The 110,274-nt window shown below is 44.3% G+C and overlaps 4 protein-coding genes across 8 annotated transcripts; 2 read left to right on the top strand and 2 right to left on the bottom strand.

The window, feature by feature from the left end:
* Positions 1-34,909: 34,909 nt before the first annotated feature.
* nhsl1a (NHS-like 1a) lies at positions 34,910-56,781 on the bottom strand. Of its 3 annotated transcripts, XM_086284164.1 has the most exons (10): positions 55,068-56,781; positions 48,382-48,489; positions 46,464-46,609; positions 45,853-45,927; positions 45,394-45,628; positions 44,129-44,613; positions 39,396-43,404; positions 38,597-38,684; positions 38,443-38,496; positions 37,352-37,488 (listed from the first exon to the last, which is right to left on the bottom strand). In XM_086284164.1, exons 1-9 carry the CDS (start codon positions 55,747-55,749, stop codon positions 38,472-38,474), a joined length of 5,853 nt encoding a protein of 1,950 aa, XP_086140290.1. In that variant the 5' UTR covers positions 55,750-56,781; the 3' UTR covers positions 37,352-37,488; positions 38,443-38,471. The 3 variants fall into 3 exon arrangements, with proteins under 3 accessions (XP_086140287.1, XP_086140289.1, XP_086140290.1); XM_086284161.1 differs by lacking the exon at positions 38,443-38,496 and having other exon boundaries at positions 34,910-37,488; positions 55,068-56,777; XM_086284163.1 differs by lacking the exons at positions 38,443-38,496; positions 45,853-45,927 and having other exon boundaries at positions 34,910-37,488; positions 55,068-55,704.
* A 5,094-nt stretch (positions 56,782-61,875) lies between these two features.
* On the top strand, positions 61,876-67,197 carry LOC147301686 (uncharacterized). 2 transcript variants are annotated; one of them, XM_086284230.1, is made up of 3 exons: positions 61,876-62,032; positions 62,877-63,797; positions 64,583-67,196. In XM_086284230.1, exons 2-3 carry the CDS (start codon positions 62,879-62,881, stop codon positions 64,960-64,962), a joined length of 1,299 nt encoding a protein of 432 aa, XP_086140356.1. In that variant the 5' UTR covers positions 61,876-62,032; positions 62,877-62,878; the 3' UTR covers positions 64,963-67,196. The 2 variants fall into 2 exon arrangements, with proteins under 2 accessions (XP_086140356.1, XP_086140357.1); XM_086284231.1 differs by lacking the exon at positions 61,876-62,032 and adding an exon at positions 62,041-62,180 and having other exon boundaries at positions 64,583-67,197.
* On the bottom strand, positions 66,389-76,892 carry fbxo3 (F-box protein 3). Of its 2 annotated transcripts, none has more exons than XM_086284227.1 (13): positions 76,822-76,892; positions 76,543-76,740; positions 75,667-75,756; positions 75,400-75,563; positions 73,984-74,098; positions 73,693-73,897; positions 73,552-73,597; positions 70,515-70,599; positions 70,310-70,432; positions 70,120-70,235; positions 69,922-70,029; positions 69,765-69,847; positions 66,389-68,162 (listed from the first exon to the last, which is right to left on the bottom strand). In XM_086284227.1, the coding sequence occupies exons 2-13, from the start codon at positions 76,635-76,637 to the stop codon at positions 68,013-68,015; spliced, it is 1,380 nt and encodes a 459-aa protein (XP_086140353.1). In that variant the 5' UTR covers positions 76,638-76,740; positions 76,822-76,892; the 3' UTR covers positions 66,389-68,012. The 2 variants fall into 2 exon arrangements, with proteins under 2 accessions (XP_086140353.1, XP_086140354.1); XM_086284228.1 differs by having other exon boundaries at positions 66,389-68,159.
* A 742-nt stretch (positions 76,893-77,634) lies between these two features.
* On the top strand, positions 77,635-93,693 carry LOC147301684 (protein NLRC3-like). Its single transcript, XM_086284202.1, has 8 exons — positions 77,635-77,737; positions 80,420-80,488; positions 84,421-84,705; positions 86,433-88,188; positions 88,276-88,446; positions 90,903-91,052; positions 92,077-92,123; positions 92,299-93,693. The coding sequence occupies exons 2-8, from the start codon at positions 80,455-80,457 to the stop codon at positions 92,856-92,858; spliced, it is 3,003 nt and encodes a 1,000-aa protein (XP_086140328.1). The 5' UTR covers positions 77,635-77,737; positions 80,420-80,454; the 3' UTR covers positions 92,859-93,693.
* Positions 93,694-110,274: the final 16,581 nt, after the last annotated feature.

Raw genomic sequence — 110,274 nt, 5'->3', positions numbered from 1 at the left:
GTTAACCGTTTATTAATAGGAACTTTAAGCTCAACGGTAATTAATTAGTAGTGGAAATAATTTCTGGTAGCATTACAGAAATGTAGCAGTGACAATAATATTGTATGTTGTAATCGCACTGGACAATTAGTGATACAAAACAACTGTTTTATCCTGTGAATAAAAGTATATGTTTTTGTCAATGTACCATAATAACAGAAGCGAAACGCAATATTGTGTCAGGAAAATTCACTATTTATGCACAATAAATAAAGGAGCATAGCGCAACAATTTCTGTTCAGCGCCAGACTTGCTTGTAACCTATATCACCAATTATGTTAAGAAAAATGACGCATTAACTACTACAAAACTCTGACCTTTGTGGGAATGCCTGGAGCAGACTAACATGTGAGCTGGAGTGTTCTGAGACGTTATATTTGGTATATTCAGACCATCCGTCGGCTCTTACTTCGGAAACATGGCTTAAAACATTTCTCTTCAACGACGTAATCCAATAAAAAAAAAAAAACGATCTCTTTACCCTTCGGCTTCCCGTGGCTGTCATACGACCGGCTATTGCAGTTAATAATACAACAGCTTCTTGCCATTTTCTGTGTTTCTTTTTATCGCTGTGTAACCGAGTTCAATTGAAAGCCTGCGTGCGCTAGTACCTCTTGCCACAAGTTCCCAGAATCCTTTGCGGTTTTACCCCTGAATGACGTCACATTTTCAATCTTTATCCTGGTGGGCCGGTCTCTAGTCAAAATGCCCGGGCCGATTTTTTGTCCCAGTCCAGCCTTGGTGTTCTCCACGGTGAAATATATATATACACACACACAGCGGTGTCTGGGGAAAAGGGGCTGGGGTTCCAGGGTCCGGGAGTGAAAGGGGCAGGAGTCCAGGGAGGGGAGATTTCCATACAGCCCTCGCAACCACACACAGCTCCTCTTCTTTCCTCTATCACTCTTGCTCACGCTCAGTCACCGTGCACAGGGAAAACAGGTCCAGGGGAAATCTATACAGAGACAGAGAAACAGTTAGTCTCCTGGTTCAGACGTACTCACGAACAAACTTTGCAGAGTGCAGGACGACTGATGCTGATGGCTTAACAATCCAGCGACGAGTAGAGCAGACTTGCCATCTTAAGTAGGACTCCAATTCTCATAATCGGCGGCAGGTGTGCTGATCATCTCCAGGTGCGTGGGCCAGGAGCAGGAGCCCATACTGAGCTCTGCCCCGGCAGAAGAAAGAGAGAGTGGGAAAGGACGAGAGAGAAAGGGAGAGCAGAGGCGAGAGAGGAGAATAAACAAAACAAAGCGCCTGACTGCTGTCAGCTGGCGAGGTGCGGGGACCATGACAGATACACAAGGTTGCCTTGAGACTTCCTGAACCCCAATAAAAGACTGGATGAACATAAAACTTGAATAACACTTCAAATGTCTTAAATACCATGTTAGCCTCATAATTCAGAGATAAATTAGAACATTTAAACCTTGAATAACCACTGGGCCTGGAGCTCTAAAATGTATCGTGTATTTATCAAGGCATGAAAGTAAAAAATAAAATTTGCTCTTTGATGTAACAAAGACGATTTTATGTGTTACTGAAGTATGTTTATTTAGAAATATTTTACTTTGGTACACTTTAATTTTCATTGTCAAAAAAAGTCTAATTCTAAATCTAAATACTGGAAGGTAGACTTAAACGAATATATCCAGTCAAGTTCATCAAAGGTTAATAAGAATGAAGAATATCATTTCCCAGGTTTATTGGACCAGTTCAGCTTTAAGTAGAGAGATGTGATGGCTTCATCGTGCAGTTTCAGGCTTGTTTGAAAGACTAGAAAACTAACATTTTAAAAAATGTCTAAAAGTTTTGCAGCCAACTTCCAAAAAATTATTTTTAGTGACATAAAAACTCAAACACAAATTCCTCTGCTTGCTCTTGATGAGCCATGAAGATGGTACACCCAGTGGCCACAAAGGAACATGTGATGAAACCTCTTTGCTCTTCAAAAATGATTGACATACTCATCTTAATGGGACTTCAAAATGCCACAGTCTATTGTAGTCTGGAAAGTGTTTGAAACCAAAGCCACCAACATTGATCATTATCCAAAAGATTTTTCTCTGGGCCAACTTCTTTAAAAAGTCCTCTCCCCTAGAGAGTCGCACGAGGCACATAAATCACATAAATCAAATAATACTTTTTTTTTTTTTTAAATCACCAGAACTTCAGGAGCCTTCAAAGGAACACTGAGGATTTTATTTGTAGGACTCTTTCAGGAAAATTCAGAGCAGGTGATTTTAAAGTTTAAGGCACACTGTGACCAATACTAGTGAACTCTGGAGTTATACCACACAATGCAATACAGGCTCCATCGCAAACTCAGCATAAAGAAAGAAACAATAAAAACTGATGCGGCTTTAGATAAAATTTTGCAAATAAGAACATCAGTAACACACAGACTAATCACCCTGGTAGCTGTTACACTTGGTATGATTTAGTCTAATCATCTAATGAAGCCAATCAGCCAAATAAGAAGGTAACCATCAAAGAAACATTATCTTCAACATAAGCACAATATTCAGGATATGATGCTGTTGATATGCACTATTTTCGACATGTTGCAGATTTAAACACATGAAAGTCCTAAAGATTACGAAAGATAGGCAGCTTCTTTGTCAAAGCTTGTCAGTTGTTGCCTCTTCGATGTGACTTTTTTTTTCAAAAATACTAAGAAGAAAGAAAGAATTTAGAAAGGCCCCAGAAAGAGAAAATCAAAGCCAACTTGTTAAGAGAATAAACAGATGAAAACATCTGTCATGTTCACAGTGCTGCAGTTTCTTTGTGATGAGTGAGATGACTGAAAGCGTTCCGTTACGCCAGATTCATTCTGTGTTATCATTACACACACACACACACACACACACACACACACACACACACACACACACACACACACACACACATATATTTGCTGCCAGAAGAGCTCAGGCACACATACACAGGACATGTATCCAAATTCTTAACCACATGGGATTGAGCTGAAATCAAAGTATAACAAGTGTATAAAATGTGGTAATATTCTTCACTCTCATTCATTGTGTGGGATTAAACATTCATGATTCGCGGATACAAGCGGCAGAAATGAGCTTCCTCCAAAGGGTGGCTGGCCTCTCCCTTAGAGATAGGGTGAGAAGTTCGGCCATCCGGGAGGGGCTCAGAGTAGAGCAGCTGCTGCTCCACATCGAAAGGAGCCAGCTGAGGTGGTTCAGGCATCTGACAAGGATGCCCCCTGGGCGCCTCCTGGGTGAGGTGTTCCAGGCATGTCCCACCGGGAGGAGGCCCCAGGGCAGACCCAGGACACGCTGGAGAGATTATATCTCTCGGCTGGCCTGGGAACGCCTTGGTATTCCCCCGGATAAGCTGGAGGAGGTGGCTGGGAAAAGGGAGGTCTGGGCCTCTTTGCTTAGGCTGCTGCCCCCGCGACCCGGCCTCGGATAAAGCGGATGAAGATGGATGGATGGATGGATGGATTTGCATTTATTTGGTGCCCTTTCATCCTAGTGGTTTAAAAAGCACTTCATAAATTTTGAAACTTATTCAGTTATTCCACTAACATAAAAATGATGGCAGAGCCAACAAGTAAGGAGAACCTTTGGCCTCATTGTTTTACCTAAACACAGTTGAGCATGTGGACTGCAACTAGAAAACAAACTCCTTCCTAAACCAAACATCACATGGCCTTTGGAACTTGGTTTTTATGCTTCTGACCATTCAAAGCAAGATAATTTTGCCTTTTGGTTCTTAAAAGACATTAAAGCACAACTGGCACTGCACCAGCATCATGATGGTGGAAGAATGGGCAAAAAATAGTTAAAATTACCAGAAAGAGAAATAATGCTTGCTTAGACACAAGATTACTAGAAAGGAAATGCTCAAAGCAACAAGACGGAGGATGACTTCAAAGAAGTACCTACAAAAAGAGATGAAAGAAAATGCAAAATAAGCACAGAAACAAAAGTCATCAATTGTTTCTTTCTTTTCTTTTTTTTTATATTTTTTCTTTTACCACCAATGTGTTTCTTAATCTATAACATATGCCATGCATTTCCATCAAAAAAAGGCTAGTGCTAGCACTAGAATGGTATTGAAAAACTGTTGGGCCCAAACCAGAAACCTAGAACCATAAAATCTCTGACTATTGGAAAGGCAATCATAAAAATTAAAACATTTGGCACATGCAGCCCACAAAATCTGTCTGTATGATTTTCATTACAGATTGGCCAATGGATCCAGTACTACAACCTGTTTACAAGTGAGCTGGTTTTCAAAAGGAACCAAGGTTGAAATGATGCTGCACCAGCATTGAGTTGAGGGGAGGGAAGGGGAGCAAAAGAGAATCGAAATGACCAGAAAGAGAAAGAATTCTGCTTAGAGACAGAAATCAGCCACAATGAGACAAAAAATTACTAGAAAGGCAAGAAATGTTTGAAGCGACTCGAAAAAGACAAAATGTCTCAGAAGAGACTGAAGATGATTTCAGCAAAACAGACAGAAAAGAAAAATCCATAACCAGTGTGGTTCTGTTGCCCAATCTATTCCTGGTTCCATGCATTTCCTTTTTCTTTTCTTTTTTTGCCTGTCCCATTTGGCACCGTAGCAATCAGAATTATTGTCTGAAGGCCAAGAAAAATGTCCCTATTGCCAGTCTTGGCAGCCGGGGGTCGGTCCGCCAGGGCCTCCGCTCCTGGCCGCCACCCGGCTCACAATGCACCCGACCCCTATGGCGCCTCCTGCGGGTGGTGGGCCTGCGGGAGGATGGGCCCATGTCTCCTCTTCGGGCTGTGCCCGGCCGGGCCCCATGGACTAAGGCCCGGCCACCAGACGCTCGCCCTCGGGCACCCTCCCCGGGCCTGGCTCCAGGGCGGGGCCCCGGTAACCCTATCCCGGGCAGGGTAAACTGTTCCCTCGATATTCTTTTCATGGGGGTCTTCTGAATCGCTCTTTGTCTGGTCCCTCACCCAGGACCAGTTTGCCATGGGAGACCCTACCAGGGGGCAAAAGCCCCCAGACAACATAGCCCCTGGGATCCCTGGGACACACAAACCCCTCCACCACGATAAGGTAGCGATTCAAGGAGGAGCTGTGGGTAGTGACCGAAAGAACGAGATCGCGGATACAAGCGGCGGAAATGAGCTTCCTCCGAAGGGTGGCTGGCCTCTCCCTTAGAGATAGGGTGAGAGGTTCGGCCATCCGGGAGGGGCTTAGAGTAGAGCAGCTGCTGCTCCACATCGAAAGGAGCCAGCTGAGGTGGTTCGGGCATCTGGCAAGGATGCCCCCTGGGCGCCTCCTGGGCGAGGTGTTCCAGGCATGTCCCACCGGGAGGAGGCCCCGGGGCAGACCCAGGACACGCTGGAGAGATTATATCTCTCGGCTGGCCTGGGAACGCCTTGGTATTCCCCCGGACAAGCTGGAGGAGGTGGCTGGGGAGAGGGAGGTCTGGACCTCTTTGCTTAGGCTGCTACCCCCGCGACCCGACCTCGGATAAGCGGATGAAGATGGATGGATGGATGGGCCAAGAAAAATCCCCAACGGATGCTCAATCATCCAGGTAAGTAAATTACTTTTTTTTTTCTTTTTTTTTTTTCTTTTTTGTGTCCCGTTTGGATCTTTAGCCATCAGAATTGTTGTCTTAAGGCCAAGAAAGATGCCAAGCGGATTTATTTTACCAAGTGGATCATCATGGCCTTGCCATATTGGTCCATTTGATTGACCTTTATTATAATTATGAATTTATTTTATTTTCAGTTGCTACAAACGGGACAGACATGACTGGGGGATAGGACAGGGAGAAAGAATGAAAGAAAGAGAGGGAGAGAAAGAAAACCAAAGGGGAGAAGAGACGGTGAGAAGGGGGGAAGAAAGAAAAAAAACAAAAAAACAAAAAAACAAAACACCTGGGTCACCTGTATGGAGAAAAAAAACAGAAGAGAAAGCAAACAACAAAGAGCAACATAATAAAAAAAACCAGCACCATCACAATAAACTAGCTAGCAGTAGATATCAGTAGATACTAAATAATAAACGATATTGTGCAGCACGCAAGATAGACAGCGCACAATGTGCTTTGAGGCAGCAGCCAAGAAAGCTGTAGTCCGCGTCTGTGAATACCCGTGTGAATACCCGTGTGAATACCCGTGTGTATACCTGTGTGCATACCTGTGTGGATCAGCATGCTTGCATTCCAAAGGTTTCTTCATGTAACGATCTGCTAGGGAGTGTGGGGAGCCACAGCCCAGGGTATGAAGCAGGTATGGAGGAGATCAAAACTCCAGACATCCAGAGGCCCCCAGAACACAAGAGACCAAGGAAGACCAACAGAGGGGCAGCCGCGCCACTGTCCCAGTAAGAGCTGAGGAGAGTCCCAGATGAGGGCTCACTCAGCAGCCGCGGAGCAGAAGCCAGGGGGAGTTGCGGTGATGCGCCCATGAGCTCCGCCGGCAGCCAGCTGTGCCTGAGTGACCGAGCCCCAGGCCGAGAGGCCGGGGGCACCCCACCTCCGAAGTGGCCCGAGCGAGCCCCAGGCTCCAGGCCCCGATAAGCGGCCGCCAAGGAGTGAGCCGGTGTGTACCTGGACGCCCACCCCCAGACACAAAGAACCACCAACGCACCGACACCTGAGGGAGTCCGCCACTGGCAGGGGAAGTGGTGGTAGGGGGAGATAGGCCTCCAAACCTTGGAGGGCCTGAGATGTCCCTAGAGAGGTGGCGTCTGATACCCAACCTGACATATAGACACAGACATACAGGCACACACAGACACAAACATCCATTCCCACCCTCATGCTCTCATATGCACTTACTCCACACTCAACCAACGTGGAGACAGACATAAAGAGACGCTGTACACACGATCACACTCCCCAAGCGTACTCTACGAACCGGGTCTAGGTACCCTTGCCCCTGGAGGGGGGAACTGCAGCCAGACCCAGGTGGTGTTACCCTTTTCCCTGCGGTGGGGGGAGGCAGACCGCCCCGACTCCGCAGCAGCAGGGAGGCCCCACACTCCAGACTGCAGTCGGACGGCCAACTCCTCCTAGCCCCCCCGCTCCAGCAGGCCGTAGAGAATGGGGGTGAGAGAAGACTCCAAACCTCCCTCCACCCGCTCATTGTAGTGTTGATGCATGTGTGTTCTAAGGTGCAATTAAAACCCAGGAGGGCATGGAGCTACCTGCCAGAGAGCAGCAGGTAAGCGCATAGTCCCTCCTGCTAGCCCTCAATGTCTACGTGTATTTAAAATTGAGAGGTGGGCAACGACGCCAGGGGTGAGGTGTACACCCTGATGGTACTTTGGACTCCGTGTATCGTGCCCACCCCCAAGATCCTATATGTATGTGTAATGAGAGTGTGAGTAATGTGAATGTCTAAGTTGTGGGATAAAATTGAGGCAGAGGCAGCCAGAAGGGGACAGAGGGGGGGGGGGGGGTAGCCTCCTCTGCACCCTGGTGACATACCCCTACTCCAAGGCCCTGCATGTGTGGGTGGTTGTGGTGGAGCGGGAAGAGGGAGGCAGCTGGAGATGGGGAGAGAAGGAAGGGAGGGGCAGGTGACCCCTCCCTGGGGCCAGCTCCCCCGCTGACCCCAGTAGGCACCCCCATACTCCGCGACCCGCCAGGGAAAGGGGGCCCAGGCCCATCCAGACCGGGGCCCAGCGCAGCAGCGCCCCCCGGCCCCACAGAGCCCGGGACAGTCCACCCAACCCCACCACAGAGAAAACTGCACCCACCCCACCATCCACTCATCTTCCAGACTACATGAGACAATAGACGCCCAGGCTGAGATCTTCCTCCACCTCTCCTGTATCTCCCCCTCCTGCAGAGAGTTCCTGAGGAGAGGAAAGCTCCTGCAAGGTGTGACAATCTCCCCCACCAGTTGAAGAGCCCCCCAGGTGGCTCGACGCACCGGCGGCACCCTGCGCCAGGGATGGGCCCCCATGCACCCACCCGCCCACAACCCCGGCAACACACAAACCAGGACCCAAGGCCCCGAGGCCCGGCCAGGGCCCCAGCCCAGAGACGGAGCGCCCCCAGAACCTCACGCACATCCCGGACCCACCCAGGGGCAGCCAGGCTACCAGGTCAGTAACCCACGTCCGTCAGCACAGACCCTCCCCTAGCCCCACTGCACGCAGCCGCGAGGAAACAGTCACCTGAGAGCCAAAAGAGCCCTCAACCGGACATGACCGCTACCCCGGGTTGAGCCCCCCAAGGAAGATGCCTCCAGGGAACCCCCCGACGCCCTAAGCCTGTCCTTACCCCCACACCAATCACAACAGTGAAGGCGGGACCAAACTATGACCCCCCACCCCCACTAGGTGATGGAGCTGATCAAAGGAGCCCAGAGCAATTGATCTGATGTGGTGGCAGAGGCTGTATCAAGACTAATGTAATCTAATAGATAATTTCTATATTGGTTAGAATTAAGATTATTTTTATTTTTCCAGTTCATGAGGACTGTTTTCTTGGCTATGCATAGGGCAGTGAAAACCATATGGGCGATATTCTTTTCTGAAGTGACATTATCTAAGCTGCCCAGTAGACACACTAAGGGGGAAGTTGGAATGTTACATTTCAGACACTTCGATAAGTCTTCACATATCTCGCGCCAAAACTTCTGAACTGGTGGACAGAACCAAAGAGCGTGAATGTAATTGTCTGGTGTATTGCCTTGACAGTGTGAGCAGTTGTTGGAAGATGTAAAGCCCATCTTGAACATCCGATGACCTGTATAGTGCACTCTATGTAGTATTTTGTATTGAATTAATTGCAGACTGGGATTTTTAATCAATTTGAAGGTTTTTAAGCAAATCTGAGACCAGAAGTTTTGGTCTAAACTGACTGATAAATCTGCTTCCCACTTTGCAATAGGAAGTGATATTGATTCATCTAATTTAGAAAGTGTTCTGTATATTTTAGATAATAATTTGGGGGATTTAAGAGTAAGGAAATGTGCCGCACTTGGTGGTGTTTGTAGTTCAACTTGACTGAGGTTAAATTTCTTTTTTACTATGGATTTAATTTGTTGATATTCTAAAAATCTTTTCTTGTTGATCCCATATTGTTCAACTAGTCTGTCAAATGGAATAAATTCTGTTCCCTCTAATATATGTTCTAAGTATTTAATTCCTTTACAACTCCATTCTGGGAAATTAATCATATTATTGTTTTGTAATATGTCAGGGTTATTCCAGATATGTGTACGTTTGAATGGGATTAATGAAGACTCCGTTATTTTTAGAAACTCCCACCACGCTGTCAGAGAGAAGCTGATGTTGATACTTTTAAAGCATTCATGTCTTTTGATGTTTGAGCTAATAAATGGTAGGTCTGAAATCTCTAGATCCTTGCATAGTGCCTGTTCAACATCTAGCCAGGGCTCATCTAAGAAGGTATGTTTTGACCATTCTGAGATGAACTGAAGCCTGTTGGCTAAGAAGTATTGGTAAAAATTAGGCAGATCTAATCCTCCTCCATCCTTGATTCTTTGTAGCGTTTTTAAGCTGATATGCGGGGATTTATCTTTCCAAAGGAATTTGGAAATATATGAATCCAGAGATCTGAACCAATCTTGTGATGGTTTGTTAGGGATCATCAAAAATAAGTAATTTATTTTTGGCAAGATCATCATTTTTATAGTGGCGACCCTTCCCATGAGTGATGTGGGTAAAGATTTCCATCTAGTCAGATCGCCTTCTACTTTCTTTAGAAGTGGGATGTGGTTTAATTTAGTTAAGTCTGAAAGCTTAGGAGAAACATTAATACCTAAATATTTAATATTTCCGGATTGCAGTGGGGCAGAGGAAGAATTATGGAAGGAACAGCTGTGTGAAGGACCAAAAAGCTCTCCAGAGAGTGATCCGTACAGCAGAACGCTGCTGCAGGATTGCTCTCCCCCCGCTTCAGGACACCTACACCAGGAGATGCCGGACTAGAGCAGCGCAGATACTGAAGGACCCGTCCCATCCTGGTAACAAACTGTTCCAACTTCTGCAATCTGGTAGAAGGTTCCGCATCTTCCGGGCAAGGACAGAGAGACTCAAGAGGAGCTTCTATCCCCAAGCCATCCGTGCTCTAAACACACACACCCGCCCTCTCACATCATCTATAATTGACTGAGTCAGGACTCTTCCAGACACTAAACCAAGGCACAATGTACATTTCAATTCCTTTAATTTTAAATAAGTTTATATTGTCTATCCTGTAAAATAGTCAGATGTCTATTCATATTAATGTACAGAATTCACCTGCTTGCTGCTACTACTGCACGTTCACCCAATGTATATACTACATATATATATATATATATAATGTTTTTCCTCTACACCCCCCCCCCCCCCCCCAATTTTTTTGCACATGTCGAGGAGCGTGTCAGGCTACATTTCACTGTGTGTTATACTTGTATAACTATGCATGTGACAAATAAAGAACCTTGAACCTTGAACCTTGAGCAGTTAATGGGGAGAACTGTAGAGAAGTCATGAAACGTTTCTCCAATAGAAAACGCTACGTCCAAATGAATAGAATCGACCTTTTGGGGCCAACAGATTTATTTTTCCAAGTGGATTAATATAACTTTGCCAAACTGGTCCACTTGAATGATATTTTATTTTATTTTATTTTAAGTTTTTATAAACGGAACAGGCATGACTGGTGGATTGGAAAGGGAAAGGGAAAGACGTAGACAAGAAAAGGCGAGGGAAAGAAAAAAAGAGAGGAAAAGCACAAGACTGACAACGCACAGTATGCTTTGAGGCAGCAGCCAAGGAAGATATAGTGTGTGTCTGTGAGCACCCATGTTCACACCTGTGTGAGCGAGCGCACTTGTATTCAAAAAATTTCTCCATGTAACTAACCCCCTAGGACATGAAGCAGGCATGGAGGAGATCCAGGCCCCAGACATCTAGAGGCCCCCCAGAGCGTAAGACCACTGGAGGGTCAGCTGTACCACCATCCTGAAATGAGCTGAGGAGAGCCCTAGGCCAGTCTACTCGGCCAGAGTGGACCAAGCCACGGGCGCCAGGCCCCGCCAAGCAGCCCCGGATGCTGAGAACCACCAGTGCACCTACAGTTGAGGGCATTAGCCAGCAGCAGGGAGCATGGTGGGGGGAGATAGGCCCATGCTTGTCCAACATGGAACCAGGAACATTTTTGTGGCTAACAATAAAAAAGACTAATGTTAGTAATTCACATTCAGATTCACCAACAGATAAGACATGTTGATTGGACATAATAGACCAGCAATATATGACCAGAAAAACAAACAAACAAAAAATGACAGGTGTAGTCATTCCATAATTTAAACATTGAGCAACTTTTCCTGAAACAAAAAAGATCCATAGCTAAACAAATTAGTAGAGAGAGATAAAATGAGAAAGAAGGAAAAGAATAACAAAACCTTGAATATTTTTGGCCCAGCAATCAGACAATCAAAACATCATGGACTTCATAATGACACAGATTAAACAGAGTCAGGGGTCATGGTAAATTATTTGTTCACACAGTTTTAGAGACTCTGGAGACATCTGAACAAACCAATGTGAAACCATTACAGCTCTGTAAATCTGTCTGGAGTGTCTTAATGATTAACTCCATATCATTTCCTTCTGCTGTGTTCTCCCCCATATCTGAGGCCGCGGCACCAAACTAACCACCATGCAGCTGCTGAGTTTCTTTGCCCAACAGCCACACGTGTCCAGGTTTCAAGCCTCAACCAGCTTAACATTAATAAAAAGTCTCATAAATAAAATGCCTCCTGCTTTCCTGCAGAATTCTACAAAGAATTCTGGTCGATTCTAGCATCAGTTTTCTACAGAACGTTGTTGGAAATTAAAGAAAAGGGCAGACTTCCATCAAATATGAATTTTGCAAACATTAATCTCCTGCTAAAACCAGGCAAAGACCCTGTATATCCCTCAAGCTATCGTCCAATATCCCTTATAAATGTAGACCTTAAAATAATCTGCAAAGCTCTCTCAAAGAGACTGGAGAAAATAACCCCCCTCTTAATTCATCCTGACCAAACTGGTTTCATAAAAGGTAGGCACTCATCAACAAATACACGTAGATTACTTAATTTGATAGACTACTCATACAGTAAAAACCTAGAAACTACAATATTCTCTTTAGACGCAGAAAAAGCATTCGACAGAGTTAACTGGAAATTTCTATTTGCAACTTTACACAAATTTGGTTTTGGATCCTCTTTCATAAACTGGTTAAAAATATTATATAATTCCCCAACAGCTTGTGTTAGAACAAATGACCAGACATCCTCCAGCTTCTGTCTCTTGAGGGGCACCAGGCAGGGATGCCCACTCTCCCCTTCACTGTTTGCAATTTTTATTGAACCACTAGCAGCAGCAATTAGACAGAATTCAGTAATTAAGGGCATAAAATGCAAGAACGTGGAACATAAAATCAGCCTTTATGCGGATGATGTGTTACTCTTTCTCCAAAATTCACAAACCAATATCTCTGGGGTGATTGAATTGATAAACTCTTTTGCAAGAATATCAGATTACTCAATTAACTGGTCAAAATCTACAGTCCTACCGATTAATTGCTCCCAGAGGTGGGACCAAGTCATTGTTTTGCAAGTCTCAAGTAAGTCTCAAGTCTTTATCCTCAAGTCTCAAGTCAAGTCTCAAGTAATGTCAGGCAAGTCAGAGTCGAGTCTCAAGTCACTGGTGTAAAAGTCCGAGTCAAGTCACAAGTCTGAAACTTTGAATTTCAAGTCCTTTCGAGTCTTTAAAAAAAAAAAAACGAAAAAATAATGTTGCAGTTATGCTAAATGTAAATATTAGACCATGTAATTTTAAAATCTGTGTTTTTCTCAACACATGACAAAATAGTGAACTTAGAAAATATACACAAATTGTGAAATTGCACCTCTTTAAAATGCAGCTCAATTAAACCTAGCTCCAAGAATAATTTTCACCGACAGTTCTGAGATACGCTGCATGTTATTCTTGGATGCGGTTGTAGGACCAGCTTTAAAATCGCATGACAAAAATATCATACACATTAAAAAAAACTGTATCACCAACGTAGCCTGGACAACATTTGCTAGTTAGATGAAGTCAGCTATCTCATCGTAGCATATTTATATGCATATTTATAATTATACGCTTCTTGGAGTGAGTGCATACACTCATGAAGTTTAGTAACTTCAGGTCACTGCAACAAGCCCAGGTACAGTTTACCGACGGATGGGTACAGGACCTTGAAATGCACCGTGTAGAACGAAAGACCATCGTACGTATCATAAGTTTACCAGTCTCACAAATTGTCATCATAAATACACATTCGTTAACCGTTTATTAATATAACCTTTGAGCTCAACGGTAATTAATTAGTAGTGGAAATAATTTCTGGTACCCATCACAGAAATGTAGCAGTGACAATAACACTGTATGCTGTAATCATACTCGGCAATTAGTGATACAAAAAACCTGTTTTATCCTGTGAATAAAAGTATATGTTTTTGTCAATGTACCATAATAACAGAAGCGAAACGCAATATTGTGTCAGGACAATTCACTATTTATGCACAATAAATAAAGGAGCATAGCGCGACAATTTCTGTTCAGCGCCAGACTTGCTTGTAACCTATATCACTAATTATGTTATGAAAATGACGTATTAACTACTAAAAAACACTGACCTTCGTGTAAATGCTTGGAGCAGACTAACCTGTGAGCTGGAGTGTTCTGGGACGTTATATTTGGTCTTTGAATGGCTGCAATCCAGGCCATCCGTCGCGTCTTTGTTACTTCGGAAACATGGCTCGAACAATTTCTCTTCAACGACGTAATCCGATAACAACCGATCTCTTTACCCGTCGGCTTCCCGTGGCTGTCATGTGACCGGCTATTGCAGTTAATAATACAACGGCTTCTTGACATTTTTGTGTTTCTTTTTATCGCTGTATAACTGATTTTAATTGAAAGCCTGCGTGCGCTAGTACCGCTTGCCACGAGTTCCCAGAATCCTTTGCGGTTCTACCCGTGAATGACGTCACATTTTCAATCTCTATATAATATGCATGTTAAATTTTATATTTGGGGTAAAATATCAAGTCTTTTCAAGTAAACCGGTTCAAGTTCAATTCAAGTCCCAAGTCATTGGTGTAAAAGTCCAAGTCAAGTCACAAGTCTTAGAACATTTTTTCAAGTCAAGTCTAAAGTCATAAAATTAATGACTCGAGTCTGACTCGAGTCCAATTCATGTGACTCAAGTCCACACCTCTGATTGCTCCCTCCATAATTCCTCTTCTACACCACTGAAATCGGGAAATATAAAATATTTAGGTATTAATGTTTCTCCCAAGCTTGCAGATCTAACTAAATTAAACCATATCCCACTTTTAAAGAAGGTAGAAGATGATCTGGCTAGATGGAAATGTCTACCCATATCACTCATGGGAAGGGTTGCCGCTATAAAAATGATGGTCTTACCAAAAATAAATTATTTATTCTCAATGATCCCAACTAAACCGCCACAAGATTGGTTCAGATCTCTAGATTCATGCATGTCCAAATTCGGAAAAATAAACCCCCACGTATAAGCTTAAAAACACTACAAAAGACCAAGGATAAAGGAGGACTAGAACTGCCTAACTTTCAGCACTACTTCTTAGCCAACAGGCTTCAGTTTATCTCAGGATGGCTAAAACATACCCTCTTAGATGAACCTTGGCTAGATGTAGAACAAGCACTTTGCAATAATCTAGAGATCTCAGACCTACCATTTATCAGCTCAAACATCCAACGACATGAATGCTTTAAAAGCATCAACATCAGCTCTTCTCTGACAGCATGGTGGGAGTTTCTAAAATTGACGGCGTCTTCATTAATCACATGCAAACGTACACCTATCTGGAACAACCCTGACATATTACAAAACAATAATATGATAAACTTTTCAGATTGGAGTGGTAAAGGAATCAAATATTTAGAACATATATTAGAAGGAACAGAATTTATCTCATTTGACGGACTAGTTACACAATATGGGATCAACAAGAAAAGTGTCATGCGGCGGCTGTGTGAAGGCAAGAGAGGACCCAAATGCACGGCTCTAGACACACGGGGATGAACTCAAAGGCAGGTCTTTATTAACAGGAACATAAGAAGTCATACAAAAACTATACTGGGAGCAACTAAAACTGAGGCGCTGGGAAGACACGGTGAATGCACACAACCTAGAGGGACGACGCAACAATACGAAACAAATGAAACACAACGAGCCAGAAACCAAAACACAGGGAACAAAGTCCAAAACAACAGCACTGAGGCCCAGGAACAGTCCAAAAGCAAACAAACAAAAGAGCCCATGAAAGGCGCAGGGGTCCAAGCAACAGTCACGAAAAAGTTCAGGGGGCCGGCCCGGAGGCTGACGGCACAACAGTCCAAACCCGGGCAGTTCAGGGGACGGCCCGGAGGCTGACGGCCCAAGAGCCCAGAGAACAGTTCAGGAGGCCGGGCAGGCGGGAGGCACCGGGGGAGACGGAGCAGTTCAGGGGGCCGGCCGGGCGGGAGGCACCGGCGGCGACTCAGGTGAAGGGTGTCCGGGGGCCGGCCCCGCGGAAGGCAGCGGCGGAGGCTCTTAAGTGTCAGGCGTACTGGCCGAGGCTCGGTGGGCACAGGACCAGTCGAGGCCGGACCAGACGGGGATGAAGACCCGGAGGAGGCCGGACCAGGCGACGCCGCTGAAGCTGACGATGCTGGAGCTGGACCAGGCGACGGCGCGGGTGGAGACACGGAGGCTGCAGCTGGCGAGGGTGGAGACACGGAGGCTGCAGCTGGTGAGGGTGGAGACACGGAGGCTGCAGCTGGCGAGGGCGTGGATGACGCTGGTGGAGCAGCAGGAGGCTGAACGGGCCCCTCGGACCCTCCAGCTGAGACAGGAGGCTGAACGGGCCCCTCGGACCCTCCAGCGGAGACAGGGGGCTGAACGGGCCCCTCGGACCCTCCAGCGGAGACAGGGGGCTGAACGGGCCCCTCGGACCCTCCAGCGGACACAGAAGACGTGGCTAGCGGTTGAACTGAGGGAGACTGAGTAGCAAACTGAACTAGTGGTAGTAATGGCGGTTGGAGAGAAGGCTGGACTGTGCACTGAGGAGAAGGCTGACTGACTGACTGAGGGGCATCCTGTGCAGCTGAGTGCAATGATGGGTGTGGGAGCAGATGTAGGACAGGTGGCGGTGTCAGTTCCTCTGGGCTTACAACGTGGATGAAAGGTGCAGGCACCTGCTGGACACCAGTCGCTCCCACCTGAGGAGTAGGTACAGGTGCAGAGACCGGCTGGGTCCTGGCGGGCCTCACCTCAGCGTTTGGCACAGATTTCGGCAGGGACTGGGCGGCTGCTGTCCCCACCCGAGGAGCTGATACGGGTGCAGGGACCAGCAGAGCCTCAGTCGACCCGGAAACCGGAACAGGGACCAGCTGGGCGCCAGCCCCCCTCACCTGGGGAACTGAGATAGGTGCAGGGGAGTGCTGGGCCGCAGCTATCCCTAAAACACAAGGGGCCTGGGAGGCGGGCCTAGAAAGAACAGTCTGCAAGAGATCAATTCCCTGTCCTGAGTGAGCGGATGAGGAACAGCGCTCTGACTTTGTAGCGTTAAGTGTGCTAAAGCTGTAGCTTACAGGCACTAATGCATCACCTTCAGTGTGTACAGACTCTAGAGAAATGTGATCAGCTGATGCACCAACAGTCTTAGAGCTTCTTTCTTCGGAGCTAACCGTACTTTTACTGACAGAGGAGGGGTTAATAGCCGATGTAAACATAGGTCTGTGCACCGGAGAGGCAGATGAAACAAAGTCTTTTACCTCCAGATCGCTGGAAGCAGTAAACCTAGGGAAAACAGTGGGGGGTGTAGAGCCCCCTGACTCGAGAACATTTGAATCAGTACATACGTCAGAATGGACAATCCCCGGGGGTGATGGCTCAGAAGTAACGAGCTGGGGTCGAGCTATCACAGGAACGTTTACAGTCTTGGATTTTACTGCTTTACCATCTAGGGAGGCAGGTTGTAAAGCCCCAGTGGTGAGCTTAACTGCAAAACAATCATCCTCAGCAGACACACAGGTAAAGGGCACTGAAACAGGTGTCTCTAACTCAGGAAACGCTGACTTCGAGTTTTTAGACCTAGGAAACACTAGCGAAGGATAATCTTTCTCGAGTGTGAGTCCAAACGTAGGAAAAACGATCTCTGAGTTGACCCTCCGGGCAGTACAACGGTCCACAAGAAGTTCGGGTTCGGATTCAACATTTACAGATCGTGAACCTTTGGAGCCTACGGCAAGAGTCACAGAGTTTACATGCCTGCATTCAGGGTAGTGAGAGCTAGCCTCAGAGTGAACAGAAAAAGTGTCTTTGTCACTCACCCCAGCCGGCTGCTCAGTAGTCCCGGAATCCGGCTGAGGAGAGGACTGGCGACGGCTTGGACGGTGTCTCATCCTTGATGAGGGAACGGAGGTGAAGGGGGAAACCGGTGATGATGCGGGGGTGACGGTCTCCTCTTCACCACCTGACCACATCGCTGCTAGGAAAGCAGCGGGAGAGCGGCGGTCAGAGCTGAGAGGGGATGGAGAAGGGCTCCGCGGCAGCGGCGCCGAAAAACCCTCTCATTTTAGCAGCCGCTGTTGCGATACCGAGAGCCCCGTCTGCTGCTGCGATACCGTCGCGGCGAGCTTACTTTGCTGCTGCTGCGGCGGCTGACGGGCGGAGATCTCCGTCTGCAGTCGCTGTGGTGTGGAATCACGGGAACGGACACTGTCTGCCAGTTCACGGGCTTGTAATGCCTCCTTGGCTCGGCTCAGTTCATCAATAAAGCCCTCATAGCAGGTGAGCTGGTGAAGGAAAGGGTTTCCCTCGATTATTGCCTTTATGGCGTTAAGTCCGACGGAAATTGTCCGTGAGTCCGAGGCGTGGGTTATTCGTTGCACCAGACTCTGTACACGGAGAATATCTCCCTCACGGGCGGAGCCTGCTGGGTCCATTTCGTGGTTGCGTCGTTCTGTCATGCGGCGGCTGTGTGAAGGCAAGAGAGGACCCAAATGCACGGCTCTAGACACACGGGGATGAACTCAAAGGCAGGTCTTTATTAACAGGAACATAAGAAGTCATACGAAAACTATACTGGGAGCAACTAAAACTGAGGCGCTGGGAAGACACGGTGAATGCACACAACCTAGAGGGACGACGCAACACAGAACAAGGAAGTGGGAACACACGGGGAACACAGCTGAAGACAATTACTCATGACCGAGCAGGGAGGACACGAAACTGAAAATACTGACACCAAGATGTGGACCTTAAACACAACACAGTACACAGATATGAGCACAGAGAGAGAGAGGCAGAGAGAGAGGCACAGAAGAAGGATGAATACGAGGGGATGAGGAGAACACAGAACACAAAGGATGGGAACACGGTACCAGAACAAACACCACAATAAAAACATGGACACGGGGGGAATCCAAATAGCAAACCAAACAATCCAATGGACATAAGGAACAAAATACAAAACTACAGGAAAACTAAGAACACTGGGTCAAAATGACCCAGGACCATGACAAAAAGATTTTTAGAATATCAACAAATTAAATCCATAGTAAAAAAGAAATTTAAACCGGGTCAAGTTGAACTACAAACACCACCAAGTGTGGTTCAATTTCTTACTCTTAAAACCCCCAAATTACTATCTAAAATATACAGAATGCTTTCTAAAACAGATGAATCAATATCACTTCCTACTGCAAAATGGGAAGCGGATTTATCAGTTAACTTAGACCAAAACTTCTGGTCTCAGATTTGCTTAAAAACCTTTCATCTAATTAGAAATCCCAGTCTTCAATTAATTCAATACAAAATATTACATAGAGTGCACTATACAGGTCATCGGATGTTCAAGATGGGCTTTACGTCTACCAACAACTGCTCACACTGCCAAACCAATTCACTGGACAATTATATCCACGCTCTTTGGTTCTGTCCACCAGTTCAGAAGTTTTGGCGCGAGATATGTGAAGACTTATCAAAGTGTCTGAAATGTAACATTCCAACTTCCCCCTTAGTGTGTTTGTTGGGCAGCTTAGATAATGTCACTTCAGAAAAGAATATCGCCCATATGGTTTTCACTGCCCTATGCATAGCCAAGAAAACAGTCCTCATGAACTGGAAAAATAAAAATAATCTTAATTCTAACCAATATAGAAATTATCTATTAGATTACATTAGTCTTGATACAGCCTCTGCCACCACATCAGATCAATTGCTCTGGGCTCCTTTGATCAGCTCCATCACCTAGAGGGGGTGGGGGGTCATAGTTTGGTCCCGCATTCACTGTTGTGATTGGTGTGGGGGTAGTGACAGGCTTAGGGCGTCGGGGGGTTCCCCGGAGGCATCTTCCTTGGGGGGCTCAACCCGGGGTAGCGGTCATGTCCGGTTGGGGGCTCTTTTGGCTCTCAGGTGACTGTTTCCTCGCGGCTGCGTGCAGTGGGGCTAGGGGAGGGTCTGTGCTGACGGACGTGGGTTACTGACCTGATAGCCTGGCTGCCCCTGGGTGGGTCCGGGATGGGCGTGAGGTTCTGGGGGCGCTCCGTCTCTGGGCTGGGGCCCTGGCCGGGCCTCGGGGGCTTGGGTCCTGGTTGGTGTGTTGCCGGGGTTGTGGGCGGGTGGGTGCATGGGGGCCCAGCCCTGGAGCAGGGTTCCGCCAGTGCATCGAGCCACCTGGTGGGGGAGATTGTCACATCTTGCAGGAACTTTCCTCTCTTCAGGAACTCTCTGCAGGAGGGGGAGATACAGGAGAGGTGGAGGAAGATCTCAGCCTGGGTGTTTATTGTCTTATGTAGTCTGGAAGATGAGTGGATGGTGGGGTGGGTGCAGTTTTCTCTGTGGTGGGGTTGGGTGGACTGTCCCGGGCTCTGTGGGGCCGGCCGGGAGGTGCTGCTGCACTGGGCCCCGGTCTGGATGGGCCTGGGCCCCCTTTCCCTGGCGGGTTGCGGAGTATGGGGGTGCCTACTGGGGTCAGCGGGGGAGCTGGCCCCAGGGAGGGGTCACTTGCCCCTCCCTTCCTTCCCTCCCCATCTCCAGCTGCCTCCCCCTTCCCGCTCCACCACAATCACCCACACATGCAGGACCTTGGAGTAGGGGTATGTCACCAGGGTGCAGAGGAGGCTACCCCCCCCCCTCTGTCTCTCATAGTGCTTTTTTCCAATTAGTTTTTAAAAGTCAGGTCAAGGCTCCAAAAGCCCAAAGGCGATATAAGGGTGGCGGCTCACAACAGTTTTTCTTTGCTACATGGATCATTTTACTTCAGCTTGGTGTCTTTCCCTTTGTTATATTTTTTTAAGAGTTCAAAATGTGTTAATTACATAAATAAAATGTGATTTTCTCTGTAGCACTTCATGGATTTCATAAGCAACACACCTTAGTTGTTTATACAAAGTATAAAGGTAAAAAAACAATATATACAGTGTTATCTTAATTTTAGATGTCAAAAAGTATTTGCGGATCCCAGTGTTTTCTTTTGCGTGGAAACCGAGTCCAAATGGCTCTTTGGGTCATAAAGGTTGCAGACCCCTGTTCTAGGGTAACAGTGCAAATTGATTACATTTCCCACATTTGTCTATTTCATCTTATCGTTGTTAATTTCATTGCTGTTGTTTAGCCCTGAGACAGACTGGCGACCTGTCAAGGGTGTACCCTGCCTCTCCTCCTATGACAGCTGGGATAGGCTCCAGCACCCCCCGCAACCCTGAAAAGGATTAGTGGAAGAGAATGGATGGATGGATGCTGTTGAGAATTATGCCTGTGAACTATTACTATTAAAAAAGTAAATAAAATATCTAACTTCCTTTTGTGGTGCACCAGCACACTGTTATATTTTGCACTCTGGTCCAGCCTTTGGCCAATTTCAAATTTTCGTCTATTTAATTTTTTGTCTGTACTGTAAGCCCACTCTTTGTATGGTATGTGTTTTATTTTACATGTCTTTCTGTCTTTCAGTTATGCCCACATATATCTGTTTGGTTTTGTTGATTCATTTGATATGCCACCTACCTGCTATGGACTGCAGCTGAAAATTAGCTCTGCTGAATCTGTTGTTTGCCAAAAGGGGAAGAATGGCATTGATGCAGTCTTATTATTTGAAAAAAATGTTGACAGGAACCAAAGGTGTACATGTCTGTTTTAGTTGATCAAATGCTTGCAGCTGCATAGGATACACAGGTGCACATCCAAGTGAGAGTAGTATTGTGCTATTGATGGCACAGTGTCAGCCGGTGATCGGCTGTGATCAGCTGATCACGGGGCCGGGGTTAAAAGAGAGACGCCACCCACCTGTTCGCCGCTCAGACATCAGTCTCTTCGTGTCAGGAGCTCCGAAACTCTGCCGACGTCAGTCTCCGCCTGATTCAGCAACCGTGAGTGACAATCCCTTTCAATCCTTTTTCTCTTCCCGGCTCCGCTCGCTCTCTGTCTGTAACGACAGTTCCGAAGCCACGTTTCGTGCACTGATCATTACTAGAATAACTGCGTGTCTGCTCCAAACCCACCGCTAGCCTTCGCCGCGCTTGGGTCTAGCCAGCACGCCACACGGGCACGCCGAATTACTGTGTGTGATCCGCCCGACCGTGACAGGATGTCTGAGCCGCATATAGACCCAGCGGAATTCGAACGGCTGAAAGCCGAAGTATTATATCTTCGCGGTGTGGTGGATCGGATGAGCACAAAGATGGAGTCTCTCACCGAAACTGTCCTCCAGCTTTCCTCTTCCGTCACCTCGCTGCAACGTCAGCCAGTGCCGGTGAGCGCTGAGCCCCGGATCGGACTACCAGATAAGTGGAACGGAGTAGACGGCCGGCCTGATGGGTTGCTCGCCACCTTAGACATGATGTTTGAATGTCAACCCACTAAATACGCCACTGCCCGTGCAAAAGTGGCGATGCTAACCTCTCTCTTGTCTGGCCAGGCTCAGGAATGGGCCGCGGCTCTCTACAACAATAAATCTGCAGCGTGTAATGACTATGCTCTGTTTGTGGAGGAGTTAAAAAAGACTTTCGTTCCCCCCAGCAGTGAAGTGGAAGTGGAGTCACAGCTGCTTCATTTACGCCAGGGCAGCCGACCAGTCTGTTACTTCGCCTCCCAATTCCGCACCCTGGCTGCTAAGCTTCAATGGGGAGATGCTTCTCTGCGCTCCATCTTTCTAGAGGGACTGGCTGATTACATCAGAGACGAGATGGCCGGCCGTGAGGCCCCAAAGACCTTGGATGAGGCCGTGGACCTTGCCCTGAAGATCGACCAACGTGTGATGTCGCGGCCTCGCCATGCCCCTCGGGCCTTAAAACCCTTCCAGCCTCAGCGGACCACGTCGTCGCGACCTCCTCCCCCCTCTGATGGAGCCACGGCTAGCCCAAGCAGCACATCCAGCGAGGAGCCCATGCAGCTGGGTGGACTCCCCAAAGAGGAGAAAGAGAGACGCTGGCGTGAGGGCCTCTGCGCCTACTGTGGATCAGCTCGACACCGTCGTCCCCAGTGCCCGCTACGGCCGGGAAACGACGACGCCAGGTAGACTGCGGGGGTGTCCCACCTGGCCCTTCCCACTCCTCCGATCCCTCTCGTTTTCTGTTACCGGTCACATTTCACCTGAAACACCAACAGCTCTCATCCGAAGCCCTCCTGGACACCGGAGCTGCCGAGAACTTCATCGACCAAAAACTAGCCTCTCGGCTTCGCATCCCATTGACTTCCGTCGACCGATTTCTCCCGGTGACCTCAGTAGACGGGCGACCACTCCAACCCTACCCGGTCCATTTCCAGACCCAGCCAGTCCGCATGTCTGTCGGGGATCATCAGGAGGAGATCCGGTTTCTAGTAGTCTCGGCCTCTTCCTCTCCTCTCATCCTCGGATACCCCTGGTTCTGTCGACATGACCCCCACGTCTCCTGGTCTTCCTGCCAGATCCTGGACTGGGGTCCCCGGTGTTCACGCCGCTGCCTTCTCTTCCGGACTGGACAGGACTCAAAGTCAGAAGAGGCGTCACCCCCGGAGCCCATCGATCTGGATAGGATCCCTCCGGCTTACCATGACCTGTCCGAGGTCTTCAGTAAGAGGCGAGCCTCTGCTCTCCCTCCTCATCGCTCCTACGACATGGCCATCGAGCTCCTCCCGGGAGCAGTCCCTCCTCGTGGTCGCCTGTTCTCGCTGTCAACCGCAGAGAACAAAGCCATGGAGAAGTACGTCGCTGAGGCTCTCCAACAGGGCTTCATTCGCCCTTCTACCTCCCCTGCAGCTGCGGGGTTCTTCTTTGTAAAGAAGAAAGACGGCGGGCTTCGCCCCTGTATAGACTACCGAGGCTTGAATAAAATCACTGTTAAGAACCGCCATCCTCTTCCTCTGCTATCCACCGCGCTCGATTCCCTCTCCCAGGCCTGCATCTTCACCAAACTAGACCTACGCAGCGCTTACAATTTGGTGCGGATTAGAGAAGGGGACGAATGGAAGACGGCCTTCATCACCCCTAACGGGCACTGGGAGTATCTGGTGATGCCCTTCGGCCTCTGCAACAGCCCTGCTGTCTTCCAACACCTGATCAACGATGTCTTGCGGGACATGCTGGGCCGGTGGGTGTTTGCCTATCTGGATGACATCCTGATCTACTCCCGCACCGAAGTGGACCATATTCGCCATGTGCGGGCCGTGCTAAGCAGGCTGCTCGAGTACCAGCTGTTCTGCAAACTGGAAAAGTGTGCCTTCCATCAACGGTCCACTACCTTCCTGGGCTTCACCATCTCCTCCAATGGCCTGACCATGGACCCGCAAAAGCTCCAAGCCGTGACCCAGTGGCCTCAGCCCTCCAGCCTTAAGCAGCTACAGAGCTTCCTGGGCTTTGCCAATTTTTATCGGCGCTTTATCCGCAATTTCAGCACCATTGTCGCGCCACTGACATCCCTCACTAAACCAGCTAACCTGCCCAGGCCCTTCTGCCTCCCCCCTGGTGCGAAACAGGCATTCCGAGACCTTATCCGTCGGTTTGCTACAGCTCCCGTCCTGCTCCACCCTGATCCTGCCGGTGATTTTGTGGTGGAGGTGGATGCCTCCGATGTTGGCGCTGGCGCCGTCCTCTCTCAACATGGCCCGGATGGAAAACTTCACCCGTGCTGCTATTTTTCAAGGAAATTCTCTGACACGCAGCGACGGTATGGTGTCGGCGACCGGGAACTCCTGGCCATCAAGTGGGCCTTGGAAGAATGGCGGCATTGGCTCCTGGGAGCGAAAGAACCATTTCTGATCTGGACTGATCACCAGAACCTGATCCATATTCGTTCTGCCAACGAGGGGGGGGGGGGTTCCTGTCAGCCGGTGATCGGCTGTGATCAGCTGATCACGGGGCCGGGGTTAAAAGAGAGACGCCACCCACCTGTTCGCCGCTCAGACATCAGTCTCTTCGTGTCAGGAGCTCCGAAACTCTGCCGACGTCAGTCTCCGCCTGATTCAGCAACCGTGAGTGACAATCCCTTTCAATCCTTTTTCTCTTCCTGGCTCCGCTCGCTCTCTGTCTGTAACGACAGTTCCGAAGCCACGCTTCGTGCACTGATCATTACTAGAATAACTGCGTGTCTGCTCCAAACCCACCGCTAGCCTTCGCCGCGCTTGGGTCTAGCCAGCACGCCACACGGGCACGCCGAATTACTGTGTGTGTGATCCGCCCGACCGTGACACACAGAGAGTGAACCACTCAAGACCTAAAGTAAATAACGGTTTACTTTTTTTATTAATTTTGTTACACAGTAGCTGTCAACAGGTTCTGGAGTACCACAGTGTGTCAAACCTGCCATACTTTGATTTTACTGTTAGTAAAAGATAGATTTGCCATTTAAAATGACCAAAGCTAAAAAAGGCATACCATTTTAGTTTCCCACAACAAAATCCCAGATTCAGACGCCAAATTAAAAAACCTATTACCTCCAGCCAGGTGACCCCTCTATGACCCTCCATCAAACCTACCCAAGTTGGATGAGGCTCTGCCCTGTGCTGCTCTGTCTTGCAGTTCTTGAGCAATTTCTAGCTGGTTTTGGTGGTGCTGACGAGCCCTCTCCAAGTCCTGAACCGAACAAAAATAATGCATTTTTATCAGACTGTGATTCATTATTTCGTAGTTATTTGTTTTTCAGTTAACTACACCTTTATAGTTATATACCAACCTGCATGCATCGGGCAGCGTGCCCCAGACCAGCATATGCCCTCATCTCAATTGCTCTGTCGACCAGCTCTTGGGCCAGGAGATGAAAAATAAATAAATAAATAAATAAATAAATAAATAAATAAATGAATAAATAAATAAATAAATAAATAAAATGCCTCGTGTCTTTCTTCTTCAAGTAGGGAGGCAAGAAACGTAATAATAGTAATAACCGTTTCATTTTCTGTTTTTGTCTTTCCTCAAGGAAAGACAAAAAAAGCTGCAGCATCATTCTGATAATACAGATATTTATTTGTCTAGCTGCTGCATCTGACCTTGTCCATGCAAAAACACACAGCTTCTAGCACTGTGACGAACAAATTATCTGTTCTTTCTCATATCTGTCAGGCGCAGTGGCCCGTGGAAATGGAAGGGACTCAAGTGCAGATTCAAAACCGGAGGCCAGGGGTGAGGTGTAACGAAAAGAGATATTTATTTTACAATGCTCAAAGGCTAACAGAAAGTGCAGACTAGAATCAATGAACATAAACTAGATGTCTGAGGCGAGAGAAGATACTGTGATGATAACTAGACGGCAGGGATAACTGAGTGCAGGTACTGGGCAGGGGAAACTGTGGCGGGCCAGGGCACTGAAACAGAGGAGAGAGCAGTCAGGGGAATCCCACAGAGAGCTGCGAGTGAATCTAAGGATAGTACACTGAGCTGTCTTACAAACTTGCAGGTGAGGGTTGCGTGGAGGGGGGAGGCAGGAGAGGTCCAGGTGGGTACTGCATGCAATGCAGGGAGGCAGGCAGGAAAGAATGGCAGCTCCGACACGGAGAGGGATTACCGGCGGCAGCAAACTGGTATCCAGGAGAGCCTGGTAGGTGGGTTTTCGAGGCTGACGAGAAAAACAGAGATACGGTTAATACATCTGATGAGTCACCAAGGAATGGACGTGAGGCCGAGAACTGACTAAAGTTGGCAGATAATCTGGCGAAGACCAGTTGAGTGCGCCGGTCATAAATACTGCTGGTCCGATTGCCATCAGGTGAGGAACAACAAAGACTCCACCCAGTGGGGAGGAGCTGATGATGCTCAACCAGCGCTGATGAGACGTGGGCTCCCTGACCGAGTAAGAGTGTCACAGAAAGCAAAAATCGGGGCTTGGCGTTAACCCTGGTACCGCCCACCCGTACCCCCGGATCTACCGGCGGGCGGTCTCTTTTCCCTTCTTAGGGCAGGAAGAAATCAAATGCTCACCGGAGCCACAATAAAAGCAAGAGTGTGAACGGCGGCGCCTCTCTCTCTCTTCCACCGTCAGCTGGTAACGCCCGATCTGCATGGGTTCCGGTTCCGGTTCACCACCCCCTGTGCCAGCAAAGGGAGCGGACGGCTGAACCGGAAGCGGTGGCGGGAGAGAAACGACCGGAGATGACCGCCGCAAGGACCGACGGGAGCTGTAGTCCCTCTCCCACTCTCGCTCCCGCAACCTGCTGTCAATGCGAAGTGTGAGGGAAACCAGCTCCTCAAAATTAGCGGGCTCGTCCCGGGAGGCCAGGTGGTCCTTCATCTCATCGTTGAGGGAGTGCAAATACACCCCGTGTAGAGCCCGATCAGACCAGCCCGCCTCGGCGGCGGCGATGCGGAAATCGATCAGGAAGTCCGCAACGCTCCGCCGTCCCTGACGAAGATGCAACAGCTTCCGCGCCGAACTGCGTTCAGAGGTCGGGTGAGCGAAAGTCTTCTTAAACTCACTCAGAAAGTCGTCATAATGACAAGTCGGTAACGGATGTCTAGCTAGATAAGCCTCTGCCCATGTAAGGGCGCGATCACGCAGTTTCCCGACTAAATAAGAAATCCGCACGGTTTCAGAAACAAACGAGCGGGGTGAGCGCCCGAACGCTAGCTCGCACTGAAGGAGGAAACCGCTACATCCCCCCCGGCCGCCAGAAAAAGGTTCCGGCTCCGGGGAGGCGGCATCGCGGAACATCGGCGTCTGCAGGGGCTCAGGACCCGCAGCGGGCTGAAGTGGCGGCGGCGCGGATACCGATGCCGACGTACCGGGAACGGGTTCGGGTTCCGGGGCAGTGGCTGACTGAAGGGTCTGAACCGCGGACTGCATCTTCTCCTGCTCGTCGGTGAGTGAGTTAACCTTCGCCAGGAGAAACTGGAGCGCGTCCTCGTGAGTGCCAAGAATGGCGCCCTGTTTTGAGACGGCGGTCCGGATTTGATCCGCTGAGTCCATACACTGGCCAGATTATACTGTCAGGCGCAGTGGCCCGTGGAAATGGAAGGGACTCAAGTGCAGATTCAAAACCGGAGGCCAGGGGTGAGGTGTAACGAAAAGAGATATTTATTTTACAATGCTCAAAGGCTAACAGAAAGTGCAGACTAGAATCAATGAACATAAACTAGATGTCTGAGGCGAGAGAAGATACTGTGATGATAACTAGACGGCAGGGATAACTGAGTGCAGGTACTGGGCAGGGGAAACTGTGGCGGGCCAGGGCACTGAAACAGAGGAGAGAGCAGTCAGGGGAATCCCACAGAGAGCTGCGAGTGAATCTAAGGATAGTACACTGAGCTGTCTTACAAACTTGCAGGTGAGGGTTGCGTGGAGGGGGGAGGCAGGAGAGGTCCAGGTGGGTACTGCATGCAATGCAGGGAGGCAGGCAGGAAAGAATGGCAGCTCCGACACGGAGAGGGATTACCGGCGGCAGCAAACTGGTATCCAGGAGAGCCTGGTAGGTGGGTTTTCGAGGCTGACGAGAAAAACAGAGATACGGTTAATACATCTGATGAGTCACCAAGGAATGGACGTGAGGCCGAGAACTGACTAAAGTTGGCAGATAATCTGGCGAAGACCAGTTGAGTGCGCCGGTCATAAATACTGCTGGTCCGATTGCCATCAGGTGAGGAACAACAAAGACTCCACCCAGTGGGGAGGAGCTGATGCTGTGGAAAACCACCCAGACCACGACACTACCCCCCCATCAAGGGTCGACCCCCGGCGACCGAGCCACCCGCGGCCCGCGTTGAGCCCCGTAAAAAGCAGAAAGCAAAGCAGGATCCAAAATCAAGGAACGAGACACCCAGGACCGCTCCTCAGGCCCATAACCCTCCCAGTCCACCAAGAACTGCCGGACCCGTCCCCGCCGACGGACGTCCAGAATGCGCCGGACCGCGAAGGCAGGATGCCCATCCACGAGCCGGGCGGGAGAAGGGGGAGCGGAAGGAGGGCACAACGGACTCACGACCACCGGCTTGACCTGGGAGACGTGGAAGGTCGGGTGAATGCGCAGCGAGGAAGGCAGCTTCAACCGCAGCGCAGAAGGGCTGAGGACCTGCTCCACCTCGAAGGGTCCAATGAAACGCGGGGCCAGCTTACGGGATGCCACCGTGAGGGGAACGTCCTTAGCAGACAACCACACTTTCTGCCCAGGGGAGTAGGCAGGGGCTGCCCTGCGGCGACGGTCCGCGTACAGGCACTGGCGAGCAACGGACCAGCACAACGACCGACGGGTCAACCTCCACGCCCGCTGACAACGTCGGAGATGGTGTTGGACCGAGGGAACCTCGAGGTCGGCCTCCTGGTCGGGGAAGAGAGGCGGCTGGTAACCTATGGAGGCCTCGAAAGGCGAGAGGCCAGTAGCAGAAGACGTAAGCGAATTGTGAGCGTATTCTGCCCACGGCAGCAACGAGGACCATGAGGCGGGGTTGGAGGCAGCGACACAACGGAGGGTGGCCTCCAGTTCCTGGTTGAGCCGTTCGGCCTGCCCATTCGTCTGTGGATGAAATCCTGAGCTCAAGCAGGGTTTAGCCCCGAGAGCGGTGCAGAACGACCTCCACACTCGCGAAATGAACTGAGGGCCCCTATCTGACACGATCTCGCAAGGTATGCCGTGGAGTCTGAAGACCTGCTCAGTCATAATCTTGGCTGTCTCCGTTGCAGTGGGGATTTTGTTTAGGGCAATGAAGTGTGCAGCTTTGGAGAATCTATCCACCACAGTGAGAATCGTGGTTTTACCTGAGGAGACGGGAAGGCCAGTGACAAAATCCAACGCAATGTGAGACCAGGGGCGATGAGGTATAGTGAGGGGTCGTAAAAGTCCAGCTGGGCGTAGTGAGCTCGATTTGTTACGTGCGCAGACAGGACAGGCAGCTACATATTCTTTGACGTCTTTATCAATAGTCTCCCACCAGAAATACCTTTTAAGGAGTGAGCCTGTTCTCCCCCCACCCGGATGGCAAGAAAATTTGCCCTTGTGGACCCAATCGATCACCTTAGGGCGAGCCACGGTGGGGACATAGCGTCGGTTCGGAGGGCCCGTGCCGGGGTCTGGCTCAGTCTCCAGCGCACGGCGGATGTCCTCCTCCACGTCCCAGGCGACAGAACCGATCCTGACTCCTGCCGGCAAGATGGTGGGTGCATCAGACGGGTCACACACAGGGTCGAACTGGCGGGACAGAGCATCCGGCTTGGTGTTGCGGGTGCCTGGTCGGTAAGAGATGGAAAAGTTAAATCGAGTAAAGAATAGGGACCATCGAGCTTGGCGCGAGTTGAGCCTTTTGGCTGTGCGTAAATAGGTTAAGTTCTTATGATCAGTCCAAATAGTGAATGGATGCTCTGCTCCCTCAAGTAAATGCCGCCATTCCTCCAGCGCCAGCTTTACAGCAAGCAACTCCCTGTCTCCAACGTCATAGTTCCTCTCCGCAGGTGAGAGGCGGCGGGAGAAAAAGGCGCAGGGCTGAAGCTTAGCAGATGAACCTGGATGCTGGGACAACACCGCCCCGACCCCAACGCCTGACGCGTCTACTTCCACGACGAAGGGTTTACTGTGATCAGGATGGATTAAGACCGGCGCAGAGGTAAACAGTTCTTTCAACCGGGAGAAGGCGGCGTCGGCCTCCGGACTCCAATGGTAAGGTAGCTTAGAGGAAGTTAGACGAGTTAGGGGAGCGGCTACTTGACTGTAATTCCTGATGAAGCGGCGGTAGAAGTTCGCGAAGCCCAAAAACCCTTGTAAGTGTTTTCGTGAGGTTGGTAGTGGCCATTCCGCTACTGCCTTCACTTTAGCCGGATCTGTCTTCACCTGCCCCCCTGCAAGAATGTAACCCAGAAACGACACAGACGGTGAGTGGAATTCGCATTTCTCGGCTTTGACATATAACTTGTTCTCCAACAACCGCTGGAGTACGGCCCGGACATGGACTCTGTGTTCCTTGAGGTCCTTGGAAAAAATCAGGATGTCGTCGAGGTAAACGAAGACAAAACGATCCAGAAAATCCCTAAGGACATCATTCACTAGGGTCTGAAAAACTGCAGGTGCGTTAGTGAGGCCAAATGGCATGACTAGATACTCGAAATGTCCTAAGTGTGTGTTAAACGCAGTTTTCCACTCATCCCCCTCCCTGATTCTGACTAGGTGATATGCGTTCCTGAGATCCAGTTTGGTAAAAATGGTGGCCCCATGGAGGGGCTCAAAAGCGGAGCTGATAAGTGGTAATGGGTATTTGTTTTTAACTGTGATGTCATTAAGGGGCCGAAAGTCAATGCATGGGCGGAGTGTGCCATCTTTCTTACCCACGAAGAAGAAGCCAGCTCCCACAGGGGAAGTTGATGGTCTGATGAGTCCAGCTGCCAGTGAGTCTCTGATGTATTTTTCCATGGCAGCCCGTTCAGGGCGTGACAAGTTGTAGAGGCGGCTGGAAGGTAACGTGGAGCCGGAAAACAAGGTAATGGCACAATCGTAAGGGCGATGGGGTGGCAGGGACAGTGCCTTATCTTTATTAAAAACTTCAGATATGTCATGATATTCGGGGGGAACCGCAGAGAGGTCAGGGGTGCAGTTCTCCTTGCTAGAGGGCTCGGTGGCCCCTGGTGGGGCAGCTGAGACGAGACAGTTTGCGTGACAATATGGGCTCCAACTCACGACCCTCTGTCCCACCCAATCCAGGTGAGGATTATGATGCCTTAGCCATGGGAAACCTAGAATTATGGGCGTGTCAGGGGATTGTGAGGTGTAAAAGATCAGTGTTTCTCTGTGGTTGCCGGAAGTGATCAAGGTAACCGGTGCAGTGCGATGAGTGATGTAAGAAAAGACCTGATCGTTTAATGCCCTAACTGGAATAGACGGATTTAACTCAAAAAGAGGGATCTGAAGCTGTTCAGCAAATCCCCTGTCAATCAAACTCTGCTCGGCCCCTGAATCAACCAGCGCTGATGAGACGTGGGCTCCCTGACCGAGTAAGAGTGTCACAGAAAGCAAAAATCGGGGCTTGGCGTTAACCCTGGTACCGCCCACCCGTACCCCCGGATCTACCGGCGGGCGGTCTCTTTTCCCTTCTTAGGGCAGGAAGAAATCAAATGCTCACCGGAGCCACAATAAAAGCAAGAGTGTGAACGGCGGCGCCTCTCTCTCTCTTCCACCGTCAGCTGGTAACGCCCGATCTGCATGGGTTCCGGTTCCGGTTCACCACCCCCTGTGCCAGCAAAGGGAGCGGACGGCTGAACCGGAAGCGGTGGCGGGAGAGAAACGACCGGAGATGACCGCCGCAAGGACCGACGGGAGCTGTAGTCCCTCTCCCACTCTCGCTCCCGCAACCTGCTGTCAATGCGAAGTGTGAGGGAAACCAGCTCCTCAAAATTAGCGGGCTCGTCCCGGGAGGCCAGGTGGTCCTTCATCTCATCGTTGAGGGAGTGCAAATACACCCCGTGTAGAGCCCGATCAGACCAGCCCGCCTCGGCGGCGGCGATGCGGAAATCGATCAGGAAGTCCGCAACGCTCCGCCGTCCCTGACGAAGATGCAACAGCTTCCGCGCCGAACTGCGTTCAGAGGTCGGGTGAGCGAAAGTCTTCTTAAACTCACTCAGAAAGTCGTCATAATGACAAGTCGGTAACGGATGTCTAGCTAGATAAGCCTCTGCCCATGTAAGGGCGCGATCACGCAGTTTCCCGACTAAATAAGAAATCCGCACGGTTTCAGAAACAAACGAGCGGGGTGAGCGCCCGAACGCTAGCTCGCACTGAAGGAGGAAACCGCTACATCCCCCCCGGCCGCCAGAAAAAGGTTCCGGCTCCGGGGAGGCGGCATCGCGGAACATCGGCGTCTGCAGGGGCTCAGGACCCGCAGCGGGCTGAAGTGGCGGCGGCGCGGATACCGATGCCGACGTACCGGGAACGGGTTCGGGTTCCGGGGCAGTGGCTGACTGAAGGGTCTGAACCGCGGACTGCATCTTCTCCTGCTCGTCGGTGAGTGAGTTAACCTTCGCCAGGAGAAACTGGAGCGCGTCCTCGTGAGTGCCAAGAATGGCGCCCTGTTTTGAGACGGCGGTCCGGATTTGATCCGCTGAGTCCATACACTGGCCAGATTATACTGTCAGGCGCAGTGGCCCGTGGAAATGGAAGGGACTCAAGTGCAGATTCAAAACCGGAGGCCAGGGGTGAGGTGTAACGAAAAGAGATATTTATTTTACAATGCTCAAAGGCTAACAGAAAGTGCAGACTAGAATCAATGAACATAAACTAGATGTCTGAGGCGAGAGAAGATACTGTGATGATAACTAGACGGCAGGGATAACTGAGTGCAGGTACTGGGCAGGGGAAACTGTGGCGGGCCAGGGCACTGAAACAGAGGAGAGAGCAGTCAGGGGAATCCCACAGAGAGCTGCGAGTGAATCTAAGGATAGTACACTGAGCTGTCTTACAAACTTGCAGGTGAGGGTTGCGTGGAGGGGGGAGGCAGGAGAGGTCCAGGTGGGTACTGCATGCAATGCAGGGAGGCAGGCAGGAAAGAATGGCAGCTCCGACACGGAGAGGGATTACCGGCGGCAGCAAACTGGTATCCAGGAGAGCCTGGTAGGTGGGTTTTCGAGGCTGACGAGAAAAACAGAGATACGGTTAATACATCTGATGAGTCACCAAGGAATGGACGTGAGGCCGAGAACTGACTAAAGTTGGCAGATAATCTGGCGAAGACCAGTTGAGTGCGCCGGTCATAAATACTGCTGGTCTGATTGCCATCAGGTGAGGAACAACAAAGACTCCACCCAGTGGGGAGGAGCTGATGCTGTGGAAAACCACCCAGACCACGACAATATCTCATTTACAACAATCTGACAGGGTGGGTGATCTATTGGTAACAGCTCAGATTCATAAGAAAAGCATAGGGCAGCCTGTCCTCACCATCTGGGGCATCAAATTTTGCCCTTTTGTCAAAGCCTCCAGCATCTCAAATTTAAGTGCAGGGAACCCAAGTGACGCACTGGGTTGTAGTAATAATGAGACGGGTCTGTAACTCATAGGTCATAAAAAAACTAAGATTGTGAATGACTCCACACTGTCAATTTAAAAAACAGCAAATAAAGGTCGTATTTCATATGTTAAGTAATGCCCTACCCCAAGTCACCATCTTTTCCTTCCTTTCACCATCTGGTAAGGTTTAGGCTTAAGCCCCAAACTTTACCAGCAAGTGAAAGTAAAAAAGAAAGTGGGAACAAAAAAAGCAAAGCAAGCATAAAGGTCCTATAAGGACGGGAACTATGCTCTACTGACAAACCACACCTCCAACCCTCCAATCTTCATGTGACTTGTCATTTTTTAAAGGTGTGCCATTATCTCTCAGAAACCAATATTGGTTTCTGAGAGATAATGGCACACCTTTAAAAAATGACGGCAATGATGGCGAGAATCAAACATCATCTGACAGAACTGGAGCATTCGATGCCCTAGGATGAAAATGTTTTGGTTTAAGCAGAGACCTAAAACTTCTTTCATAACTCCTTAAAACCACTCCTTGGCTCTTGAAACCTTATTTAAAACCTGAGATGTGTCCTACATCTTGGAACCTGTTGACACTTTTCCTTAAATAACCTCCCAAACTCCTTTAAGTAACTTTCAAACAAGGATCACAGATCCAAAAACATCGTGAACACCTCAAGAATCCCTCAGAAATCTTCAACTGACTTCGTTAATAAATCCTGAGACTTCTTCAAGAAACTTTAAAACATTCTAACAAACTCCATTACAGGCATCTGGAGCAAGACCACTAACAAATCACTTATAACACAAAAAAGCTACATTTGATACCACTTTGAGAGATATTTGGACATGTTCACCAAGCTCTAAACACACCTGAGAAGTATTTAAACTTCTTCAGGACTCTTAATCATCTTTTAATCCCCTTTAGATGTGATAAAAAAAATCACCTTAAACCAGGGGTGTCAAACTTATCTTACAATGCAGCCCACTTTGATCTTAAGCGGGCGAGACCAGTGAAACCTCCTTTCTGTCAGTGTCTGTTTTTCTTCATGGTGAAAAAAAAGCTGCTGTGACAAAAATAGGAATCTGTCCACACAGCTCTCTGGATTTAATATGAAATACATGTGTAAAATTACGGAAAAAGCTATCATGGCCCAGACTGTCCAGTTTTTTGATTTGTTTCTAGGTTTAGTCATAAAAAAACAGAAATGTCTATCATAGAAAGGGAAAAACAGACACTTTTCCTATACTCACAAAGTTGCAGAGGTTTTATTAGAGACACAATTAAGTGTTTTGTTATTTGGCATAATGTGTGAAATTTCTTTGGTAACCCCCCCCCCCCCCCCCCAAAAAAACCCCCAAAAAAAACAAAACAGGGCTGACAACACTTTACACAATGGTAGAACAAGTCACAGATTCAGAAATCAATTTGTCCTTTATTGCTTCCATTTTTACATTCACCTTTTTACATACATTTCCATTTCTTTCAGTTCTACCTTTTTGCTGCTTTTCTACACATTCAGTTCTCCATTTCATCCCGATCATCACTTTAACCTAAGACTTCTTTTCTCACAGTGCTTTCCTCATTTATTTCAGTTTCCCAAGTAAATTCATTCATTTTATGGTTAATATAGTAAATCTCAACCTCTTATGTCCACACAGAGAGAAGATAAGATTATGTTTCTAAATACAAAGTCTCCACCCTAAAAAGTTACTTCTGATAGTTTGCAGTCGTATTAGCTGCTACCCATGGAAGTTTGCATCCATTGCTGAAAAAAACAAGGATTTTTTCAATCCATAAGTCGAAATTTAAGGTCATCATCTCAAGATTGAAAGTTTCACTGACTAACTCAAACTTCTGAGAAAATGAACTTGGAATTTTGGAACTTGGAATTAAGCCAAAATTTTGAGATTTTGTTTGTATTTTGTTTTTGTCAGTCATGGAAACAAGCTTCCATAGATGCCTACCATGAGATAAACAAATCTGATTTGAGGGTGAAAACTGAATGTGAGTGTTGTATGACTCATTAAGCTGGAGGCTGAAAATGCTAACAAAATAGAAACAAAGATTCAGCTGCAAAAGTCATACAAACAAGAAAACATGATAAGAGAGAAAAATGAATTTAGGGATATTTACAGAAAAGGACCATCTCTATTCCTTATTAGTTACAGTCTCAGTGAATGCAGCTGGTCATAATGTAGAAAACCAGACTTTTAAACGATTATACTGAAACAAACATCAAAACACAAGCCATTACAACATTTACACTAATGCTTAAATTTGGAGACGCATTAGCCCAGCCCAGTTACTTAGGTGATAATAATAAACCCCAGTAAATAGTTTGAATCGGCTGATTTAAGCATCAGTATCGAACATTTATTTTGCTGAAAGCATTGTGATATTACTTTTCTATTGAAGAAAAAAAACAATGCTTAATTGATTTTGTTTTCCCCAATATTTTGACCTAATTGATTTACATGATTTTTAACTTCATGATTAACTGCAACCACAAAAACATTTCTTGAGTACAAAATACAAAATTCAGGAACATTTTCTTAATGTGATAAATTAATTTGTTTTTGGATCACTTTTTTTGTGTAAACTAATTTTTAATATTATACTGGCTCCCCTCCACAACGTCCATGATGTGGGTCTAGATGGATCTTCATCTAGTTGTTGATATTTTCTTAACAACATCAAGATTGTAGCTCCCATGTATTTCAGTTTGATTTGTGTGTGATATGAATATGATGTGAAAAGTCAGTCCTTTACACAATTCCTGGATCCACATGAGGAATCACCTCCGGCAGAGCATATCCAATTCAACACAGATGTGTATATTCTAGAAGTTGCTGAAATTGACTGTTTCAGAATATTTAAAGTGTGATCTCAAGAAAACAAAATTCTCATGTGTAGAACAAACACGGGTTACTTGGCGAATATAAAGTGCAGAAGACAGAAGAACGTGAATTTATCAATGTCAAAGAAACTTAGTGTCACTGACGTTGGAAAACATATAACTAGTGTGGTTTAAAAGGAAATAAAAAGCGAAGAAACTGTTGGAGTGAAACTCTTATGTCATCGCAACAAGCTTCTTTTCTTGAAACCATTAATATTGTACACATCCTTTTAAGGTGACTGATGTAGTTAATTAGGAAGTGTGCTTTAGTGCATTCAATTAAATGCTTCAGGTGAGTTTCAGCTGAGTCAGCTGAGACTTTGCCACACATTCATGACCACATCCAATTTTTCTGTGGTGTCTAACATCCATCTGCTCCCGGCTACATCAGCAAGCTTTCTTGTCCATCAAGCAGTCTCAACCAGTGTCAGACTGGATTCTCCATCAGCTCCCGATGACTCGTTGAAATCCTCTTCATCTTCCTCCTCATCTTCCCCTTCAAAGATTGCAGTCATGGGGGCTGCAACAAGGCGGCAGCGGGCGGCAAAGCGGCGGCTAGCCGAGCAGGGAGGAGTGAGGGAGCGAGGGCGCGTGGAGGAGGATGACAGGAAGAAGAAGGGAGAGGAGGAAGAAGATGAGAAGAAGAGGTTATTATGTGGCAGATCCTGTTGCCTCCATTCCAACATCATGGAGAAGCTGTGAGCACATGGAGATCTGGGAGGTTGCTGAACATTAAGAGTCAGGTGGGCAGTGATGTCATGTGTTTCTCCAGTTTGGAGGGAGCTTGTGGAGTTTACTTGGTCTGAGGATATGTGAGGTGGTGGTGCACCATGAAGGTCAGCTGCTGCAGTGGGAGAAACAACTTTCCGAAGTCGCTCAACTGCTGAGATTCGAGATGAAGAATCAGGTCGACTGCCCTTCCTCAGCAGGAGAGCCTTAAAGCTCTCACTTCTTGCTGACCTTTGACTCTTGAGTGCTGCAGGTCGCATTAGCTGGTCAGTGGGAGTCACCGGAGGGGAGGGGGAGGAGGAGGAGCTCGAGACACGATGTTTGTCTTCTTCTAGATCCCTTCTTCCAAGCATCTTCCTCTTGGACCTGACAGAAATGTGACAGAAAACAGTGAACAATAGTAACTGTATATTTAGAAGCTACATGCACTGAATTACATGGCCACAAGAGAGTTGCTCTATTTTAAAAGTTTCTAGTTAACATCAAGAGGCAACTTCTAGAAATCTGAAAAAATCTAATAGACAACAAAGACATAGGTTCCTAAGAATATGTTTAATATATACATAAACAATGACATGACAGGAATGGAAGGGAACTTGGATTGAAGCACTTTTGTTTCTCAAGTATAGGAGAAGCTAATTAGCTGGGGGATCAAAGAACAAGTAGACGAAGTAGATATCTTACATTTAGTGTCTGAGGAAGAACAGGTTGCGAGTTTACCAGTGATTATGTTTTTGACTACATTATCTTGGTATCTGTCGGGAGGTTTGAACCTACTTGTGGCTTTGAGAACCAGACAATGTCTGGAGATAGTTTTGTACCCTCTACTGTGTGTCGTACTGCTTGATGTTATCATACCTTTGTTTCCTTACCTCCCCAGCAGGAAAGATGTATTTTCCTGTCAGTGGCTTACATTCCCAAACTGACTTTCTCGGTCTGTAATTATTGTGTATACATGAATACCAATGATCCCTGACTCCTCCAGTCTACATGCCAAAGTATCCTTGGGCAAGATACTGAATGCCAAATAACTTTTGATGCATCCATCTGAGTGTGAATGGGTGTGCTTGAAGGCATAGAACAAAGTACTGAATGAATGTGTTTGTGAATGGGTCACTGAGGCTTGTGGATAAAAGTGATTTGAGTGCTCAGTTAGAATAGAGAAACACTATATACGTACTACTACTAAATCTCTGGATTCTTTGACAGCTACAACTTATTCCTATTTGGGGCAACAGGGAATAAGGAAGAACTAGTTTCTATGTATAATAGGAGAATAATAATGACACTACACACTTAGTGACTAATTAAAGGCTTTACCTGTAGACAAACCCCAACTACCAGGGCATTCATGCTGTCCCTTCCCATACAGCACTGCTCCATAGAGTAAGAGGTAGAATTCAAACCAACAAGTGAGGATGTGGTTTAAAGGATTTTACAGAACAAGTGCATAGTATACATTTTGTGTTCCCACCTGTGAATGATGGTGAATAGATCCTCTGTGGTTCGCGGACAACCAGAGATGAACATCTGATCTGCTGAAATGCTGCCAAACACATCAGCTGGGAAGGAAAGGAGAGTGAAAAAAAACTGAACTTCAATTGTTCATTTAACAGTTCAGTTGAACTGAAATTGAAATGATGAAGAATACAATAATAATAATGGATTGCATTTATATAGCGCTTTTCGAGAACCTCAAAGCACTGTACAATTCCATTATCCATTCACTCTCACATTCACACACTGGTGGAGGCAAGCTACAGTTGTAGCCACAGCTGCCCTGGGGCAGACTGAATACAAGAGCAAGAATAATTATTTATTTATTATTTATTTTCCAATAATAATTATTAAAGATACCTGTATGCTCCGAAGATGACATTCACAGACATGATACTGCGGTATATAAGTTCCTATGTATGTAAGTTCCTATTGAGCTGTAGTCTGACTGAACCACATGCTGTACCTTATCTGCATATTTTTGTCTACTCTCACAGCTTGTTTGGGCAGGAAACTTGGCCCACTTTGCTTCACACCTGCACAAACAAAAGCTCTGCCTACATTTACTGAATGACTACTAAGGCAGATACTGGGGACAGCTAATACAGAAAATGCTTACTTAGTTTCACCAAGGACTCCATAAATTATATATTTGAGCATTTGGTGAACAATAAACAGGGATCTATAAATATTAGCTGCTATAATGCATAATAGGCTCACCACAATCTGAATTGGATAGGTTAAGAAGCAGGATCTGTGGTCTTGATAGAACTTACCATCCTGGGGACTGCTAGCCTCCTTTGATTTTTCTCCTCCTCTCAGAGCTCCGGGCTCGTCTTGTTTTTCACCTGGCTCTTGTATGAGAAGATCTGGTAGTGACAGTTCACCCCGCAGGCTGTCAGTGGACAGTACGCTGCTGAGAGAGTACCTGCTCTGACCAATCAAACTGAAGGAGCTTTCAGAGTCACTTGTGTCTTGGTCCCAAACTTTAGTAACTTTCATCTTCTGGCTTATTTGGATTGTCCTGTCTTTTCTTACATCTCTCTCATCTCCAGATGAGGATGAAGAGGATGATGAGGATGATGAGGATGATGATGAAGATGATGGGGAGGGTTCCATTTTTGCTGAGATCATTAGCAGCTGCCTGCCTGGCCTTTTCTTCTTCTTTTTCCTTCCTTTGTCTTTTTTCTTTGTGGTGGATGACATCATCATCATCCTTGCCATGTTAATCCTTCTCTCTTCCAAACTTTCCTTAATATCTTCCTCTTCATCTTCAGCTAGTGATGACCTCATCATTCTCCTCTGAAATGATGTATCATCTTGATAAAGTTTTGTTTTGATATCACCACAACTGGGGTGTGTTACTTCAGTTTGGGTGCCCTCAGTCCATGTGGAAGTAGTTCCTTGGCCCTTTGAGTTCCCTAATGTGCTACGGGTAGCCATTCCCATGATCCTTGAGGAGGCGCAGGTTCTATACATTTCCATGGCTCCTAGGGAGTAGTTGGTCTTTAAGGTATCCAAGGTTTCATTCAAAGTGTTTCGAGCCATTGTGGTCCCGGTGCCTATGGTTTTCAAGGTGCTACTGCTAGCTGTGATGCACAGACTCTGTGAAGCACCTCCAGTCCCAGAGGTCCCCATGGAAGCCCCTCCTGTAATTTTAGATGGAAAGAGTGGTTTGGTTGTTTTGGGTGAGGTCAGTGAGAGATCTGGTCTCTTGTGCAAAATTGGTGTTTTTGTCCGTTGAGGGGAGCTGGCAGGTGAGTGCATGGTGATATTGGCAGATGTTGTGTTAATTGGGTATACAGGTGTCACTGAGTTATCACTGGTGGACACCAAGTGCTTTGGTGAAGGGGGACTATGGATCACATGTTTGTGTAAAGGTGTGCAGAAAGAATCATCAGGAAACTGTGACTGGCTGTTGAACCCTGGAGAAAATGCTGTACTTTGTCCATTGCTCCTCACCACATTGAGTTCTCGTGTGGCGTTGGGGGATGTTGTGAGACCCAGAATGCAAAGATCAGGCTTCTTTGGTGGAACTGGCTTCTCTGGAGAGCAGATCTTTCTTGGGCTACTTGGCTTCAAGTCCCTGTTACAGTGTTTAATATCAACATTCTTCAAATCTCCATCAGCAGCACAGAGTGACTGCATTTGTGATTTTTTCTTGTCATTTTGCTCGACTTCCTCTTTGCTCTCTAACAGCATTTTTCTGCATTCTCTTTGAATCTCTGCAAGTTCTTTGAGCTTAGCATCTGTTAGCACTGTTCCTATAATGTTTCGTTGGAAAGACGTAGGTTGACTTATTGTGCTGACATGGTTATTGTCAGTTTCATAAGACATTTTCACCCATGGACTCTCAGAACTGGAGATTTCATTGTTAGCTAGTGTAGCATACATGTCTGAATCTTTCTTTTTCTGTTCACTGGACTGTCTGCATTGAGGAGTGCCACCATTCCTCAGCTGAAGCCCAAGACTTCTCTTGCTAGCAGTGTTATGAATAATGCTTTGTGAGCTTTGAAGATTGTTGAAATCTGATTCATCTGCCAAAAGCTCTGTTTTTGTTTGTTTGAAGAAATCATCATCTGATTCATGTTTAGGTTGTTTCATTTCAGCATTGTCTGGGCTGTGAAGGCTAGCATTATCCAAGGATGCACTAGCTGTATTATTGTCATTGTTTGCAACATAACAGATATCGTTTTCTGATCCTTGTTCCGCTAGGTTAACACTGGTGTTGGAAACAAGGTTTCCTTTAGTCAAGTCAGCCAAGTAGTGTTGAGCTTCTTTGATTGGTAGATCCTGGTTACCATGGTTACCAACAGACAACAAAGCGCCATCATCAGTAGATGTACCATTGGCTGGCAGGACTTCCTGGTTCTTAATAGAGCGGAGTTTGACGTCCTGCAGAGCTTGAGCAGTTACCAGAGGGCAGGGGTGTGCTTTGCCATATTTGTGTGGAAACGCGTCTGGGCTTGGTCGGGAGAAGACAGAGGCAAAAGGTGTGGGGACAGTAGACAAAGGAGGGAGAGGGGGAGGTGGTGGTGGTGGAGGGAGGTCAGCAATTGGCATGTCTGGGAGTTCTGAACATGGGGGAGGAGGGGGAGAAGTTGGGGGAGGAGGGAAGTTGGTGGAAGATGACACTGTAAATACCAGATCATGATGGGAAGTCTGCCTGACAGCGTAGGAGTAGGGGGGAGGAGGAGGCCGGGAGAAGGGAGGTAGAGGAGAAGGCCTGGCAAGGGATAATGGTGGGAGAGGAGGCGGTGGAGGGGGCAGAGGAAGGGATGATGGTGAAGGAAGAGGAACAAGAGAAAGTTTAGTGAAAGAACAAGGAGCAGGTGAGCAGGACTGCAGTGGAGGAGGAGGGGGAGGAGGAAGAGTTTCATGAATGGGAGAGCAGGAAAGTGAAAGCAAAGAAGACTCGAGAAGAGGAGGCCGAGGTGGTGGGGCAGGAAGATTAATATGTTTGGCAGAGGAGTCTGAGGAGGTGCAGGAGGAGAGGGAAGAGGTTGAAGAAAATGAGGATGAAAGGGATGAGAAAAGTGAAGACTTCCTCTCTGGCACTGGTGGCTTTGGTCTGCCTTCACCTCGAGACCTTGTCCTAGGCAGGGAGGATGCGACAGGGGAGAGGGGGAAGGAGGTAAAGCAGGAAGAGGAGAAAGGTGAGGTTGGGGGGAGGGAGAAAGCTCCAGGACTTGTTGTGAGAGGGGAGGATGGGATGAGGGGTGAAGACACTGGCGTGCCAGGAGTTGGAGTGTTAGACTGACTAGAGTACCCACTGGAGGGCGAAGCAAGTCGCTGAAGCCCAGGCACAGAAGAGGAAGCTGGAGGTTGGTGATTGAGAGTAAAAGTCAGACCTTCCTCCTCTGAACCTGGAGACCCAGGGCTGAGGTGAGTTGGTTCGAGGTTGGAAGGAGGAGAGTCAGAAGAGGTTGATGCCTGGCAGTCTGGGTTTAGAGGCTCAAAGGTTGAAACTGTACCACAGTTAAGCCCACTTTGGCGTCTTTTGGTGCTACTTCGGGGCACCCAGGGATCCTGAAAGTTCTGGGGAGATGACGCAGGTGTGTGCTGCATGGTGCGTTCCAGGCGGGGACCGCGCTCCACCTTGGGACTAGAAGAAGAACGCGAAGATTTGCTACGACCTGGCCGTCGCCTCAATGAATCAGAACGCAATGGTGGAGGAGGTGGACGCTTGGACTTGCGAAGGGAGATGCTGCGGGTGACAGAACGAGAGTAGCAGGAGGATGTGCTTGACTTCCTTTTCTCACGGTTTAGCGAGGGAGAGGACATCTTCACTGAACGCAAGGAGCTGCTATCAGTGCAAGAAGGGGAGGACCGACCAGAAGAGAGAAGTGGATCGAAGTTCCAACCTTCATCAGAAACACATCTCATTTCCTGGGAAATTCCACTGTGGACACTGGAGGTTGGAGAGAGGGTTTTGTAGCTCCATCTCTCTCCAGTCAAGGAACAACCATCTGAGAAACACTGGGCGTCCTGCTTTGTGGTTGTCAGGTCATCCTCTGCTGGGTAATGAAACTGAGTCTCTGAATCAGTGATAGGGGAAGAAGGAAGAGAGCCGGGGGAAGAAAGGGCCTCATTATTGGGCTTATCACTGGGGGAAGCCCACTCTGATTGTAGGGCACAACTAGAGGTTGCAGGGACAGATGATATAATAGGTGAGGAGGGAACGGAATTAAAGGAGGAGGAAGGAGACTGTGGCATTACTCTGGCAGTGGGGTCAAAGGGCAGCAGAGGGTGAAGATCACTGGGGAATCCCTGTAGATCCTGTGACTGGAAAAGAAAACAGGAATAAAAAAGAGAAAAATTATTTAAAATGTGCTCCAGGCATTTCTAATTTAGCATAACTTGGTTTCCTCAAAAAGCCAGTATAGTAAATTTAGTGTGAAAATCCAAAGTATCTGATGCTCTTCTATTGCTTTGATATTTCTCTTCTACCCAGCCGACAGTGAGCAACAGTAACTTAAAAATTTAGAAAGGTCAACAAATGAAAGGCTCTGAGCCCATGACATACTCTCAGCATCTGTAGGACATTCTGTTCATTGGGGACATGTTTGGAGTCTAATAATAATGGATTGGATTTATATAGCGCTTTTCAAGGCACCCAAAGCGCTTTACAATGCCACTATTCATTCACTCTCACATTCACACACTGGTGGAAGCAGCTACAGTTGTAGCCACAGCTGCCCTGGGGCAGACTGACAGAAGCAAGGCTGCCATATCGTGCCATCGGCCCCTCTGGCCAACACCAGTAGGCGGTAGGGTAAAGTGTCTTGCCCAAGGACACAATGACCAGGACAGAGAGCCCGGGGATCGAACCGGCGACCTTCCGGTTACAGATACGCTTCCCAACCCCCTGAGCCACGGTCGCCCCACAAGTTCTGAACTGTCTTCCCTCTGGCCTATGTTGGCTGACATTAGCATGCCAGTCATCTGGAAACTCCTTCAATTTATGCTTTGACTTTATTCGTGTAATAATAACTTCTGATTAATTTACCTGGTAGCAAGATGAGGAGGTGCTGAGAGTCCTGCAGGATACACTGTTACAGCTGGCCTGGGAGTTCAGGGAGGAGTTGGTTGCTGGACGGGGGAGGGTGTGGCTCTCCAAGGATGGTGAGCAGCAGGAGCCGGAATGGCAACCAATATGTGGGGAAGAGGTAAGGGAGGCCATGAGGCTGGACATTCCCTCTCCTTTAGGGGCTCGGATTCTCCTTGTTGACAGCTGCTCCTCTTTTCTTAGATCTCCCTTTTCCTCCACCTCCATGTTCCTCTGCTGATGAGGAGAGGTACATTCAGATGCAGGTCGACCCACAGTGGAGAACTGACCAGGAAGAACGTCAGAGATAGATGGTGACTTCGGGAGGGCATTATCTGGTATCCCAGTAACTGTCTTGCGTCGGCTCAATTTCCGGGGTCGTCGGTTTAGTGAGTCAGCATTGGAAAGTGTTCTTCGAAAACTGGCTTGGCGATCAAAACTCTCACCTTAAGTGTGAACACATACAAAAAGGTAACAGTCAAGACATGAGAAACCAAGTCGCTACTCCGAATCCAAGTTTAGCCTATGAGTCCTGCTGTAGTTTACTTAAACCTCACATCATATCCTAACTCTGATGTTTCCCGTTAGTTACTTAGAGTCCTGATAAAATCATATGTCCCTTTAAGGTCTTCAAGATAAGCTTCTGTTGAAAGAAAAAATCTCAGTTCCAAGTAAGATCTAAAGCTATAGTGGATAGTTATACAGTTATTTAACAAAAGTTAATCAAGTTTCTGTGAGAGCAGAATCCAGATGAAAATGGAGGCAATGTACCTCCGATTTCAACTCCTGGTCCAGAGTTAATTCTGAAAAGGCTAAAGGTAATTTACCAAGTCCCAAGATTTGGGTGAGTTAAATTGAAGTAAAGCCTCAAGCCTAAGAAGAACTTCAAGTTGGATTTGGGTCTCATTAGATTACTCTAACTTATATTTCAAATCTGAGTCCTATCCAGACTCCAGATTTTAAGATTTAAGGCATGAATCAAGATGACAAAAGCTTTCTGGTCTGCTCTAAATTAGAAGAACTCCCTATGAAGACCAAACTGATTTGAGCCTGAGAAAAATTTAAAGGTAAATCTCGAGTTTATGTCTCAGTCTATTTTTGAAACCAGATGCAAGTAGAAATTCAGTGTAGACAATATGGCAGAAATAAATTTAAAGTTTTAGATGAGTTTCAATAGTAAGTTCAGAGTCCTTACAAACAGAATCTGGATCTGAGTCCAGCTGTACCTGTTACATTAATAGGAACAATATCTGCTGCGACTGCTTCGGCCTGCTGCCTCATCCTCTCCTCCGGCGTTGGAAGTCGAGGGTGCGGTTCCACATCCATTTCGACTTTTGGCTCATATGTTTGCTCATCATCATCCCAACAGGAGGTGAGATGGACGGGATTCAGGACCAGTGGTGTCAGGGGTCGCCTGTTGTTCAAGATGAACATCTCATCTTCCTCTGAGGATGTTGTGGACTGACAAAGAAAAGAGGCAGAAATTAACAGTTTGGTCTACAAATTGAGTTTTGATACAGTTAAATCTAGTCCAGCAGCGTTGGGGTCTAATCTAGCCTGGAAGGGTCAAATTAAGACTTTGTCGACTGTTAGGGTAAAAAGCCTGTTTGGGTGTAACTGAGATGCTGCCCTACTTTAATTTTATCTAATCTAATGTACTACAGACATGTTTATTCCATGTTTACCTTTCTTCTCCAAACTGAAAACTTGAAACAAACTGAAAAGCAAGACTTAGAGAAAAAGTCCAAGACTCTGGACCTCTGAGGAGGGTTGAGAACATGAGGGAAGGATCAAGGGATGAGAAAAACAATTAAAGGAAAGGTTAATCATTGAGTATAACAAATAGATGGCAGAAGATGTGTCAGTGCTTCAGTTTGACCAGCAGATGGAAATAAAACACAAAGATTCTGCACTGATTGCACAAACAGAAAAAGATCCAGAACACACCAAACCAAATGTCTGTAGTTTTAAATCAGGAAACTGGATTGAAAAATAAACAATGAACATATATAAAACTCCAGGCTCCTTTAAATATATGGGGAAACAAAGGGATTCTTGTCCTTTAAGAAGCCGTTGTCTTGTATTTTACAGTGTGGCAATAAAAATAGCTTGAAAAATTACCAATAACAATTATTCTTTTATTCTTTCAGATGTAATGGTGAGCATGCTGGGCTGATATAATTGAGTTCCCGGGCCATGAGTAAGAGACACCGAACTGGTAGCGCTGGTGTCATTGTCTTCAGCCCCATTAATATATATCACTACATCTGTATAAACATCTTCACATGTTTCTCACCATCTTCCTGCTTTTGTCCCTCCACCCTCGTCGTGCGGTTCCGTCTGATTGGTTGATGCTGGAGAAGGGAGGAAGGGTGGGGCTGGGGGGGTGGGGCTGAGAACCACTTGGGATGCTGCAGCCATGCTGAGTCAGCCCATTACATGCTACAAACACACCATGATGATAGAAAATAGTGAGTTGAGTACATGAGAATGATTGTGGACTGTGTGAGCTTTGCTGCAGTGATCAGCTGAGATCAGCAGGAGAGCTCAGCCTTCGTCATTTATGCTTTCTCACAGTGACATGTGGCACTGCAGCTGCTGCGAAGCTGCAGAGCGTGCTGCATGCAGACCCCTGCAGCACTCTGCAGTCTGCTCACAGGCTGCTGTCACCTCTAAGCTTAATTACTTCTCTGATAAGCATCAAAGAACCAGGATTTATGGCCTCAAGCGAAGGAAACTGATCATTTATAAAGCTTAAGTACTTCATTGAAAATTTATGGAATCAAACACAGTGTAAAAGGCCTTTATTGCTCAGCAGCTATAAAAACAGACAGGAGGCTGTTTATCAGGACTGATGGCTGATTGAGAATATACTGCAGATTTCAGAGACATAAACATTTAAAGAGCAAATGATGAGGATCTCTTTGAACAGGCAGCTGCTTTTGCAGTCTTTCCTGGCAGACTTGTTGGTGTAAACACCCAAACAATGTTAGCCTTAGCGACATGACAGTGTTATAAACAGTTAGTGATCTGCCACTGCAGTGAGGAAGACTGTGAGTTTTCCACCTTCAGCCCATAAAGAACAATATCAAGAGTGGAGAAGAGTACGTATTCTTTCAGCAGCAATTCTGTGAGTGTGTCAGGTCATAAGGTCACTGTCTGCTGGCATCTGTCAGCCAATGCTAATCCTACAGGACACACACACACTTAGGACTCGAGGTTTGTGTGTAACAGACTTCTGAGGCTCTGGGGGTTCACACACTTCTTGAACTTGACCCAAAATAATTTTCAATTTTCTTTTTTAATTATTTTACACAATATATAATATGACATAAGGAAGACAACAAATAGGGAAAAACACATTTATTATTTATTCATTAATTTACTGTAAAAATTTAACTTAAATATTTTCAATTTGTTTAAATACTTATAATCTACTTATTGATCAAAAATCTTTTCCACCTGGGTCTACATCCAAGAATGGATACAGATACAATCCATTAACTCACGCTGTGAATGTTTTCTGAAGCAGACGTCATTTAGCCTGACCAGATGCTCCATGTCATTCATATGTCCGACTTCCTGCCCTCCTCATCTGCTCTGTGCGGCTTGAAAGGACTAATAATTAACTTGGATTGCAGAGCCACTTCAGAGATGCTTCTACAATGTGGAGCAGTGGTTTTAGTGTTTTCAGTCATTTCTACCGCAGCCGCATTGCAGTTTCTCCTCATGGGACTCAGGTATTATTGATCGAGTTTATACACAGACTTCTTTAAGTGAACTTCTCAGTTCACAAAACAGTCTGATTGCTGTTCTGGACTCAGGTTCAAAGCTGCACCCTGTCTGTTCACTTCTTCTTCCTAATTTAATCCAGGCTCTCTAAATATTTGAGTTAATGAAGGTTCTCTCCCCCTCTCTGTAACCAGAGCTGGTAATTCTTGATGTCAGTAAACATTTTTTTTCATTGGTTTATGGTCTCAATAGCTACTTTTAAGTCTTATTGAAGATAACATGGCGTTCCTTTTGGAAAGTATGGTTCCATTAGAGTGAGACAGGACCAGAAATCAGGGAAGGATTTAAAGTGTGGCTACTTATTTTCATCTAGAGACTTTCTCAAGTCTCTTAGCATTACTCTAAATGTGTTTCCCCACAGATCCAGTTAATCTCACATTTTTGTAAGGTTAACTGATGAAACACTAAAGTACCACTCTCACCTCGCAGGTCATCAGCACTGCCTGATCGCCTTTTGCCAGGGATGAAGCGCAGACCCTGCTGAGGCTTCTGGGTAGTGTAGTGAACAGACCACTTACTGTCCCCGTCCCCTGCAGCACAAACAAAGACAGAGAGAGAGAGAGGGAGAATGAGGCTACTTTCTGGATTTTAATCTTGTTTCAGCAAATCTTTTCACACTCAGAGGAGCAGTGATGATGAGAGCTGCTGCACTCAGCACTATTCAAGGTGACCTCCACATCACAGGGCTTTTATTGTGAAAGAGCTGCAGATTGACTGTCTGTGGTATTCAGTGGACAGATGTATGGACAGATGTGGAGCTTGAGTCTCAGCCTTCTGCATTCTGCAATGTATGTCAGGACCAAAAACACCTCTTATAATACAAAGTAGGAATTTCTTACAATAACTTATGAATGATTTTGTTTTTCTGCACTGACAGCGTTTTTTGTTTTGTTTTAGTCATTCATCTCATCCTAATAATATTCAAAAAACAAGAGAGAAAAGATAATTTGTTCCCATTAATCAATCACATCTCTCTTTAACCGCATGATCCAAGTCATCACTGATGAGTGATGGCCGATTGTTTATGTTCTGTTGTCATATTTTTTGTTGTCATTCAAAAGACAAGTAAATAAACACCATTACATTTTAATCAAGAAAAGGTTATTTTATTTTTTCTTCTGAACACAGCTTTAGAGGTTTAAACCAAACAATGGAAACAAACATTACGGGGACTGAAATGGCGATGCAGGAAGCTCCTGAGATACTTGAAGGAATGCCAAAGTCCTTGAGAAATATGAAAGATTATTTAAGATGTAAATATGGTCCTTGAGATTTTGTGTGTTTTGGTGGGTTCTTTAGAACAAGCATGCAGAGGCTGAAATATGAAAATACACGCAGTGGTCCGATAAATACTTTAGACAGTTCCAGAAGTGTCAGAAGGTATTTTGGGTTTTCCAGAAGCATCAGTGGTGCTTGAAGTTCTAAAACATTAGAGATTCGATATAAGGCTTGCGGGGTTTTCACTGGCTCTGAAAAAGAAGATGCAATTCTTCTAGGAAGGCTTAAACAGTCTTTACGGGGTCCAAGTAATCCTCAAGGAGGTCTGACAAGTTGTGACAGTTTTTAAGAAGGGACCACAGGTGTTTGAGAAGATTTAGGGAGTCCTGTGGCAGGTTCTTGAGGAGGTTTTTTATGTTAGAAGGAGGCCCTTGATGAAGCCATAAGAGAATTACAGGAACCACCAAGGAGAATGATAAAGAGACCATCCTGATTCTTGAGGTGCTTCTGCTGGTCCTTGATATGAACCTGAAGAAGCTTGGTAGTTCTTAATTGGGTCCCAGAAGTTCTTGGTAGGTAGTGGTCCTTGACCAGGCAGTAGACGTCTGTGGCAGATTCAGTGGGTCATTGCAAATGTTCCAGTGATTCAAGCTGCTCTTGTATGTTGAGGACATAATAAATGTCCACACTGATCATCAAGAAGATACTATGGTTGCTTAATTATTTTTTCCAATTGTCGTTGAGAAATAACACAGGTCTGTAAAGAGATTTAAATTGTTCTTGAGGGCATTCTAGAGGTCACTACGAGGTTATAAAGCTCTGAATAACTTTTCCGAGAGTCCATGTGGAGATTCCAGGGGTCCACAAGTCCTGACAAAAGCCTTTAAATAAGCCTATATTGTTCTTGAAGAGTTTCTGGGGGTTACTGGTTAAAGGGTTAAAACCTTGAGAAGACATCCTAAGGGTCCTTGTGGGGATTCCAGGACCCCTTGAGAACACAAATGCCAAAAAAGTCTTTAAATGATCCCTAAATTGGGTTCTTGAAGTCAGTAAGATTATTACAAGGCATTTAAAGACAGTCCTGGAGACCTTGAATAGGGTCTCTAATGTTTTAGACTATAGTTACAGGTAATATAAACTCACATTTCAAATGCTCATTAAACTGCTGATCTAAACTACGTTTGACATGATTTTTACATGCACCTGAGAGCCAATCAGGGGGTGGTATCTATGAGGTCATCTTTAGAGAGCTATAACTCACTCTACCTGTACAGCTCAAAGGTAAATCAATCCCTCGCCAATACAGCGGCACTCACCTCTGGTCTTACTGAGATATCTGAGGACAGATTTGATTGCCGTTCCGATCAGAACCATAACGACGCCACACACTCGTTTAGACACACACACCGACACACACACTCCTGAGGCTGCAGCAAACAGAAAGAGAGCGGGCGAGCAGCAGCAGTAATGCAGCTCGACTCGCTGCAATGCTACTCTCCTCCCACTCCTCTCTCTCTTATTCTCTTTTTATGTCACTCGCTCCCCCCTCTTTCTTCTTTTCTTTTCTCCACACACACACACACACCGTTGGCAGGAAGCCAGTACACGTGTGTGTCCTTCATGTGTGTCGCCAGGTGATGAAGGTTACCCGCAAATACCGCATTATCACAACGACACATGAAACATGATGCTTTGTAGATGAAGAGAGATGAAGAAACAGAATTCAAAGTGTGTCCGCGCCTCTGATGTATCCCTGTTCATCTTTTATTCTCTGTGTTCTCATGTTTCTATCTTTGTGAGGTCCAAAGAGAGTGAGGACATGCTGTCAAAGTGTGGACATCAGCCTTGACATCAGCATCTGAGGGATAAAATGAGGAAAAATGCCAAAAAAAAAACAAAAAACAAAAACACCAAAAAACCTTCAGGGTATAACAGGTGCTAATGCACAAAGAGATAACCGCATCCAGTATTTGAATAGATGCAGGTGGTGCATATTTCATGTTTTTACAGTCAGATCTGTATATATTTTTAACAATAACCTTTCAAAAGAATGATATAAATACAGCAGAATACAATTTTCTTATTCATCCATCCATCCATCAATCCATCCATCCGTCTTGTGGTGCTTTTCTGAATGTGGGGCAACAGTCTATGTAGAAAAGCCCAGATCTCCTTCTAACCAGCCTGCCATCCAGGTCTTCTGGAGTGACGGCACGGTATTCTGAGCTAGCTTTACAAGAGACACTAAATCTCTCTGGGATGACCAAGCTCCTCATCCTATTTCTGGCAGAAAGCCCAGACAGCCTGAGAAGGAAATAATTTCCTTGCTTATATCTGTGATCCCATTCCTTTGGTCACTGACCACAGTTCATAGCCATAGGTGGGGATGGGAAGGTAGATGTAGTAACTCTAGAGCTTCGCTTTCATACTCAGCTCTCTCGTCACCGCAATAGACTGTAAAAACATCTGCATCACTGCTGCATCAATCCATCTGTAGTCTATTACTCCTTCCTGGCCTCGATTATGAACCAGACCCCAAAATAACTCCACCATTTAGTGCAGAAGCCATTCCCAGCCTTGAATCGCCCCACCACACTTTTCTGACTGAGAACCATGACATCATGGAGACTTGTTTTTTAAAATTTGTAACATATTGTTATAAATGCCTACTTGTCTTAGTAGATGTGTTTAGTGGACATAGCAGGGGTAACTTGTACACTCCTGAAGGTTTTATTAATCCTTAATAAATATCCACAGGTTTTGGGCTACATACCATATATTGCCATGAAGATGGTGTCTTTTTCAGGTAAAGCATTGCTTATTTCAACAAGAACATCATTCTTTAACTGTCATTCCTTATGGCCTAGACACTGGCTAATGTCAGTTTCATAGTTTTCGTGACAAAATGTTGGCATTTTGTCAAATTTTGTGGAATTGTTTTTTTCTTTTTTCTTTTTTTTTAGGGAAAATCTTGCTTTTCAGCAAGACTATATTCTGCACATATTCCAACAGCAGAACTCCACAGTAAAAACGTGTGCAACCCTAAATATTTGTGGTAACACTGGCCATGGCTGATAGAGTTGACAGTCACCTTCATCATCACCAACTGGGACAGTTCCAGTCTGTAACTGTGCCGACTATGTGGGCCAGTGGAGCAGCTAATTACCGTCTTCATGGCTGACAGCCTGTCTGTCTGTCTTCACCTTCTCACTGTTTTAATTAGTTTCATTAATTAGACAGTAAGTAGGACACACTATCATTATGTCATAGTCTTATATATAGTCGGAATCTGTTAAACTCTGAACTCTGTCAGCTGTCCAGTCAGGAAAGAGGAAGGATGAGGACAGAGTCACGTACCACTGACTGATTGATGCTCAGTTTTCTTTGTTTTAACATTATAAACGCTGAGACGTCACCACAAAGGCAACATGAGGGCGGGATACTGAAGGTAGATGTTAGGAAGCTAACAGGTAGCAGCTGTTGCAGCTAAAAAGCCTGTTCATTATCTGTTATTCGTGGAATTAGCTTTTAGGCCAATGCGTGGAGCGGCAGCTAATCCTTGCACACACACACACACACGTACACATGAAGAAGATTATGCACACAGGGGAGATAATTAACCAAGAATATGGAGAGCTGGTGTGATTTTCTTCTGCATATTATCAGAGAATAATAGCTGACTGGTGCTGTGATGCATTATTGATCAGACAGTCACACAGTGTGTGTGAAAGTGTGTTTACTCTGCCACAGGAGACGTGCAGGCACTGAGTTGCTGCTCTAATATTCTCATTTAAAAATGGAGAAACTGTGAGGCAAAGACTGAACCAAACTGGGACGAGCTAATCTGGAAGATTTTATTGTATCACACTTTAATTTTACTGATACCACTAATTATGAATATCTGCCGTGAGAAATCTCTTCCCAAGTCATCCAGGAGCAAACTGAATTTAGTTTAAGTGGATCCTAGTCTGCCCTGATGAGAAGAAACACATTAAAATTTGTGCGAGATTTAGAACCAAAGAGAGCCAGATAAAGCCATCTTTCTATATTGAAATGGATAAACAAGAATAGCTGAAGACATTCAGGACCTCAAAGAGTTATGTCAGACAAACTTAGATAATTTGGGACCAGACTAGTGGCTAAAAAACATTCATAATATCAAAGAACCAAATAAACCAAAACAAAGTAACTACTCCAATTTCACGTCTTGATGCATGCTCAATCATCCAGGAAAGTAAATCTCCAAAAAGTTGATTCTGTTCATCTGGACGTAGCGTTTTGTGGGAGAAACGTTTCGTCCCTCATCCAAGTGACTTCTTCAGTCTCAGCTGACTGCAGGTTTCCCCAAACTTATAAACAGAACATTTGCATAATGACTGAAACCAGCCCACTAAAGGAACAATGGGCTGGGAGGTCAATTCCTTAATCATAATTATGCAAATTCTCATGACCATTGATCAACAACCACTGACCAAAACCCACTGATCAAAGACCACTGAATGGTCCAGAGATGATCAAAGACCATCTCTGAATCGAGGAGGGGGCCTAAGTGTCCATCTTTCACCATCTTACAATGCTGTGATTGCAGCCATTCCCCAACTCTCTGTGAATGGTACTCATGGCCATTGATCAGTGGTTGTTGATCAATGGTCATGAGAATTTGCATAATTATGATTAAGGAACTGACCTCCCAGCCCATTGTTCCTTCAGTGGGCTGGTTTCAGTCATTATGCAAATGTACTGTTTATAAGATTGGGGAAACCTGCAGTCAGCTGAGACTGAAGAAGTCACTTGTATGAGTGACGAAACATTTCTCCCACAAAACGCTACGTCCAGATGACCAGAATCAACTTTTTGGATACTCCAATTTAAGACTATATCAAACCAAAACACGACAGGTGAGAACATCCAGGGCTTTATAACGCCAAACTAGGTGAGTTACTATTATTTGTTACAAAACTTAGCTAGGACCATTTAGAATATCAAACCGAGCTTTTCAGGGCCAAATAAAGCCAGACCATAATAAATGGGATAATTCAGGACCTCAAGCTGGAATCTTGGAGACCGAAGTGAGCTAAGCAAGGCTAGCTAGCAGCATTCAGGGCTTAACACAATTTATAGGACATTTTACATGCATAGAAATGCAGTCCTTCCAGGTGAGATCAAACAAAAGTACATTTCAACTAGATTTAGGCTCAAATAAAATTTGAATTTTGTGCCAGATTGAAGATCATAGAGAGCCAGACAAGCATAACTCACAGAACGGAAATGGTCAAATAAGAGTAGTTGAGAATATTCAGGAGGTCAAACATCAGGAACATCACGAAAACTGAGATTATTTGGGACCAAACTAGAAAGAGCTAGAGTGGTAGTAACCATTCAAGTCCCACGATTTAGCACTATTCTGGGCTGAATAAAAGCAAAACCTTTGATTATGCAACCTCGAATAGATCATCCAGGATAACAAATGGTACCATTTATAATATCAAAAAAGTAAGTGTTCCAATTTGCCACAGTGTCACAGTGTATTTGGGACTTTTAAAAGTCAATTCAGGCTGACTGGGATCTGTGGGAACAAAACTGAACTAAGCTATAGGATACCCTGGACCAAACTGGGATAACCCAGACCTGGTTGGTTAATTAACGGTCTCAAAGAAGGAGGTAATTCGGAGTGTGTTATGCTGCCTGATATGATTGAGTACCACATAAACCCTAATACATGTGTCTATTTGACTATCATCTGAAATCTTTGAGGACCAAAATGGTCCAGTTGCACAACTCAAAACCAAAAGCACCATTTCAGGATTCCCAGCTTGGATAGTATCTTTCTAGCAGTGTAATACCAAGTACTAGTAGCAGTATTCTGATTACCCAAATTTCTTGGTAGTACCTTTGTGTAGAAGGGGTGTAGTTTGGGTTGCTTCCTTCCCAGACATTCTCCCTTTGCGACGTCTAAAGCACAAGAAGCTTGTCTTGCACTTCCTGCTGGGCCTGTAGCGATATTGTGGTGGCGGCTCTGGCTCCTTGAATGGGGGTGTAGTTCTAAGATGAAAGGGGACAGGCATGGTGTAACCGGGACGGGGCTCTGGGGTTGGGGGGCAGGAACTAGTTCTGCGTCGCTGGGTGAGAACTGGGCAGTTAGGGCGCTGCAGCTGAAGCGGCAGAGACTGTGGATGGGGTTTACCGCAGGCCTCTGGAGTAAGGAACAGTTTCCCACGAACCTCTGGGGTGAAAGAAGGGTTGATATGGGAGCGTGGTGGGAGTTGCTGCGGGCGGAACCAGGGACTGTTTCCTTGATACTGCAGGTGAGCTGGGAGGGGCTTTTTTTCACTTGAGGCTGATGCAAGCTGTCCCACGCCACCTGCATTTAACCCATAGATGGCATCATGGTGCTGGTAGATTTTAGCTCTGAGCAGGCGCCGGCGCAGGCTGCCCTCTGTTTTTGGTTGCAAGGAAATCATCTTGCGTGGAAGAAGCTCATCTCGCTCTTCATCAGGACCAGAATTCCAACAATGCGACGTCACACCAGGCCCCGCCCCCTCCCCACCCAGGCATTCCACATATGAAATCATTGTTTCTCGAGCTGTGATTAGGAGTTTGATGGGCTGACAGATTACAGGTGACTCACCACGACTAAACTACAATAGTATTATCATCTTTTCGCAGTAAGTCTTCTCTTGGAGTCAGTTTTCAACCCCTTGTTATTCAAACTCATAAAGAGATTTGTATCATCCAGGTCCTTCACAATAAATGTCCAAAGAGGATCAATAATTCCAGAAAAGGTCCTAATTCCTCCAAATTTAGTTAGCCCTGCCTTATAAAAGAGTTTGATTCTGCAAAATAAGCATTAAAAATAATTTTTGCCTTTTTTAGTTGAAGAGAAAAATGAATGTCATTGGACGCACATATTTTCCAGTTATTCACAAAACGAGCCTTGAGCATTTCACAATAAAAGTCTTAAAATGCTATATCTTCACAAATAGCACATTTGGGTTCAGAACAACTATGCAAATTTGTATTATTACAAAAGGTTGATAAAAAATAATAATTTAAAAAAAATGCCCTAAAACAAAGTCCAAAATGTGCTCAGTCGTTTATAAGTTATAAGTTTATAAGTAAGATCTCCGGATCCTCATGTCCACATGTGCAAATGTCCATTTCTTACAACAAACAATCCCAACATTTCACAGTAAAAAAAAAAAAGAAAACCTTCGTGTGACCCTGGAATGAACGCAGTTAAAACCTTTAGGAGCTCTGTCCAACTTCTTCTTATTCCTTCACAATAAAAACCTCAGACCTCCAAACCACAAACCAAAAAGTCTCCCACGGCCGATGTGAATCCAGAAATGATTACAGTCCAACAGTAAATGTGATTTTTCTTCAGAGGTGTTGACATAGTGCTGCTTTCTTTCCTCTCCTCTCTCTAACTCTAATCTACTAACAGGGATTATCCAGGTCTGCAGATGGCCGGTGTGGGACAGGTATTTATCACCACACTCACAACACATGTTGCTCAGTAATGCGTTACTGTGTTAAACTGGGTATCTCTAAATTTAGATCTTAAACAGAAGGTTAACATCCTTCACAGCTTAGTTAAACTTCACCTGCACACCACACGATGTGGGTTAATACACACCTGTCAACTGCAACAAATGCACCAAATCCTACTTCTATAGCTACAGTTAGCAGTTATAGAAACTCGCTGAGCCAGATAACGTTTATTACAGCCACAAAATGACGGCATTGACAGCAGCAAATCCTCTTTGGATTCATTGACCAATTAATGTACTTCAGAACCAACACTTCTTATCTTGATTCAGCATGCAAATACGCAGAATGGACATAATGATGTGGAGCTTGAACTATAGAGACTGCCATTAGTGTCATGTGCACCAAATCTCTACTAGATTTTATTTTGTCATCTTGCTTTTTCATTGTGTGTTATTGCACCTCGGCTTGGTTTTGCTGTTGCATGTAGCTGACCCTCCAACACGACCCTCAGCTACATGCAACATGATCTGTATTCCATTACCTCCATACTGAAAGTAAATAAATGCCTCAGTCAGGTATCCACTACCAGAACTGGATCCTGCTAAATAAAATGTTAAGAAGAAAGGGGACAGTCAGCAGTTGCAGCACATTAAGGGGAACCACAAACCAGTGTGGTTTATAGTGTTCTCATAAACCACACTGCCTCATTTGTGCACACAAACCTTCAACCAGGAAGTCCTGAAGAAGGACCTGTGTTAAAACCACTTGAACAATATCTTAGATTACCCAAGAAAAGAAACAAACCAAACTTTATATTACCATAAAGGGAAAATTCAAACGCTGATAGTCAGTGCTTGACTGGAATTTTAGATTCACACATAGCATAAATGCACTACTGGCTGCTGTTCATCTGTTTATTAACACAAAAATCTATTCAGCAAGTCACATGGCAGCAATTCATTGCCTTTAGGCATGTTTAAGACGACCTGCTGAATTTTAAGCCGAGCACCACATTGGTGATGAAAGGTGATCTAAGCGCCTTTGAACATGCCATGGTTTTTAGAATTTACAGAGAATGGTCTGAAAAGTTGAAAATATCCTGTGAGCAGCGGTTCACAGAAGATTGGAGAGACAGCTTTGAGCTGATAGGAAGGCAACAGCAACTCAAAACCACTTATCACAACTACATATGCAGAAGAGCATTGCTGAATGCAAAGCGCATCAAACATTTAAGCAGATTGGTTACAGCAGCAGAAGACCACACCGAGTGCCACTGATGTCAGCTAAGAATAGAAAACTGAGGCTATGGTTCATGTGGATTCACCGAACTTGAACAAGAGAAGACTGGAAGATGTCCCCTGGTCTGAAAGGCCTTGATTTGTGCTGGTACATTCAGAGGTTGGATCCATCCCAGGTTCCAGCTGGTGGAGGTGGAGAAGTGTCCAAAGTGACAAAACAAAACATAAACATAATGAAGAAATATTCACAAAGAAAAGCAGAATAATGAATGTCTCTGTTTTCAGTCAGTTTGGGAGGCTGATGGTATTTTGTTGGTAAAACTGTGAGGTGTTCCTTTGAGGTGTATGAGTCACAGGGAGGTGAGGACCACAGACAGAAAGAAAGTTAAAAATGTTTATTGTTTAATTATGAAATCAGTTCTAAAACAAAAACAAGAGTTTTTAACCAATTTTTAAAGGTATCCGTGCTTCATATAAAAGCAATGATAATATTCATTCGTTTTCTGCCTGGAGGTCTCCCTGATCAAACGCTTGATTGACTCAGGGATTCACCTGGCCAACAAAAAAAAGAGAAGAAGAGAAAGTGAGAAGGGTCCCATCAATCTTCAGTTCCTCTCCCCTAGCTTTTTTCCTACGTCATCCATCGTCTGTGTCCTGGCAGCTCAGTTGTGTTTTTGAAGTGAATGTCAGGTACTTGACAGGGGAATTTCTCCCGAGGGTGAAAGTGTTTACTCTGACGGATGATGGGACAAAAATAACTGATGCGATCTTGTCCTGGCGCATTCAGTTGTTATATTTTGTGCTTCTAACTCTTACTATTTTTTAACCACTTCACACAGGTATGATTAATATATTGAGCTTGCAAAACATGAAAATACGATCTAATACGAATACTAAATACTGCAAGACTTGCTTCAAGATGCATCATGAGTACAAATACAAACGAAATTGAGCTCTAATATGCAAATGTAGCTTATAATGATACAGAATGAGGCCACAGATGAAAGCAAACAATCTTAAAAAGAGGGACAATAAGATCATGGGTGAAACATTTAAACATTAACTGCTAATTTGTTTTGTAGCTAAAACTGAAACATCATGAGTCGATAAACATTCTAGCAAATTTTATGTGTGCTCTTTTTGTTTTTGTTTGCTTGAGGAAGTGCAGCTTGCAGGATTTCATTAAGGAAAGCTCCACAGCCACGTCTGAAGCTGCAGGAGAAGGACAGCTGTGTTATGGAGGCTCAATGCGATGCTTCAGCCTGCCCCGACAGGCCGACAGTCATTAAAGACTTACACACACACACACGTGCCAGACTCAAGACTGCACACGTCTCTGACCCAAAACTTGGATGAACCAGCATCATCAGTACTTGCAGTATCAGAAGTACTTGTAGTAGTTGAAATACTAGCGGTGCTATTAGGAGCAGTAACCATAGTAACAGTTGCACAAAGGACTCCTGCAGCTGTAATCATGAAAACAGTGCATCTAGTCAACTCTTCACTCCCTCCATTAATCTCTCTCTCTCTCTCTCTCTCTCTGTGCTCAAAATAAAGCATGCTCAACCTTCTTCAGTGCTCCAACACACACACACACACACACACACACACACACACATTCTCTCTTTCTCACTCACACTGCAAAAAGGTTATGAAGATAACGGTGTGTGTGTGTGTTAATGTTGACAGATACAGAAAAAAATGACCCACATTTCATAACTTCATGCCCTCTCTCTCTCTCTCTCTCTCTCTCTCTTTCTCTCTCTCTCTTACCTTTTAAGCAGAGCATGTTGTCCTCACTCGCCCAGCGTCCCTCAATATGACACCCAGTATATTTGTGTGTATGTGTGTGTCTGCGTTTGTGAATCTGAGATGATAAAGACTAAAGGAAAACACAAGTTCAAACTCAGATACCTCCCTCTCTCCCTCTGTCTACCCTCCCTCGTTCTACCACAATAAAAGCCTTCTCTCCTCCTCTCTCCCTCCTCTCAAACCAATCCTCACTCAACCTGAAATTACTCTCCCATTACTCCTCCCTCTCACTCACTCAACAGGTGACCTTCAACCTCCCCATTAAGATGAGTATTTCTGCTTTGATAAAGCTTTGATCCACTCACTTCAAAATAAAAGCCCGGTCTGGCGTCATCTGCCTTGTTTTAATTTATTGTTTAACGTGTTATATATATATATATATTTGCAATGTATTGCTGCTTATATTTTAAAACATATAATTATTCTTTCAACCCCACCTCTCAATTTTAAATCTCTCCCGTGTTTTAAATGCATTGTAGAACAACATGCAGCAACACTACACATGAGTGAGGTTTGGGGTCTTCACACACCCCCGTTCTCTGCTGGCCATCGGGGCGGGGGGGCTGGGAGAAGGTGTTGGCCATCCGATTGGGACCTGGGATGCGGGGCCTCCCTGCTGCTGCGGAGCCTGGGGCGGTCTGCTTGCCTCCACCCCGGGGGAAAGGGTAACATCTCCTGGGTCTAGATGCCGTTTCCCCCTCTGGGGGCGTGGATACCTGGACCCGGGGTATAGAGTATGTTTGGGGAGTGTGATTGTGTGTATGTCCATTTATGTCTATCCTTACGTTGGGTGCGTGCTGAGTATTTGTATATGTGTGCATGAGGGTGGGAATGTATGATTGTGTCAATGTGTGCCTGTTTGTCTGTGTCTATATGTCAGGTCGGGTCTTAGACTCCACCTCTCTGGGAACTCCAAGGCCCTCCAAAGTGTGGAGGCCTATCTCCCCTCACCACACTCCCTGCCGGTGACTGATGACCTCAAGGGTCGGTGCGTTGGTGGTTCTTGGTGTCCGGAGCTGGGCGCTCAGGTATGTACCAGCTCACTCCTGGTGGCTACTTAGCGGGGCCTGGCACCTGTTGCTCGGTCAGGCCTCTTCCGGGGCAAAGGGGTCCCTCGGGCCTCTGGGCCTGCGGCTCGGTTCACTCTGGCACAGCTGGCTGCCAGCAGAGCCGGCAGGCACGCCACTGCAGCCCCCTCTGGCTTCTGCTCCGTGGCTACTGGGTGACCCCTCGTCTGGGGTTCTACTCAGCTCTTCCCAGGAGGGTGGCACGGATGCCCCTCCGGTGGTCCACCTTGGGCTCTTGCACTCTGGGGCCTCTGGATGTCTGGAGCCTGGATCTCCTCCATGCCTGCTTCATGTCCTTGGAGACGGGGCTATGGCTCTCTACACCCTCTAGCAGACCGTTACACGGAGAAACCTTTTGAATACAAGTGCGCTGATGCACACAGGTGTTCACTGTTCATAGACATAAACTACACCTTTCTTAGCTGCTACTTTCAAGCACATTGTGCGCTGTCGGTCCTGCGTGCTGCACAACAACATTCAATAATTAGTATTTACTGCTGTTTACACTTAGCTAGATTGATGCTCATCTAGGACAAACATCTTGAGAAAGTTGAGGGTAAACAGTAACGTTTCCCCACCCCCACCCCTAAAAAAAGAGAAGAGAAAAAACAAGCAAAACAAAACAAGCAAAGAAAAATAAAATACAACTGAAAGGGAGTAAAGAAGAATAAAGAATAAGAATACCTTTATGAGCGATGACGAAGCAGTGGATGACAGAGATGTAGTGCTCTGCTTCCTCAGCAGGTGGTGGGTTTCTGGAGACAGGATCAGCCTTATTAATCACAGACTAAGGAGCACACGCTTCAGCCTGATTATAAATAATATTCAATAAACTTTATGTATCAGTTTCTTCTATTATCTTTATTCATTTATATCTAGTTCACTTGAAAGTGTAGGCTAGTTTGTCTCACCAGAGCCGGAAGATTTTATGTTTTTTTCCTCTATAAACGAAGGAATGTCCGACAATTATAAAACACCCCAGAGATCTCGCGACAATTGAATGCTAGACGAGAGCCTGGTTAAGGGAATTTTGTGATTGGTCAGTGGCGGACGGCTGAAGTGAGTTGATTGGCTGTGCTGGAGGTAAACACGGAAAAGGGCGGTAGCAGAGAATCTGCTGAGCAGGCCGGCGGTTAGCCTAAAAGATGGAGATTTAATCCGGTTCAAATGTTTCTCCTGAGTGGTTTTATTGTTATTTCAGGTTCAGGAACTTTGTTACAAACTAACACAGCCGGCGGTGGAGTCAGGTGGGTGGAAAAACTGGTTAAAATATGTAGTTTTTAGTGCAGGCAAGCCTGTTAGCTGCGCTCTTCTATCCCATTGATGTGAACAGCGTGCAGGAGCAGGGTTACCGTTATCCCAGTCCCAGGATAAACCGGGATGAACCAGGATAAGGTGACTTACTCTGGAGACAAATCTCACTCCTAAATGTGCTTAAGTGTTGAAATTGTATCACTGTTAATGGGGAAAAAGATTAAATATTAAAAGAATCCGTTTAAAGGTTGAATGTATTTGATGAAGATAAGTTTACAGGCTGTGGAGGGATGGAAGTAAAGAGACGTCCAAAGTACCTGGTTGTGATTTCCTGAAGTGTTAGATTATTTTAATGGAATCTGTTTATTAATTTTTTATATATATTTAGAGCTGCTATTTTTAAACCGGACTATAGTAAAAAACCCACACATTTCTGCTGCTTGTGTGACAGCAGAGCACACAGCATATATTTTTACATGTAACGTGCACAATTTGGTTTCGGTAAAGGTCTAACATTGGCTGTTTTTGAAGTTTTGTATTCCTGGTTGAAGCAGACATAAAATATACTTTTTGAGCAAATATTTCGAAATTGGATAAATCGAGCCCGACAGATATTTTGCTATTTCCCAATCTATTTATAACAAGCAATAAAGAAATGAAAACAAAAATATAGAAGAGACAAGAGAAACACCGTTCAACCATGTTATGACTGTTGGTGTTGCATAGTTTGTCCACCAGAACGCACTCTACATTTAGCTTTAAGAATTTTTTATCTTGATCTTAGTGGCAGTTTTCTGAGCCCACCTGGTCCTGACCTGCTCTGTACTATCTTTGCAGGGATGTCGGTTATCATACAGACTCGTGGTGAAGTAGGCGGGGGTGTCGCGGCTCACCTCCAGTGCCCCCACTGTGGCCATTTCTCCAAGAGCCACGCCCATCAGCTCTCCCACATTGCGGCATCCCACCCCTCCTGCCTTGACGGTGTGGTGATGGGACGCCTCGGGAACATCCTGATGTACCAGAGCGGCGCCCGGCTCTTCCACTGCTCCTACTGCTTCTACACCAGCAGAGACTTCACCAAGCTCTACAAGCACATCATCACCAAACACTGCATGGATGAAAGGGACAAGGGAGGCGACAACGGGAGCGAGAAGGGTGACGAGGAGGACGAAGAAATGAAAGATGCCACCAAAAGAAAGCAAACTATTAAGACTGAGGAAGAGGAAGAAGAAGAAGAAGAAGGGAAAGGTGACGCCAAAAGAAAGAAGAGCAATGAGGAGGAAGGAGAAGGAGGGAAAGATGAATCTAAAATAAAGAGCATCAAGACTGAGGAAGAGGAGGAAGGATGCAGGGACGTCCTGAAAAGAAAGAGGAGCAGTGAGGGTGAAGAAGAGGAGGAAGGAGAGGGGGTGGAGTCGGTTAAATGCGAGTATGATGACAAAAGCGTGCTACTGTTTGATGGCGCCAGGTACCGCTGCCTAATCTGTGGTTGGAAGAACAAGCTGAAAGCTGTGGGTGTCAGCCACGTGGTGCGCAAGCACAACATTCCCAAAGCGTACGCCAACCAGGCCATCAGACGTGACCTTGCCACAGCCAACCAGATGCAGAGTGGCGGGGGGGTGGAAGAGGAGGAGGCAGCGGTGGCCGGGCTGAGCGGTGAGCTGCTGAAGGAGGAGATGGAGGCCACGGCCAAAGTGGTGCGCTTCATCTCCAACCGCTTTGTGTGCCTGATGTGCGGCTGGAAGACCAAACTCAAAGGTACCCGCCCACGCACGCAGCTCAAATCAAACTGATGCAGATAAAAGATAATGAACTCGAGGTCCCAGGTACGAATCCCTGCACCTGCTATTCTTTGTAATGACCAGCAGGGGGCAGAAAGCAGTTATTACATGTATGTGTAATGTAACACTTCTGTACTACTTAGCGTTCTGTGTTTTGTAGCCGTTTAACAGACTGTTACCTGGAGGACTGCACCAAACTGGGACAATAAAACTTTGTGGTGATACACTGCCCCCTGGTGGTAACATTTTAAAATATATTTAGAAGAGACTACCGTAACTACAAAAATGACCTTTTAATGTGACATTTACGTCTTAAAGCTTGTATGCATGGCACAGATACCACATCGGGCTGTTGCTTTAAATTTGTAAATGTGAGTTAAAATCCCAGAAATGAAGGAAAGCAGACATAAAACGCCAGAAAATGTAAACACAATCTTTACATTTTAATTACTCTTTAAGCTGACTTCTGTAGTATTCTTTTGGACTTTAAAAAAGATTAGATATGACTTTTTTGACTTATTTTATGCGAATTATTATATTTTATAACAACAGCAACAACAAAAGAATTTTAATCAGCTTATACTTGGTAATTGTATCTTTTTGGTTGTTTTTTTTTTGGTTGTTTTTTTTAAGCAAGCAAAACTAAAAAAATAAAAATCTTTATCTAATTGTTTTTCAAACCAAACAAGCAAACAGATAACTAAAAATAATCCAACATCAAAAACTATAGATTTGTTTTTATTGTCATCTGTGTCGCCGCAGGTTTCGCCATCAGTCACGTGGTGCGTTGCCACGACGTCAAGCGGCCGTACAGCTGCAAGGACTGCAAGCGCAGCTTCTTCTTGCCGAGCCGGCTGCAGCGGCACATCAGCTCCGCCCACCGGCCCGGCCGCTACGCCTGCCCCTTCTGCTGCTTCAGGTCGCACTTCCTGGGAGGCTTCGGGAGACACTGCAGCCGCTGCAACGCCCGCGAGGAGGAGGGGGATGGCGGTGATGGAGGGGCAGTGGAGGAGGAGGACAACGAGGAGGAGGAGGAGGGAGAGGACAGGAAGGAGACAAGAGGGGAAAAGAAACGCAGAAGTCTGGGGATGGTGGCGGCGGCGGAGGAAGACGACGATCAGGACGAAGATGACGAAGACTGAAAAGGAGGAGGAGCTACAGAAGCACGCGATACTCCGCTGAACATTTTTAACCTGCAGAGAACAAATATCTGTTTCACCGAGTCCGAATAAGCTTCTTTTTTTTTTTTACGATTCGTCTGCTTTAATGAAGCTTCGTGTCTTAAATTTGGAGATTCGGGTGTTTGAAGCTCGACTGTAAAAAGAGCTTCAAATCACCGCTTGAAAATGAATTTGATGGCGTTTGTGGAGACTGCTCACATCATCAGCATCTGGATCCAACTCTTTAACAGACTGAGTTTGTTTAATTACGCTCAGCTGAATGTAACCGCTGGTTTAAACTTTATTATTCACGGTTTCATTCACAGTTTAATGCAGCGGTCTTAAAGATTTTAATTTAAATGCATGTTTGAGGTCACTGTGATCTCACAGCAGTTTGTGTCTCTGAACACGATTTCTCATCTGACTTGTGTCCATTTAGCTGCCAAACTACACTGGGAAGACGGCAAACGTGTTTAAACTCATCACTGCCAAAACTTTTGGACACAACTGAACTCAAAACTAATATTTTCAGCTTTTAAAAGGTCAGAATTGAAAGGTTTAGTAATGATGTGACACATTCACATCGGAAACCCAAATTAGAGTCTTACGCGTCACTGGTCTTGACACTGCAATTGATTTTTTTTTTAATACTCATGTATGGATCACCATTAAAAACTATTTGTTTAGGTCTAGGAACCGCTCGTGGCCTGCTGCTTTGTGTTTTCTTGGTTTCCATGGGGATGTGTAAACGGGAAATAAGCTTACCGTTAACATAGACAAGGTTCAAAGTCATGCTGTTGTCTGTAGTGACTGCATTAACTTACTGAGCACTTAGTGCTGCTTCAGTTTTACATTAATAGTATTAAGCTGACAAACGAAGTGGACGGTTATTGTGAAGTAGCCAAAGGAAATGCAACATTAGTCAGCAGCATTTACCACTATAGTACAAGAATGATTTTATCAGCCATCCTAAAATGTCTAGAGAAGAGAGGAGCTACCTGACAGAGGTCAGTGTATGTGCAAAAACACTTTTTTTTTTCTACTTTTGGATCTGGATGGCATCACAGAGAGCAAATCACGTGAGGCACACAGAAACCCCGCCTACCTGCTGATCAAACCTGTTTGTAAGGTGCAGCCAATTGGAAAAACTGGCGGCTAAGACAGCCTGTGGTACATGTGAAGCTCCTCTGGAAAAGTGTAAGAGCTTCCAGGAACTGGCCAATCAGAATAAAATCAACTTTAAGGGAGCAGAAACAATTTGTTTTATAAAAGCTGTGAAAAGGGCAGGTATCTGAAATAAACTCAATCTTTAAAAGGCTGGTGAAGTCTCACTAAAGCTCTGGAGTTAATCTTTTTACAGTGTGTGAGAAAATCACCTTCAAGCGAGCGTGTAAAAGTAAAGCGACTGAGTATAAGAGATTTATTTAATCCAAACATACAAAAACAAACCCGCTGACTGTCCCGCCTCCACCGGACAGAAAGGAAGGAGACCTGCTTTAAGATACCAACTCAAGTCTAAGAAAGCAGCGTGAAGCATACAACACTTTAACCCCCAGATAAAAGAAACCCAAGTCCTCTTCTCTTATCACACTCTGCCTGCCCTTGCGTGTACACATTATTTTGAAATAATTTTTTTTTTTTTTGGGGAAAAAGCACAATAAACCCAGATTTTCTTTTTCACTGCACCAACTTAAAGCCGTATGACTACAACTCATCTTAAAGGTAACATATCAATCTATAGCTGCAAGTATTTATTATTGTATTAATTTACTTTCTTTATTGTGTCTCTCTCAGGTTTTAATACTGGCTGAAGGTGTGATTTGCTGGCACATGACAAAGGATAAGCACCAGATTTAAGGAGCAGAAACCATAAAAATATGCAATAAAACCTTTGGCTGTGGAGATCTTTCCTTTTTAATAACACACATAACAGCTGCACTGCTCAGTTTATCCACTAGGGGGAGGGCTAATGTTGAATCGCCTCTCTCAAATTAAAAAAGTGTCTCATATGAAAGCCTTAAATAATTCCTAAAAGTTTAGGCTTCAGACATGTGAGACATTTGAGTGGTTGCTCATCGCTAATCCAACGATATACCTGCTGTTTACTAACACAGGAAAAATTCGGAATATTTGATTTCAGGTTTTCAGATTTTCCTTGTCTACCTTTGTAGGTGTTGAATGGATTTGTTGGATGAAAAAAATCCTTTCGATGAGGCCACATTGGGCTGGTTGGTGTTTTCTACACCAAATGACTGCATGCTAGGATTAAATGACCACACACATACTGAAATTTGCTTGCAGCGTCTCTCAGATTACACTTTAAGACGGCAGCATAACATCTTTTCACCTGCAGATACTGTGAAGTCTCCATATTTTTTGGAAAAGAATCTCTTTCATTAAATTTTGGCTAGGAAGCCATAAAAAAACAAAATCTATCAGTAGTTAGGCTTAAGTTCCTGCCGTGGAAACCCCCCCCCCCCCCCAAAAAAACCACAGCTTTTCTCATTTAAAGAAGGAGAAGCATTATCCCTCTGAGAACTAAAATCTTATGGACAAAAGTAACAGACCCACATTTTTTCCATTTCACAAAAAACCTCCAGATTTAAGTCTTGTAGTCGACACAAATCGGCATTTTCCTCATTCTAAACTGGAACCTGAAGCCACTGGCGTCAGTTTGTTCCCTGCTGTGTTTGTTTGGGAGCCACAGATCACCACGGTGCTCCTTTAAAAGGCCAACGCCAGTGGCGTCCAGCCCGTCTCATCCTCACTTATCAAACAGTGTCCTGACAAAAGCTTAAACACCCAACAGAAAAAGACCATTTCTATAAAACTGCACTTTCACATTTTGATTTTGTTTCACTGGCAGCTGGAAGTTGGTGCGACTCGGTCCCTGTATGGCTCTGCTTGGTGGGTTCACTGGTACAACCAGTCCCATAATCCCCTGCTGCGAGTCAAAGGCCATACGGAAGCTTTTAATGTTCATCGACCCAATTAACTGACATCAGCATGTTATGATGTTGGGAGGTCAGAGGTCAGATGTGTCGAGGACACCATGCTCCCTCCAAGGCAGCCATGTTGATTCCCCTAAGGTCGTCGAAGTCGTCGCCGTCTCCGTCGCAGTACTCGCCGTCGTCGTCGTGGTCGTCGAAGCGAGGCGTGTAGCTAGCCAACGCCTTCTGCTGCTTGGATCAGATGTCGTCCGGAACAAAACAGAAGAGACAACAGAGAGCGTGAGCAGCAAGTGCTGAAGGTTGGACAGTCTGAAGCTGATCAATGAGATCATTAAAGGAGGCGACGCCTACTTTAACCCTCCAATACAGAAGCAAGACACGGTGTTGGTGGCTGATCTGCACGTCTGTACCAGTTTTTTACCTGTTTGCAGAGAATTTTTGGGTCATTTTTCAGCCATTATGCGTTTAATTTTGGTGGTCTCTGCAGGTACTTTATGGTGCGCTTGGACACCATACTGGTATCACACCATACCAAGATATTTAGAAAGCCTAACAGTGTCACTTACACTGACACAGATGTTACGCTGAAGTCATGTTTCACTAAAAAGCCGCTAGAGGGCATCCCCTCAGCAGTGAACAGTATGCTGAGCTCAGTGAGTTGTGCAAGATAGCGACTGTAAGTAGTAAACAGTGTAATTAGTAAACTCTTTAAATTAATTTTAGGCTTGAGTTCTTTGAAAAAAGGCGAGCCAGCCAACCCCGGTGAAGCTGTGTGACGGAAACACTTCAAACTGGCCCTGAAGTCAGCTCCTGATGTCCGCTGTCTGCAGCAGGGCTGCTCTCAGCAGCTAAAATCAAACAAACTAAAATCTGGACAGTCAGACTCTCTCAGTGTAGCTAATGATTTTCCATCACCAGCAGCTCAGCCTGCAGCTTTTACATTTTTAAACTCAGACTGCAGAGAGTGAGAGATGCAAGATAAAACAAACCTCCAGAGTACAGGGGACTTTATCAGATCTCCGAAGATCAAAATTGTTCTGGGACCTGAAACTGAAGCGATCACAACAGCCAAGTATTGAGGCTTCATTAATGTTTCCAAGATTCAAAGTTATTTAGGAATCTTGTTTCCCCCTCCAGGTAAGGAAACTAGTAATTCTGGTAACTTGATTTATTTATTTGTTCATTTTATTGGATTATCGGTTCTTTATGAATACACCTGACCCACACCTGAAGCCAGCACTGTGGAAATCATGTACATCACTGTATACGTACAGAGCTTCCTACTGATTCTTTTAATATACACAGCTCTGCTCAGGTACGTTACTTCTTATCTCTGTACATGCATGTGTAGAAACCATAATCAAGTCATCCTTCTCCTTGTGTTTGATTCCTGACAGTTTACATTTGCTGCACCTTTTACCTGAAATAATCTCCAATTAAGCACAAACAAATTGTCACAGTGGAAGATTTAAGAATATCTTAAAGCATTAAACAAACAATTTCTTGACCTTAAAGTTGCTCTTGTCCTTGATATCATCTTGGTGTTCTCCTCATCCTCTTATATTTATGTTTACTGCCCTCAGCTCATTAGAGTAAAGCTGTGCTGCATAAACCTGGAAGTTTGACTTTTCATTTTGTCTTCCTGCAGTACCTTCTCAGCCACTTCCCTTTGCAGTAATCCTGTCTTTGTAGTTCATTTGTCTCCAGTTAACCAGCCATGTGCATCAATGCCAGATGTTGAAAACCAACAAATAATTACGTTTCAGTTTTGACTTCAGTCTAAAATCCCCTGAAAGTGTCTTTTGATTTTCAGAGCGTTGCAGAACCTCTTACCGTTCGGACCACAGGCTCTCTGAAGGGGGGGCAGACCATGTGAAAACGAGGTATGGCCACGTGGAAAACTTCCTCTTTACTGGCTATGAAAGAAACAAATATGAGAACAGCAGCAAAACATCTGGGAGGCGTTTCTGTTACAGGTGGAGGTAGTTACCAAGTCTGTGGAAGGTGTAGTGACCCTCCATGTACTCTGACGAGGTGGAGAAGGTCGTGCAGCTGGCGTACTCGTGTACTTTTCCAGGCGTCATGACCGGGAACTCCCCTGCACAGATACACACACAAACACACACATTCAGCAGCTGGTCTCAGCCAATCACAGTGGAGCAGCCCAGGTGTGATGCGGGCAGCGTACCGACCACGCCGGGACCCTGGACTTCCTCCACGTTGCCATCAGAGGTGGTGATTTTCCAGTAGCGGCTGTCGAGCTGACAGGCAGCTTCAGGCGAGGCGCTGCTGGACATTTCTATTCTGAAAACACATGCCGGGTCATTAAAACGCTGAAAAGAGGCGGTGAGAGACATGGCGAGCAGAGAGGAAGTTACCTGATGCGGTAGGTGAAGAAGAAGTGTGGAGGATGGACGGACGAAAGCTCTGGCAGGAAGGAGGTAGAAACGGAGACGGTGATGTCGCCGGTGGTTGCCACGCAGCTTTTGTCGTGCACATACCTGCAGAGCAAAATCAGCTTTGAGCTTCACAGAGGCTCAAACACACAAAACACTCATTAACGTGTGCGCGACTCGTTGTTACCTGAAGATCTGGTCTCTGATGATTGGATACTCTCCCGTGACGACGTTGTGCACGTAGGTCGTGAACCACTCCAAGAAACATGAGCCTGCACACACAAACACTCACAGTTTCCCACGTTTTCATGCTCAGGGTTTCTGCAGCTTTCACACAAAGTTAAAGAATCACAGAGAACAAACTGACACAAACTTATAATCTGTCTGGGTGATTTATCCAACTGGAGGAGAGAAATAAATCAAGCAGCTGCTGAAACGGTCTCGTGTTTAGGACTTTCGGTTCGGTCTAAAGTAGCTTATACCTCAACTTTATACAAATGAATGAAGAGTGGACGACTTGAGTCAAATGTTCCTGCAAACCTGAATCTATCAAATCACATTTCACAACTGGATACGTGGACAGTACCTGGGTTTAGTTAAACCACGGCAAAGACGAGTAAGCCCAGTGATAGACCCGCCTCTCACATGATGACAGCTGTGATGTGTTCCAGCACACTGGATGCTGAACTGAATGTAGGGAATTCAAATGTTGTCTTAACTCTGTGAGATTACTCAGATTCACTGCTAGACCTGTTGTTTCTTTCTTTATGGGCTCCACCCTGAGCGTAGGTGACATCACCAAGAAAGCAGTCAGAAACACTCAAATTCACCTGCATCTTTATCTGCTCTTTTTTCCACCTTGAAACTTTCAATGTCTATAATTGCCGTCTGACAGTTTGTTCAGCTCATAGATCTCTTGAACTATCAGCCCGAGAACCTTAAACCACCAAGAAACCTGCAGTGAGTCTGTCAAGTTGGTTGACCTTTTGCCTTCATTTCCTTCTCATTGCATCCATCTTCAGACAGTGAGTGAGGGAGGAGGTCCGTCTGCCTGACTTTTGCGACCGCGCAGTATCATCTGTGGAGAATTTACATTACAACTATGCCACGCCCCAGGCAGCGGACTTCAAAGAAGCATAACAGGAATGACTTCTTGGCCGCCGGATCTCCAGCTGTCCGTGTCCGCAACGGAGTATAATTAAGACCTCAGGCATAGTGTTTCCTTTAATGATGTGAATTTCAGGGCAATTTTGGTTTTCCGTTTGCTGTGTGGCTCCAAGACCCGAAGCAGAGTTTTTGTTAACGAATTTAACTAAAGAAAAATGGGTTATTTAAAAAAACAAAACTGCATCGAACAAACGTCCGCCTACTTTAAGAAGTTTGGACTGCAGTAAAAACAAGAGCAGGGTTAGGGTTCAGGGTTTGTTATTTGCTCTGTTTAAATCCGTTTTAACCCACCTGACATATTGATTGATTATTTTTTATTTATGTGGATATAGAAGATGTATTAATTTGTTAAAAAAAAATACTGAGTCAGAGGTCAAACATGACATTTTAAATCTTTACACGACCTTCTATATATTAACATTACACGCTGAGTTGACCATGAAGACTGGATGTAAGAAATATTTGAACATGACCTTTCTCTGCACTTCTACAAAGCAGAATTCAAAATTTTTCACGTAATTGTGATTACAGGTAGAAAGTTTATTTTAACACCTGAGAGAATTGGACCTTTTTGTTTGACGGACTTTTGGACCTGGAAATGTTTAATGACATCAGACTGAACGAGAAGACAAGTTGCAGAAAATCTTGTGACATCCAGCTTTAGAGTTCGACAGCAGGGCAGCAAAAACAAACAGATCAAACAGAGAGACGAGCTGTCGCTGTTAAAACTGAGAGGAGAGTGCACGGTGAGACACTTAACAATGTTCATCTGAACTCCTGTGAAGAACTATGTGATAATACAATTGCACTCAAATACATTACACCCCAGTCAAATACAGTTAACTGACTGAACGTACAGAAATGTTCTACTGGAAAGCTTACAGGATACTTCAACATAGAGGTTTAAAAAGACAAAAAGTAAATGAAATGATTTTTTCTTCCTAAAACCGATTCAGCATTAATCCTAAAAGCCTTTTAACAGTTCCTCTTCAAACTTAAATATCACTTAAATACTCATTGCACAAGTTTTTCACAAACTGTAAATAACAACTTGTCTTAAATTCTCTAAATATTTAGTATTTGTTTTCTCTTTATCGTTATTATTACTGCTATTTTCTGTTATTTTCTTCTTAATTTAACTGCATACTTCTATATGCTCATGTAAAGCTGACGAACACGAGCCAAAGTATTTCGTTATGGGTAAATGTGGCTACACTGTTTATCTGTACATGACAATAAAACTTAAAACTTGAAACAGCAGTGCTCAGAATGATCATAAAGGCTTCCTGTTTCTGTTCTGTTTGTGGTTTAAAATAATATGAGATTAAACTGGAGGCTGTTTTACGGGTTTATACCTAAATTATGTTTCAGTTTGGTCTCGTGCGGCTTAATTGAAAACCCCTCTTAACCCAACGTCTTAAACTTCCACATAACCTGACGTGCACCAAGAAATGGGACAACACGTTGCGTTGACGCAGCCCACAATGACTAAAGGTGTAGAAGGTTACAGCGTAGGGTTAAAAAGAGCATTTGTGTACATCATAATTTGATGTACACAAATGTAGATTTCCTGCTGAAGCAAAATTAAGGCATCAGTCTGAATTTTGATTTGAAGACACAGTTGGTTCTAAGCGATGTTTAATTAAGATTTTAATAATTTAAGTATGTGGTGTAGTTTTAATATTGAGCCACTAGATGGCATTGATGTCAGCTTTGATTACCATGTCAAACTTGCAATTCACTAATTCTTGTAAATCTTCCGTTTCACGAACTTTGGAGAACGACACCCTGATCACAGCAATTCTACTGAAGCTGAAAGAATCTGGACTCTTATCTCTAAGTGTTTTTTGATTTTAGGAAAAGTAAGAGCGCTTAGACCAGAAATTATACACATGGTCTGCCTAAAAAGTCACCAGTGACAGGAAAATGAAAACAGGAGTCATCTGCAAGTCGAAGAACTTCCTGACCTAAAACCACAATTCATACTTTAAAATGTTAAATAACATTTTCTGAATATAACATTTCTAACACAGTTGCAGATAAAGACTGGCGCTGACCTGTGATGAACATGTCGATGGCTGAAGGATCCTGAGCCGTCTGATCCTGAAACACAGAAAGAAGAAACAGTTCCAAATATGTCCACTGAATGCTACAGAGCATTTACTTTGAAAGAATAAGCAGACAGTAAATGTGCTGACCGGGCAGGGGTAGAAGCTCTCAAACATCTGGCGCCCCTCAGCAGGCTCCAGCGCCATATACTGACTGAGGCCAGTGTGGAAGCAGAAGGTGAGCGGCAGGCAGCGCCTCATCCCCTTCCTCTGCTGGAAGCCGCCGGCCGCCGTCTCCACATCCAGCAGCACCTCGGAGCGGTAGTGGTTGGACAGAGACATGCTGCCCATCAGCCTGAGGACAGAGAGACAGGTGGAGAGGAAGGTGAGACAGGTAGAAGGGGGCGTGGCTACAGTCTGTGTTCTCAGGCTGACACTGACCCTGGGATGACCAGCTTCTGACCGTTGTGGATGCGGTAGGAACAGCGGTAGTCGTCTGGGAGCTTGCAGCCGATCTGTGCCTCGATGTCATTCAGCTCCACCTCGGTGGTGCCCTCTGAAGACAGAAACAGGAAACATCACCTTTAAAGGCGATGCTAATGGGGCTGACAGATATAAACAAAAAAGGTTTTCTTGTAGTTTATCTTCAGGAGAGCTCAGACTTTACATGCAATTACTGATTATCAAGTTTTATAGAAAGAAGGTGACGAGATGTGTGAATGACTGAGAAACATGAGCAGAGAGCAACCCAACAACTTTCAAACATCAAGAAACACTTTACAGCAGTACTTTGTTTTACTGAAGCAGAAACAAAAGAACTTGATTCTTTTAGCTCAAGAACAAAGAAAATTTGGCAGAAACATGCAGATTTCTCCTCGTTACACTAAAAATGGCGGAGCAGTGAAGGCAAGCCTGAAGCCATCTGCTTCATCTGTCATAAAATAACGAGTAGGGCTGCCATGATTAGTCGACTAATCACGATTACGTCGACTATTAGAGGCTTTTTTTTAGTGTTTTATTTGTTCCTGAGTAAATCGTTTGGCTGAGATTAAAGTTATAGTTTTTACACAGCTGAATAAACGTCAAGCAGACAACTGATTATCAGAAGTGTGAGATGCTCGAGAATATACTCCGTTGTCCTGTTATATTTTAGATAGCAAGGAGTTTATTAAACTTCACCGAAACAATCTGCAAATTTCATTAAAATTTAATAAACTATCATCTTGTCTTTATTTTTAGTTAGCACATACCTTAAACACTTAAAGCTGTAAGCTAATGATAGTTATATAAGAGCAGATGCTGCTGGTGCAATAAGCTGTAGGTTTTACGTCCAATGGATGCATGATCTGATTAGTCGACTAATCGCAAAAATAATCGGTGACTAGTCGACTATCAAAATAATCGTTTGTGGCAGCCCTAATTGCAAGTGAAGCGAGCCATAAAATTGTTTATTACTCAACTGTCTGTTGACTTTACTTAAGCCTCTGAAAACAGGGGGGCGTGTTTAAAATAGCTGTAATTCATAAACAGCTAATTCTGTACTTTAGTTAAACCCTTTGAAACAAACCTGAAAGTCTGGATTTTAATCACATATTGATTGTTTCGTGTAAAATCCACTGTGGTGACGTGCAGTGAATTTCAGGCTTTGTTGATGCAGTGAGCACAAAGAAAGCCAAACTCGGAAAGAATCTTTTTGTTAATGAAGAACGACATTTTTATTTAATTTTCAAACCTGTTTTTAAAAGTCTAGAATTTTGGTGTTGCCTTTCAAACAAAAAGCCTGGCTATTTCCAGTTTGAACTATGTGATATCTGTGCGAGCTGTGGTGCATCCAGCTGTTGAACTGTTGTGTGACACCTTTGAGTGATGCGATCATTCGTGGACACCTCTGCTGCAGGAAGCTCTTGAGCTGCTCCCACGCCCTCTTCAGCACTGCGTAATACTGGATGTACCGGCCCAGATCAGTGTAGTACTGCTTGAAGAGGCAGAACCAGGACACACCGCTCTGCAGTCGGTCGTCACTAAGTGAGCATACATACAGAGAGAGAGAGAGACAGAGAGAGGAGAAAAGTCAGAGTGCGGCGAGGCTGCGGCGAGGTGTAAAACATGTCGGGGTGAACTCACTCTGTCAGCAGCCAGTGTTTGCAGCACTGAGACTTCCAAAGAGGATTGTGCTTAGAGAGCTCGTTCAGGCGCCTGCTGACAAAGCTGCAGCTGAGGAGGAGGGAGAGGGGGAGGAGTCAAACACAGAGAGAGGAGTTTTATCTCAAACACATCTCGTGGTTTACACGAGAGCAAACAGATATAATGACACATCCTGAAAACTACTCAACTTTATTTAAAATTTATGTTTATTTAAAACAACAATTTTATTTAAACCTGAACAACATATTTAACTTTTTTATCAACTAGAAAAGTTTTACGACATATTTATGTACCTTTGCTGCAGGAAACCAGTGTACTTTAACTGTAATAACCCTTCTGCTATAATAATCAGAACATATTTGTGTGATTTCACTGAAAGAATCGGATGCCTGTGTACTTTTATTACATGGATTTAATGCGCTTTTTAGTACTTTGATAATAAGTTTCAGTAGATTAACATGAAAAGGGTTGAGGCTAACAGACATGCGCAGTAGGGGACGTAAACAAATAGTTAGCAGCAGTTAGCATGCGGCTAACTGTAAACGCGATCATATCTCGTATATGGGGCGTTTTAAAGTCTCTGTGTTGGCTCTGCGCTACGTGACAGCTGCCATTAAAGTTACATTTTCATGAATACTTGCAGTAAAACACTGACAGCACCTTTTGTCACAACTCTTTACTCAGAATTACAAGAACAAAAATTAAAATAAAGGGGCTCGCCTAACGAGCTGCTGTCGTTGTTATTAGCGGTTAGCCTCTAGCCTGCGTTTCCTCCTGCAGCTTGTGTAAGAAGAAATCAATGGCGTGTTTTCTTCTTCCTCTCCTGGCTACACCGTGGAGGTGTGGGATACGTACTGCATCAAGTCCCTGAAGTCCAAGTAGGATAAAATGTGCAGCAGCGGGTCTGTGGGCAGTTGATCCATCCGTAACTCCGTGAAAGCGGCTGCCATTGTTAGCAGTAGTGACGCTGTTTCTTCTTCTACAGCGTTTAACGGCTGTTGGTGAACTTTACCTGGTGAACTTCTGTACTTTACCGCCACCAGCTGGTAGTCACTGTGGTTAACGATGTTTAATATTTATATATTTTTTGACTTCTTTGGTGTAAAATTGTGTGGCTTCTCTGTGCACTCTTACCTGTAACCTAAATGTCCGTAACAAGACGCGGTCTTGTCTGGTCTTACTGTGGAAATGTTCCACCCAGTGTTGCCAACTCCTCAGTAAGGAAAATCACTATTGGCTGTCCGAAAAGTCGCTAGAAGTCGCCAAATAACGTCATCGCCTAATTTGCATAATTGGTCATGCTACTGTAATTGTAACCTACGTTGTTGGAGAGAGAAATAACATCGTGGAAGAGACATAAAGTGAGTAAAAAACGTCCTAAATGCAGTTAGAATTTATTTAGAACTACAAATTAAATTTATTTTAGAAATTATTGTTTTTTAATGTCACAATTCCAACCCTGCTCCTTTATCCGGGCCTGGACCGGCAAAAGTGACCCGAAACTGGCATTCTGGTGGAGTTACTTTGTGTGTGAGAGTGTGTGTTTATAAGTAGTTTTAAACCTTGTGATCCACAAAACAGCATAACAGTAAAAGAACTGACTGGTTATAGTCAGTGCGGGAGCAGCGGCTTCGCCCATGCGCGATTCATTTGCCGTTTGAACTCACAGGTGTGAACGTCTTCTGCCCTGATAGCAGCTGGGGGAGGACTATCCTCCACCTGTGAGCGCTTTGGCACGGGCGAGGTGCCCAAGGCAGCACCGCTGCTTGTTGAGCGTAAGAGCGATACGCGTTTTCACGTCAAAAAGTCGTCATAAATAAGTCTCCAATAATACTGGAAAAAGTCGCCAGATTTGTTGCTAGTCGCTTTTTAGAAAAAAAAAAAGTCGCTAAGGGGGTCTGAAGTCGCTAAGCTGGCAACACTGGTTCCACCCTCTTACCCGTCCTTCCTTCAGAGGAGGAGTCTCTCATTCAAGGGAAGAGCTCACATGTTCCAGTCTTTCCCAGTGAGGAGTGCAGAGTCATCGTCTTCTCCTGTGTTTAAATAAACTGTAAGCTTTTATTTTATTTTTTATTTCACACTTTAATTATTTAATGCATGTAGCAATAAGACATAGGCACAATGGTACTTTAACAATGCTAAAGTCTGTAATGTTTGTAAGTTGTTCGACTGGAACTTTTGTCTGTGAAGGTTCTCAGTCATCCAGGTCATCGTAGTCAAAGGAGCTTGCAAAGAAAAGCGTCTGGACTTCTTTAAGTTACTTGAAGACGTTTCACCTCTCATCCGAGAAGCTTCTTCAGTTCTTAGGTCAAATGGTGGAGAGTCCCAGATATAAACCTAGTGGGAGTTTCCCCCCACAGAGGGACAAAAGGACCCCCTGATGATCCTCTAATCGCCTGAGCCAAGGTGTGAAACTCCCCAGACGCCTTAACGCCCACTCACATCCTGGGCCATCTGACCTCAGGAATTTGCATGATAAGGTGCGGCCAGGTTTCACAATGAACACACCAGAAACTCTGGCTGATTGGGACCCACACCCAGTTTCCCACCTTGGCTCAGGCGATAAGAGGATCATCAGGGAGTCCTTTTGTCCCTCTGTGGGGGGAAACTCCCACTAGGTTTATATCTGGGACTCTCCACCATTTGACCTAAGAACTGAAGAAGCTTCTCGGATGAGAGGTGAAACGTCTTCAAGCAACTCAAAGAAGTCCAGACGCTTTTCTTTGCAATCTCCTTTGACTGGAACTTTTGGATCACTTCTCTTACTGAGACAAGTTTAAAATCAATGTGAGTACATTAAGTTTAAATCTAGGTTATTTCATATTACACTATGCTGATTGTTTACGTGTCAGCGGCTGAGAAAAATACTTATAAATACTACATATAACAAAGTATTTTCACACTGTGATGCTTTGTGGAAGTTAAACACACCTGGCGAAGGGCCAGTTTGGCTTTAGGGCTCTTCAGCACACAGCCTCTCTGTGCTGGTGTCATTAGTTTCGTTTCCTCTAAGGCTGGAACCAAATGGAAACTAAAAACTTAATTCAGCTTAATGAAATGAAAACAAGATGCATGATGAGAGGTGTGATACAGAGAGGATCCGACCTGACACCACACACATCAGGAAGGATGAAGTCTGCAAATGAAACATGGTTTTTATTTACCTACACATTAGTAACTGCAACCAACTGCTGGCTGTGCCTGGCTTTAACGATCAGTCTCTCTCACGGCAGCAACTCTGGTATCCTGATATATCCTTTCACATCTTGTTAATGTATTTTTTTTCCTTTTAAATGTATTTAAAACATTGTGTTCTACTGACTAAATTGAATTAAATTGTCATGATATATGTAGATTTGGTTGAACCAAAATAAACGTATTACGTGGAAAACCTGCCATCAATCAAATTGAGTTCATCCAATGACTAATTTTTATGAGTGTAGGAGGCAAAAAGCTGACAGCGTGGCTCATACGGGTGAGTGAGGGTTCCTGCAACATGATTTGGTTTGATTTGCATGTCACTGAGTGAATGAAGCACAGCAGTAGGATTGTGACACACGACCCACAGATGGACACTTCTGCGTGTGTCAGTTCAACAGTGTTTTATTTACAATCAGGACTGTCCCTGCAGTTTCTGGCTCCTGCCCCTCTGTCACTCCTGTTGTCACTCTACCGCTTCTTCTCACTGCAAGACATAAGAAAAGTCTCTCCTCATCAAGTCATTTCCGCACACCTGTTCCTTCCCACCTCTGCGCCGCCCTGTGAGCTCGCTGCATCACCCCTCCTCTGCAGCAGGCCAAAGACCAAGCCCCCGCCACAGCGATGTTTCATATATTTGGTCACCAGGTTTCACACATCTCAGGAAGGATTTAGTCCCACTCCTTTTTACAGAAACTCTCTAAATCCTTCAGGTTTCTTCCCTGCTGACTGGCATCTTGAAGCTTCAGCTCTTCACAGATTTTCTATTCTGAGGTCCTGGACCTTAATTTACTTCTTCTTTAGCCACATCTGTGTTTCTTTGGGGTTATCCCCTGGGTCATTGTCATGTTGGAAGGCTTTATGGTGCACGGTCTTAATTGGCTCCTTGGTGCAAGGAAGTTGTCCTGTGCTCTAGAAAGAAAAAGACTCAAAAATAAGACTGTGCTTGCAATAAATTTAATAATACAATTGAAGATGTGACAGAAGGGTGCTAAGGTCTGCAGATCTACAAACATGCTGTGCTACAACATGTTTGAAGGCAACTGGGACAGAGCCAGACATCAGAAAGGCATTAATTAGCCCAGTGATACATGGCTCAAGAGTAGACCTATTAAAAACATCCTTGAGGAGACAGGGTAGGAAGCTGTCACCTTAACAGATCAGCACACATGCTGAACTATTTCAATTAAAAAGGAGAGAGACACCTGCTCAAAGTTCACAAAGAAAACTGGGCAAACAGGATGAACAATGTGATCTAAGACAGGATCTGAGGGGAAAGACCTGATAGGACAATTCGTTTTTTTGATTTTTTTTTAAATGTGGAAAACTTTTTCATATGTTTGCTGGGTTTTTCTCTGTATGTATTATTGTAGGGTCTACCTTACAATATAAAGAACCTTGAGGCATCTGTTGTTGGGATTTGTGTGATATAAATAAAACTGAATGAATAAGAATACAGTGCGATAGAAGTAGAATCCCAAAGCAGCTTAAATAGCTCTACAATCTGAAAATCTCCTGTGGTGTTCTGTTCTAGAGCAAAGCTGTAGCAGACCGTAGAGGAGTGTGCTGATGGATTCGCCAAACCAAGCAGCTTGCTCAGCAGGTAGGAGCCAGTAGGCTATTTGACAAGATGTAAGTAAGACAAATAAACATGAAACAAAAAAGTCTTCTTAGAATAATAGAGCACTCTGTACTTCGTGTACAGACATTGTTTATGGTTTATTCACCAAAATACATAAACATACATACATGAGAGTTAAAGTTGGCAACTTTTTTAAAAATAACTACATATTAGTTGAAGCAGCCATAGGGCACCGAGAAGCACTGTGTAGGGACCGTACCTTGCTCAGGGGTACCTAGGGTACTTATTGAGTGGATTCAAACCCCCAACCTTCCGATCATGGGGCCGCCACTCTACCTACTGAGCTATCCCTGCCCGTGTTTGTTAGCAGTTAAATTCTTTTTCTATAAAACGAGTAACTGTGTATTAAATTTCAGTGAAATCAAATTTATGTTTATTTACCTTTTATTTAATAGGGACAGTTCACTTTAACATAAGTACTTAGGTGCATCATGAATAAATACCCCGTTTTCTGCTGTGCAGGCTGATTTTTTTTTATCTGCAGTTACTGGCAAGTTGACTGGAATTTATTGACAGTAATAATTCATAGATAAGAGCCAGAAGTACATGAACAGCAAAAGAAAGACCTACCTGTGTAACACATTAAATATTACATTAAATATATTTTAAATGTAAAATAATGTGAAGTTTTTGGGTCTCATCCATATGAAAATTAAATGCAAGGACTCCAGCACAAATCATTATGTGCGTGTGGTGTCATATCATTATTTTCATGCCTTTTTCTAAAGTTACTTGTTAATTTTCTGCTTTCTATAGTTGTGTAAAGCACTTTGAGTGCTTGGGTAAAGTAGAAAAACACTGTATAAGAAGTGTCTATTTACCATTTGCCAAAAAGAAGTGGGATACACTTATAATATAAATCCTTTATTTAGCTATGGACTGTGTGACAAAGTGGGTGAGAAGACCATTTGTCTATATTCTTAGTTAACATTCTTGTTTTGATTTAACCATATTTCACATGTAATCTGCAATAGGCAAACATCTACTATCCCGGGTTTGTTTATGTTTTGCACTTTTACAGATTATATAATATAACATCTTGGTTTAAATCAATTCCTACAAGTTTGTTAAGTTAACATGTTCTTTATTTCAACTGTTAATTTGTATTGTTTCGAACTTACCTTACCTACCTGTCTTGCAGAAGCAAAAGGAGGAAATGTAGTTTTACTTCCTGCTTTATACCTTCTGGGTTCATCTGAGGTCACAGGAAGAGACAAAGTGCAGAAGGGGAAGAATTCTTATAATTTAATAAAGTTGATTTTAGAGGGTTTATAAAGAAATAGATTTATTGTTGTGATATGTATTGATTACACCACAGAGTTTGTTGCCAGTAAAGAGGAGTAGTAGAGGTTTGACTATAATCATGTTCATCTTACCTACATACTGAATGGAATAGTCCAGAGGAGAAATTGTTTGGTTAAGTGGACTATTTAAGCAGACGAACTCAGGTAGTGATGGCCAAATGAAGCTTTCTGGAGCACTGAAGCTTGTATTGAAAAACGGTTCATTACTCGAAGCTTTTCAACACAGTCCTCTCTGGTGACATCCGGTGGCCAAAAATATGAAGTGCAGCTTGAATCCACAAAATAAAACCAACCGCTTCATAATGATTGCCCACTCTGTCTGATATTGGGCCGCCGTTGTGTTGCTTTGAACGTGTATTTTTTGGTGGTTAAAAAAACGTGTTATATTTGTTTAATAAATAGTTTTGACCAGTAAACCCTCCTTGTTATGCTCCATGGTGTGGTCTTTCTTTGCTTGTGACTTCTTGATGTTGGTAAATACAATAATTGAAAAATACCACGTTACATATAATATATACATATAATAATGTACAACACATTATGGAGTATGCTTCAGCTGTGAGGTCCTGCCTCCATGCACGTATGCATTTAATCGCTAGACGGGTGTATTTATAAATACTATTATATTAGGGAAACTTCCCCAGACATATTTTTGACCTGGGGGTAGAATTGATTGTGAAATGGAAAAGGAAAATGCTTATGAACTTGCAAATTAAAAACATGATGCATTTAAGGTAACCCTTTTCCATTTTTATTTAAAAAGAGAATTTGTTCTAGTGTGCGATGGCCGAACCTGTTCCTTTTCGTGGAGATAATTTCTCCTGCCTTAAGGAAAATCCCTTCACATGGAACAGAAGAGGCTGGAGTGCAAAGAAACTGGTAGAGATGCAGTTATACAGTCTACCTGGGCCCCACGGACGATCAGATAAAGAGAATAAATAAATGTTTGACATTTTACCTTTTTCCCGTTTTCAGATATAATAAACACGCACAAAACAAAAGCAAACAGCCAGAACACAAAGCTGGAAAACCCACCCGATTGACAAAAATCAACTCAAAATTCTCCCACACAAGAGAACCTCCTCTATTCCTCGCTGGCTCCAAATCTCTCAGTAGAATGATCAGTGGTTCGCTATCTGTCACCATCAAAACACTCCACAAATCCCGCGAATGATTCACCTGCTTATAAACCATTGAATCAGATACCGAAGCAGTTAGGCTCTAAATGAAGCTTCGGACGTCACTGATCACGTGACTCTGGCCAAACGAATCAAGCTTCGACACAGTGCTTCTGAAGCAGTGTGTTGATTTTTTTGACACACGCACCGGAGCTTCAGCTTCAAGCGGGCCATCACTAAACTCAGGTGTTTCGGGGGGGAAAGGGTTCAGGTCAGTGTAGCTGTGTGCAGTTTGACCTTAATTTCTGTTGATTTAAGTTCAGTTATGTTTATTTGAACTGAGTTAATTATAGAGTTGAGTTTCTTATTTGTTTCTTTGTAAATATTGTTGGGCCACAAAATGGTGAATAAATCACTTGCTACACTGGACAGCATCAGTCTCCTGCAATTCTTTGACCGCTTAAGTCGAGTCCTACCACAGACTGACTATATTACTTAAAAACTGGTACTATCAAGGTTAGACTGGCCTGCTGCAAGGTTCACTTTGATAAACTCCTGTAACACTGAACAAGTTTATCTGTTAAAATAATGATACATATAAGCAGACTTCACTACACTGGAGGTTTGCAGAGGCTACTCATAGAGAGTTATGCTGGGCTCACACTGTGCGATTTTTGGCCCATTTTGAGCCGATTTTTGAGTCGTGCGACCGTTTTGGCGATCGGCCGGATTTTGGCCTTCATCGTGCGTCGTGCACTGTGTAGTATACGTGGGGTAACGAGAAGCGATTAACACCTCACGACCAGCTCCCGATCATCAATCGCTTGGTCGTGAGGTCACCGCAGTTTCTCACACTGCGCACGCGCAAACACAAATGTCAGCGAAAAAGACGGCGCAGCACGGCAGTGCAGCGTGTGATCTGGACACAAGCGATGGAGGCACAACTTGTAGAACTATGGCAACCTCATCCGAGCCTTTTAGATGTGGCCTCACAAAATTATCACAACCACAACAACCGTGAAGATAGGTGGATCGACACTGCTGCTCAATCACAGCTGCCTGATCAATGTTTTTCATTAGCAATTTAGCAAAGTTGATGGTGGTGGTGCATGTCTGTGTGAGTGAAAGACAGAGAGGGAGAGCGACAGAATTTCTGTTATAACCTTAATTTTATGGACGCACAGTGTGAGCACTCAGGTCGCATCAGAGCATCGGGTTGTATAGTGTGAGACCCTGCATCGTGACCTATGAACTTCTAACCCCTGCGAGTCAACCGTGCAGTTTGAGCAGGAGCTGAATCGCGCGACTGAAAAAATCGCACAGTGTCTGCCCAGCATTAACTGTTAAATCTATGTTGGCTGAGCTGACTGACTGAGTTACTAAACTTGTTATTTCAAAAACAAATCAACTATTTAAACAAACAAAACAAAAACAAATTCTTCATTTCAGTTTATTATATTTCTTTCCACAGAGAAGGAGCTTGCCAGAATGCGAACACAGTTTGTGGAGAGGGTGACAGCAGAAAATCTCACACAGCTACTTGAAGCCCTTGTAATAGACAATGTCTTGAATGAGTTGGAGAAAGAAAGGATACAGGAAATAAACCAAAGTAGAGCAGACAAGGCACGCGACTTCATTGACATCGTGAAGAAAAAGGGAGAAAAAGCCTGCAGGATAATGATCAGTCACCTTCGAACCATTGATCCTACAGTTTCCCGACAGCTAGGTTTGTCCTCTGGGCCATCTGCTCATTTAGGTGAGATCAAATATTTTGTTATTAATATATTATTGCGTTATTTGTTAGAGCACTAACCTTTGTCTGTTGTGTGTGTGTGTGTGTGTCCATCCATTTATGTTTAACCATTTCCAGTTTAGAAATTTCCCCTGGAGAAGTGATCTGACTCTAATCCATTCTTGAGTTGCCCTCTTTGGCTTTTAGGTCCCGGTTCACTGATAATTTCCCGATGAATGAAAATGATGTTTCCTTATGAGGGATTGTCCTGAAATGCCTTTTATGGTGCTAAAACCTACTGCAGCTGGGGACTTCATTGTAATTCCCTTGGATTTTACTGTTCATATACTATTTTTATATTTCACTGGGAGGAATGGCCTGTCCAATCTGAACTTGAATTGTGTTCTCTTATTGGACTGTTGTGGTTATCAGACTTTATCTATGAGGAACAGAACAGTGTTCACCATCTGGAAGACACCCAGGTCCAGGACAGTTGTAGGCAAGCCCAGAGGCTAAAAGAATAAAACTGTGGATACAAGTAATGGAAACTGGCATCCTCCCTCATGGGCTTTGCTTTAAAAAAGCCTTTTTTGCTTTTAAATAGCATAGCATAGCATCTTTATTTATAACGCACTTTACATCCAACTATGTTGACCAAAGTGCTACAAATATAAAACAGAGAGGAAACAGTTTAAATTACATATAAAATATCTTAAAATTAAAAATAATATAATTAATAAGAAACGTATTAAGAGACATCAACAAGTCCTGCTGTGCTAAAAGCCAAGGTAAATAAATATGTTTTAAGACGTGATTTAAAAACAGATAAGGAAGGTGCCTGTCTAACATGTAAAGGCAACTCATTCCACAATTTTGGTGCTGCCACAGCAAACGCCCGATCCCCTCTGAGCTTACGATTAGTCCTGGGCACGCTCAGGAGGAGCTGGTCTGCCGACCTGAGGGACCGGGAAGGTATGTATGGATGAAGAAGCTCAGAGAGGTACACAGGGGCAGCATTGGACAAACATTTAAAAACAAATAAAAGCAGCTTAAAATGGATCCTAAAATGCACGGGCAGCCAATGAAGTGAATGTGCTATAGAATTAAAATTTATATTGACATTAAGTGGAAATCATGTCTCTATCTTAAATTTATGTTGTAGGTACATTACAACTGCAAACCTTTCCGAAACCCCACACTATAACTTAAGCCATAACTTCATATGCGTCTCCCTAAAAATGTACCTACAACTTGTGCTGATGCAGCCTGCAACTACTGTGATTGGTCCATTTATTACTGTTGTTAACCTCTATGTATTTTTGGAGAAGTGGAAACTTTTGCATTTGCACAGTCTATATACACGCTGGAAATAGTACTGGCCACTTGCAAAGTTTACATTGTAGAATCTACAGACGTGTAGATCATGTATATGCATGCACCATCATCAGGGTTCGGCTGGGAAAGCCTTGATGTCTCCACAAAAGAGCTTAAGGTGATGGTGGGATGAGCATTTCCACTTAGACTGCCCCCATGGTTTGGACCTAGATAGGTGGCACAAAATAGATGGATGGACAACAAAAAAAGCTCATCCGAAATTGAATAAAACAACCACAACAGTCCAAAAATCATTCATATTTGTGTGTTTCTATTAGCAGCACTTGACAAGTGTCATCTTAAATTTAAATCTACTCTGAAGAACAAGTTCCAGCGTGTGTTTGAATACACAAAATGTTGTTTCTCTATTCTTTTAGGATTCTCCAGCATGTGTCAGAATAAAATTAAATCTAACCTGAAGAAGAAGGTCCAGTGTGTGTTTGAGGGAATTGCTAAAACCGGAAATCCAACCCTTCTGAATCAGATCTACACAGAGCTCTTCATCACAAAGGGAGGGACTGCAGAGGTCAATCAAGAACATGAGGTCAGACAAATTGAAACAGCATCAAGAAAACCATACAGACCAGAAACAATAAGATTAGAAGACATCTTTAAAGTCCCACCTGGAAAAGAACAACCAGTCAGAAAAGTACTAACTATGGGAGGGGCTGGCTTTGGGAAAACTTTGTTGACACAGAAGTTCACTCTGGATTGGGCTGAAGACAAAACCAACCAGGACATCCAGTTCATATTTCCATTCCCTTTCAGAGAGCTGAATGTGCTGAAGGAGAAAAAGTTCAGCTTGGTGGAACTTATTCATCGCTTCTTTATTGAAACCAAAGAAGCAGGATTCTGCAGGTTCGAAGACTTCCAGGTTGTGTTCATCTTTGATGGTCTGGATGAGTGTCGACTTCCTCTAGACTTCCACAATACAGAAATCCTCACTGACCCCAGGGAGTCCACTTCTGTGGTTCTGCTACTAACAAACCTCATCAAGGGCAACCTGCTTCCCTCTGCTCACCTCTGGATAACCACACGACCTGCAGCAGCCAATCAGATCCCTTCGGACTGTGTTGACATGGTGACCGAAATCAGAGGGTTCACTGACCCACAGAAGGAGGAATACTTCAAGAAGAGATTCGCTAATGAGAAGCGGTCCAGGAGCATCATCTCTCACATCAAGACATCACAAAGCCTCCACATTATGTGCCACATCCCAGTCTTCTGCTGGATCACTGCTACAGTTCTGGAGCACATGTTGAGAACCACAGAGGTGAGAAAGCTACCCAAGACCCTGACTGAGATGTACATCCACTTCTTGGTGGTTCAGGTCAAAGTGAAAAAGGTCAAGTATGATGGAGGAGCTGAGACAGATCCACACTGGAGTCCAGAGAGCAGGGAGATGATTGAGTCTCTGGGAAAACTGGCTTTTGACCAGCTGCAGAAAGGAAACCTGATCTTCTATGAATCAGACCTGACAGAGTGTGGCATCGATATCACAGCAGCCTCAGTGTACTCAGGAGTGTTCACACAGATCTTTAGAGAGGAGAGAGGACTGTACCAGGACAAGGTGTTCTGCTTTGTCCATCTAAGTGTTCAGGAGTTTTTGGCTGCTCTTCATGTCCATCTGACCTTCATCAACTCTGGAGTCAATCTGCTGGAAGAACAACAACCTGGGGCAGACTTCTACAATACTGCTGTGAACAAGGCCTTACAGAGTCCAAATGGACACCTGGACTTGTTTCTTCGCTTCCTCCTGGGTCTATCACTGCAGACCAATCAGAGTCGCCTGAAAGGCCTGCTGACACAGACAAGAAGTCCACAGACCAATGAGGAAAGAGTTCAGTACATCAAGAAGAAGCTCAATGAGAATCTGTCTGTAGAGAAAAGCATAAACCTGTTCCACTGTCTGAATGAACTGAATGATCGTTCTCTAGTGAAGGAGATCCAACAGGCCCTGAGTCCAGGAAGTCTCTCTACAGATAAACTGTCTCCTGCTCACTGGTCAGCTCTGGTCTTCATCTTACTTTCATCAGAAGAAGATCTGGATGAGTTTGACCTGAAGAAATACGCTGCTTCAGAGGAGGCTCTTCTGAGACTGATGCCAGTGGTCAAAGCTTCCAATAAAGCTCTGTAAGTTATATATATTTTTAAATGCATTGCCATCTTTATACAGTAAATGAATAAAAATGTACAAAATTTACATTACTATCTTTTCAGACTGAGTGGCTGTAACCTCTCAGAGAGAAGCTGTGGCGCTCTATCCTCAGTTAGCCTGGAGTCCTCTAATTTAATTGAGCTGGACCTGAATAACAACGATCTGAAGGATTCAGGAGTGATGCTAATATCTTCTGGATTGAAGAGTCTGCAGTGTAATCTCCACATTCTCAGGTAAGAATTCAGCAGATTGTTTCAAACAAGAGCTATTTTCTGAAATTATCTGTCTATAAATATTTCTGCTTATCTAAACCTTCTGTCATTCTTAAACAGCAAGACAGGGCAGCTTTACCACCAAGAATTTCTAGTTATCCCGTTCTGGCAGTTTAAAAATTCTGTGAGACGTTGTTACATAAAACTGCATAGTGAAAACAAGGGTTAGGGGTAACTGATATACATTGAGGGGAATTAATTATGTGTTGAATTTGTACATTTGTTCACTTACAAAAAAACTAATAGTTTTTAATTTTATTGTCATTTGATTAAATGAATGCCTACAGAATATCAACCAAAAATCCAGAAAAAAAACAAAACACATTACATAAGAGTTATAAATTGCATGAGATAAGTATTCAATCCAAAAGCAAAACATGACTTAGTATTTGGAGAAACCCTTGTTGGCAAAGCAGTGGAAAGATGTTTCTTGTAGTTTAGTCACTCGGTTTGCACACATCTCAGGAGGGGTTTTGTTCCAGTCCTCTTTAGAAAAACTCTCTAAATCTTAGAAGTTTCTTGGCTGCTACTTGGCAACTCAAAGTTTCAGTTCCCTCCACAGACACCAGACATTACCACAATCAATTTTAAATGAAACAATCATATGCAGTTTAAGAGGAGACTTTCAGCTTTAATTCAGTGGGTTGAACAAAAAGATTGCATAAAAAAGGTGAGGGACTAAATGATTTTTTAACACAATCTTCTTATTTCAGGGGCTCAAAAGTAATTGGACAAATGAAATAATTGAAAATAAAATGTTCATTTCTAATGCTTGGTTGAAACCCATTTGCTGGCAGGAAAATGCCAAAGTCTTGAACTCATGGTGCCCTACTTGGCCATTCAAGAATATTACATTTCTTTGCTTTAATAAACTCCTGGTTTGCTTTGGCTGTATGTTTTGGGTAATTGTCCATCTGTATTATGAAACACCACCCTATCGACTGCATTTTTGACTGCATTTAGCAGGATGTGAGCAGGCAAGTACGACTCTGAACACCTCAGAATTCATTCTACTGCTTCTGTCCTGTGTCACATCATCAATAAACACTAGTGTCCCAGTTCCACTGGCAGCCATGCGCACCCAAGCCATCACACTGCCTCTGCCATGTTTTATGATGTTGTATGATTGGATCATGAGGTGTTCCACACCTCCTCTATACTTTCTTCGTGCCATCATTCTGGTAGAGGTTTATCTTAGTTTCCTCTGTCCAAAGAATGATTTTACAGCACCGTACTGGATTTCTTTTGTGTTTTTTAGCAAAGTCCAATCTAGCCTTTCTATTTTTAAGGGTTATGAGTGGCTTCCACCCTACAGTGAACCCTCTGTATTTACTCTCATGCAGTCTTCTCTTTATGGTAGATATTGATACGCCGACTTCCTGGAGAGTCTTATTCACTTGATTGGCTGTTGTGAAAGGGGTTTCTATTCACCATGGAAATGATCATGCGATCATCCACCACTGCTGTTTTCTGTGCATGTCCAGGTCTTTTTGCAATACTGAGTTCACCAGTGCTTGCTTTCTTTCTTTCTTTCTTTCTTTCTTTCTTTCTTTCTTTCTTTCTTTCTTTCTTTCTTTCTTTCTTTCTTTCTTTCTTTCTTTCTTTCTTTCTTTCTTTCTTTCTTTCCTTCGTTCGTTCGTTCGTTCGTTCGTTCGTTCGTTGAACCAAACTGTAGATTTCACTAGTCCTGGTATTGTAGCAAAATCTTGGATATGTTTTTTCTGTTTTCACTGTTTAAAGGTGGCTTATTTCACCTTCATGGAGAGCTCCTTTGGCTGCGTGTTGTCTGTTTACATTAAAATATTCCAGATGAAAGCACCACACCTCAAAACAACTCCAGGCCTTTTATCTCCTTAACCGATAATGACATATTGAAGAAATTGCCCACATCTGCCCATGATATAGCTTTTGAGTCAATTCTCCAATTACTTTTGCTCCATTTAAAAACATGTTGGGACATGTTAAGGATGCTGAAACTCATAAACCCTTCATCCAGTTTGAATGAGGATACCCTGAAATGAAAGCTGAGAGTCTACACATTATGTCCATGTCCATTATATATCTGTAATAGTTTACTTGTGTCATTGTCCAAATATGTATATATGTATATATATATATATGTATATATGTGTATATATATATATATATATATATATATATATATATGTACACACACCATAGTCTGGACCTACTTCCTGGGGGTATGACAACAGCATGCAATATAAGATTATTTTTGCCACAATATTGTGAGATTGTGGAGAACTTTTAACAGGAAGGTGCTGCATCTTGGGTAAAGATGATATATCTATATCTGTATATTATTAAATGTGTACACAACACACAACAATGTGAACCACAGTGAAGACTTGGACAATAACATGAGGCAATCACTGTCATGTTGTTTTGTGTGTCTGTAGGCTGTCAGGCTGTCTAATCACAGAGCATGGTTGCACTTCTCTGGCCTCAGCTTTGCGCTCCAACTCCCAACTGAGAGAGCTGGACTTGAGCTATAACCATCCAGGAGAGGCAGGAGAGAAGCAGCTGAAGCAGCTGAGAATGGATATCAGGTATGGAGATGCCTGTTGAAATCACATACAGTGTCTAAAGGAGGAAGAAATACTGTCATGTTGTCAGGCTTTCTAAATCTGCTGTAGGTGTGGATGCGATTGCCTGTGTGAATCCCCGATTGACAAAAGTTTAACTCTACACTGTGTGTTTACCGTACCACCATTTTTCCATGCTGGATCTTTAAAAAAAAGATGAAATATGAAAAAAAAAAAAGATTTACAGATTGCAGACCTCTTTGTAAGTTTGTGTGTGTGATTAATATCTCACAAAGTGCTAGCAGCTGAATTTGCATGATGACTAATAAGGGCCTTATTATTTTTAGAACAGGGTCCAAAGTCGTTACTGTTATCATCCTCTCTTTTCTTCAGCCGTTTCACTTTGAACCTCACTGTTCATGCTATGAAATTTCTCCCACAGAAAACCTGATACCAAGAATGAAAGAGTTGAAAGTTTTTAATCAGAGGTCCCAAGTCATCTCTGAGTTCAGTGAGCGAGTTTAGAATTAGGTCGCCGTGTAATATGTATGTTTTAAAAGAGCTTTTTCTGGTATTTCAAATAAACTGACACAAGTGGACAAACATCTCTCTTTTCTAGAACACACTTTTACGTGTGCAAGCAATAATTGCTGCCATGTCAAATAAATATTGGTGCAAACAGCATGACGCAAACATTAGTACACCTGTTTGCACAGTTGATCTAAGTAGTTTTTTCACCCATATTTTGCAGCTTTAGAAAGGAACTTCCAGAAGTTTATATGCAAGGCGGTTAGTGCAAAAATATCAGTTCCCACATGTTACATGCAATCTTGCAAATCCTGACAGTACTTTGCTGAGTTTGGACTGAAGCAACACATTAGTTAATCTGGCCCTTAGGTGGTTATTTTTTTATGCACTCTGGCCATGATGAAAGCATTTATTTCTATTCCTCATTTACTATTACTATTAGAGAATAATAAACTATGTGTATGAGCCTTGTGTGCATGCTGAAAGAGACTGTGCTGGTCTGACCCTCTCCTCCTTTCAGGGTGGAGCCTGCTGGAGAACAATGGTTGACACCAGGGCTGAGGAAGTGTAAGTGTGTTTTTAATGTGATTCATGAAAACAAAGCAGCACACATTCAACCATCTTCAAACTGTCACATCACTCATTCACACCTCTGATGTCAGGAGTCGTCATCAAAGTGTCAATCAATGAACAGATGATGGATCAATAACTGCAGCTGGATTGTGTTTGTTCTCTCCATCAGATTCCTGTCCACTCACAATCGACAAAAACACAGTAAATAAAAACCTCAAACTGACTGACAACAACAGGAAGGTGACACATGTGAAGAAGATTCAGTCATATCCTGATCATCCAGACAGATTTGATGACTGTCCTCAGCTGCTCTGCACAAATCCTCTGACTGGTCGCTGTTACTGGGAGGTCGAGTGGAGAGGAGACATTGAAATATCAGTGAGTTACAGAGGAATCAGAAGGAAAGGACACATAACAGACTGTGGGTTTGGATCAAATGATCAATCTTGGAGTCTGAGGTGCTCTGACAGTGGTTACTCTGTGTGGCACAGTAAGCAAAAAACATGCCGCATCTCCTCCTCCTCTGTTTCTAACAGAGTAGCAGTGTATGTGGACTGTCTTGCTGGCACTGTGTCCTTCTACAGAATCTCAGACAATCTCATCCACCTCCACACCCTCAAAATTACAATTACTGAACCTCTTTATCCTGGATTTAGGCTACGGTCCAATACTGTATCCTCTGTTTCTCCCCCTGTTAGGCAAACTTTTGTTAGACTGTTAAAGATATAAGAATGCTTCTTCCAGTTATTTTTCTCCCTGCAACAGCATTGCTATGTAAAGCAGTGGTGCAGCACCAAATTCAAGAAAATAGATGAATTAAAGTGTTAAAAGCTTAAAACTTGTCCTGATGTTTGTAAGAAATTAGTTATTTAGGAAATTGCCATTAATCGATTACAATACCAAATGGAGTAAAATAAATACTTTTTTTCTGTAAATAAAGCCAAACACAATATTGGTTAGTTAATAGTGTAAAAACCATATCTATAATTGTGTTTATTTATTTGAAGAAAAACACTGCATTTAAGACAAAGCTTGGGCTTGTGGTGGGTCCATTCAAAATAAAGGCCTGGCTGATTTGAATCATGTGACATCTCAAGTTGTGCTACTTTCAGGTCATTAACTTTTTGATTAGTCAATAATTATCTCACTAACTCTCATCTGCCACTTCCTGTAGACAAACTTCCTGTTCTAGGCTCCACCTCACCTGCTCAAGTGTGCCCAATCGTGATGCTACCTTATTGTCTCATCCCACAGCAAATTAAATGAATGATAAAACATAAGAATTTAATGATAGACAAATATATTTTAAACATTAATCAATAGAACTGAAAGAATAAAAAATTAAAAGAATACAAATGTTAGGTAAAACAAATTAAAGTGCTACTAGTATTTAAACAAAAAACGATGTGCAAATAGGAAATTAAAAATGGCTTCTGTCCTTAAGTTCAAATAAATCTTTAGATTAAATCCAAAACATTTTATTTTTCAGTTCAAAATAACACATTTCCAAAGTTTACAGATGATTTAGTTCATGAATTCAGGTTTACAGTGGACATGCTCTGGAGTGAGGCTTGCTGTTATCTTTGACATAATGTTATGTAAATATTGTATACAATACCGGCCATTAGAGCCATTTGAGAGGTGCATAAGCCTCTTTTCAGGACAAAGTCATCTATATGCCTTTGCTTACTAGTAAAATTCTAGTAAAACAGAATGTGACTGCCCACCCTATATGCTCACTGCTCCTCCTCGCTTGTTTTCATCAGCAGCTTTTGTAGGTCATCAGGGAAGTGGCTGCTCAGTGGCGCCCAGTCTTGTTTGCTCCTGGAGTTGTTCCTCCATATTAGCAGGGCTGTCTGGATTGCATCTAAATTTGCTTGCTTCAGTGTCATAAAGCTGTTGGATTTTGTTTGAAATAGTCTTTCAGCACGGCAATTGGAAAGTTGGATCACCTAACGCTCACTGGCACATTTTCTATCCCCCTATCTTCTACCAATGATAGTGCAGTCCAAAGCAATTCATTTTGTCAGAATTTATGACGTTTGTCCGATCGGTGATCGGTGCCTATGCAATCCCCAAAATGCGCTGGCATGATGTCAGGGCAGCATGGGTGCAAGAAACTTCTTTTGCCGATGCCCATGATGCCGCTGTTCTGAGAAACCGACCTACTTTGGCACATCGTTTCTACCCCTATTATAATTTGACGCGACTTCTGACTAATCAACCCCTAACCCCCTGTAAATTAGGGGTTTGTGTTACGCACAGCATATGCACAGAAACAACGGGTAGGATGGTTTGTGAGGTAGGATATATTCCCAGAACACCACCCTTGGTAACAGCCCATGTCACCCATATCAAAAACCACCACTTCGTGTCCCACAGGCTGTCTTGCAGGATGATTGGGAAAAACGGTGACCGACTATGGATTTTAAAGGTTGTATAAAGCACACTGTATATGCAATACATTTAATTTAACTGGACAATGGAATTAAGCTGTGTGTGAACTCTCATTTGTTTGTTGCCAGCTTGAGCCAAACTGGGAACAAGACAGAATTAGAAAAGAGTGTTATTAATCAGAAATGTATTACATATTTATGTAGCTGATAATTCTTGTCCTTTTATTTACAATAATTTAATATAGTTTTTAGTACTTGGATAAGTTTTAGTGGATTCATTTGAAAAGTTGAGATTAAATGGCATGCCACCAGAATCCAAACTGTCATGGTCCTGAGTCTGAGGACTCAGTGTTTTGTGTTTCGTTATGCTTTTGTTCATTCCGAGTGTGTATTCTGTTGTGATTTTGCCATTTGTTAGGTTTCTGTTCTTTGCCTGCCTGCTCCCACTTCTCTGTGTTCCCTCTGTCTGTCCATGGTGTTATTGTGTCTGCTCATGAGTCTGCCTGTCATGTTCAGTGTCCTGTCTGATTCTCTGTGTCTGTTAGTTTCCTGTTTTATTCTGAAAGTTCATGTCTCATGTCAGTGTGTTCAGTTTTACCTCTCCCCTGTCTCGTTAGCCTTATTGCTCCCAGCTGTGTCTCCCTCCTGTGGCCCATTCCCTGATTACTCCCCGTGTATTTAAGCCCTGTGTTTTCCTGTGCTCTCTGTCGCGTCGTCTGTTTAACGCCGTGTCCGTCTGCATCATTCTGTGTAACCTGGTGTTTAGTAGTGATGGGCAGATGAAGCCCCATGAAGCACTGAAGCTTTTCATCCAATTGGTTCACCCCAACGCGAAGCTTCATGAAGCTTCATTTGCTCTAGCAGGACACCTACTGGACGTAAAAATAATAGCTGGCATGAATTTGAAGAGTGTGGCATTTTGCACACAGCCTGTAAATGTCAACAACAAAAGGAGTGTGTAAAACATGTATATTGTAGTGATGCAGTATACTGTGTATATTTATAGTGGCAGTATGGGAAATGATTATTTGGAAATGCTTGAAATGGAAATGATCATTTACTGTGAGGTGAGGTGTGGTTGGGGTGTGGACAGTGGTTGTGCTTTTGTAACGTTGAGGTATGGACAGCTACACACTGTTCACATTTTATTCTGTAAAAACTAAATTGTCACTGCTTTTATGACCTTTTTAGTGGGGAGAACATAGCTAGGATTTAATGATTTAACAAATCTTTTGAATCCTTTGTCCTCCACAATGCTAAATGGCTGGGAGTCCTCAATCACCATGCTAACCAGGTCTTCATCTATTTGAGATTGTTCTCCTGAGGAAAGACAATAAAGATAAAGCACAAATATAAATATCACATACGTAACTTATTACAGCTGTATAATATTGTTATATCATTTAGTAACATTACTGCATGCTATATTATCATGACATTTGATGGCTCACCTGGTCTTGCTCCACGATCGGTGTCCCCCTTATTCTCATGCAAAGCTCTGTAGTGCCTAAGCATGGATGAGGTGTTGTTGTTGTCATATCCCAGCTCCCTGGCACATAGCAAACACTTCACCTTGTACAAAAGTCAAGACAGCTCAACATAAATTGTATTGCACCATCAGTATCATGAAAATACATCTTCTGTAGAAATTTACATACCTTGTTGGGAGGAATAAGATCAAAATGTTCCCACACAGGGGAGGACATCCTCCTCTTCTTAGCTGGCTCCATTCTCTCCTGACTTTCTCTCCTCACTCTCATAAACCTCCAAACGGTCTCCAAACTCTCACTAACCGCAACTCTCCATCAAATACCCACATTTTTGAATGAAGTCTGAGGGGTTTATATCGCTGTCATATCTCGCGGCAAAGTTCGAACCACTTCATGAACCAGTCACGTGGTACAGCCGGGCAGCGAGGCTTCGGACGTCATCATTTTCAGCTCCTCCCATAAATGAAGCAAGCCTCGATACGCGCTTCGCGGAAACGCCCCCTCCATTACTCGACACACGCTCCGAAGCCTCGATACAGAACGTCCCATCACTAGTGTTTAGTCTGCGTCTCTCCGCCATCTTTCATTGTGTATTTTGTTCCTCCCCCTGTGCTTGTTTGGTTTAAGTTGAGTTCTTTAGTTTTCCCCAGTTTAGGTTGGTTTACTCCCCGCTCTGCTCCTCCTGTTTTTGTCCCCTTATCACCTCTGCAAATAAATATTCACTCGCACCCCAGTCAGTGCCTGCATCTTGGATCCTTTACTCAATTCACCACACGACTGCTGTGCAGCCGTGACAGTACGACGCGACCACAAGATGGATCCAGCGGTCTTGGCCGGGGAGAGCGACCTCACACGTGCCCTACGCCTGGTGGACTGGGTAACCCACACCTCCAATGCACGAGCGAAGGTTGTGGGGATAAATGCCGTTGAGGCTATCCTGGCCGGAAATCCTTATCTCCACCAGGTCCGGGGATTTACAGACTTAATCGCTGAGCTGCATAAAGCCCGGGAAGCGGTGCAAGCTCGGGAAGTAGCGGATTCTGCCCAGCAACAATGGACTATGACCGCCACAAAGCATCCGTCTCAGATTCACCCACCGGAGGTTTCACGGCCCGACCCCCCAGAGGATTTTCCCTGCCTGACGGAGCCGTCAGCGGTGGGGAGGAAACATTCGCGCCACCGGCGCTTCACCCCACAGCCGGATTCAGGGACTCCTGTGCAACCAGCTGTGGTGAGTTTTAAGGACGCTGGTGCTTCTGGGACTGTGTTTTCTGGGGCTGTTCATGGGGAGGGTAAAGACAGTACACGGTGTTTACCTACCTTCGTGGTAACTAACCTCTCACAAGTAACTGACTGTGTTTCATCCACTCCACCACCAACTCCAGTCTCACTTCAACCTGTACATCAGCCTTTAGCCAGTTCATTAGCCCAGCCTGCATCTATTCCATTAGCCCGGTCACCCGCTCCCTCCATACTGGACGCTGTGTCTGTGCCACCCATTTTGAACCCCGTTCCTAGCACCCATTTTGAGCGGAGAGACAAACGCATTAAAACCACTCTAGTTTCTCAGAAACTGGCTAATTTAGAGACTGTTACTCGCCCCAGGGCCTCCCCAGAGGCTGGGTCTCAGCCCCCAGCAGACTCTGGACCCCTGGCGGTCAAGAAGCCAGCTGAGGACCGCACCCAGCCGTCGCTGCCTGAGCAGACTCAATGCTCTGTGCAGCTGCAGTCTGCCATGTGTTTGCCAGAGGCCCGTGTGCCTGCTGGTTCTGTTCTGTCCCTGCCAGAGGTCTCCGCACCTGCTGGTTCTGTTCTGTCTCTGCCAGAGGCCCGTGTGCCTGCTGGTTCTGTTCTGTGTGTGCCAGGGGCTCCAGTGCCCACTGGGTCTGAGACTGTTTTTGCTGGGGGGCCCGAGGAGCCCGTCCAGCCATCAGCTGCAGTCTCATCACCAACTGCAGTCTCATCACCCTCGCCTGCTGCGGCCTCAGAGTCTTCGGCCTCGCCTGGTCCGGTTTCAGCATCTGCTTTGTCTTCATCCTCGTCTGGTCCAGCCTCCGTGTCTTCATCCTCGTCTGGTCCAGCCTCCGTGTCTGCATCCTCGTCTGGTCCAGCCTCTGCATCCTCGTCTGGTCCAGCCTCTGCATCCTCGTCTGGTCCAGCCACTGCATCCTCGTCTGGTCCAGCCACTGCTTCATCATCCTCGTCTGGTCCAGCCACTGCTTCATCATCCTCGTCTGGTCCAGCCTCCGTGTCTTCATCCTCGTCTGGTCCAGCCTCTGCATCCTCGTCTGGTCCAGCCACTGCTTCATCCTCGTCTGGTCCAGCCTCCGTGTCTTCATCCTCGTCTGGTCCAGCCTCCGCGTCTTCATCCTCGTCTGGTCCAGCGTCTTCATCCTCGTCTGGTCCAGCCTCTGCATCCTCGTCTGGTCCAGCCTCTGCATCCTCGTCTGGTCCAGCCTCTGCATCCTCGTCTGGTCCAGCCTCCGTGTCTTCATCCTCGTCTGGTCCAGCCTCCGTGTCTTCATCCTCGTCGCCTGGTCCGGCTCCAGCATCCTCATCAGCATCGCCTGGTCCGGCTCCAGCATCCTCATCAGCATCGCCTGGTCCGGCTCCAGCATCCTCATCATCCTCGCCTGGTCCAGCTTCTGCTTCAGCGTCCTCATCAGCTTCGTCTGGTCCAGCCTCCGCCTCCGCCTCGTCTGGTCCAGCCTCCGCTTCGCCTGGGGCTGCAGGGGCCACGCAGCCTTCAGGTCCCCTACTACCACCTCCACATCGTCGGTCATCTGCCAGGCCGCTTGTTGGGCATCTCCGCCACCGTGGACGCCCTCCTGAACGCCCTCCTGAACGCCGCCACTACCTTCCACGTGGCCGGCCTCCGGACCTGCCCCACTGCCGCTGCCTTTCACACGGTCGGCCCCCGGAACTGAACTGTTTTGGCCTCCGGGTCGGCCCCCTGACCTTGTCCGTCTGGGCCTTTTCGGACTGTGTCCCTCCGTCCTGGACCCTCACCGCCCGCCCTGGTCGGGTCGTTTTCTGTTTTTTGGTTCGTGGGGGGTTTTTTTGGTTTTGGTCCGTTTTTGTGTTTCTGTTGGGCTGTCGGGTGCCAGCCCTTGAAGGGGGGGGGGGGGGGGGGGGGTACTGTCATGGTCCTGAGTCTGAGGACTCAGTGTTTTGTGTTTCCTTATGCTTTTGTTCATTCCGAGTGTGTATTCTGTTGTGATTTTGCCATTTGTTAGGTTTCTGTTCTTTGCCTGCCTGCTCCCACTTCTGTGTTCCCTCTGTCTGTCCATGGTGTTATTGTGTCTGCTCATGAGTCTGCCTGTCATGTTCAGTGTCCTGTCTGATTCTCTGTGTCTGTTAGTTTCCTGTTTTATTCTGAAAGTTCATGTCTCATGTCAGTGTGTTCAGTTTTACCTCTCCCCTGTCTCGTTAGCCTTATTGCTCCCAGCTGTGTCTCCCTCCTGTGGCCCATTCCCTGATTACTCCCCGTGTATTTAAGCCCTGTGTTTTCCTGTGCTCTCTGTCGCGTCGTCTGTTTAACTCCGTGTCCGTCTGCATCATTCTGTGTAACCTGGTGTTTAGTCTGCGTCTCTCCGCCATCTTTCATTGTGTATTTTGTTCCTCCCCCTGTGCGTGTTTGGTTTAAGTTGAGTTCTTTAGTTTTCCCCAGTTTAGGTTGGTTTACTCCCCGCTCTGCTCCTCCTGTTTTTGTCCCCTTATCACCTCTGCAAATAAATATTCACTCGCACCCCAGTCAGTGCCTGCATCTTGGATCCTTTACTCAATTCACCACACGACTGCTGTGCAGCCGTGACACAAACAACCAGTTGGCGGCTGTTAGCATGCGGCTAACTGTAAACGCGATCCTTATCTTGTTTATGCAGCGTTTTAAAATCACAATGTTGGCTCTCCACTACATGACAGCTGCCAATGAAGTTACATTTTGGTGAATACTTGCAGTACAACACTGATAGCACCTTTGCTACATCTCTTTAGTAAGAATAAAAAAAAACAACAACAAAAAAAAAAACCATGAGATGATGTGTCGTCCTATGTTTAAGGAGAGATCAATCACGTGTTTGCCCTCTTTCTTTCTTTCTTTGGTGCACTGGGGAGGTGTGGGATACGTACTGCATAAAGTTCCTGAAGTCAAAGTAGGATGAAACGTGGAGCAGTTGGGGAGCTGATCCATCCTTAACGCTCTGGAAGCGACTGCCATCGTTAGTAGTAATGATGTTTATCTACGGCTGGTGAACAGTACATTTGTACTTTACTGTTACCAGCTGGTATTCACTGTCTCACAAAGTTTAATATTTACAGCCTTCAAAAATAGGAATCTTCCGTTGATAAAATTAGTTTCAAGCAGGGGCGATTCTAGGATCAGAGCTTTGGGGGTGCTGAGCACCCAGAGAGCTGCCCAGCCAAGCAAGATAAACTTTACATGTCACGATGAGACTTCTTCCCTGTCTCTTTCAGTCCCTGCATCCTTAAATGTCTCCAGTTGTCCCGAGTTCACTATGACTGTCTCCTTGGTGCATTTAAACACCTGTTCCTCCCTGTCCTTGTCATCTGTTGTCTTCGTCTCTGTTACCAGTCATCAAAATTTTACCATCTCTGTGCAAGTCTGCAAATTTCTTTATTAAATCATAAGATTCTTAAATTCATCAAGTCTCTCTGCCTGGATCCTCGTCACAAAACATGACATCACTGTTTTGTACATTTTAACACAATTGAATCCCCACATTCATGAAAGAAAACCAGAACACTTTTTTGAAAAGTCTGGAACAAAACCATCAAATCTGATAAAGGTTATTTAAATTCTGCAAAAGAAGAATGTATTGGAATAAAAAAAAATATATATATATATATATATCCTAACCGTAATTACTGGGGGTGGGGGGGACAATGAATGACACCAATAGTGAGTAAAAATTCAAATTCAAATTTTATTTGTCACACACACACAACCATACACAGTATGACATGGGGGTGAAATGCAAAAAGTAAACAGTATAATACAGATACATATAAAAAACTCCCAAAACAGAATAAATTATTACAAAATATTAATAAAAAACTATTAAGATGGAGGCAACTTTGCCTGTGGTACAATGTATTCAGTGTATGAAAAAATCTTTACTGCAGATACTAATTTTACTAATTTAATAATAATAATTTTGTGTTTAAAGGTTTATGACTTTCATGCTTTCATAGTGGTACTTAGGAGAGCTTGACATTTTTATCAGGTGGTACACACTGTAAAAAGTTTGAGAAACACTGATAAGTGTATGTGTGCTTTTAAAAAACATTTAAAGCTGCAGTACAGAATCTTTGAAACAAGCTTAAAACATTTTTAGAATATAAACAGAGCATCTGCTTCTCTTTACAGCTCCTCACTCCACCAGGGCACCATTTGGCACTTTCTGATAGTGTGCAAATGTGATGTACGTACAGCGGCAGTCATACAGACAACTGGACGGTCCAAAAGTTGGCCGACCTATTACTGGCTGAGGTTTCAGTAGAGTTGTGGCTGAACCACATAAAAATATATCATTAATTTTAATCTCCGCAATCAATGATAATGTTTTGTTGGAATGTTGTTAAAGAGGGTCAAAAATGCTTCAACCCAGTTTGTTTTGCAGATTCTGTGTAGCAGCTTTAATATAGGGAGGACACAACTTCCAGATTGTGTGAAATCAGTTTTTTCTCTTTGTCAGTTTAACAGTTTCTGTTTTGCCTGTCACTGTTCCCTGTCTGTTTTCTTACCTGGATCTTCCTGACCTTGTACTTTCTCCTCCTGTAGCAGTCCCTCGGACCAAGGAAGAAATAGAGAGAGCCTCGACGGGTGCAGTAATTTTTACTTTGAGATTCATTCAGAATCTAACAGTGCTGAGGTGCGCCAATGCACCGTGAAAACTAAACAGAAGCACAAAATACATTTTCTTAGACGCTTATTACAAATATGAACTCAAATAAAGCAGAAAATACAACAAAATATCAATTAAGCAAACAAATACAACTTAAAACATGTACCTCGCTCCGCATTCCAAGGGCTGCAAATTGTTAATTTCGCTAGAGTCCGGTATCACGCTGCTTTGCGCTTCATTGAGAGCTGCCTACTGGGACATGTGCGCCACAAAACCGGTCTGAGCTGGAAGTGCAGCTTGCCGCTAACTAAGCAACAGAGCCCTCTACTGCAGTGCTCCCCAACCTTTATTGCGCCACGGACCGGTTTATGCCCGACAATATTTTCACGGACCGGCCTTTAAGGTGTCGCGGATAAATACAACAAAATAAAACGAGTACCGGTACCGAAAAAAAGAAGATTTACTCATAACACACATGAAAAGACCCAGGAAAACCGAGTTAACGATAAAAACGATAACAAAATAACGCTGAAAACCGATAAAAACCTTGAAAACCATACATTTCACACCTGAGCCTCAACTCTCGCGGCCCGGTACCAAACGACTCACGGACCGGTACCGGTCCGAGGCCCGGGGGTTGGGGACCGCTGCTCTACTGGACAGTACGCGTAGCTGTTCAGGCTTAGATCAATAAACAAAACGGGACCTTTACACCTCCCCTCTTTGGACTGACAATCATACACAAGTAGATTCAATTAGATGAAAAATTACATTAATATGAAAAAAATTCTATTAAGATCACTAACAAAAAGTCCTCTCTCAGTGTACTTTAAACCAAAAGGCAAATAACCAAACCACATGAACATCTAATAAAAGATATAAACATTGAAACACTGATCCAACATTATTCTTGATTGATGGATCATTTGATTTTACACTTTTACCTGAATGTGGCTCCTTTTCTTAAAAAAAAACAAAAACTTCCTTATATCCATTATGAACCTGGCTGTCTCTGTGTACACACACACACACACACACACACACACACACACACACAATAGGAGTTATCAGGTTAATGGGCATTCAGTCAGTCAGCTAGTTAGTATCCATTTCCAACAGGACAGTGGTAACAACAGTAGGCTACGGACAATTTAAAGTTTTAGATTTTAAATAGGCTGTATATATTTCAATGGGAGCAACAGGACGATCAAATGTCGCTGATTTTACTACAGAGTAGGACGGATTGTAGGGTAGCAAATATTGTCGGAAAAGTTTTCAACACTGCAGGTTACCTGGTGTAATGTTTTTCAGTTAAAAAGAAACATGGCCTGACGCCTACCTAACTATATAAAAAGTAACTGAAGGTTAAATGCAGTTAATATGTCTTGTTTTAAGCCAGGCACTTACACCTCCGCTCCGCTGCGTCTCAGCCACCATCGCTCTGGCAGCAAGGGTGCTGGAGAGCTGGAACAAACCATTCTTCTTTTTTTTTTGGGGGGGGGGGGGGGGGGGGTAAATATAAGTAAATATACTTTTGTTGTTAAAATGTTACGTCTCAACCAAGTGCTTCAGCACCCCCAAAAATGGGCTAAAATCGCCCCTGGTTTCAAGTGCTAACAAAGGGTCAACGTATGTTAGATGTATTTTTTCACCTTTCTGAAATTTTGAGTGGCTTCTTTCTGCCTCATATCTCGAAATGATGCATTATGTTCACCTGTTGGATAGACTGTAACATCCTTCATATAGTAATTCATCTCTTTCTGTCTGTAATTTAAATTTTGTGAGGCTTTCATGTTGTCCTCTTGTGATTTTTGGACTAATTTGAGGTTCATTATGTTTATGAATTTTGTAATGCAAACCTTTGTGGCTCCTCAATGCAGTTGTACCTGCCATTTTAATGTCCTTATGTATCAAAAAGCCAGTACAAAATACGATCCCATCTCTGTGATCCACTGCATAAAATCGCTGTCCCCTTCCTGATTTGCTCTTTTCTTTTCTTTGCATGTTCTTCACATCATCTCATCAAGCAAATTTAAATATCAGACAAAGATAGCGCAAACACAGCATGGAGTTTCTAACTGAAGGTGTTTGTTATCAAGTGGCCTAGTCAATCAAGCTCTGACTGGAATCTTGAAAACCCTCCAATGTGACTGAATCTGATCTGCAAAGATGAGTGGTCCAAAATTCCTACACAGCGCTGTAAAAGACTCTTTGCCAGTTATCACAAGTGCTTGAATGCAGTTGTTGCTGTTAAGGGTGGCCCAATCAGTTATTAGATTAAAACAAACAATGTTTTTCACACAGTGCCGTGTAGGCTTGGATTTTTCCGCCTCCCGTTAATATTAAGCGCCTTCATGTATAACCTGTATTTTGTGTTTAGTTGTGTTACCACTGTCTGATTTTTCTCTCCCCCTGTTAGGCAAACTTTAATTGGATTAGAAAAAAAAAATCTAAGAATGCTTCTTATTTCCATAAAAATGGCATGTAAAAGCCTTTGCTTCTGATTCTGGCCCTTCATAATAAAAGCCTACTGGCTGCTTTGACGGTTTTATTTTATCCAAATCTAGAGTCAACTGTGGTATCTATCAGCATCTATGCGCTGTGCTCGACTCCAACGTGTTTGCTTATATTAAAGAGAGGGACGTGAGAGGGCAGAATATCGTTGGTGAACGGGGGTGGTTTCCTCCCCCCCTCCCGCCTGTTCAGCCTCCTGAGCAGCTCACGCGCCTTTTCAGTCTTTCAGATGTGGAGCGCAGAGTCTTCTTTCTCTTCTTCAATGTATGAATCAACAGTAAGCTTAATTTTTCTCTTTCGTTAATTACGTCTTGATCTAATTAATGTTTGGAGTTGTTCAGCTTGTGTTTCATTGGAAAGTTTCTGTGACTTTTATTCTAAAGGGCCATGTGGTCAGAAAGAGTATAAGAAAAATACGTCATACTTAAAGTTAGTTTTATATTATTATATGTTTAATATATTATGTTGTTTGAGTGCAGTGCTTTGAGATCCTGCTTTATTACTTGGAGTTAAGTTGCCTTTAACCGTCTTATAAAGTCAAACACACCTGGCTTTGGCAACAGTTTGCCTCCAGGGGTTTTGGCACAATCACGATTTTATCAGAGATACAATTTAAAAAAAAAAAAAGGGAAAAAAAGCAACAATTTAAAAGAGGTGAGCTTTTCGATGAGGTTACCGCTTAACATTTGCTGGTAAAAGTAAAAAAAAAAAAAAAAAAAGACACACAAGAAATGATGAAAGATGATGATGAAAGAGACGGTGCGCCCTGAAGTGGGGCACATTAGAGTGGGCCGTGACCGTTGCCGGTTACTGAGATGGTTTCTGTTTGCGGGTGAGTGTGGGTTTCACTCCATTAAAGCAAACAAACGAACAGAGATCAGGCAAAGACAGAACACACAAACTTGTGGAGATGCGCACTCTTTGGATGATACTAAAAACCGTTCATTTTCATACAAATCCTTCCTACAAAATAGTTCAACTTTAGACAGCAACAGCCCAGCAAAATGTGATTGAAACCCTGACCACCTGTAGTATTTGCCAAAAAAACGAGCCAGAAGAATATTCCTGTTGCAAAAGCTGCAGTTAGTTTATGGTAAAGTGGCTTTTTCTTTTTATCAAAGGGTAAAAATTATTTTTGATATTAAAAATGTTAAATAAAGCACATTTTTTAGATATTAAAAAATGTGCTTTTAAGAGCGATCTGTCCGGGAGGGACTTTAAGTGGTATGGTACAATAACGCATAGCCACAAATATACTTGTAAAACAGGTAGTTTCTTAATTTTATATAAAACCCTTTCGTTAATCATGTTCAGTCTATTTAGTAACAGAAGTAAAGACAGACATAAAAACACTTCGGAAGTGACTTTTTGGCACAAGCTGAACTGTAGACGGACAGACGGCTGCCCGTGGGAGTTATTTGTTAAAGAAAGCATTTTTAAAATTAAAAAAAAAAAATCACAGACACATTCTGACGAATCGCAACAGCCCACTTCACTTTTACAGATTCTTGTTTGAACCTAAACAAACGTGTCACAGATCAGAGGCAAAGCTTTTGTGAAATTGAATTCCTCGCCCAAATCCGGAACTGCGAGTGGTTTCCGCGTAAGACAGAGGACGCCTCATGACATCTCTTGCAAAAATAAAAATTAAAAAAGATAAAAAAAAGAAGGAATTGAATGTTTGTTTGTTTTTTATTTTATTTATTTCTTTTTGTGAGAAGCCTTAAACCAATAGGGTTAGTTCTTGAACAAAATCGTACTGCAGAGGGGCTAGAGGGGCTTGAGCACCCGCCCCTTTCCTGATGGGTGCCCAAAGTGCCCTTTTATTGAGGCAACTTTAAAAAAAATTATTATTATTATTATTTTTATGTGTGTGGGCGTGCGGAGTCCTGTCTGTTCGCCCTTGACGGCAGAACGCGCTGGTTACGAGCCGGGAACGAGCTCACAAAGAGCACGCGCATTTTTAGCGGTCCGGTGTTCCAGATCTACTGGCGTTTAGATCAACTGGCGTTGGTCGAACAGATGTGTGGCAGTCTTGCGTTTCAGTAGCTCCTACCGACAAACCAGCAAAAAAAAACGCCAAATGTGTCATCTGTGACACTTGTGAGGTTGTCTCAAACACACTCCGTCAGTCTTGATGCTGTTGAACAACAAAATGTTTAAAAATGTGGCGAGTTTATCTGGTGATATCCTCATGCGCGACGCGATCGCGAAAACAGCAAACAAGTAACACCACGCCGATGTTGTTCACAGGACAGCAAGAGTAAACGATCGGGAGACTGTTGTCGTCGTTATCGTTCCCCTCGCACGGTTTATTTCTCCGAATTCAGCGTTTTTGCTTCACAACTACAGCGTGCTGTTTACTTTGTGCACTAACATGGAGTCGAGTCAACCAGCGCCACCTCTGGCCAAGTGCCACAGCCTACAGCCAGATCAACCTGTGACACATCTGCACCACGTTTGAATTCGTGTCATGCACATTTGTACCTTTCAATTGTGTCTGTTTGTGCGTCATGCAAATAAACCTTTGAAATGAATGAAATGATATCATGTATTTATTATCAGCCTACATTTGTACAAAATGCCAAATGACATACACATAAGAATCACCATCCTGATATCAATACTTTTGCCCATACGAAAAATGTCGTGAACACACTAATATTTCACCAGTGTTGTAACATCACATGTCGTTAGCGTAGTCTGCCTGTGTCTTCCCTCTGCAAACAAACATGTTAGAGTTGGTTGTGATATACAGTCTGCATAAGTGTGGTCAATCTAATAAACATTTATAAGGAGATGGCAGTTACTGTGAATGTATAGCAGTTACACAGTGATTAGTAATAAACAGTCAGACAATGACCCTGACAATCTCATTCAATCTTGCAGATTGCACCTTCTGTGGAAAGTGGTACCACACGGTGTGTGTGGACTTCCCCTGTGCAGAAGGCGACTACAAATGTTGTGGGTGCTAAATAAACAGAAAAAATTGATCCCTGTTGTCTTTGCTTACCGATCGTTTTTAGTGTTGACAATCCACATTGCTGGCATTGCATCTTTCAACATGTTTGTGGGTAGATTTGGATGTACCAGGGGTAAGTGCAGCCACTCAGCCTCTACTCAATGTGATCATAGCAGCAGGTGCAGATGTGTCACAAGTTAATCTAGTAGTGGGCTATGGTCATGTGTTAGTGGTGGGAACAGTCATATCCACTCACTCTCACTGGCTGTTTATTACTAATCACTGTGTAACTGCTGTGAATTCACAGTAACTGCCGTCTCCTTACAAATGTTCATTAGATTAACCACACTTATACAGACTGTATATAACTCCAGCCATGTTGATGAATTGCCTATATTGGCTGGAAATATTCATTTTCAGGGAAAAGACACAGACAGACGATGCTTACAGGATGTGATGTGACAACACTAATGAAATATTGATGTGTCATATTTGTCCAAGGCGTATTTCATTGTTATGGAAAAAGAGAATATCAAAATCATGATGACCAATTGGAGTAGTGATTTCTATGACTTTGTGTATATAATTTGGAATTTTGTACAAATGTAGGCTGACTCGACTCCATGTTAGTGCACAAAGTAAACAGCACGCTGTAGTTGTGAAGCAAAAACGCTGAATTCGGAGAAATAAACCGTGCGAGGGGAACGATAACGACGACAAGAGTCTCCCGATCGTTTACTCTTGCTGTCCTGTGAACAACATCGGCGTGGTGTTACTTGTTTGCTGTTTTCGCGATCGCGTCGCGCATGAGGATATCACCAGGTAAACTCGCCACATTTTTAAACATTTTGTTGTTCAACAGCATCAAGACTGACGGAGTGTGTTTGAGACAACCTCACAAGTGTCACAGATGACACATTTGGCGTTTTTTTGCTGGTTTGTCGGTAGGAGCTACTGAAACGCAAGACTGCCACACATCTGTTCGACCAACGCCAGTTGATCTAAACGCCAGTAGATCTGGAACACCGGTCACAGCTGCTGGCTACCTGTGTAAGGCTGTCATGGGTCTGTAGCTCTGTCACCGTTTTAGGGAACAAATTTAGTTTTAAAGTATTTAGAACATATTTAGTTTTAAAGTAAGTTTCCGGCTTTTCCTGCCTTTCTGGAGGGATTATATTTCACTAAAAAACGGTCTAATGTGCATGTCCACATAATTATGCATTATTATAATTATAATATATTTTTAAAAAAGCAGATTATATTAGATTTCTATTTTAAATAAGACAAAATTTGGATTTTACAGCAGTAAAATTATTGTATCTCTACAGTTTAAAAATGTAATAAGCTTTGCCCTTGCACAGAGTGGATAGTGAAACAAATGGAATCATCATAATGACATTATTTCATATTTATTACTTCCCCCTCCTCATTGCTTTATTATTGTAGCTCTAGTAATAAATAATAATGTAAGGATTCTGGATCAGCACCGAGATGCCCATAGTATATACAGTACTCTGAAGAAGGTCTAAAATGTCACTGTGTGTGCGTGCGTGTGTGTGTTTTATTTAGCTGGATTTAAAAAAATATTACTCATGACATAACATTGTCCAGACATGGCTGGTAAGGACATGAGGAGGAAACAGTAGGAGCTGTGTGAGGCTACTAAAGGCAGTGCTATAACATTTTTCTGTCATCATTTTATTATAGAATAAGTGCAACAGTTGTTAGGTGTGGATAATTAGATTATAGTTTATTGCAATAGCAAGTTGTGCCTTGTTCTCACATAGACAGCAAGTGGAGAGTGATATATGAAATGATGGGAAGGAAGGAAGAAGAGAAGCAAAGAGTGATTCACAGGCAGAGCCTAAATTATTTCTCACAGTTTTTCGTTGCCTTATGGTTCCAAGTGCTGTCACCAATCTTTGCATTTTGTTATTATCTCATGACACTTGTTTAATCAGCTACCATCTCTCCTATGGACTTTTTAATGTCTACAGTCTCAGATCAACACAGCCCTGCCCTTCCCATATTAGATTCTTGATGAATGTGTGTTGTTGTTATTCAGCCTGGTTCAATGTGCCCCTTTTTAACTTTGAGCACCCGCCCCTTTAAACCTCTCTGCACGGCCCTGGTCAGGTGTGAAAAGGCCTGCAGAGAAATCGTTTCAGAGAGCCAAATGGGCCGGAGTGGTGTTCAGCTGTGTGTTTGAGGTAAAATGGGATTTTAAAAATGTATTATCATTTCCATGTGACTCAGCACAGGTGCACGATTTCAACTATGAGCGCACTTGTTGCCAAATGCAGTGATCCGATCGGTCAGATCTGTTTATGCGGATCCGACAAACCGTGAAAATGGAGTTTGTTTCGAAAAATAAAGGTAAAAAGAAATCGTCCAGTGAAATTACGCGGTCGGTGTGAAGGTCTGCAATAAGAATGGTCAGAAAAAATATTTTTAACGCGGGAAATATTCGGAATGATTTACGCGTCCTCGTTTTATTTCTTTTCTACCACTTCAACTAGATCAGAAGAATAAGCTGCAGACCCACATGTGTGAGGCTGTGAGCTCTAATTTGAAACAAACTGCGCCCTTTGTTCTTTTGTTGAAAATTCTATTTTCACATTGTATACAGTATATCTTTTTCTTCTAATCGATAAAGAGCAACTGAATATCTCGGCAAAGGCATGAGAGCAGAAAACAAATATTAAACACAAACCTCCTTTTGCCACAAAGTCTTGTCGACCCTGGAGCTGGTTGCTGTCACTTTGGGACTATTTTTCATCCATGCAAACGCCAGGATTTCTATTTTGGATGAACCAGTGTAATTTGGGTTTGGAACTGAATGTTTTTTTGTTTTAAAAATATATATTTATATTTGCAATACTTGATTTAATTTAGTTGTGAAGAAGAGAGCACAAA

This window comes from Aulonocara sp. 'chitande type north' Nkhata Bay, linkage group LG23 (assembly GCF_057382095.1).
Source record: "Aulonocara sp. 'chitande type north' Nkhata Bay isolate Kocher_YH1m ecotype deep benthic linkage group LG23, A_spYH_male_GT1.1, whole genome shotgun sequence".
Classification (NCBI taxonomy): Eukaryota; Metazoa; Chordata; class Actinopteri; order Cichliformes; family Cichlidae; genus Aulonocara; species Aulonocara sp. 'chitande type north' Nkhata Bay.
Note: the sequence above shows the minus strand (reverse complement) of the source record. Positions and strands in the feature narration are given on the sequence as shown.

Bases quoted from the DNA above. Each gene is read 5' to 3' on its own strand.
- fbxo3 (XM_086284227.1), bottom strand. From the start codon at position 76,637: ATGGCAGCCGCTTTCACGGAGTTACGGATGGATCAACTGCCCACAGAC. The intron at 73,898-73,983 runs GTCAGTGTCAGC...CTCTGTCCTCAG, and splicing joins CAGAAGCTGGTCATCCCAGG to GCTGATGGGCAGCATGTCTC. The intron at 70,600-73,551 runs GTCAGCGCCAGT...TTGTGTGTGCAG, and splicing joins CATCGACATGTTCATCACAG to GCTCATGTTTCTTGGAGTGG.
- LOC147301686 (XM_086284231.1), top strand. From the start codon at position 62,879: ATGTCGGTTATCATACAGACTCGTGGTGAAGTAGGCGGGGGTGTCGCG. The intron at 63,798-64,582 runs GTACCCGCCCAC...GTGTCGCCGCAG, and splicing joins CTGGAAGACCAAACTCAAAG to GTTTCGCCATCAGTCACGTG.
- nhsl1a (XM_086284161.1), bottom strand. From the start codon at position 55,749: ATGATTTCATATGTGGAATGCCTGGGTGGGGAGGGGGCGGGGCCTGGT. The intron at 45,629-45,852 runs GTAAACATGGAA...TTTCTTTGTCAG, and splicing joins TTTCAGTTTGGAGAAGAAAG to TCCACAACATCCTCAGAGGA. The intron at 44,614-45,393 runs GTACAGCTGGAC...TTCACACTTAAG, and splicing joins TGTTCCTATTAATGTAACAG to GTGAGAGTTTTGATCGCCAA.
- LOC147301684 (XM_086284202.1), top strand. From the start codon at position 80,455: ATGGATTCGCCAAACCAAGCAGCTTGCTCAGCAG. The intron at 80,489-84,420 runs GTAGGAGCCAGT...TTCTTTCCACAG, and splicing joins CCAAGCAGCTTGCTCAGCAG to AGAAGGAGCTTGCCAGAATG. The intron at 84,706-86,432 runs GTGAGATCAAAT...CTATTCTTTTAG, and splicing joins TGGGCCATCTGCTCATTTAG to GATTCTCCAGCATGTGTCAG.